The sequence below is a fragment of the Schistocerca piceifrons genome, chromosome 3 (assembly GCF_021461385.2).
Source record: "Schistocerca piceifrons isolate TAMUIC-IGC-003096 chromosome 3, iqSchPice1.1, whole genome shotgun sequence".
In the NCBI taxonomy this organism is placed as follows: Eukaryota; Metazoa; Arthropoda; class Insecta; order Orthoptera; family Acrididae; genus Schistocerca; species Schistocerca piceifrons.
Window position 1 is genome coordinate 346874754 of NC_060140.1, and position 144179 is coordinate 347018932.

The 144179-nt window shown below is 39.7% G+C and overlaps 1 protein-coding gene and 1 non-coding gene across 3 annotated transcripts; one reads left to right on the plus strand and one right to left on the minus strand.

Moving 5' to 3' along the window:
* Positions 1–4560: 4560 nt before the first annotated feature.
* Positions 4561–118286, minus strand: LOC124787960 (protein FAM234A). 2 transcript variants are annotated; one of them, XM_047254964.1, is made up of 7 exons: positions 118093–118286; positions 117836–118001; positions 82767–83072; positions 82370–82675; positions 17482–17778; positions 16793–17389; positions 4561–5311 (listed from the first exon to the last, which is right to left on the minus strand). In XM_047254964.1, the coding sequence occupies exons 2-7, from the start codon at positions 117990–117992 to the stop codon at positions 5154–5156; spliced, it is 1821 nt and encodes a 606-aa protein (XP_047110920.1). In that variant the 5' UTR covers positions 117993–118001; positions 118093–118286; the 3' UTR covers positions 4561–5153. The 2 variants fall into 2 exon arrangements, with proteins under 2 accessions (XP_047110920.1, XP_047110922.1); XM_047254966.1 differs by lacking the exon at positions 118093–118286 and having other exon boundaries at positions 117721–117843.
* Positions 47601–47675, plus strand: Trnat-agu. Its single transcript has one exon. It is a non-coding gene; the product is annotated as a tRNA-Thr (tRNA).
* Positions 118287–144179: the final 25893 nt, after the last annotated feature.

Here is a 144179-nt window from a genome sequence, read left to right on the forward strand (position 1 = left end):
TAACACAAGATATTGAATATAACTGAGGAAAGGAGAAAATATAAAAATGCAGTAAATCAAGCAGGTAAAAAGGTATATTAACATCTCAAAAATTATATCGACAGGGGGTGCAAAATGGCTAAGCAAGGATGGCTAAAGAACAAATTTAAGGATGTAGAAGCATGTATCACTAGGGTTAAGATAGATGCCACATACAAGAAAATTAAAGGGACTTTTGGAGAAAAGAGAACCACCTGTATGTGTATCAAGAGCTCAGATGGAAAACCAGTTCTACGCAAAGGAGGGAAAGCAGAGAGGTGGAAGGAGTATACAGAGGGTCTATACAAGGGCGACATACTTGAGGGCAATATTATTGAAATGGAAGAGGACATAGGTGAAGACGAAATGGGAGATATGATACTGTGTGGAGAGTTTGACAGAGCACTGAAAGACCTGAGTCGAAACAAGGCCCCGGGAGTAGACAACATTCCATTAGAACTACCGATAGCCCTGAGAGAGTCAGCCATGACAAAACTCTTCCATCCAGTGAGCAAGATGTATGAGATAGGCGAAACACCCTCACACTTCAAGAAGAATATAGTAATCCCAGTTCCAAAGAAAGCAGGTGCTGACATGTGTGAAAATTACCGAACTATCAGTTTAATAAGTCACGGTTGCAAAATACTAACATGAATTCTTTACAGGCGAATGGAACAACTGATAGAAGCTGACCTCATGGAAGACCAGTTTCAATTCCGTAGAAATGTTGGATCACGTGAGGCAATACTGACCATACGATTTATCTTAGAAGATATGTTAAGGAAAGGCAAACTTACATTTCTAGCATTTGTACATTTAGAGAAAGCTTTTGAAAATGTTGACTGGGACACTCTCTTTCAAATTCAGAAGGTGGCAGGTGTAAAATACAGGGAGTGAAAGGCTATTTACAATTTGTACAGAAATCAGATGGCAGTTATAAGAGTCAAGTGGCATGAAAGGGAAGCAGTAGTTGGGAAGGAAGTGATACAGGGATGTAGCCTATCTCTGATGTTATTCAAACTGGGTATAATGAGCAAGGAGTAAAGGAAACAAAAGAAAAATTTGGAGTAGGAATTAAAATCCATGGAGAAGAATTAAAAACTTTGAGGTTTTCTGTCAACATTGTAATCCTGTCACAAACAGCGAAGGACCTGGATGAGCAGCTGAATGGAATGGACAGTGTCTTGAAAGGAGGATATAAGATGAACATCAACAAAAGTGAAATGAGGATAATGGAGCGAAGTCAAATTAAACTGGATGATGCTAAGAGAATTACATTAGGAATTGAGACACTTAAAGTAGTAGGTGAATTTTACTATTTGGGGAGGAAAATAACTGATGATGGTTGAAGTAGAGGGGATATAAAATGTAGACTGGCAATGACAAGGAAAGCATTTCTAAAGAAGAGAGATTTGCTGACATGGAGTATACATTTAAGTGCCAGGAAGTCCTTTCTGAAAGATTTGTGTGGAGTGTACCCACGTGTTGGAGTGAAACATGGACAATAAATAGTTTAGACAATAGGAGAATAGAAGCTTTCAAAATGTGGTGCTATAGAAGAATGGTGGAGATTAGATGGGTAGATCACGTAACTAATGAGGAGGTACTGAATAGAATTGGAGAGAAGAGGAATTTGTGGCACAACTTGATTATAAGAAGGGATCGGCTGGTAGGACATGTTCTGAGGCATGAAGAGATCACTAATTTAGTATTGGAGGGACGTATGGAGGGCAAAAATCATAGAGGGAGACCAAGAGGTGAATACACTAAGCAGATTCAGAAGGATGTAGGTTGCAGTAGTTATTTGCAGATGACGAGGCTTGCACAGGATAGAACAGCATGGAGAGCTGCATCAAACCAGTGTCTGGTCTGAAGACGACAACAACAAGGACCACGAAGATAAGACATGAGAAATTAGGGCTTGTATGGAGACATAGAGACAGTCGTTTTTCCCTCACTCTATTTGTGAGTGGAACAGGAAAGTAAATGACTAGTCATGGTATGCTGTATCCTCCACCAGACGCCGTATTGTGGATTGCGAAGTATCTATGATGAAATCACGAATCATCATTTGTGATGATGTTTGACAAAAAACTGTCATGATCAGCCTTATAGCACACAAGCAATTCGCACAGATGGTCATTTGTTGCTTTTTATGGTGTTCCATTAGACAGCGAGGAATTCAGCAGGCACACACCTTTGAGTATCCCCTCTGGTAAATGAGTGTGTCAGCACTACCAACAGAGATGTGCAGTTGTGCGGCAAGGTGTGTATGTGTGTGTGTGTGTGTGTGTGTGTGTGTGTGATTCTTCAATTACCTTGAATGAGTGTGTCCATATTTTCCAACATCTCTGGAGTCAGAGCTGTGTCCAACTGGCCACCATGTGGGAGATTGGACATGTTTGCACTACTTTGTTGTAATGATGATAGACGCCTTGCCAATGACTCACCATGTTTTTTTTTCCATTGCAGGTCTTTGCAGACATTCTGTGAGTATCTGTGACACTCTGGTTTTCCGCCAAAAGAAACTAATGACAGCTCTCAGCATGGAACACACCTCTGTTACAGATGCCATTTTGAAGACTATATATAGTGCCAATACCTATCAGAACATCATGAAATTACAGGGGGTTGAAAAGGGAATATTCCATGATGTCCCACAACAAATTCCACATTTTTTCAACTGAAATTGGCTGAGAAAAGAATGTGTTGCATTACTTATTGAATGCACCTCATATGCTGCACTACTCAGGATGATCATTTCCCTAATAAGTGAACAGTACAGTTAGATCTTTGTCTCTTCGCAAAGCACAGAGACTTTATGTCTCTGCTCTATTCATATTTGACTTTGAACGCTTAGCTGTTGCTAGTGACTTGTAGTGAGCCGTACCTCATCTGTGTTGTTTTGTAAGAGATGCCGTACTACCTGTTTCAATGCACTAATGATATTTACAGTAGATAGTGTACGTGGCATACAAATGACGCTCACACCTCTGTTGAGCACTGAGATGGTTTCTTTGTCATGATTCTTCTTTGATAAGTTGATGACTGAGTGTGGTATCCCATGATGTATACCTGCACTTATTCTGTGCAAAGTACTCAAATTTATTTACTTGTATCATAGTTTTAATAATATCAGCTTTTTGATGGACTGTTGTGGTCATTTCAACCCAATCCCAGTTGAAAGGTACGCAGGTTGTAGATAGAAAGAGATGGAAACTATACAAACTGTGAGCAGTAACATCTAGTACATTATGCATACCGTATTCTTTCGTTAACAACTGCTAGGCCAATTATCCATAAAATCTTGTTAACTCCAGCAAACCACAGCAAACTCTGGCACTACTTTAGTATATCTACAAATCTGTAAGAATGTAAAATTGCTCCACACTTATGACCCTTTCATGCATAGCTTCTCTATGACATATGTTACCTGTGATGTTCTCCAGGTAGAGGAAAATTATATGAAAACAAAGTTCTGGATGGTGACATTCTTGGATAAATGCTTCACTGATTTCTTGCCAATTTAGATTTGTATGTAATTTCAAGATAATTAAAACACTGTGAAGAGCACTGATGCCACATTAAATATTGTGTTACCAGTTACTGCCGAACTCAGGCCTATAAACAAACAAATGATTATGTTTGATGAAATAGAAATCTTATCCCGTATATCTACCTATGAGGATTCTGTCACCAAAGAAGCTGTTAACTTCAGAAAGTGCATTACTTACTTTAACCAGGACAGTTACTACACCCACAGTGGTGCATGGAAATTAGTACTTTATGTTGAAGTGCTATAGAGAAATAAGCTACGTTATCAATTCTCTAACAAAATCAGCATCACTACCAATGCTCCTCCATTATAAACCTTGACATACTCTCGGATAGCATACAGAAGTTCTGTAAGTTCATGATGCCTTCATGACACCATTTAGCCAACTAAATGAAGTACCATATGGTCTATGGATGATGATGACAGAAAGTACATACAAACCTCAAGTGGGAACAAATCCATAAAGCAGTTATCCACAAACATCACTGTGAAAAACTATGTTGTTGTGCCTTCTAAATGTTGTAGTAAGTTTTTATCTTGAGGTTTGTGTATTGTGTGTATGTGTGTGATACCTCTATCAGACATGAGAAAGATACGCAATAAGGCAATGATTATCCAGAAATAAGGTGACACAGTGTTAGCAATCAGACTGAATGTATAATATGTTATACCGGACTGTAGCATACAATAAAGATTTCCAGTTGGCAACAATGCAACCTACATATAACATTATTGCTAATATAATACCGAGGATATAAAACTTACCTGGTTACCCAGGAACTGTAACACCTTATTTAATGATGTTCTGTAATGTACCCTGCCGCAAATTTCTATTCTTTAAGCAAAAAGTTACCCAATTGATCAATTTTTTTTTTGCTGTTCAGAATCAAATTATATTATAAAATCCATTAACTTCGAAGGAAAGCTTTTAATGTAATGACTTTCATTTTATTTTTTATTTATTTATTTATTTATTTATTTTTTTTTTTTTGCAGACAGATTCTACAGTGCTGAAAATGAAATATTATCAAAAGAGGGGACAGAATACAAAACTAGTTATCATATTTGGGACTGTTGCATTGGCTGCTTGAACTGCATACATAGATACACATGGTACATTACCTAAATAAAATAATAAATTAAAAACACATATTAGAATGAATGAAGAAACTATTCAATGTTTGTACATCTTTTAAAGATCAAGAGCTGCCATAAAATCAGTGACTAGTGGAAAATAACAATAATAAAAATTATTATTATTATTATTATAGTTCTTTACTTTCGTTGCACTACATAGTGTGCATGATCACTCTCCAATAAAGTAATGAAAACAAAACACACAATGGATATCCTTTCTCTTCAAATTTTCAAACATACTGATAATGAATGACATGTCAAGCAAATGCATGACCTGTGTAAAACATTTGCAATTATAAGATGGTAGCTAGTAGCCCACACATAAAAATTCACATTTCTCCACTCAAGTGTAAACACACCATTTCATTATTTTGTGTGTTAAATCACAAACAACACATTTATAACTGAAAAATTAACCCTACTGCATCCAGTGCTAGTGGTGCTAATGCACAACTTCTTCATATAGCTTTGGCAATTCAGCTTCAAGTCGTATTACACGAATGTGAGATTGGAGATTTCCTGGAGACTGCCCATCACTGAATGTTGAAAGATATGATATCAGCTCGTGGGAACCATCACCATCCAGATCAGCAACCAACACTGAAAAGAGAAAGAATATGCCATCAGTAAACGCTACACTATGAAATTATGAAAACCACCCACACAGTTTGGGGGGAAAAAAGAAAAAGAAAGACAATGAGAGAGAGAGAGAACGTAAGTAATTGGCAATATTGCAACCTACATATAATGGAATGGGTGAATGGCGCAAAACGATGGGGCGGAGTGAAAATAAGACAGACTGACAGCTGGGAGGGAGAGGCAACAAGGGTGGCATCAGTGAGTCCATCCTGGCACCAGCAACGGAAGTCGCGTGTGGCACTTGATCAAGTGGGAGGTGGATTGAGAAAGGAGGGATATAGAACAGAGGAATAGAGAGACTGGGCTATCATCTGCTGATTAATGAAATGAAGTGAAAAAGCATAATGACTGGAGTGGAGGTCAGTGTGGGGCAAAGGACAATTCCCACCTATGTACACCAGAGAAGCTGGCAGACTGCACTATGAGCTGTTAATTAATGCAATTAAGTGAGAAGACGCAAGGACAAGAGTGGAGGTGGATGTGGGACAGAAGATATCAATACTTGGGGTCAGGGGTATTTTGTGATCAAAGGATCAAGGTAGCAGGGTCATGAAGTAACCATTCAGGTTCAAAATGTTGTTTTCATCAGTATTTTCTGCCACTAGGTGATAGACTCTGCTGTTATGCAGAGTTTGGCAGTAGCCATTATTTAGGGGGACAGGTGACTGATGATGATGTTCACAAAAAGTCTGTGGAGAAGTTACAGGACAATTGGTAAGTGACATGACTGTTTTCACGGGAGGGTAGAATATGCCTCTGATGGGACTGGAATAATATATACTCGGTGGCTGCAAAGCATAGGTCTTGTACCGGGGTGTTCCCCAGGTATGTGAAATATGGGAATAGGTTTGGCATAAGGATGGACTAGGATATTTCATAGGTTGAGTGGGTGGCAGAATACCATCTTGGGAGAGGCTGCACAGGTTTTGGGAAGGATAATCCTCATTTCAGGGCACAATGGAAGGTAGAGGATATGGGTGAGTAGTTCCAGTCTTATGGTGATATTAAGTAATTAGATAGGTGGTCCTTTCCAGTTGGTATGGGGTGGGGGGGCAGGTGAGAGGGGAACAAAGGTGTGCTTGGAGAATTAAGGGCATCTGTGGTTATGTCATGGGGTATATGTTTGTGGACTAGGTTTGGAGGATAGCGCTTGTCTGTGAAGACCTTCGTAAGACCGTCAGCAAAATGGGCAAGAGATCATTCATTACTAAAAGTGTGCTGTCCACAGGTGTCTATTATATGTAACATATTTTTTAGTGTACAAAGGCTAGTAACTATTTAAGTGGAGGTCCTCTCAATGGTTGGTGAGCTTTATATGCACATTCTTACGGAGTCACAGGAGAGGTGGAGATCAATGTTCAGGAATGTGGTACGCTGAGAAAAAGAGGATCAGATAAAATGGATAGGAAACTTGGCTGAAGGTTAAGGGACTAAACAGAAAGGTCATCTGTCTCTTTGTCAGAGACATCTCATTTGGAGTTAGTCACATCACCCAGAAATTTGACTGAATAATGAAGTATATAGCAGTGGTAAAATGAGGCTCTGAAATCAGTATTGATGCCACAGCTGAGAAATCATTCAAAGAAAAATAAATTAAATGTGTTGGGCCAGTAGGTAGGTTAGGAAAAGTAGGTAAGAAAAGATTGTATCTTGGCTCCGAGTCCATTTCCTGAAGATATCTTCAATGAATCTGAACCAGAAAAAGGGGCATGGGAGCTTAGGTAGCTATGAAGATTTTCTCTGGACGATCAATTAACTGGATAGGATATGATGGTGCCACAATTGTACTGTGAGCGACTTTGAATATCTTTCTATCATAGGAGAAGACATTGTGAATAAAGATATAGATGGTCTGGTGTATAATGAATGAGGTAGTGGGTTTGGAGTTTGTAAGATGTTAGGAAAGCAAGGGCACAAAGGAATAAGAGGAACGGCTTGTTATTGAAGAGGAAGGTTCTTCAACACTGACAAGCATACAGGTAAGTGGTAATATGGTGGGAACGGTGGGAGGTGATGATGGAAGCTCCATAGCCCATGCCATCTGGTTCTCTGAATTATGTATATGGGAATTATTACTGTGACACATCCTTCGAACCAGCAGTCGTCATAACTTCAATATTTGCTAGCTCCTCTCCATGCCCATCTCTGTCCCTGTCCTTATGCATCCCACTTCATTACATTAAAGTACACCACGCTGACCTCTTGCAGTCTTCCTTCTGCTCTTTTCTCCCTCTCTCTACTCCCAACCTGCTTCTCCACTTCACTGTGTGTCACTCATGAATATTTTAACTGAAACTGGTCCCATATGCCTACTCCATGCTCTTGGTCTCTCTTCTTCCTAGGTATCAGGCTTTCTTTCCCTCCCACCTCCACACTTCCCCCTCCTCCTCCCATTTCCTCTCATCCACTCTATCAGACCCACCTCCTGGCCCAGGTCAGGCTGCCGCTTCAACACAGTGTAGTATCTGGACAATGAAGCCATTGGTGTGTATGTGCATATGTTGTTGTTTAAGTCTGAGAAAGAATATTTTCCAAAAGTATAGCAACAACATCAAACATTTTTAGCCTATGAAGCTATCAATTGTCCAATGCGCTAACTACTTGGTGAGCGATTATCTTCACTTTTTCCCACCAAGTGGGGCAGCACAGTGGATAGCACACTGGATTTTTATTTGGGAGGATGACGGTTCAAATCCCTGTCCAATCACTCACGTTTAGGTTATCCATGATTTCCCTGAATCATCCTTTTTGAAAGTGCACAGCTGATTTCATTTCCCATCTTTTGGAAACTGAGGTCATGCTTTGTTTCTAATGACCTCACTGTCAATGGGATGTTAAGCTCTAATTTTTCTTTTCACTTCTTCCATTATTTATATTCAAGTCGGGATTTTCCAGTACCATATTAATTTAATTAAAAATATTGGTTAACTGTATGGTGTACAGTCATTGATATTTGCACTGGAATAGCTGATATGACAGAGGGGGCAAAATAGTCATCTTGGTGAATGGAATACTTAGCATGTCACACAATCCAAATGTTGTACCAGCCACTGGCATCATAGTGGAGAGCAGGATGGGCAAGACAGATAGTGAATGCTCAACATATGGGACACTTCATCTTCTGAGGCTGTGTATGCACTGGTGTTTTCACATGCCACAACATCAACAAAGTAATATAATGGTAAGTCAATTATTATTCGCAATTTAGTTAAATTTTTGTTTATTTTGGTAGTACTGTCATTTTATGTTGATGACACATGCTTCGTCTATTTGTTGTTATATCTTTGCAATTTTCAAGCTGCTGGATTAGTTTTGTCATCATTGCTGTGCTGTTGATTATGGCTGCTCTGCTGTCTATTTGCACCAAAGATGAGCAACATTCAATGATCTGTTTTTTGTGGTCAGAAGGCGTATCACATAGTTGCATAAACAAACACGCTTGGACATTTGCAAAAAACATTTGGATCACTATGGTAAGGAAGAGGTCAACTTCTTAGACAGAATCATTACTGGTGATGAAACATGGATCCATCATTACGAACCACAGAGTAAACGGCAGAGTATGGAATGGAAACATCCAAATTTGCTGTGCAAGAAAAAGTTCAAGACCCAACCATCTGCAGGAAAACTGATGCTTATGGTTTTTTGGGACACACAAGGTCCAGTACTGGAACACTATGGGGAAAGGGGCACAACAATGAACAGTGTATGTTACAGTGAGATGCTTACTGCCAGGCTAAAGCCTGCAATTCGAAGCAAACACCGAGGATTGCTGTCAAAAGGTGTTGTGTTGATGCATGACAATGCCCGTTTGCATACTGCTGCCCACACTGCTGAAACACTCCAATAACTCAAATTTGAAGTACCGGATCATCCTCCATATAGTCCTGATCTTGCCCCTTCTGACTATCACTTGTCTGGTGCACTTAGACTGGCATTAAAGGGCTGTCGATTTGCCTTGGACGAAGCAGTGAAAGAAGTAGTGCATTCCTGGCTAGCAGCTCAACTGAGAACCTTCTTTTATGAGGGCATCAGGAAGCTTGTACAACGATGGACCAAGTATGTCGAAATGCAAGGAGACTATGTTGAAAAATGATGTTCTTTTAAGTTTCCTATTTGATTACAATAAAATTTTATAACTACTATGCAGATAATAATTGACTTACCCTCATACGATTATTAGATTATTACAATGAAGGGAAAGCAATCTCTGCCAAAGTAAATTACCATGGTCAACACGTTATGACAACAGGCACCACTGACAGTCACTGCTTGTAACAAAGAACAGAGGGACAACAGTTCCGCAAATCACTTACCATTTCAATGTTGGATAACAAAACAGTATTAGAAATGCTTACTCATTATGGGGATACAGAAGCTGTTATTCCTCATAGTCAAATGTAGTCTGGACCCATGAGTAGTGGTGCACATTTGTACATGCTGATGGCAGGGTACAAATATACAGAAAACCACACAACATGGTGCTTATGGAACACCACACAAGTGGCACCTAATTGTATTGGGTTACTATACTCCCATGGAAAACATTTCAACTTTAGCTGACCAACACCTCCAACCCATCATTTGGAGCCTAATTTCTTGCATCAAGGACATGAACCACTTCCTTTAATGCCTCTCCACCATCCCTGATCATCCTTGGGTGTATGAGTGCTGTGAAAAATTAAATAAGGAACACACCACAGCCAAAAAGAAAAATAAGTGCTTAACAGAAAATATAGTGACAATCAACTTCAAATATCAAGAACTTGTGACAAAATATAAAGAGTTGGAAAGAATTTGGTAGAACCTATCATAAACACTGCCTAACCCAAAACAGCATAGTTGTTAATGGTCATTCTTTTCGGAAAACACGGCATGTGCCAAATAAAATGTATAAGGAACCATAGCTTCAAGTATAGCTCCAGTGATAATCATTAAGTCAGCTTCTGGTACAAGAATCTGCGACGAAACCACCAGCACAGGAGATATAAAGTGCAACAAGAAAAGTTTCAAATAAGAAAATTCTGATGGCAAGAAAATGCTCCTACTTTACGCCAACAATAATGGAAAATACCTATCTGTACCCATCCATGAAAATGTCTGGACAAAGCATTTAGTATTTACAAAAGCTAAACCTGGTGCCACATTAAATGTTGTTGTTGCAACCTTGAGTCCAAAGACTGGTTTGACGCAGCTCTCCATGCTACAGTATCCTGTGTGAGCCGCTTCATTTCCGAATAACTACTGCAACTGACATCCTTCTGAATCTGTTTGCTGTATTCATCTCTTAGTCTCCATCTGTGATTGTAACCCCGCTGAACTCCCCCCCCCCCCCCCCCCCCCCACTTCCCTCCAGTACTAAACTAGTGACCCCCTTGATGTCTCAGAGTGTGTCCTATCAACTGAATCCTTATTTTGGTCAAGTTGTGCCACAAATTTCTTGTCTCTCCAATTCCAGTCTGTTCAGTACCTCCTAATCAGTTATGTGATCTACCCATCTAAAGTTCAGTATTGTTCTGTATCACCACATTTCAAAAGCTTCTATTCTCTTCTTGTCTAAACTGTTTATCATCCCATGTTTCACTTCTACACATGGCTACACTCCAGACGATTAGCTTCAGAAATGACTTCCATATACTTAAGTCTATGTTCGATTCTCTTCTTCAAAAACACTTTGCTTGCCATTGCTAGTCTACATTTTATATGCTATCTACTTTGTTCATCATCAGTTATTTTGCTGCCCAAACAGCAAATTCATCTAATACTTTAAGTGTCTCAATTTCTAATCTAATTTCCCTAGCACCTTCCAGCTCAATTTGACTACATTCCATTAGCCTTATTTTGCTCTTGTTGATGTTCATCTTATATCTTCCTTTCAAGACTGTCCATTCTGTTCAGCTGTTCTTCCAAGTCCTTTACTGTCTCTGACAAAATCACAGTTTTTATTTCTTCTCTCTCAACTTTAATTCCTATTTCAAATTTTTCTTTGATTTCCTTTACTGCTTGTTCAATGTACAGCTTGAATAACATTGGGAATAGGCTACATCCCTGTCTCACTCCCTTACCAACCACTGCTTCCCTTTCGTGCCCCTTGACTCTTATAGCTGCCATCTGATTTCTGTACAAATTGTAAATAGTCTTTCACTCCCTGTATTTTAGCCCTGCCACCTTCAGAATTTGAAAGAGAGTATTCCAGTCAAGAGTGTCAAAAGTTTTCTCTGAGACTACAAATGCTCCAAATGTAGGTTTGCCTTTCCTTAACCTATCTTCTAAGATAAATCATAGGGTTATTATTGCCTTGCATGTTCCTAAATTTCTCTGGAATCCAAACTTATTTTCCCTGAGGTCAGCTTCTACCAGTTTTTCCATTATTAAACGCACAGTTCTGTAATATTCACACCTGTCAGCATCTGCTTTCTTTGGAATTGAAATTATTACATTCTTCTTAAAGTCTGAGGTTATTTCACTTGTCTTGTACATTTTGTACATCAGATGGAAGAGTTTTGTCATGGCTGGCCCTCCCAAAGCTGTCAGTAGCTCTGACAGAATATCATCTACTACCGGGGCCTTGTTTCGCCTTAGGTCCTTCAGAACTCTGTTAAATTCTTCTCACAGTATCATATCTCCCACCTCATCTTCATCTACAACCACTTCCCTTCATATAATATTGTCTTCAAGCCCATCTCCCTTGTATAGACACACTGCATACTCTTTCCACCTTTCAGATTTCCATTCTTTGCTTAGGACTGGTTTTCCATCTGAGCTCTTGGTATTCTTACAGCTGCTTCTTTCCCCCAAAGGCATCTTTAATTTTCCTGTAGGTGGTATGTATCTATCCCCTGGTGAAATATGAGGGCTGTTCAAAAAGTAAGGTGACTTTTAAAATTGCACAGGCAACGTACATTCTGTTATCAATCTTTATTTTTTGTATTAGAACAAATAAGCCCTCGGTCTCAAATATTAAGTCAAAATTGACCAGGTTTCGACGCTGCTGTGAGCGTCGTCTTCAGAATTAGACTAACTATTCTAAAACATATTAAGTATATAATACATTAATAAAATTAAAGTTTGTACTAACTGGAAAAAGATGCAGTACTTACAAGTCACATATTAAAAAAGATCTAAGCCAGAAGTAAGATGGCGAGCCGCTAAGGGCTGCTCGTACTTTAGTGAACAAGGGTTGAACCCTTGCAAAGAATTAAAAATGGAATACAGTGCTCTAAAACAATTGAAATGTTGACAGTGGCATACAGTGAGTCTGCTATAAATAATAAAAAACATTACAAGTGGTATGAGCTCTACCAAGTTGGCCGAGAAGATGCCAATGACAAACCTCGCTCTGGACGCAGCAGCACATCAACAACAGATGAGAACATCAAAGCTGTGAAGAAAATTCTTCTGGAAAATAATTGAATTACCGTAAGAGAAGTTTCTGAGGATGTTGGCTTATCAGTTGGCTCATGTCATGCAATTTTTTTTTATGTTTTGGGCATGAGACGTGTGTCAGCGAAGTCTGTTCCAAAACTTCTCAATTTTGAGCAGAACAACCATTGCATGACCTTGAATGACATCAATGATGATCCTGATTTGTTCAAAAGGGTCACACCTGGTGACAAAACATGGGTTTACGGTTATGATGTTGAAACCAAAGCCCAATCATCCCAATGGAAGCATCCCGGAGAGCCAAGACCGAAAAATGCACACCAAGTTCGATCAAATGTCAAAGTTTTGCTCACTGTTTTTTTCAATTACCGTGGCATAGTGCATCATGAATTTTTGCCTCAAGGTCGTATGGTCATTAAGGAATATTACCTTGATGTAATGTGCTGTTTGAGAGAAGCAATACGAAAAAAACATCTGGAATTGTGGAAAAATGCGCGTGCTCATTCATCATTGCTTGCGAGAGATTTTTTTGGCCGAAAACAACATGACAATCATGCCACAGACACCATATTCACTGGATTTGGACCCTGCGACTTTTTCCTGTTCCCAAAACTAAAGAGGCCTATGAAAGGATGAAGATTTTCAACAAATGAGGAAATAAAAACTGCATCACCGGAAGTACTCAAGGCTGTAGCAAAAAGTGCTTATGAGAAGTACTTCGAGGATTGGAAGGAGCATTGGTAGAAGTGTATTGTATGTGTGTGGGATTACTTTCAAGAGGACAACACAAATATTGATGAATAAATAAATATTTTTTCATAAAACATAAAGTCACCTTACTTTTTGAACACACCTCGTATGCTTCTAAACTTTTACATTTGCTATCTAGCCAATCGTACTTAGTCATTTTGAAGTTCCAGTCAATCTGTTTTTCTGAATGTTTGTATTCCCTTTTGGCTGCTTCATTTGCTGCATTTTTTAACTTTCTCCTTTCATCAATTAAATTCAACATCTCTTGTTTTAGCCCAGGTTTTGTATTAGGCCTTCTCTTTTTACCTATTTGATACCCTGATGCCATGACTATTTCATCTTTTAAAGCTACCCATTCATCTTCTTCCCCTGTCTAGTCAACTATCCTCTGGTTCTTTCAACTTATCCAGGTCTCATCTCTTTAATCTGCTACCTTTTTCCAATTTCTTCAGTATTAATCTACAGTTCACAATCAATAAATTGAGGTCAGAGTCCATATCTGCTCCTGGAAATGGCTTTCAATTTAAAATCTGGTTCCTAAGTCTCTGTCTTACCATTCTATAATCAATCTGAAATCTTCTGGTATCTCCATGTCTCTTTCACGTATACAACCTTCTTTATGAGTCTTAAACCAAGTTTTAGTGATGATTAAATTATGCTCTGTGCAAAATTCTACCAGGCAGCTTCCTTTTTCAATCCTATCCCTGAGTCCACATTCACTAATTATCTTTCCTTCTCTTCCCTTTCCTACTATTGAATTCCAGTCCCTGTCACAAATAAATTTTCGTCTTCTTTAACTATACCAATAATTTCTTTCATCTCATCATACATTTCTTCAATCTCTTCATCATCTACAGAGCTAGTTGGCATATAAACTTGTACTTCTGTGGAAGGATGGGCTTCCTGCCTATCTTCGCTACGATAATGCATCCACTATTCTGTTCGTAATATCTTACCCACATTCTTATTTTCTTTGTCATTATTAAACTCATTCCTGCATTACCCCTATTTGATGTTAGATTTATAACCCTGCACTCACCTGACCAAAAGGGCTGTTCTTCCTGCCACTGAGCTTCACTAATTCCCACTATACCTAACTTCTATCTATCCATTTTCCTTTGTAAATTTTCTAACCTACCAGCCTGATTAAGGGCTCTAACATTCCACACTCTGATCTGTAGACTGCTGGTTATGTTTCTTCTGATGTCGACATCATCCTGAGTAGACCCTGCCTGGAGATCCATATGGGTGACCATTTTACCTCTGGAATATTTTACTCAAGAGGATGCCATCATCATTTAACCACACAGTAAGGCTGCATGCGCTTGGGAAAAATTATGGCTGTAATTTCCACCTGCTTTCAGTTGTTCACAGTGCCAGCATAGCAAGGCTGTTTTGGTTGATGTTACAAGGCCAGATCAGTCAATCATCCAGACTATTGCCCCTGTAACTACTGAAAAGGCTGCTGCTGCTTTTCAGGAATCACATGTCCGTTTGGCCTCTCAACAGATACCCCTTGATTGTGGTTGCACCTATGGTATGGCTATCTGTATCGCTGAGGCATGCAAGCTAACCCACTGACAGCAACATCCATGTTTCATCGGGGGGAAACGTTGTAATAGAAAATATTATTGCAGAAACAAGCCAGTTAAAAAGAAAATGTTGTAATTATATACAGTGGCATTGACATCTATCGAACAGAAAGTGAGACCGAACTGCAAGGTTTTATAAATGTGTAATATGAATGTTGCCATTATAAATGTGCCAGTGTGACATGATTTTTCACAATGTTTGTATAGCAATAAAGAAATACAGTATTACCATTCAGAGCTAAAAAATCTTTATGGTAATTTAAATGTGATCATTCACTACATACACCTAAAATGAACCAAGACTGACCAAAACCATTATCTATGATCAGAAACTGTATGAATATTTGACTTACAATGAGAGTTTGAAGAAAAAGTGTTGTGAAAAAATAGAAATTTCACGTGAAATTTTTTACTGTATGATTTGTCACAGTTTTTTTTATTAAGGTTAAACTAGACAACAATGCCCCAAATCACTTTGTTTAATTCTTGGTAATCAATCACCTACAGAAAAGACTACTTAAAATTAGTTTACAGAACTTCACTGTGGTCATGCTTTTGTCAGCATTTAATTGCTTTTCCAATTGATGAAAATTGCTATGCGTGAATTTTCTGTTTGAGATAAGAAAACAGAAAGAAGTCACTGAGCAATAAATCAGATATGCATGGGTAATGAGACACTGAGTCAATGTTTTCTTCATCAAATAATCAATTGTTTGATATTGTGTGTGACAGCTGGCACTTTCGTGAAAAGGATGAGCCAGGATTTTTGGTTGCTTGTTCTGATTTCATGGATGACTTGTGGCAAACAAATTGCTGGTACTATTTAGTCATAACAAGTCCAGTTTAACCAAAGAAACAAGCAATAGTTTTCTTGTAAGTTATTTGCAAATGAATAACTTTTGTTATTTTTGATTCATCTTGGAACACAAAACTTTTGATTGTTGCTTAGTTTTGGCTCAAAATAAGCATCTGATGTTAAAATCTAATGTGCAGCAACTTTAGATATGCCTAACAATGCCTCTATCTCAAGATAAGTTAAATGTCAGCCCTCATCAATAATGATGTGTATAGCATCAATGTCTTCTGGCACAATATCTGCTTTTGGTCACCCTTCACAAAAATTCACTGCTGACAGAAGTATGATCAGGATGAAATGCTGCAAACTAATTGTAAATAATACCGTAAGTGTAACAAACCAGTTCAAGATGTCATAGAGTTGGACCTTCATGACAATCACAATAAATCAACCAACACAAACTTTCACCTGAAATTTCCATTTTTTCGCAACACTATTGCTTTAAATATTCACTGTCAATAAAGTAATTGGCACGTTTTTGAGTTCCCACTGTTTAAATAATAGAAAATATTACAACACTTATGTCAAGTCTCAAATATACCATTTAATGATTGTCTGTATAACTTAAAAGGCGAGGCTTGTAATTCTGACAGCCTATGGTCTTGTTACATGAAGTTACCAGACAATGAACTGTATTTTACATTATAGAGGCTATCTTAGTACAAGATAAAGTTATAGTAGAGGATGCTTATCAGACATTTCATTTTACACTGTATAGCAAATGCCTCTTTAGTATACCTGAAAATCTGTACCTAGATTAATACTTTAAAAAATTATCCATGTTTATAAAGGACATCTACATTAATTTATACTCTGTAGATTGTAGATAAGGTTAGTGCATAAAAGGACTATTTTGCTTACATGATTCCTCTTGTAGCTTATGATCTGGCTGACAGCTATCACTCTGGTTGTTGCAAAGCTGCAATATTTCACTCTGACTGGTGTTGACAATGTGTGTACTTGTTTTATTAAATGTAATCAGTACAACTTGTTCATGCAACCAATGTTCATTTATATTGTCAGCATAATGATTCTTTGATGTAACTGGAACATTTCTTCTGAGACGAATTCTGGAGAATGGGTTGCCAGTCAGTTCTCTGTTTTGATGATTCCACAACCAAAATTTAAGAACAAAGCCTTCTATTGACTGCCTCTTGAAGTCAAGTGCAGTGGGGATCATAGCATACATATTCTTGCCAGTGTAATTGTACAGAATACTACTTTGACCTTTGGAAACTATTTTTATTTCTGTCTGACATGTACCAGGGCATTTCCCACTGTTTAGCACTGTCAAGTGATGGTCACCTATATCATGTATTTCCAAATGAGTATTCCGTGGAGGTCTCCGAAGGCCATGCTGTTTCAAATTTTGAATTCTGTATGTGCTCTGATCTATGTGCCATGTGCGATTAGTAATTTTGGTATATAGTTGATTCACTGCTATAATCTGCACAGAATCTGTCAGAAGAGAAAACAAACCATAAGCAGCAGTTGTAATTATGCATATGCTTATATTTATCCTAATTTCAACTAAAAATAACTATGCTCACCTTTCCCAGCTTCTTCTTCACATGTACAAGTAATTCTCCAGTCTGTTTCCAAAATGATATTTGTTATTCTAGGACAGTCAGAGACCATCAGTGGCTGTCCCAGTAACTGGCCCATCTTTCCTGATATTAGTATTAAATGGTTTCGCTTTGCAGTATTTGTTTTGTGATTCTCTGTAATTGCACAAGCTGCAAGCAGTTCATTAGTTCCATCATGGTCTAAATCTGGTAAGATAAGGGGAAACTGTATGTCATCTACAGTAAACTGGAACCGATGTCTGAGATGCCATACCGTACTACCTGCAAAAAACAGTAAAAACATTGGGAGACTGACATCTCACACACAAAAATCATATTCAGCAATTTTCCATTGTTTTCAATCCACACAGGCAAAGAAAAGCAGTTATAAACCCAGTGGAAAATTTAATCTTCAGTTTTTTTTTTGCTAGGTACAATTAGTTAATTATCATGTGAAATATATATTCATTAATTCATTGCAATTTGGAATGCATCAGTAAGTCATAATACATGTCTTACATCTTTCAAGAGTTTTTATGGCTACATGCTGACCATTTATATAGTTGTACTTCAGGCTGCTTAACTTATAATACTGAACTTAACTGGTCATAGTGCCACAAAAAGTGACTATATGAACACAAAAAAAATTATGGCGTAAAGTTTTAAAATAGTTTTTATCTATCTGACCCTTCAGAGCATTAAGTATACGATCAAAGACTTTTACAATTACACACTTCATGCAACATGTGTTAAGCTAAGGTTGAGTAACAATACTAAAGTAATTCTTTCTTTGAGCATTATATTCACTGTGGATGGAATGGTGGTTCTAAGTGACAGGTTTAATAAATGAGTATATTTACTATGAGGCTGTTATCGGCAAATGCATTTCCTTGCAAGAGATTTAAGAACTAACACCTCATATTTAGTACATGTTAGTTAATTTTAAAATCATTTGATGTTTTTGGTCTTCTATGTGATATCATAATGACTCAAGCTTTTCTACAAAATATCTGAATATTTCCCAAAGAGGATCTTGTAACGTCATACAGTGCGTACGCACAATTAAACAGTGCATCGGCCCAGACAGCACATGGGGCCCTCAACCACTCATCTTCACATGACTAATGTATGCTTCAGTGTTAGACTGTGTACTCCTTGTTTAAAAGTTTTTGTACTGATTACTACTTTATTCAGTGTCTCTATATATCCTTTCATGCGGAAGTGGAATAAAAGTTAGTTGGTGGGAATTCTGATATTGTGTTTGTGCAACATTACAATATTTTTGGCAATGAGTGTGGTATTCTGTTCAGAATGTTTTGTTTTAGGTTCACTATGACCAACATGCCAGTGGATGAAATTATTCAATCCCTTGTTGAACAGCAGCAAGCTCCCACCAACCAGCAGAAGGTTCTCTCCGTAGTGCTAAATAATTTGCCAGCTTCACTGACATGCAGGGGTTCACCACCGTTGACACAGCCCCCATTTTTCCTCCATATGATGATACTGCATATAAAAAATGCCTTTGACAACAGTTCCAAGCTTCTGGTGTCTCTGACCCTAACATGTGTATAGCTTTCTTTCTGTCATGGATTTCTCCTTGTGTTTATCACCTTTTGTGTCAGCTAGCTCCTGCTCAGGAACCTGCCAGTCTCTCTTTCGAAGAACTACTTCACTTGGTCTCTCCTTATCAGTGCAAGTGAACTCATGTTAATGCTGCTCACACTGAGTTCTACTATTGTCAAAAGTGACCACAACAATCGTACAGAGTTTGGGAAGCACAACTCCACAGGCTTAGCTGTCATTGTGTTTATTACTGAAGGTCACTAGGACTCATATGCTGATTCGGTGGTTAGTGATGCTACAATACGCTTGCCCCGAATAGAGAAGTTCGTGAACCAACCTTACAATGTAAAAATACCTCTCTCATAGCAGTTTTGAACATTGCCCAGCCTTCTGAAGTATCTAGGAAATCAGATAGAAGCTTGGTGTGAAGTTGCCTCCACCGCTTCTCCTCCTCAGCCACCATCAGTTAGCCCACAGGCAGAAGATGATGTCGTGGCCACTCAATCATGGCCTCCACAACACATGGGGTAATGCAATGCTAAACAGCAAAAGAATCAGCATCATAACAGTGGCCGTGTGCTCCTCTATCATTGTGCCCATATTGTTTTGATCAACATGAGCAAGTCATGTGCACAAAAAGGTACAAATTGCATCTGTGTGCAACTCTCAACCTCATTCATTAGCCGTGAACACAGATGTGAACAGTGTTTGCCAAGTGATGGTAGCACCAAACAAACTATACGTTGGAAGTACATGTTATGGACAAGATGCTAAAAATGCAAGTAGTCATGGCTGTGGCAGTGACTTTGTTAAATTCTCAAAACTATGTGGACCTTGGATCAGTAGTGTTGTCCTCTATCTCTCATCGGTTGGTGAGTTACAACAAACAACAAATACTCATATTTGGATTGTTGTCTACTCCCCTACTGTATAAAGCAATTGTTTGGCCTTTGACATTTCTAACGGTGAATAATGCCAACACTGCAAATTTATTTGGGTTACACACTTTCAGAATGTTTGGATTCTCTATTTCTGATGAAGTGCATCTTGTTTCGGATCAAATTCTGTACCAACAACTGGACACATACTGCTCGGAATTTTCCTCACTGTTTTTGCAAGGTTTTGGTAGTGCTACCGATGTCAAGGCTCACATCACAATGAAATGAATGGTGTGCCCAAGTTTTCTTCATGCCTGACCAATCCTAATAGTGCTTTCCATTTATTAATCCTAATAGCGTTTATGGAAGCACGTAAAATTAGAATTAGATTGCTTAACATCCTTGGGTACTGTCACACATCTCCTTTAGTGAATGGTCTACTCCACTGGTAATTTTGCAAAACATAACAATAACCTCTGGCTCTGTGGCGATTTTAAAAAGTCTGTAAATACACAGTATATTATTGATAACTTTCCCTTACTCCATCAGGATGAGCACTTAGCATGGATTTCTGGGGGCCAATATTTTTTCAAGGTAGACTTGCCTGAAGCCTACTTGGAACTGACTATGGATTATGATTCCAAACATACCCTCATAGTGAATACCTCCTTCAGGTTATATCAATTCCAGCGCCTGCCACTCAGCGTCGCTTGCACTCTTTCTATTTTCCAATGAATACTGGAGAAACTCTGGCCTCCATGCCGGGGTGCGTTAACTACCTGGATGATATTGTAGCCGCCAGTTCCTCAATAGAACAGTTGTGGAACCTTCGATGGTGCTGGATGTTGCCAGGTTGAAATGTAACTTGGACAAATCACAATTTTTTTCAGTTGTCTATCATCATCTCAGTTTTGAAGCTTCACGTGCAGGCATTGAGCCTTTACACCAGCATGGTGATGCCATTACGGCTTTGCCATGTCCTGCCGATGTCAAAAGATGCAGACCTTTCTCGGAAAGATTGCGTACTACCATAAATTTCTTCCTGGTGTGGCCTCAGTGGCTCAAGCCCCTTCATGCTCCATTATTTCACTGGTCACGCAATTGTGAGCGTGCTTTTACACTGTTGAAGCCAAAATTACACTCAGCACATTGCTTGGTTACCTTCCAACTAGGCCAAGATCTTGTCTTGGCCGCAGATGCGTCCCAGTATGGCCATGGGGCCATTGTCACTCACAAATATGTGGACAGATCTGAATGCCCTATTGCGTACGCTTATAAAACCCTGATTCATGCACAACAGCGATACTCACAAGTGGGAAATGAAGCCCTTGCTATTGTGTATGCACTCAAAATATTTCATCTTTTCCTCTATGGTTCTAAATTTCCTTTCCTGATTACAGATGTCTAGCTCTTCTTTTCCATCATTCAGCATCTCTACCAGATGAACCAGTCCATCGTCTCCAATGCTGGGCTCCTTTTTTGTTGAGCTATAACTACAAAATTCATTTCCACCCCACAGTACAACATGCTAATGCGGATGTTCTTTCTCAATTCCCGATTGGTCCTGATTCAATATTTGATCAAGATGAACTGTTGTGTTTCCTTTTAGATGTCAAATCCCAAAACACCAAGGATGGTTTTCCCATTATTAGTTGTCAGATTTTGGTGGCTGTCATGGCCAATCCTGTCTTAAATCAGGTTATTCAAATTGTCCACCATGGCTGGCCAGATAAGCCACTGGGCTGCGCATCGGATTTCTTGTGCTCTCCATTCTTGCTGGTGTGTTAGTTGGCTACTGAAGAGCTGGTGATGAGGGTTGTGATCCCGTCCGTATTGCGGTGAGATCTCCGGCGCCTTCTCCACCTGGACGATAGGGGTGTTACTCATACAAAATTGCTGACCTGCTGCCATGTATTTTGGCCAGGTATTGACAATGAGATCATGTGTGTTGTGTCAGCCTGTCCACAGGGTGCCACCTAGGGGGCGTATTCACACTGATTTTGTGGATCCATTCCTTAAGTCTTTAGGGCTTGTAGTAACCGATGGTCTCTCAAAATTTCCTTATATTGTTCGCTGCCCATCCAAATTCATGGTGGCTATTGTCACGGCTGCCGTAAATAGTTTTTCCTAGGAAGGATTCTGGTATACCCTTGTGACCGACAAGGGCCCACAGTTTATTTCTTAGAATCTTGAAGATTTTTGTATAAAGAGTGGCATCCGGCAAGTTACTGCCCCTCCATTTCAACCTCAGTCCAATGGTGAGGCGGAGCGGCTGGTCCATACTTGCAAAACTCGGATTAAGAAATATATCATGCAATCTTCTCCAGAGGAACCTTCAGTAGGTCCTTGAACTCATATAGGTTCACTCCAGCTGGTGACCATAGCCCGGCAAAGCTGTTTCACAGCTGCCAGCCCTGTACACTGCTTCATCTGTTCCGGCTGACACCTGGCCACCCACGAGTGGCCTCCTTGCAGCAGTTCGGTTTGGGCTTGCTGTAAGGACCCGTGGGTTGGCTGGCACCCTAAGTGAATACCAGTGATCTTCCATCACTGCTGAGGCCACTGACTGCGCATCATGCACACCTCCAATGGCTTGGTGTCATGGCACTATGACCAGCTCCTCCCACTTGTGACCAACCATGTGCCAGAGACTCCGCCAACCCTGTGGCCACCTCCTCCATCCACGCAGGTGCCTACAGTGAGGTCTGTTAATAAAAGCAATGTAAATACTAGTGAGACACACAATTTGATACAACTCATGCAACAAATAACACAACAGTTTACAAAACAACACAAATATCAGGAAAGTGGAACACAACTTAAGGGTATAGGTCAACAGTTAACACAGCTAAATCAGGTATTTAACAATCTGAAGAATAATGTTAGTCAACAGTTCAGTAAAGTGAGCAAAACTATACGCACTAAATTAGCTGACAAACTATCCGGGAGGTTCACAGAGCTAGGTAAACAACTGAAACAAGAAATAATTACCAAGATATCCTGCAACATGAATACTTTAACGGAAAGAGTATCATCCATAGACGATAAACAGGAACAACTGCCAGGTGAGTACAAAACCTCAGTGAAGCATATTCCCAAATTCAGGAGAGACAATCCCAAATGGATGTGTCGGTAAAAAATGTGACGAATGCAGTCAGCAAGATGTGTGCAAAAACTTACCTACAGAAGTACAAAAGTAAAGTCTACGAGCGGACCAATTGAGTTTAGGATCAAAATTTGCCAAAAAACAGAGAGAGATGAGATATGTACAGATGTAAAGGAAATAACTGTCAAAGCTGAAGCTGGGGTGCTGGATAAGGGCAGCACCCTTGCTGACAAGGTAGTGTCAGAGTGCAAAATTTATGTAGATACAGTAGAAGAAACTCTAAAAGAGAAAGGAAGTCAGTAGATTCCAGTTTAAAGGAAGCAGAGGAAAGGTTTCGAGGCAGTATTGCTAATACTACTGACATTCCAAAACAAAAGTTGACAGAAACCAAACCCACGCTTTTAGAAAAGTTAGATACTTTGGTTACCCACAATACGTGGCTAGCCCACTGACAGAAAATAGCGAAGGTTGCAGAATGCAACAACACTTGCCAGCAGCTGTACCTGTCAAGCAAGCGCAACCACCATGCGCTACACCCCAAGTGAACACAAACACGCCTGTCACAGACAGCACAGTGTGCTTGTCAACATTACTTGCAGATGAGGGATTACTCAGGCATCGACAATTTCCTCTGAAGGGAAAAAAACCTCTGAAGGGAAAAGAACAAAACCCGTGGTCTTTCTCAGAGCATTTTGAAATGGTTTACCTCATACCTGAACCGAAGCCCAGATTAGATTTGTTGTTGGATACACACAGGCGACATTCTACTATGGGCTATGAATATGGTGGAACGTTGCCATGACTATGATCAGTTTGAGAGAGCCTTTCTGGATAAATATTGTTTTGAGGCCATCTCGGATGTGAAGTATTCAACCCAGCTCCAGTGAATAGCAAACATGGAAGTTTAAGCGGCTATTTTGAAAAATATTTGAATAAAATCATATACCGGATGAACCTGGTATCTCAAGTAGATGTGCTGAAAATTTTAAAGAGCCATCTTCCTGCTCACATTAGGGAAAAGCTCATTACCATTCCAGAACACGATACCAGATACTTTCTACCTACACTGGACTCAATCAATTTGATATATGAAGAGAGACCAGTACAACTCAAGCTTGTTAATACACAGATAGTGCCACAGAGATTTATGGACCAACAAGTGAACAATGGATTCATAGTACAACACAAATGGTATCCTTAACCCACACAGACATATGGTAATGGTAATCACAATGACAATGGCAAAAGCTGTAAATTCAAGGGTGGATATAAAAGAAATGGGCAAAAATTTAACAAAAACAACTACAATGGGCCAGCAGAGTATGACCAGCCTGTACAATATGTACAGACACACAACCTATAAGCAATAATCAGCCATTTGCTTGGCAAACACAAAACAATACAACAGTCGAATAATCCACAGATGGTGGAATTTGGTCAACAAAGTAACGCACATATGCCAAATAACACACAAAGGCAAAGAGAATTTCAGTCGAGAGCCTCACAGGATACTAATTGGCATGGTCAAACACTGACTGTCCATATACTAGAACTGATGTTGCCATGATGCCGGAAAAATCGAACCGGTCATGGTAGGCCCTTGTTCTGTGAGCTGGGGGGAAGAGTGGGGGCACTAGTTGATCAACACCTGCTTTATCTGGTACTACGACGGTAGAGGTGTGAAAGATGATCTGTATACCCTCTATGTTGTATATTAATATTAGATTTAGGCTGCTGGAAGTCACATTTCAGAATTTATGTACTTAGTTGTTAAGGAAAATTTTTTGTTTGTGTTTTTTCTTATATGCCAAATGTGTAAATGATAAGATGAGTGGTTGTAACAAGTCAGAATTTTACTTTTATATGTCTAGGGATGACAACACTCCAAACACATCACTTTGCCTTGTACATGGCCCAGTTGTAAACACATAAATGAACTTGTAAAACACACGGTAGCATCCAATGCAATACACAACTCGCCGCAACGCAAGTGGTATCAGAGCGATGCAGCAGCATTGGGGAGCAAACTAGTCAACAAACTGCAAGCCTATTGAATAAACAGGGATATAGAAAATTAGGAGAGAGTCTATACTACAACTATAACTATCTACACAGTACACACCCACAAAGATAAGCTAAGGGACTATATTCACAGGAAAGAGATCCTAAACTACGAGATATTTACTTAAGCTATGCTACTATATACGTTACATCTATATATGCACAGTATTTATAAATTTAAATATTAGTGCATGCACTAATTACAATTTATGGATGAGAAAAGTGTTGCTGCAGATAAACAAGCGAGTACAATATAAGTGGCAAATTGAATAAGAGGTCACACTACACCTCTAATATGCTTTATCTTTAAGACTTGTAAAGAATTGGTACAGAAGCACACAAGAATTAAATAAGTTTTGTGATAGCCAGATTGCACACTGAAATGAATGAATACATGGTTTAATATGTGAAAAAAAGTATTAATAGCCATCAAGCCACTATACACTTATCTATGAAAATTTAGTTTTAAGTTAGTATTAAGGTTTCTCTTGCAGGACACGATGCATCGACACGTCCTAAAGTGAAGAAAGATAAATGCTTGTAGGGTGTTACATACCATATAAACAAAAGAAAGGACTGCACCGCAAGTAAATATAGCTGTAAGTTTATGATACATATGAATATGATAGTGTGAAAGTACGTGAAGAAGAAAACAGTTGCTGTACGTCACATATCACAATGCTGAACTAAGGTTGAGTACTACTAAATAATCAAGGGGTTGAAACCAAACTGCTGCGAGTGTTGACTACCCATGAAAGCCTCACCTGATTTACAGTGAAATTTTTATGCATGTTTGTTACTTATGTAAACACTGTTTAATGCTTATTGTACGTAATGATGATACAACTTTGTATACCTCAGCATATGAAATGGTTATCCTTTATACAATGAACGTAACGTGTAAATACTGAGCTGCACTTTTAAACATTGAATTAGTATTTGATACAATTGGTATTGTCAGATTTGAGTTGTGTTTATAAACAACAAATTATTTTGTTCTTGGGATCACAGTTAAGTCTATTAACGAGATGTAACTGAGCACATAAATGTCTTTCCACGAAATTTCCACAACCTTGTAGTGTGTAAGTCCTTCCTGCATAATGCTAGAGAAGCGAGGCTATGCTTAGTTATCTGAGCAGCGCGTAGTATCTATTGTAGCGACTGTTTTTTACTTCTTTGATTCTTTTGAACTGATAAATATGCTCCAGCAAGAACTCACTGTGAACTGAAATGAAATTTATATCAATATATGCCATAAATGAAAACAGAATCTATTGTTGTATGAATGTTTTATGAACCACGGATAACCAAATGAGAGTAAAATGTTACTCATATAATTGGAATTGAATAATCTCCACAGTGAACAGTTTTCTCAAAGAGGGAAGGAGTGTTGAAACCTTATACAGCACAACTCCATAGCCAGCCTAAGGACGCCACTGTCCATCAGCACAGATGGTGCAGCAAGCGCTGCGCCGTGTGCAAAACAAGTCATATGTAAGCCAGCATGTCGAGCACTCGGCCACCCTACTGTTTGTGCAGCTAATCTATCTGCTTCACTGTTAGTTAATGTACCCTTTGGTTAAGTGTGTGGAAGTGGAATAAAAGTTGGTTGGTGGGAACACTGATATTGTGTTTGTGCAACATTACAACAGATCTATACGCTATTGATTATATAGTTAGTTACATGTTCTGTAACTTGAATGATTCTTTTATCAAAATCATATGGAATGAGTCAGTTCACTGGTTTTATTTATTTATTTTGTTTTACAGGCTCCCGATTTTATTAACAAAGGAAATGAATTTCCTATAAGAGTACATGATCATTATAAATATTTTGTAAATAAGGCTGTTGAGATTGCTACCGGTGTCAATAGCAAGCTAGACAGTTTTATTCACAAAATACCAGTTTTTAAATAGAAATATGTCCATGGAATAGAAGGAGTGGTCCAGTAAGAATGATTTTAAGTTGGATTTAAAATTCTCTTTGCTACCTGAGAGACATTTTATATTATTGGTTGAATGATCAAAGATTTATGCTGTTGCTTACTGAGCTACTTTCCGAGCCGCTGACTGCTTTAATAATGGGTATGTCACTTTTTTCCTCTAGTGTTGCTGGTATGGGTATCACTATTCTTCTCAAATTTCAATGGAGGAACATGTAAAAAAAGACTGTGGCACTTCACTAGAGAAAGATCAGAAGCTTCAAAGCTAGTATAAATAGTTTTCTGTTATTTGCTTCTATACACTACATATCAGACAGTTGTAGGTGAATACTTGCCATTCCTTTATTTTACATATTATTTTATCCAGCAATTTAAAATTGTGATGGATTTTTTATGACTAATTTCATTAGCAAATATATGTAGTGTTGTGGCATAGTTAAAATGCCTAATGCCTTGAAGAAGTATTTACATGATAATTGCGGGTGAACAGCACATATTATTCTTACTCTTACGCAGTCATTATTTTCTTTTGAAGTGATAGGTTACTCCAGAAATACATAGCTGAGTTGCAATATGCAAAGTATGTCAGGAGGTTGATTCATATGTTCCCAAGACTAGCATTTATACAAAGTGCGAAAGTAGTTGAACTTAATTGTTTTACAAGCTCTGTAATAGGGCCTGTAATTTTTCCAGTTCAAATTTTCATCAATATGTACACTTCAAAATTTGGAGCATTCTATCCTATTTATGGACTCCTAGTCATGTGCTACATAAATTGTTGGTACAACCTGATTTGTTGTTCAGAACTGAATATAGTGCATTTTCTGAAAATTTATGGATAGTCCATTTCCATAGAATCACTTTATAAATTCCTGAGGGCAATTTTGTTCCGTTGTTACAACTACTAGGAAATGCGTGGTTTTCTTTTCGACAGACATGTTCTGCTTCATTGAAGTAAAGCATCAATGGTCTATAATTAAAGATATTTACAATATGATTTGCTTTTAAGGTCGAGAAACAGTTTGCTGACAATTTGCTTTTTTTACTTATGGTATTTATGCTTGGTTTTATGCCTACATCAGGAAACACCATCTGCTAGCATGTCTTTGGTTTCTTTTTTCAATAGTCACTGATGTTTCATCGAAAAATTAGACAAGTATCAGTGTCTAATGAAGAAAGAAACCGAAGACATGTTACGAGATGGCACTTCCAGATGTATGTGTAAAACCAAGCAGAAATTACCACACGTGAAAACTCAACAAACTGTAAATGCACTGTTTTTCAATCTAAAAAGCAATCATATATAAATATCCTTAATTACAGGCCACTGATGATGCTTTAATTCAATAAAGCAAAATGTGTCTAGTTGGGAGGCATGCTTTTTCTAGTAGTTTAAAAAAAATTATCCTCAGAAAGTGTAATGCAACTATGGACAACATGGCCACACAAATGAAGAATTCATTTTATAAATCTTTGTAACACATCATTAACAACCATTTCCATTACTTTCTCTCCAGTACTACTTATTATAACACCAGTACTGTCTGCTAAAGTACCAATTCCTCTTGATGAATGCATATAAGGAGTATGAGTAGACCCAAAATTGAACCCTGTAGGATTCCCTTTGCGATTTCTCCCTTTCATTGAAATTTTCTGTCTTTCCAGCATGGTTTGAATCATTTAGCACAACTTTTTGCATGTTGTTTGTTAAGTATAATTCAAATCAGTAATGTGTAAAGCCACCATTCCATAAAACTTAAGTTTTTCTGAAAGTGACCTATACAATCAAATGCCTTGGAAAGATCACAAAAAATACCAACTGGCAACTTTTTATTATTTAAGGCCTGTAATATTTAGTGAGTGAATGTATAAATAGCTTTCTTAGTTGAGCAACCATTCTGGTATCCAAACTGTGATGTACTAAGCAAGTTGTTTCTACTTATGCTGCACTTGAGAACACAACATTTTCGAATATATTGGAAAAATTTGTCAGATTTAAGCCTTTCTTGTCACTTTTCTTACAAAAAGGCTTCATAAATACATATTTTAATCTGTCTAGAAGAATTTCCTGTGCTAGTAATGCATTACAGATACCACAAAGGACATTACTGTAATTTTTAAGTTAGAACAACTTTTCAGAATTCTGTCTGGAGTTCCATCATCACCATATGAGCTTTAGTGTTTTAAAATTTTTATGATTCTGTTAATTACAGTAAAGGACGTTGCTGCTACTTCTATTTGCTTAAAGCTTTGTGGAATGCCCAAATAATAATAATAATAATAATAATCTTCTGCTGATGCTGCTGCTGTTGTTTCTGCTTTCAGTTCTTGGCTATGTCTGCTTGGATTGCAAAGCTTTTCCATTTTGTCCTGTCCTCCCACAATGTTTCCCTAATCCATCTGTATCTCGGTCTTCCTGTAAGTCTCTTGTCATCAATTGTCATTTCAAGAGCCAGTCTTGAAATCCCGCCAACTCCCAATACTGAATATGATCATATCATCTTACTCTTATCTTTTCTATCGCCTCTTGCATGGTTTCCATAGATACAAATTTTGTGTTTGTTTTAACAGATGACAATTTCTCCCTTCTACCTATTTTCCCTGCAGAAATAGGCTGCCTAGTTTATAGGTCTCCATGTCTGACATTTGGATTCCTGAATGTATATGGTGCTCTGAGAAACATAATACATGTACTTCCTTTTGATATTGTAGATCAGATAAACAGACAAGAAAATCATTAACTTTATATGTAGCCTTCTAACATTCTATGCATCACATTAAGCTTATTCAAACTACCTTCTTCTATGTGTGACACTTCATTTATCTGGACTTCTTTTAAAGCAGTCTGTCTGAGACAGCATAAATGAATAGATGAAACTGGCTTCAGTGTGTGGTGGCAGATTCAAGAGTCCTTTAAGGGATACTACAAAAGTTACTGTATTTTTATTTTTTCCTTGTTGATCTCCTACAGTACATCACAGATGCTCTTATTCTTTCAAATCTACTATGTCATGCCCATTACTTCTCTGCTTGTAACAACTGCCTCGCTCTAGTTCGGTATTTTGTGCGACTTGTAATGAACTCACGCAATACTTATTTACACACTTTTAGTACATGAGACACTAATAATACACATATGATTTATTTGGTCTGTGTTTTGTTACTTATTACTACTGATTCACTCATATTAAGCACATATATATGTAACAATATCAAAACCTTTTGTGAACTCTGCCTGCATTTAATTAATATTAATTGGAATTTTTTTTGTAAACTTTGTCATTTCTTTCTTCTTCTTTTTCTGTTTGTGTCATCTAATGACCACATGCCAATTTCAATGCTTCATCCTTTGTTGTTCTTTCTTCTTCAGCATTCTTTCATTTTCTCACTAAGTATCCTCTTTCTCTCCTCAGACCATTTTGATCCTGCTTTCTTCACACTCCTGCCTTGGAATCCTTCCACTTTTAACATTTCCTTCTTAAAAAATCTTCTTGTACCCTTTTCACTTGTGTTGTTTTTTTCCAAATCTTTCCTAACTTAATAAAAGCACCAGTTTTCTTTTGTTCTACAATATTACTTTTATTGCTAACCGGTTTTCAGCTTACAAGGCCATCTTCATACATTTTCTGAGTATTATCACCAAAGAAGTTAAATGTTAGCAGACAACATTGGAAGAGAAGTAACACATCTAGAGTGAAGTAGAAACATACAGTAAGTAACATCTTTGCAATGAAATAGTAAAAACTGAACAGTACATAAATAACAATGGATTTGACAGGAAAACCTTTAGCACAAAATAGGAATAGCATGCCTACATAACAGCTATACATGCTATTCCTATTTTTTGCTAAAGGTTTTCCTGTCAAATCCATTGTTATTTATGTACTGTTCAGTTTTTACTATTTCATTGCAAAGATGTTACTTACTGTATGTTTCTACTTCACTCTAGATGTGTTACTTCTCTTCCAATGTTGTCTGCTAACATTTAACTTCTTTGGTGATAATACTCAATAAATGTCTGAAGATGGCCTTGTAAGCTGAAAACCGGTTAGCAATAAAAGTAATATTGTAGAACAAAAGAAAACTGGTGCTTTTCATTTATTATTATAATGTTGTTCTACCAAGAACTGACGGAAGATTCTGTTAATATGACTTTCCTAACTTCTCGAATCCATGCTGCTGTTGACTTCTTGTCCCAAAGATACATAAAAATCTGTTTGGTTAACCTGCTGCCATTCATTCTGTATAAATGTTCAAAAAATAGCAGTCACCTTTTCTGTAGTATTTCAGTTATGTTTTATATGTTGTGATATACTAATCCATTATTTCTCAATTTCCATACTTCTGTGTTTCTTAGTGGACCAAGTATTTTTCAAATGATTCTTCTTTTTAGGACTTCACGTTGTAGTGCCTCGAGAATTTCGGGGTTAATTCCAGAGACACTCGTATTTCCACCGTCTCAAACATGCATTATTTTAAAGATGAGAGTGTGAAAGTGGAACTGTGTCTACTGCACAACGATTATGTGTGTGCAGGACTGGCATGTATCGGACGGTTGATCAGCATTGGCAGGTAGTCGCAGCACTCGCCTCAGAAGTTACATGCCAAGCACAAGAAGCAAACGCGCCGTACTCTATGATGGTGCTACGTCAGTCATTATTGAGAACAGCTGAATGTTGTTAAAGAAAAAAAAAAAAAGACACTTACTTATTCACTTACTTTCGTGAGGTCCGGATGGTGGACTTTCTAGAGCTTTCTAGATTGTATTTGTTATAAAGTATGTGAGAGCATCTTATCTTTCTTCAGAGAAGAAGTTGGGCAGACAATCGCAGCTAGCTATCCTGAAAAGAAGATCGGCGAAACAACTCCATCTAAGCTCAATAATAAAGTAGGAGTGTGAGTCTGGCACACTGCTCCCTCTAGTTGCCGGAAACCACCAGAACGATTGCGTAATTTGTAATTCAGCACTAAACATTCACTTGCCTAAAGACTGATGTGTTGTAATGCTATATTTTCAAACTTTTAGACAGAGACCTTTTGTTGTAAATATTCCTGGTTGTATGCACTCTCCATTTTATATACTCTTTCTTCTACAGCAAATTTTTCTAAGCCATTTTCCTGAATCATTTCTCCCAGATGTTTAAGTTTATTAACCCTCTTTATCTGTTACTAGGATTTCTGGGGCATTTTTTATGTTTGCCATAAATTTTGTTTTCTCTACAGAAATTCTTATACCTGCTTTGTTGGCTATTCCTCTTAGAGAATGATTTGTATTTCTCCATTTGTTAGGTTTCAGAAGGAATGACAAACTAATCTGCAAATGCTAGACAGTGAATTTCACTACCTTTGTTGTTAGTCCCCAGCCTTATTAATAATAACTTATGTTCTCTAACAGTTTCAGCGACAAGAGAAGTGGTGCAAAACTGGATTGCGAACTTCACACTTCTCTTACTATACAATTGACGTACTTGAAACGTCTAGCCGATCCTCTTCTCTGGATATGCGGCTACGTCGATCTCCACAACTTCTACTCTGAAGAAATAATGCTGGTTAGAGGAACTAAAAAAGACACTTTCTCTATGGAAATAATTTGGTACTCACATAACACACTGGGTTCAGTTCTGGTATATTTTTATTTCCATGAGTTTCTTATAAACACACAAACTATTGCAAGTCAACTACACCGATAACCATCAGATACTATTAATGATAACTACATTGTGGTGGGTTTAATAACCACCAGAAATGCCAAAACAGGTCTTGCTTCTAGCAAGTCTAACACCAAGATTAAGCAAGAGTCTTGAGACACATCATGTTTCAATTGTCTATAACAATTACAGTTATTTGACCACCAAGGAATAATACGTAGTTATTCCTTGCATCCTCCATACAGGTTCTATGGCATGAGCAGCAAACACTTGTCGGCGTCGCTCATCTGATGCAACTCTTGTCTTCCCACGATAACGTCCATCCTCCACACACAGACATGTGTTGTGCAGTATATAGGTGCTCTCTCTCTCTCTCTCTCTCTCTCTCTCTCTCTCTCTCTCTCTCTCTCACACACACACACACACACACTTATCTTTAAAACATTGCATGTTTGAGGTGGCAGAAGGTCGACTGGTTCCAGAATTTATGTGGAAATTCTCGAATCACTACATATCCCCCCCTAGGCGAACACACGATATTTTACACGTAATTACCATGTACATTAATATCACATAGGATAACACTTCATTTTTCAACAATACATCTTTTTCTATTAATAATCGTAAATACTCTTGTTCTTATTGCTTGGTCATTCCTTTTTTCCATTCTACTACAATTATAAAATACGAACCTTTCAATCAATGTTGAGTTACCTCTTTCAATATCTAAAAATCGAGAGGACCCAAATTTTTGTTTTCTGCTCTTTTTCCAATCATAAATTCCAGATGTCATGGATCCTTGAATATTTCATCCTTTATTCTAATTCTCTGTACTACCTCTTTAGTCTGTAGTCTGGAGGAAATCTGGGCAAAATAAAATATAGAATTCAAACCTACCAGAATAATTCCTACAAAATGTGTGATTTCTGTCACGATACTGTCCTTTCCCCTTGGATCATCTATACCTTACACGTGGGTTGACCCTATGAGTGCCCTTCCTCCATCCATTTCAGTAGGTACACCCCTTTAAATTCCTATTCTCCTATGGTACACGTCAATCCCCTTCTTGGAGTCCCTGTCTGCACAGTATACTCAGCCTATCTTAGGTCTGCCTAGCTTCCCTTTATATCCAATAAATGCTGGGTGTGCCGTCTTTATCCTTTATGAGCAGGCCTCTAGGTTCATTACCCGAGTATACATCTTTATGTACACTATAATTAAATAGCCTCTGGTAAAATTACAAAATCTATTTGACACTTTACACTCTCTTTTTAATACTTCATTTAGTACCCTAGAGTCCTCCTCTACTTTTCAACTTTTATACTCTTGGTACCTCTATACACTAATTGTAGAATGCCCCTAGATAGGTCAGGGGTGCACTACACAAAGGAAGCAGCTACTCGGGTAGCAGAGTACTTGTGGTGTGCACATGGGGGTTTTTTAGGCTAGGCAGTAGTGCGAGGTGTCCTGATGAACATTCACTAGTCGACGTGCAGGCAGGGAAATCAGGACTCAGTGCAAAGACACTTCAGCTATCAAGATATTAGCAGTAAATTTTCAGAGCGTTCGGAATGAAGTTCCTGAATTTACTGCCCTCCAGGAAGCGTGTGACGTGCAAATTATTCTCGGGACTGAGACCTGACTGAACCCTGAGATAGGAAGTTCTGAAATATTTAGTGAGGGTTGGAACGCGTATCGGAAAGACAGATTAGACACCGTAGGAGGTGGTGTCTTCATTGCAGTTGACAAATATATTGTGTCTACTGAGGTCGAAGTAAAGTTTGATTGTGAAGCTATCTGGACCCGTTTAACAGGGCTAGGGGAAATAAATTTAATTGCTGGGTGTTATTACCGGCCAACAGGTTCCACCATGGAAGTTCTAGAATCATTCAAAGGGAGTCTACATTCTGTATCGCAGAAGTACCTGGATCATGCTATATTAGTCGGAGGCGACTTCAACCTACCTAGTATAGACTGGAATGTCTATGGATTCATTACAGGTGGTACAGACAAGCTGTCGTGTGAATTACTTATGAATACATTAACCAAAAACTGCCTTGAGCAGCTAAATCGACAGCCAACGCGTAACGGAAATATTTTAGATCTGGTAGCCAAGAAAAGACCAGACCTCATCGACGGTGTCAGTGTTGGGACAGAGATTAGTGATCATGATGTTGTCATTACGACTATGTTTACAAAAGTTAAAAAGTCGGTCAAGAAGGCTAGGAGAGTATTCTTACTAGAAAGAGCAGATAAGCAGTTGTTAGCATCCCACTTAGTAAACGAATCGACTTCATTTACTTCCGGTACGATGGACGACGTGGAAGAATTATGGGCAAATTTTAAACACATTGTAAATCACGCATTGGACAAGTATGTGCCGAAAAAGTGGGTTACGGACAGTAAAGACCCACCATGGTTTAATAACACAATTCGGAGAATGCTCAAGAAGCAAAGGCAGTTGCACTTGAGGTACAAGAAAGATCGGAAGAATGAGGACAGGCAAAAGTTAGTAGAGATTCGTGCTGCTGTAAAAAGAGCGATGTGCGAAGCATTCAACCACTACCACTGTCATACCTTAGTGAAAGATCTTGCTGAAAACCCAAGGAAATTCTGGTCTTACGTAAAATCAGTAAGCGGGTCGAAGGCTTCCATTCAGTCACTCACTGATCAGTCTGGCCTGGCAATGGAAGACAGCAAAACGAAAGCTGAAATTTTAAATTTAGCATTTGAGAAATCTTTCACACAGGAGGATCGTACAAACATACCACCGGTTGAGTCATGTACAGATTCCTGTATGGAGGACATAGTGATAGACATCCCTGGGGTTGTGAAGCAGCTGAATGGGTTGAAAATAAATAAACCGCCAGGTCCTGATGAGATTCAAATTCGGTTTTACAGAGAGTACTCTACTGCATTGGCTCCTTACTTAGCTTGCATTTATCGCGAATCTCTTGCCCAACCGTTTGCTGATGATGCTGTGGTGTACGGGAAGGTGTCGTCGTTGAGTGACTGTAGGAGGATACAAGATGACTTGGACAGGATTTGTGATTAATGTAAAGAATGGCAGCTAACTCTAAATATAGATAAATGTAAATTAATGCAGATGAATAGGAAAAACAATCGCATAATGTTTGAATACTACATTAGTAGTGTAGCGCTTGACACAGTCACTTCCATTAAATTTTTGGGCGTAACATTGCAGAGCGATATGAAATGGGACAAGCATGTAATGGCAGTTGTGGGGAAGGCAGATAGTCGTCTTCGGTTCATTGGTAGAATTTTGGGAAGATGTGGTTCATCTTTAAATGAGACCGCTTATAAAACACCAATACAACCTATTCTTGAGTACCGCTCGAGTGTTTGGGATCCCTATCAGGTCGGATTGAGGGAGGACACAGAAGCAATTCAGAGGCAGGCTGCCAGATTTGTTACTGGTAGGTTTGATCATCACGCGAGTGTTACAGAAAAGCTTCAGGAACTCAGGTGGGAGTCTCTAGAGAAAAGGAGGTGTTCTTTTCGTGAATCGCTACTGAGGAAATTTAGAGAACCAGCATTTGAGGAAGACTGCAGTACAGTTTTAGTGCCACCAACTTATATTTCGCGGAAAGACCACAAAGATAAGATAAGAGAGATTAGGGCTCATACAGAGGCATATAGGCAGTCATTTTTCTCTCGCTCTGTTTGGGAGTGTAACAGGGAGAGAAGATGCTGGTTGTGGTACGAGGTACCCTCCGCCACGCACCGTGTGGTGGATTGCCGAGTATGTATGTAGATGTAGATGTATTCATACAAAATGGTTTACTCGTGTTATAAGAGTCCCACCAGTCATCAGAATATTTTGTTTGACTGACCTTCCTTAACAATTACCACAAACTCTTCCTCTCTGGCTTATGCTCTCCTTAATTACTCATGCTTCCCACAAGGTATACGTGATGTAAAATAAGCATAGTTCTTATACACTGCGATATGGAATGATCATTGTTCTTCAATGCGTGCACATTTCACGATGTACACATACCTCTTCCCCCACAATACTTGACGGTTCTGGTCATTGTTTGTGTAATCATATTTTTTGTGTGTATGCGTATGTGTATCTGTGTAGCCTGATTCTTTGGCCTACTTATATAAAATATTGGAAACCACGGAAAATGAGAAGGACTTCCGCGATAGAAGCAGTTCAATTTGGAAAGAGGGGAAGATAAACAGATACTCAAATGAGAAGCAAGAAAGAAAAAAGTAGAAATTGTTGCTAAGATCAATGAAGAGAAAGAAGATAGCCCCGAAGATAGGAAACCCTTCCCACCCCCCCTTCCCCAGGATCCCTACTTCGCCGGTACTTGAGTGAGCATGGAGGTATGGAGTTAAACGTCTCCTACAGAACGGACATTCTCACCTTCGCCTTTGAAGTCCCTGAAGAAAATCTTAGCAACCCCTACGGAACGGAAAATGGTGCAGAGTGGCACACTTGTTTGTGAGGGTCGTTTGAAAGGTGTGGTGTGTGTTCTGTGTTAGTCATGATTTATTTGTTAGTCATGTCCATTATAATTATCCAGGCTGTTATGCCGTGGTCAGTTGATGAATTCTGTCTCAATTCCCAACGTTTCATCTCCAACTGCGGGAGACACCTTCAAGGGGGTCTGTAGCTCGATGGAAGGTCCAACACACCCACTGGCTTGCTACTGACTGCCGCTAAATTCCGTGTCCACGCGCTCCCACGCTGCGGCATGACGTCACGTGTTTTGAAAATGTCAGTGCAATTGGCCGCTGTCCGTCGCCGTCGATCGCCGTTGCCGTCACCCAGTAGTGGACGGGTGGTACACATCTTCTTTAACACCGGCATCCATATACCGTTTCATTTCACACCCTTCTCCTTTCGGTTGAAATTATTTGGGTGTTTAGTGATTTAGGTTGCCTCCCTGAAGAGCCTTTCGTAATATCCGCTTGTGGCCGCTAGTACTTGCGCCTTCTCGAAATGAATATTGTGGTTCCCTGGCTGGAAAGCATGCTCCGCAACAGCTGATCGTTCCGTTTCTCCTCTTCTACAATTTCCCTTGTGCTCTTCCAAACGTTTAGAAACAGTTCTTTTAGTGGTACCCACATAAACATCTCCACAGCTGCATGGGATCCTATACACTCCGGCTTTTTCCAATGGTTTGCGAGCGTCCTTGGCAGGCTTAAGGTATTCCTGTATCTTCCTGGTGGGCTTGTAAATTATGGCAATATTCTGCTTTGTTAAGATCCTCCCTATTCTTTCCGTTACATTTTTAACAAACGGCAGGAAAACCTTAGATTTTGCAGTAGCCTGTACGTCAGTATGATTTCTGCGTGGCTGCCTCAACACGCGTTTTATTTCGGCGGACAAATATCCTTTCATCATTAGTGCAATGTGGAGATGTTCCATCTCAGCGTCGAGCAACTCAGGTTCACAAATATTTCTAGTTCTGTCCGCTAACGTCTTGATAACACCTCGCTTCTGTTGTGGGTGGTGGTTCGAATCCTGGCGCAAATAATGGTCCGTGTGCGTGGGTTTGCAGTATACTGAGTGGCCCAAACTACCATTTTCGTTTTTAAAAACAAGCACATCGAGGAAATGTAATTTGCCGTCTACCTCCTCCTCCATTGTAAACTGAATTCTTGAGTTTATACTGTTCAGATGTTCGTGGAACCAGCTTAGTTCCTCTCTACCATGTCTCCACAGCACAAACGTGTCATCCACGTATCTGAAGATGTTTATGTGGGTACCACTAAAAGAACTGTTTCTAAACGTTTGGAAGAGCACAAGGGAAATTGTAGAAGAGGAGAAACAGAACGATCAGCTGTTGCGGAGCATGCTTTCCAGCCAGGGAACCACAATATTCATTTCGAGGAGACGCAAGAACTAGCGGCCACAAGCAGATATTACGAAAGGCTCTACAGGGAGGCAATCGAAATCACTAAACACCCAAATAATTTCAACCCAAAGGAGGAGGGCATGAAATTAAATGGTATATGGATGCCGGTGTTAAAGAAGATGTGTACCACCCGTCCACTACTGGGTGATGGCAATGGCGATCGACGGCGACAGACAGCGGCCAATTGCACTGACGTTTTCAAAACACGTGACATCATGCCGCAGCGTGGGAGCGCGCGGACACGGAATTTAGCAGCAGTCAGTAGTGAGCCAGTGGGTGTGTTGGACCTTCCATCGAGCTACACACCCCCTTGAAGATGTCTCCTGCAGTCGGAGACGAAACGTTGGGAATTGAGACAGAATTCATCAACCGACCACGGCATAACAGCCCGGATAATTATAATGGACATGATATTTCCAGCAGTGAAATTCTACATTTTAGTATCAGATGCCTCTATGGGGAGGAGATGTCAAGAGAAGTGTGACGCCTGGAAGGAATCCAGAAGAAGAGATTGCAGCTTTAGTGTGCCCTCACATTCCTGTCTCGTTGCAGAGCTGTTGGCGTCATACCGAAGTTTCTGAAGATAAAGCGACTGTTCTATTTGGGAAAGGCACAACGCATTTTCAAACGGACTCAGGAGGCCCTACTACGAGAGCGCATTCAGCAGACCCGACAGGACTTGGCAAGCACAAACTGTAAGTTAATGTCTCTCCATATTATGATCAGTAATAAACTGTGCAGTGGTGACTGGGATAGAATTGATAGACTACTGCATGATACCACGGGGAAGCGTATGTTGACAACGTCTAGTAGACAGAAGAAGAAGTTTGATAATTTGCTACCTAATCAGACTGTTCGGCATTTAGATGTTTCCCGGACCGTTATCAATTTGTCCAAATGTTTGTTATCTGACGACGAGACATCTGTACTTTCCAAGGGAGGAAATTTTGCTGTTAGTCCGCGTTTTGTGCCCACAGAAGAAATTATAGCCAGTGTAGAAGCAGGAATTCGCAGTGTGGATTCTGTAACAGCTGAAGAAATCCGTATAGAAACAGTGAGAATGTTAGCCAATGCAAAACCACCGAAGAGTAATATAACTGTGGGTGAGAGAAGAGCTTTAAAACTCCTGAATGACGACGATAGTATTTTGATTCTCCCAGCTGACAAAGGAAGCGCAACGGTGGTTATGATGTGGCCGACTGTTGTTGTTGTTGTTGTGGTCTTCAGTCCTGAGACTGGTTTGATGCAGCTCTCCATGCTACTCTATCCTGTGCAAGCTTCTTCATCTCCGAGTACCTACTGCAACCTACATCCTTCTGAATCTGCTTAGTGTATTCATCTCTTGGTCTCCCTCTACGATTTTCCGACTATCAGAGTAAAATTACTGATCTACTGGATCCGCAAGCATATAGGAAGCTGAATAAGGACCCCACTAACAACGTTCTCAGAACTGTGTCACGGTTAATAAAAAAGTCCTCCATTGAAGAAAGTATACAGAAAGGTCTCTGCAATTCAGTTGTGCTACCACCGAGGCTTTACGGATCGCCCAATTTTCATAAAGAAAATGTGCCGTTAAGACCGATACTAAGTGCCATTGGTTAGCCCACCTACTCGTTAGCCAAGTTTTTGACTACGCTGTTAAAACCACATGTGGCCCGTTCGGGCTCTTATATAAAGAATTCGACACATTTCATCATCAGATTGAATGGCATAGTGCTCCAGCTGGAGGACATATTGGTCAACTTCGATGTGGTATCGCTGTTTACCATGGTTCCACTTAATGATGTATTGGAACAGCTGAATCGAATTTTTCCTGCCGATATTTCAGAACTGTTTAAGTGTTGTTTGACGACCACATACTTCAAGTGGAATGAACAGTTTTCTGAGCAAACAGATGGCATGGCTATGGGAAGCCCCCTAAGTCCCGTAATTGCAAACTCCTTTATGGAGAAATACGAAGAACTGGCCTTAGGTACTGCCAGCAAAAAACCAAATGTATGGTTCCGATACGTGGATGACACGTTTGTGCTGTGGAGATATGGTAGAGAGGAACTAAGCCGGTTCCACGAACATCTGAACAGTATGAACTCGAGAATTCAGTTTACAATGGAGGAGGAGGTAGATGGCAAATTACATTTCCTCAAAGTGCTTGTTTTTAGAAACGAAAACGGTAGTTTGGACCACTCAGTATACCGCAAAACCCACGCACACGGACCGTTATTTGCACTGGGATTCAAACCACCACCCACAACAGAAGCGAGGTGTTATCAAGACGTTAGCGGACAGAGCTAGCTCGTCGCTGAGATGGAACATCTCCACAATGCACTAATAGTGAAAGGATATTCGTCCGCTGAAATAAAACGTGCGTTGAGGCAGCCACGCAGAAATCATACTGACATACAGGCTACTGCAAAATCTAAGGTTTTCCTGCCGTTTGTTAAAAATAGGGAGGATCTTGATGAAGTGGAATATTACCATAATTTACAAGCCCACCAGGAAGATACAGGAATACCTTAAGCCTGCCAAGGACGTTCGCAAACCATTGGAAAAAGTCGGAGTGTATAGGATCCCATGCAGCTGTGGAGATGTTTATGTGGGTACCACTAAAAGTACTGTTTCTAAACGTTTGGAAGAGCATAAGGGAAATTGTAGAAGAGGAGAAACGGAATGATCAGCTGTTGCGGAGCATGCTTTCCAGCCAGGGAACCACAATATTCGTTTCGAGGAGACGCAAGTACTAGCGGCCACAAGCGGATATTACGAAAGGCTCTACAGGGAGGCAATCGAAATCGCTGAACACCCAAATAATTTCAACCGAAAGGAGGAGGGCGTGAAATGAAATGGTATATGGATGCCGGTGTTAAAGAAGATGTGTACCACCCGTCCTCTACTGGGTGATGGCAACGGCGATCGACGGCGACGGGCAGCGGCCAATTGCACTGACGTTTTCAAAACACGTGACGTCACGCCGCGGCGTGGGAGCGCACGGACATGGAATTTAGCAGCAGTCAGTAGCGAGGCAGTGGGTGTTTTGGACCTTCCATCGAGCTACGGACCCCCTTGAAGATGTCTCCCGCAGTCGGAGATGAAACGTTGGGAATTGACACAGAATTCATCAACCAACCATGGCATAACAGCCCGGATAATTATAATGGACATGATATTTCCGGCCGTGAAAGTCTACATTTTAGTATTATTTGTTAGTGTAAATCATGTTTTAATCTATAATACCCACCCCTTCCAAAACCAATACAAACGCTCCCATCTACATCACATTTCATAAAATGTTCTATGATAAAATAGTTGTTTAGTCATTAAGTTTAAACTATATTCTTATACACTTAAAATATTATGTTCAGTTCATGTTGTCTAGGTATCACTCTGTCTGAATAGTACCATCATATTATCTTTTCCACTAATACTATATACTATTTGTTGCATTTCATGTTTAGAGATCACTGTTTATCCATGATTCTCTTAATAGACTTTTAGTCATATTTAGCTTCCTAGGTACTAACATTATAGTATAGTTTAAGAAATCAAGAATAGATTACAATATAGTTTGAGATTTGAAGGAATTTGGTGCAGGAAAAATAGTACAGAAGAAACACCAAAAACAACTAGGGATCTGATAGTCATCACTCTGCCCGTTAACACAGAACATTAACATCCCTGGGGAATAAAGGTGACTCCGCCCGGATCCCATATTAACTTCACTTGATCAAGTGCAAACCAGTACTTCTCGTTAAATTTTGTGTGAAAGTCTCCCTACGGCAAAACAATCAACACTTACAAGGTAACACAAAATCACGTAAAGTTAGTCTGTTTTCTGTTTTGTCATGGACAAGTTTGAATTCTTCGTTCAAGTCATCCATATCCTTGCTAGCATCATTAAGTTCGGAAAAAGCAACCATCAAAATGTTTCCGGAGATTATGCTCTCGGTAATTTCTTGATCTTTAATTAGTTCAAATGGTTCTGCCAAACTACTTACATTTATAATGTTAAAGTTGGCTATTTTTCCTTTAAAACTTCGTCTTATATTATCTACACATGAACTAACGATGCGTGCAGTAACACCTGTGATTTTTGTCTGAATAATCGACATTACTTCCTTCTGTGCTCTCTTTCAAAGTATTCATTTCCTGTCTTACGAAATTAAATTTGACATTACGTACATTTTCACAAGATTTTAATTTTTCATTAAGATTGAGTTCTTTGTTATTACATTTGTCTTCAATATCAAATTCTAGTTTCTTTGCTGAATCCTGAAATTGGTTACTCTGTGTCTCATTAAAGTCATTGAAGAGCTGATTGACGTGGATAGTCAGGGAATTATTTAATTCATTCTTTAAACCTAATTGCAAACTCTCCACTTTATCATTTAAGGCATTGAACTTAGCATTTAAAACCTTACCCTGTGCTTCTAGTTTTTCACTTAAAGTAGCACTTAGTTCCTTTCTTATAGCAGCTGAATCTGCCTGCTGGTCATCTAATTTAGCATTGAACTGAATATTCACTGAGTCTAACTTGAGACTTAAAGTAGTAATTTGGGCATTTGACTCTGTTCTTTGGCTATCTAATTTAAGACTTAGTGCTGGCATTTCTTTTCTCACTGTCATGGCCTTGGCTGGTTCTGATGTTTCCCCAGTTTTTTTGAGCATTATCCATATTTTTCTTAGTTAGATAGAGTTATCATTAAAAAAAATTCACCTCTGAGTATAATAACTATACTAACAGTCTATTATTGAACTGTGTCCTTAATTTCACACTCATTAATTACTGTCTTTCGCTCACCCGGCAATGAGTTTTAGGCTGTGTCGGTGAGCCAGTGTGGAATCAGCACTGGTGAACAGCATGGCCACCGACAGTGTCGAAGGTTGGTTTCAGCATCGGTGCCATTGAATTGATTTGTAGTCAGCACCGGTGAGCAGCAGCTGGCACCGTTGGCGTCAGTTCATGGTTACAGGGTCCACGCCCCCGAGATGTGGGTGAGGGCTGCTTACTCTCCGCACTGGATCTTCGTTGTCAAATTGATCTCGTCGTAACTCTTCTTAGTCTAAACTGTTGAGGTTTTTCTTGTGTCTTTTCTTGTATGGTATTTATTAATTTTCACCCCTTTTTACCATTTATGCTGAATCCAACTCTGCGAAACAATTTCCCTGCCTTGTTACTATTGGTTGCTATAGCAACTCACAATATCTTTTTATTTTTTTTTTCGTTTCAAAATTCCTCTTTCTTCGAGTCCTTATCACATCGGTTGCCACGTTCTAATAGTTTTTGATGTTAGAATATGGAGCGGTGCAAATCTGGATTACAAACTTCACACTTCTCTTACTACAGCTGACTTACTTGAAAAGTTTAGTCGATCCTCTTCTCTGGATATGCGGCTGCGTCGATCTACATGGCTTCTTCTCCGAAGAAATAATGGTGGTTAGAGGAACTAAAAAAGACACACTCTCTCTCTCTCTCTCTCTTGAAATAATCTGGTACTCGCGTAACACTTTGGGTTCAGTTCTGGTATATTTTTATTTCCATGAGTTTCATATAAGCATACAAACTCTTCCAAGTCAACTTCGCCGATAACCATCAGATACTATTAACGATAATTACAATGTGGTGGGTTTAATAACCACCAGAAATTCCAAAACAGATCTTGCATCTAGCAAGTCTAACACCAAGATTAAGCAAGAGTCTAGAGACACATCATGTTTCAATTGTCTATAACAATTACAGTTATTCGACCACCAAGGAATAATACGTAGTTGTTATGTCCTAGCCAGTAATGCCACCCGAGCCCGCTGCCAAAAGGTTGGCCGCATCAAAGTCCGGACGCCGTCCGCATAAGCAGCGCCAGCGATACAGGAAATCGCCCCAAGTCTGCGCGCGCCACCGCTGGCTTCTGGTTTCTTAAGCGCTGGAGTCGCGAGCGCTAGGACAGTTCTGTATTCGCCGCTCAGTTGTATACTCGCCACCGAACTGTGTACTTGCTAGTCAGTTGTGTGTTCATCGCAGCAGAGTTGTTGTTTGTCGTCAGCCGACGCTGACCTAGCCGCTCCGACTCGAACTAGACAGATCTCTGTAGACACGGAGTTCACTATTGTGTTTCTGTATCTTCGTAATAAAGATAAGTACCGACTTTTATTTAATCAGAGTGTTTGGGTTTTCATCTTTCTGTTCACTGTTCCAGCGGACCGGTCGACCCGCTATTAAAAGTGTGGCGGTGACTTCGTAAGCCGTTTCTACCGCGAATTGTTTGTCGCTACGAACACCGCCACAAAAGTAGTTATACCTTGCATCCTCCATATAGGTTTTATTGTGTTAGTGGCAAACACTTGTTGATGTCGCTCATCTGACGCAACTCTTGTCTTCCCATGATAAACGTCCATCCCCCCACACAGACTTGTGTTGCGCAGTAAATAGGCGCTCTCTCTCTCTCTCTCTCTCTCTCTCTCTCTCTCTCTCTCTCTCTCTCTCACACACACACACACACACACACACACGCACACTTATCTTTAAAAAAAATGGCTCTGAGCACTATGGGACTTAACATCTACGGTCATCAGTCCCCTAGAACTTAGAACTACTTAAACCTAACCAACCTAATGACATCACACACATCCATGCCCGAGGCAGGATTCGAACCTGCAACCAAAGCAGTTGCGCGGTTCTGGAATGAAGCGCCTAGAACCGCTCGGCCACTGCGGCCGTCTGTCTTTAAAACATCGCGTGTTCGAGGTGGCAGAAAGTCAAGTGGTTCCAGAATTTACATGGAAATTCTCGAATCACTACAGTTCTTTAAGTTTTTATTTCCATTCACTTACTATTTTTCTTGGACACAATTGAAGAAATCATCTTTTTTTATTTTGAATGCCTTATATATTTCATCCTAGAACTTTACTTTTATTTGGTATCTGCAGTTGGGTAGTTTAGATTTAATGCCTAACTCTCAAATCACTTCATATATATTTCCCCATCAACTGAATCAAATTCCTTTTTAAAATCTATAAATACTACAACTGTGTCTATGGAGTTTGTAAGTCTGGGACACATTATGGACTGTTGGTCAAAAATCTGTTCTGTGCAAGATCTGCTTTTCAAAATCCACTCTGATATTCTCCCATATGGCAGTCAAGTGTTGTTTCCACCTAGTTGAGTAATATTGTTAAGAATATTTTATAACCCACTCTCTATAGTTATTTATATAATGCTTATCACCTTTCTTGTGCAGAGGATGGGTAAGAGCCACTTTACAGTCTTCTGGAATCTCTTCAGTTTCTCATCTGTCATTTCTTTATATATTTTGTACTTTGGATTTTTTAAAATTATAACACATTTGTAACTAACATTATTGAAACATTTGTGAAAGATATCAGAAAATTCCATGATGTAAGTGAAATTATTTCAGTTCATTAAAATTTTGATATTGAGACTACTAAAATCAGAGATAAAATGTTAAAAATGGACACCACAAAAACCTTAACTATGTGTATGAAAAATCTACAACTTAAAATACATGGGTTACACTAATGATGCTGTAAATTTTAATTGCAAATGGCATACAGAAAATTAATGATATTTGGATAGACTGTCAATAGCGTTTGGAGTGGAGCCTCTTTAATGTATCTTCTTTGCTGTAAAGCCGTGTGTGACATCAGCTGTTAGTTAAGATTCTGCACTGTATGGGTATGTTGAAAAAGTACTGCATGTAAACTTAATTATGATATGAAAAAATACACAAGAATGAATAAAATATGGGATAATTCATCTAAAGGCCTATGATGAATTCATTTAAAACTGTGCATGAAATGACCCTGAATGTCAAGAAATTCCTTTCTTGCAAACAGGAATCTCTTATTAGACAACTGCACCAATAACGAGAATGAAGACTGATGGGCAGACAATACAAGGTGAGTAGAACAAATGTTTACTCTTATTTCTTCTTAAGGTATGAACAAACTGAACACAAGGCAGATCACACTGGAAGTTAATGAGGTCTGCTAAGTAATAGTAGAATTATCTCAGACTGGCAATAATGAGAAGGGAAGTTAGAAATGCTTCTGTCATTAGTTACTGTTCCAAAAATTTGCTCTACATCACATTCCATAGCTGGAAGTGTTACCCTTGTTTTACAGGGTGTCCATAATTAATGTTTCAAAACACTGCAGAAAGAGTAATGCTGCTCAAAATGACATCAAGTTTGTACAGCTTATTATTGATCCAGGCGGAAACATCATGGAAGAAAACAATTTAATGAAATTTTACCACTGTCTGATGCTGTAACCATCTTAATGTAAATGGGATCAGCTACAAATGACAGATGAATTACGATATGATGGCTATGGTTTAAGTTTAAAATTACACCGTTTGTACTGTATAATCTGCATGACAGGCCAAGTTCAGCAGTCAACATTTATGGCACTGTTAGTTAGATAAGAGTATCCACCATGAGAAGGTTGTACCATACTGAATTGGAAAAATTGGTTTTTAACAGTCCTGAGTCCAGAAACAACATAAAAAGCAAAATGACTTTTTTTTTTAATTGGCCTTGGGCCAAAAACCACATAAAGAGCAGAATGGCATCAGTTTTTAATTGGCCTTGGGCCAAAATCCACAAAAAGAGTAGAGTGACATCAGTTTTTAGTTGTCCTGGAGCCAAAAACTGCATAAAAAATGTAATCAGTTTCTAATTGTTGTGAGACTAGCACGAGACATGTTCAATATGCTCTCCACTGTTTCCTTGCCTGAGTTGAAATAGGGAAACAAAATGTTCCACAACAGACTGGAGTGTCTCACGGGTCACATTCAGAATGTGTTGTGCAGTGTCAATTCAGCTATGTTCATAATCAGGGTACTGAACACATCACCTTACAGATATACCCATGGCAGGAGTCAGATGATCAGGATGGCTAGGTGTATAATAGACAGGGACTGCGGATAGGTGGCACTCGGTGGGAGTGTGGATCGGTCGTGATTTGTACTGAGATAGTCCATGCAGTTGTGATAATGCTGTGTCCCGGATGGTGCAGTGGTTACCACACCTGCCTAGTAAGCAGGAGATCCCGGGTTCAAATCCCAGTCTGGTACACATTTTCGTTCATCACTGCTGATTCCATTTAAAGTCCCGCTGCAGCTAATAGCAGTGATCTCTCTCCAATTTACATATAGTATTCCACAGCTGCTGGATCTGCACTGTATCTGATCTTTCGAAAGAACAGACACTGTGCATTCAAATAATTGATAAGCCTGACTGGGCTTATGGTTAACGTACTTATAGTCAGTATTCAGGATTAAACAATCAATGCCTACTCAGTTGTTAACGGATTATCTGACCATTATCCACAATTAACAGACACAATATAACATCTTAAAGCTCTCAAGCAGGTTCATACAAAGCAGTGAGGCTTATTAATGAGAACAGGATACAGTGTTTTACGGGTAAGTTAAACGACATGGCATGAGATGAGGTACGTACAGCAAGATATGCTCATATCATATTCAGTTTATTCCACAGTGATTTTGAATCAATATTTGAAAGCAGCTTTGCTAAACATTTATCAGAAAACCCATTTAAAAAGAAGACAAGAAAGCCATGGATAACTAAGGGAGCTAAAATCTCATGTAAGAGGAAGAACAAAATTTACATACAGGGCAGAATACTTCAAGCTCTAGCTTTACTTGCATGCTACAAAAAATACTGTAGTATTTTAAGGAAATTCATTAAAATATCCAGAAGTATGCATGCCCTGATACATCTACACCTATGCGATTATTCTGGTATTCACAATAAAGTGCCTCGCAGAGGGTTCAATGAACTACCTTCAAGCTGTCTCTCTACCGTTCCACTCACGAACAGCACGCGGGAAAAATGAGCACTTAAATTTTCCTGTGCGAGCCCTGATTTCTCTTATTTTATTGTGATGATCATTTCTCCCTATGTAGGTGAGTTCCAACAGAATGTTTTTGCAATCGGAGGAGAAAACTGGTGATTGAAATTCATGAGAAGATACTGTCGCAACGAAAAACGCCTTTGTTTTAATGATTGCAACTCCAATTCACGTATCATGTCTCTGACACTATCTCTCCCTATTTTGCGATAATACAGAATGAGCTGCCCTTCTTTGTACTTTTTTGATGTCATCCGTCAGTCCCACCTGATGCGGATCCCACATCGCACAGCAATACTGCAGAGTAGGGAGGACAAGTGTGGTATAAGCAGTCTCTTTAGTAGACCTGTTGCACCTACTAAGTGTTCTGCCAATGAATTGCAGTCTTTGGTTTGCTCTACCCACAATATTTTCTGTGTGATTGTTCCAATTTAGGTTAGTTGTAATTGTAATCCCTAAGTATTTAGCTGAATTTACAGCCCTCAGACTGACTTATCATGTAATCGAAATCTAGCTGATTTCTTTTAGTACTCATATGAATAACTTCACACTTTCCCTAATTCAGGGTCAATTGCCACTTTTCGCACCATACAGATATCTTATCTAAATCATTTTGCAAGTAGTTTTGATCATCTGATGACTTTACAAGACATTACAAGATGGTAAATGACAGCATTATCTGCAAACAATCTAAGATGGCTATTCAGATTGTCTCCTATATCATTAATATAGATCAGGACAATAGAGGGCCTATAACACTTCCTTGGGGAACACCGAATATTACTTCTGTTTTACTTGATGACTTTCCATCTATTACTACGAACTGTGACCTTTCTGACAGGAAATCACGAATCCAGTTGCACAACTGAGGCGATACCCCCCTGTAGGCACGCAGTTTGGTTAGAAGACGCTTGTGAGGAACCGTGTCGAAAGCCTTCTGAAAATCTAAAAATATGGAATCAATTTGACATCCCCTGTCAATAGCACTCATTACTTCATGGGTATAAAGAGCTACTTGTGTTTCACAAGAATGATATCTTCTGAAACCGTGCTGACTATGTGTCAATAAATAGTTTTCTTCGAGGTACTTCATAATGTTTGAATACAGTAAATGTTCCACAACCCTGCTGCAAACCGACGTTAGTGACATAGGCCTGTAATTCAGTGGATTACTCCTACTTCCCTTTTTGGGTATTGGTGTGACTTGAGCAATTTGCCAGTCTTTAGGTATGGATCTTTCTGTGAGCGAGTGGTTGTATATAATTGCTAAATGTGGAGCATACTCTGAGAGGAACCTCATAAATAAACATAAATATTGCAGTTAATAAGACTGGAACTACATGGGTTTAAGTCAAATGGGAGACAGAATAGCCAGTAAGGGACAAAGATTTCATAACAATTAAACAAAGCAGCAACGTGTGACTGACAATTCACAAGTTGCAAGTGCTTTTTAACAATAACTTTCTAAATGTGGCAGCAAAAATAGGATTAAATGGTTCATTGAAGAAGCAAGAAGATATATTAAAACCATCATTCCACAAAACTTTAAGCAGCTAGAAGCAAGACCAAGTGCCTTCACTGAAATTAAAACAATTCTAAAAAATAAAGGCTCATATGCTGTTGACTGAATCTCAAACAGAATTCTGAGAAGTCGCTCTAACATAAAAAGTAATATCCTAAGTAATACGTGTAATGCATGACTGGCACAGGAAATTTTTCCAGACAGATTAAAATATGCAATTGTTTAAGTACAATATAAGAAATGCCATGACAAGAAAGACATAAATAATTACTGTCCAGTTTCCTTTCAGACATCTTGTTAAAAAAAAAGTACTCAACAGTAGCATCACATTTAAGCACAAAGAATTTCTTTAGCACATCACTGTGTGGATTCTAGATTGCTTACTCAACTGAGAATGCTATTTACACATTCATCCATAAAATATTACAAGCATAAATACTAAAATCTCACTAGATGGTTCAAATGGCTCTAGGCACTATGGGACTTAACTTCTGAGGTCATCAGCCCCCAGAATTAGGACTACTTAAACCTAACTAACCTAAGGACACCACACACATCCATGCCCGAGGCAGGATTCGAACCTGCGACCGTAGCGGTCGCGCGGTTCCAGACTGCAGCGCCTAGAGCTGCTCGGCCACTCTGGCCGGCTACTACATGGTGTTTTTGTGATCTTTCCAAGGTGTTCAATTGTGTAGATCAAGTTACACTCTTAGAAAAACTTAAGTTTTATAGAACTGATGGCTTTCCACATACAACTGGTCTAAATCACACTTATCAAACAAGTTACAAAAAGTTGTACTGAATAAGTCAAGCAATGGAGCAAAGGTAGAAAATTTTAGTGACTTGGGAGAAATCACAAAAGCAGTCTCAAAGGGTTCAGTTTTGGGTCCACTCATTCCTTACACATGTGAATGACCTTCCAATTAACATTCAACAAGCAGAATTGGTACTTTTTGCAGAAGATACTACTGTTATAATAAATCCCATTGAGAGAAAGAAACAGAAAAAAACTGAAGATGATGTTTTACAAAGAATTATGTAGCACATGAAGAGGAGTCAGTAATAGAGAAGAATGCTCCAAATTTTTAGGTGCACATATTGATGAAAATTTGAACTGAAAGAAGCATAGGCCCCCTTACCGAGCTTCTCAGACAATGAAGTCCAGCTACTTTTGCTCTTCGTATAATTGCTAGTCTTGGAAACATGTGAATCAACCTGCTGACATATTTTGCATATTTACACTCAGTTACATATTGTGGAATAATTTTCTGGGTAACTTATCACTTAGAAAGCAAATAATGATTCCAAATAAGTGAGCAGTAAGAATGATAATGTGGTGTTCAGCCACAGTCATCATATAGATCTAGTCGGTGACAGAATTTTTGAGACTGCTCACCTCTCTGTTATGTTGGCCTGTACAGCTTTACTGTCTGTTAACTTTAAAAGGCCTAACTGTCTGTTAACTTTAATAGGCCTAGTTCATACAAGTTATGAGGGACCCAAGTCATGGTGGTTAATTTTGATAATGTATTAGTTTCTCTTGAGAAACAATTGGGACCCATAAGAATTAGCAGAACCATGTTTCTTGTGTGGAGGTACAGAATGAATAGAATCAGCAGTCTCTCAAAACTATATGTTCTAGAGGAATCTGAGATTAGTCACTCTCTGATACAGTCAAGACTTCACTGGTGAAAGAAGGGTGAAAATGAAGGGACAATCCTTTTGTCTTAGCTCAATAGTTTATGAGAAAATGACAGTCAAATTTTGACATTATTTCTTTTGTGGCGGCGTTCGTAGCGACAAACAATTCGCTGTAGAAACGGCTTACGAAGTCACCACCACACTTTTAATAGCGGGCCGACCGGTCCGCTGGAACAGTGAACAGAAAGATGAAAACCCAAACACTCTGATTAAATAAAAGTCGGTACTTATCTTTATTAACGTAGATACAGAAACACAGTAGTGAACTCCGTGTCTACAGAGATCTGTCTAGTTCGAGTCGGAGCGGCTAGGTCAGCGTCGGCTGACGACAAACAACAACTCTGCTGCGATGAACACACAACTGACTAGCAAGTACACAATTCGGTGGCGAGTATACAACTGAGCGGCGAATACAGAACTGTCCTAGCGCTCGCGACTCCAGCGCTTAAGAAACCAGAAGCCAGCGGTGGCGCGCGCAGACTTGCGGCGATTTCCTGTCTCGCTGGCGCTGCTTATGCGGACGGCGTCCGGACTTTGATGCTGCCAACCATTTGGCAGCGGGCTCGGGTGGCATTACTGGCTAGGATATAACAATTTCATCGCTTAGCCTGTGTTGCATTAGGCCAACTCAATCAGTTGTTAGTGGCTAAGAGTATAGTTTCAAATTTTTGTGCTCTCTGTTCAGGTCCAATCCTTTTCTTGTCTTTTCTTTTTTTCTTCCAGTTAAGTGTGTAACATCCGTGACATCTAGATTTTTTGTGAAATTGAGAAATACGATGATGTGTTGAGAAAAAGATAAGCATTTCAAGTCTTATTAAAAATAAATTTTATCATCACACATCTTATAAAACTTCTCAGGAAAAACATATAAATTCTAGTATTTCAATTTTGACTTTTTTTACTTCAAGAGAACCAATGTATTCTCCAGGGATATATATATATATATAGGGCCCAAACTCTTTGTCTTTAAATATGTCTGCTTGTGTCTGTATATGTGTGGATGGATATGTGTGTGTGTGCGCGCGAGTGTATACCCGTCCTTTTTTCCCCCTAAGGTAAGTCTTTCCGCTCCCGGGATTGGAATGACTCCTTACGCTATCCCTTAAAACCCACTTCCTTTCGTCTTTCCCTCTCCTTCCCTCTTTCCTGATGAGGCAACAGTTTGTTGTGAAAGCTTGAATTATGTGTGTATGTTTGTGTGTCTATCGACGTGCCAGCGCTTTCGTTCGGTAAGTCACCTCATCTTTGTCTTTGTTTTTATATATAATTTTTCCCACGTGGAATGTTTCCTTCTATTATATATATATATATATATATATATATATATATATATAAAAATAGAGGGAAACATTCCACGTAGGAAAAATATATCCAAAAACAAAGATGATGTGACTTACCAAATGAAAGTGCTGGCAGGTCGACAGACACACAAACAAAAACACAAACATACACACAAAATTCAAGCTTTCGCAACAAACTGTTGCCTCATCAGGAAAGAGGGAAGGAGAGGGAAAGACGAAAGGAAGTGGGTTTTAAGGGAGAGGGTAAGGAGTCACTCCAATCCCGGGAGCGGTAAGACTTACCTTAGGGGGAAAAAAAGGACGGGTATACACTCGCACACACACACATATCCATCCACACATATACAGACACAAGCAGACATATTTAAAGACAAAGAGTTTTGGGCAGAGATGTCAGTCGAGGCAGAAGTGCAGAGGCAAAGATGTTGTTGAATGACAGGTGAGGTATGAGTGGCGGCAACTTGAAATTAGCGGAGATTGAGGCCTGGTGGATAACGGGAAGAGAGGATATATTGAAGAGCAAGTTCCCATCTCCAGAGTTCGGATAGGTTGGTGTTAGTGGGAAGTATCCAGATAACCCGGACGGTGTAACACTGTGCCAAGATGTGCTGGCCGTGCACCAAGGCATGTTTAGCCACAGGGTGATCCTCATTACCAACAAACACTGTCTGCCTGTGTCCATTCATGCGAATGGACAGTTTGTTGCTGGTCATTCCCACATAGAATGCGTCACAGTGTAGGCAGGTCAGTTGGTAGATCACGTGGGTGCTTTCACACGTGGCTCTGCCTTTGATCGTGTACACCTTCCGGGTTACAGGACTGGAGTAGGTGGTGGTGGGAGGGTGCATGGGACAGGTTTTACACCGGGGGCGGTTACAAGGGTAGGAGCCAGAGGGTAGGGAAGGTGGTTTGGAGATTTCATAGGGATGAACTAAGAGGTTACGAAGGTTGCCGCCACTCGTACCTTCGTAACCAAAAAAATTTTTTTCTTCCGCTTTCAACAATACTGCTGCTATAAAATCCTCCGTTTCCAGTTCACAAACAGTTCCTTTCAGCTATTAAACAGCCATTACGGCTAGTTCCAATAACTTTCGCTTTTTTTCCGTTTCCGTTTTTCCCACATCACTGATCTTTTTTAGCTGCTTCCCACAGGTTTTAACGTCATTATTTCTTCGTCAGACAATTGTTAGCCTCATTTTCACAATCTGCCACCACAAAACCACTCCTTTTAATACATTTACACGCAGTTTTTTTGAAATTTTCCCGAATTGCTCCACCCTTTAACGTGTTTTGGCGGCAACACAACCACATAACCTTTGTGCACATCGTTGTCTACCAACCCAAGTTCACCACAGGATCAACATAGCCCAGCTATAACCAACACCTTTTCACCCTTTTTCACACCAGATCTCCAGTTGCTTTCCAGTTCACCTTATCTCTAGCAATATATTTTTATTTTCATTTTCATTTCAGCCTCATGTTACACTTTCCACCTTCTAATACCATGTCACCCTCACAACATCCCCACAACGACCCCATTAAGTTTTATTTACATTCCCTCTGCAAACATGCCTTCGCCCTAGCCAGATTACACTCCCATATTTTATTTTCTCAGGCTTGTCTGACATTTGGCATTACCCCCAAAGGCCTCACACTTAAAGTTCCCATCTCTGGCTGTAATCCTTCTTTCCATCAGTCCCTATACCAGTTCCAAACTGAACAATCCATTGCCCTCACCCACCTAATCCTTCACCTACACATCAACTCAGCCAATGAACACACCCGTCAACTCCTATCCTTATTAAAAGTCCTCAATCTTTCCTCTCCCACATCCACACCGGCTGTTCAGAGCACCCTCCTACAGGCCCTTCTCGTTACCCGCCAGGCCTCAATCTCCGCTAATTTCAATTTGCCGCCGCTCATACCTCACCTGTCTTTCAACAACATCTTTGCCTCTGTACTTCCGCCTCGACTGACATCTCTGCCCAAACTCTTTGCCTTTACAAATGTCTGCTTGTGTCTGTGTATGTGCGGATGGATATGTGTGTGTGTGCGAGTGTATACCCCTTCTTTCCCCCTAAGGTAAGTCTTTCTGCTCCCGGGATTGGAATGACTCCTTACCCTCTCCCTTAAAACCCACATCCTTTCATCTTTCCCTCTCCTTCCCTCTTTCCTGATGAGGCAACAGTTTGTTGCGAAAGCTTGAATTTCATGTGTATGTTTGTGTGTCTATCGACCTGCCAGCACTTTCGTTCGGTAAGTCACACATCTGTGTTTTTTTATATATATATATATATATATTGAAAAAACATTCAAAGCATATAAATTCAGAGCACCATGAGCAACTTGGGAAGGCATAAATGCCACAGTCACACATTAGGAAAAGCTACCTTATTCAGTTTGCTAAATGTCTTGCAATCTGATGATAATTTTGCAACAAGCCAAAATATAAAAGCATTTTCTTGATAGCTGGAGCTTGTAATTGATTACAGATCAAGGCATGAATTATATCAATTGCATTACTTTTACTTGTGGTTTCTGTTTGCTGTGCAATGAGAGTAGGGGACTTCTGTAATGGGCAAATGCAATTCCTCATCTGTCAGTAACAGTATATGTTGCAGAGTCGATAGAATGTATACACATGTGCGGAATCACTTTTAAACCTTTGATGGCTACAGATATGATCTCTATAGCCTGTTCTGTTCTCGCTCTACTGCTCACCTAATGCTGCTACCTGTGATTAGAGACGGTGTTCCAGCCACTATGAAATATTAATCATCAAATTTGGGGGAAAAAAAACTATTCAGTGAAAAAAATTGATTTTTGACTGATATCTCTGCTTGATAAAGCACTGAATTTGCATTCATTGTTCATCATAGTTACCATGCTGCATCACATTAAGTAAAGCACTGCACAAAATTTTAAAGGGTTTGCAGATGTAAAAACATATTTTGTAGACTTTACATATGAATGATTTAGCCCATACATTACTATGTATGGAATATATATAAGATATCTAAATTTTATTTAAAACTGAGAGCAGAACAAGTTATTGGTTTTTATATCCAGTTGACAGTCATGCACAATGTGACCATTTCTGTCCCTGTGTGTCAGGAATTGTGGCTACAACAATCATCATATTTCATAAATGGTTCATGACACTGAAACAAGGTTTTTGCAAATGATAGCACACAAAGAGACATGTTTGTTGCTTGATAACTCATCGGCAGCAGTGAGACGCTAAAAGGGAACAGGATGCTTAAACACATTGATAGCGCTTAAGGGAAACCCAGGGGCCATGTTTAAACACATCATCAGCACTTGGAGAGCAGCGGAGCATGAGAAGTTAGCTCATCCACAACAGCTACAATGTATATGAAGTGTAAATATTCTGATTTCATCGAAAACCAGGGCATCATATAAGGAGGGATACCATTGCCTATCCTATGGCTCAATAATTTACAGAAACAGGTCCATTTTTGATACGGTTCCGCACTTACGTTTAGTGAAAAAAATACGAGCTTACGGAATATCGGACCAGGTTTGTGATTGGATTCAGGATTTCCTAGAAGAAAGAACACAACATGTCATTCTTAACGGTTCAAAATCTGCAGATGTAGAGGTAATTTCGGGAGTACCGCAGGGAAGCGTGATAGGACCTTTATTGTTTACAATATACATAAATGACTTAGTTGACAACATCGGTAGCTCCGTGAGGCTATTTGCAGATGACACGGTTGTCTACAAGAAAGTAGCAACATCAGAAGACTCGTACGTACTCCAGGAGGACCTGCAGAGGATTAATGCATGGTGCGACAGCTGGCAGCTTTCCCTAAACGTAGATAAATGTAATATAATGCGCATACATAGGGGCAGAAATCCATTCCAGTACGATTATGCCATAGGTGGTAAATCATTGGAAGCGGTAACGACCGTAAAATACTTAGGAGTTACTATCCGGAGCGATCTGAAGTGGAATGATCACATAAAACAAATAGTGGGAAAAGCAGGCGCCAGGTTGAGATTCATAGGAAGAATTCTAAGAAAATGTGACTCATCGACGAAAGAAGTAGCTTACAAAACGCTTGTTCGTCCGATTCTTGAGTATTGCTCATCAGTATGGGACCCTTACCAGGTTGGATTAATAGAAGAGATAGACATGATCCAGCGAAAAGCAGCGCGATTCGTCTTGGGGACATTTAGTCAGCGTGAGAGCGTTACGGAGATGCTGAACAAGCTCCAGTGGCGGACACTTCAAGAAAGGCGTTACGCAATACGGAGAGGTTTATTATCGAAATTACGAGAGAGCACATTCCGGGAAGAGATGGGCAACATATTACTACCGCCCACATATATCTCGCGTAATGATCACAATGAAAAGATCCGAGAAATTAGAGCAAATACGGAGACTTACAAGCAGTCGTTCTTCCCACGCACAATTCGTGAATGGAACAGGGAAGGGGGGATCAGATAGTGGTACAATAAGTACCCTCCGCCACACACCGTAAGGTGGCTCGCGGAGTATAGATGTAGATGTAGATTTTTAGATTAGATGACAAAACTCTGAACAAAAACATTCTAGGTATATTTTGTGAGTTTTCCAAAGTTTTTCAGATGTTGTGTGCACATTATGAAGGCATTCCATTGCCTGGTTTACAGCTTGTTGGTCCAGATGACTACATTTGCCACTGATATCTTGGAGATGAACAAAAACTGCTAGTAACAGGCTTTCAGAAAGTGTTAATGTGTGCTGGGCAGTGTACGAGTGCACAATCTCGCAAGTACAAAACTGCTACCACAATGAAGGATCTATGCGACAAGCAGAGGATTGGCTCATGATAAATATAAAATGACTGATTTGCGAAGGTTCAATCATTTTACAGAAGCTATAAACAACAGACATGTGGTTACTACATGAGCAGTGTGGCAGCGGGCAATGGGCTGCAGCCACCTCATTGCTGTCAGAAAATTTTGAATTCAAAACCTGGTGTCATTGATTCCAGCAGAAAAACAAAATTCAGTAGTGTTGTGGCACCACATACGTCAGCACCAGTGACAAGCTTACATTTGATGAATTACTGAAAACAGCAGGATTCTTCCAACTTCAAACCTTCACTACAATTCCTGAATTCAACCATGAGTTCATTCTATGAGTGGATCAAACAGTGTACCGTATCTCTAGTAAGATAATGTTATTGCTTTGAGGTGAGAAAATTACGTAAACAGCTGTCAGTCACTTGAAACGTAGAAACCTACCATCAGCTTTTGCACAAATTTTCCAACCTTATTTTAAAATGGAGCTGCTTCTGTACACTACCTAGGTGTGGGATAGGCAAAGCTATCACTCCTTGTATGATTGCCTCATTGTCGATGAAATCAGAATATCAACATTTTGACTGAAAGTAAATATGTCAAAGCCTATGTCATTCTATCAACCCTACGACATATACTCTTACTGACAGGTAAAGAATTACATTCACTCATTGCAGAAGTGCCCTATTCTCATCGCACAGCAAACGGAAGTCACAAGCAGAAGTGATGTAGGTAATAAAATACACGCGTGCATGGATCAGTAATTAATTGCAGGCTCCAGCTGTTGAGAAAATGCTTTTATATGCTTGGTTTGTCACAAAATGACCACTTGACGATGAGGTATTTAGAAACATTAATGAGGTTGCTTTTCATAATGATATTCACAGTAAAATATGTGAATGTGGCACATATGTCTTCCCATATTGCTTGTTATGCTCTGCATTTCTACACATTGAATGTTTTTGTGATATGTATCACCCTGGGAAATGCAATGGTTCTTCTGAATTTACAAAAATGTGAAAATTGTAATACAAGGATATATTTGAAGTTTTATAAAATCTGTGATGACAAAATCTAGTTTAATAAGGTTAAAATATTTATTCCTCTTCTCAACAAATCCATTGTATTTCTCAAATTCACAAAAACATACTCATGTTCAGAAAAAAAACAGCACACCTTAAATGAAAAGAATAGAGCATTCATATTCACAGGACATACATTAGTATGTTCTGCAGAAATGAATAGTATTTTAGTCACCTCAGTTCAGCATGTTTCCTGTTGCCTAGGAGGCATAGGGTCTGCCATAGACCTGAATAACTTGTTTCATGCATGATGGCATCATACGTAACAGGTTCAAATGGCATCCTCTGGTATAGCTATCCATGCTGCATTCACCTGGTTCTAAAGTCCAACTGTGGTGGTCGGCACTGGGTGACAGTGCTGCACCCATCGTTCCACCATATCCCACACATTTTCAATTAATGACAAGACCGGTGATCTGGCAGGCCAGGGCAAAAGGCTACCATCCTGTGATACAAAGAAGGCATGTGTTCATGCAGCGACATGTGGTCGTGCATTGTCTTTCTGAAAAATGGTGTCTGGGGGTGTTGTGCAGAGAGGGTTTGGCTACAGGTCACAGGATGTCATTAACATAGGTCACACTGGCCACCCTGCCCTGGACAAGTACTAACTGTAATTTGTGCTTGTACCCAGTAACACCCCACACAATAAGGACTTGAGTTAGTGCTGTAGGTCTTGTGCAAATGCAGTCACTGTGATCTACCAAAATATGGCCATCATTTTCAAACAAACAAACTGATTTGCGGAAGGGTTGCACTTCTGTCATGTTGAACAATTCTCTTCAGTCATCACTGGTCCCATTCTTGAAGGATCTTTTTCTGGCCGCAGAGATGTGGGAAATTCGATGTTTTTCCTTATAGTCATGGTACACTCGTGAAATGGTTGTATAGGAAAAATCCCCTTCATTGGAGATGCTATGTCCCATCACTTGTGCACTGACTGTAACACTGTGTTCAAACTCACTTAAATCTTGATATCCTGTCATTGTAAGCAGCAGTAATCGATATAACAACTGCACCAGACTCTTGTTGTCTTACATAGGCATTGCCGACCAGTGCCATATTCTGCCTCTTTACTGGTCTCTGTATCTGAATACGCATGTCTATACCAGTTTCTTTGGTGCTTCAGTATATTATTCATTTATAGAAAAAAATTTCAAACAGTTAAGTACACATACTGCTTTCACTGAAAGCTCTGTTTCTAGTGGAAACTGAACTGTTTATAGTTGTGTCAGCTATGTAGTTGCAACTGTTCTCAAACCGCTGTGCTAATGAACTCTATAACACAATTTCTGATAAAAACTTTGAGCTGGTAAACGGGTTAAACACAAACTAGCGATTACTGAATAAAGCCAAATTTCCACCCATTGCACATAGTTTCACAAGAATAGATGATGTCAGATTTGAAAATGTTAGTATACATCAAGAGGTAAATGGTAAATTCTTTATAGAGTGCACAGATGACACTCTCACTGGGACATACATAAAAAAGTTACTCTATGCATTTAATGTTCGCAATAAAGTCTGTGACATTAAAAGAATAAAAAGTGTGTAATTTACAGTTGTACACTCAATAGTTGCACACCACATTGTACTTTTGTGTGCCCTAAACAGAAAGATATTGTGCACAAAAGAACAGTTAAGATAATGAATCAAGTCTCTCTCTCCTCCAGCACTAAACATCTGTTTCTGGAGCTCAGTACCCTGGCAGTGTCTTACCTTTATATTCACAAAACAGTAAGTTTATTCAATAAAATTTACATGTCACATCGAGACCAGAATCAAGTCCATATCTGAAGTACAAACTTACCACTGAAAGCACATTTATTATGAACATCAATGTGCAGCCAGAACACAACTGCCATCTGGGACAGACACTGCTGCTATTTATACAAACATATAATATTCCAGAATATAAGAATATTATTAACATAAGAAATTTCAAGAACCTTCCAGAAATGATAAATACTAAATAACAAATACTTGCTTGTGGTTGGGTGTGAACTGATGACCCACAGCATATCATCCAGTGATGCTAACAGCTATGCCACACTACATGCAGCACAGCTCTTCCAGAGAAGCAACAACCTGCTGTCTCAGAAGTTCTCAGTGGAGCCGACTTCAGCACTCTGGATTTAAACCACGTCAATGGTCCTCTATACGGCAGCACTGGCTGATCGTTGGGTTCTGATTGTGTTGCCATGCTCTCTTCATTATGACAAGCATCGAAGATAGCCCTCCCACAGTAGCTTTGTGGTCACCGAGTGAGCCTTCAGTTTCCCTGAACCTCCCATCATCAATCTGTGCCTCTGGGCTATAGTAGGGCTTCATGCAGAGGACAGGATAATGTCTGCACTTTTGTCTTCTTGATAAAGGGTCAGAATCCTCGACTTCATACTTGGCATCCAAGAAGCAATGAAGGATACAATACGGTCCAAAGTAGTAGTTTAGTAACTTTTCCAACAGTTCCACTTTCTTGGTCATCCTGAGTATCATCTGGTTGAAACAGAAACACTGCATCCCTTGTCATTTGTAAGTGTGCAAATGCGCATGGTGATCAATGGGAGTTGCTGATATGCACCTTACTGCTGGTCTGAGATGGCAAGATAATGTGCACCAGATGGCTGCTCATGACATCAGAGCAAGCAGGAGCTCAGAGTCTGCAGAGCAGTGTGGGGTGCCATGGAGTTCCATCCATGGCGAAATTCAGTGATCGTGGGACTTGGTAAGCAAGGAGATCTATGTACAATACAGAACTGAATTTGACTCAGAACGATAAGGAGAGTCTGTTCTTGTTATTGCTTGTGCAAAACTATTGTCACTCATAAGTTAAACTGATTTGTAATTGAAATAATAAAAGCTTTCTCTCAACCTACCAGTACCTGAAACTGTCATTTCCCAGGTAAAGTCTGCTGAAAGGTGGGGACCTTCCAAAATGAGTAAGTAGATTGCCTCAAGAAGAAGAGAATCCTTGCACATGGCGACCATGGATCTGTAAACCTATGCTTACAAGTATGCAGAAAAAAGAAAAAACAAAAGTGGGTATAGATACGTACTACTAATCTGCAATGTTCAATTACAACTGCAGTGATAAAAATATACAACAATAGGTGATACAGTGTGTGCAATTATGACAGAGGAAACAGTAAGAATCACAATAAAGTTGCAGCTAAATGTCTTTTATTCTCTTATACAGCAGAAGATCAATATCTACCAGTGAAAACTTTAATTTCAACACTGAAGAACAATTTAACCATAGTGACAAGAATCAACGACCACGCTGCCACGCTTATAAACAACCAGTAATGAGTTTATTCATCACCAACATCAAGCTTGTGGCTGGTTTGCATCTACAGATTGCTACACATGAATCAAGCAACAGTTCAGGACATTTCCAGCACACCAATTTAAATCTACGAAGAGGCACTGAATACCTGTATATCAGGTGTCCACTTCAGCACACAGCAGCACAACCATGTACTAGAAGTACCAAGCAGACATTCCAGAACTGTATGTCGACACCTCACAGCAGTGCCACATGCCATTTAAGAGTGTACATCAAAATCTACCTTTCCAGCTATAAATATCCAGTGGCTCAAAAATGAGATATGTTTATTTGTTTGTATGATGATAGATATATTGTGTTGAATTAATTCAGTGGGTAACTAGCCATCAGTGACTGATAGACAACCTCCAATCCCTAAAGTTTTTTTAAGGTCAGGCCATACCTGTTTAATATGACAGTATAGTAATAACTTTGTGTCCATACACTAAGGAGTTAGGACATGAGTTAACAACCATGGCTTTCATAGGAGATCACAAACAGCTGAAGCAATGTTACATACTTTCATGCAACAGATCAATGAAAAGTTTTCACAGATGGAATCGTGATCTTCACAGATGGAATTGGGTTGTCATCAGGTTACAGAAAATATGAAAGGTCAGACGATTAATAATTTTACCCAATTAGATTCTAAACCAAATGGACACCAGATTACAACAGATGGCCTTAAATATCATTAATCTAACGACACAGGTCTATGGGAGAATGGATAGATAGGAAACTAAGGCTTGAAATAGGGTTAAACAACATAGAAGAAATAGATATACAGTTAGAATTACTAGATGACAAGCAGATGGTCAGTTACAACATATATATTCCCTTAAGACAGCCCAAGACATGCTAATTAAACAACTCCAAACAGCAGAAACTGGGTTGCTACAGACTAAATCGAACATGCAAAAATTGATGAATATAGTTCATTTTCAAACACTGGAATGCCGCAATGAGCACAAAGAAACTATGTTACAGTCGTAGCTGAATAATATGTCAAACAAACAAGACATCCCATATTCAGATACTGCAGTCATCAAGTCAACGACCTGTAACATTAACAGTAGTAGCTAGTATTGATAAATAGTAAGGACTTAATGCAAAGGAGAAAGTAGACATTACTCAATTGTTTATCACTCATAAAGAGATAATTTTGTTGAAACCAGAAACGATTCGAGATTTCACATGTACACTAAGGATAAAACCTCATGATCCATTGTTCGTGAGACCATACAAGATACCAATAGCATTAAAGGACATGGTACAGCATGAAATTAATAGGATGATAGATTGGGATGTAATAGAAATACCTAATAGTTGTAATAATAGCACACTGGCTGTCATTAAGAAACCAGGTGGAACAGTCAGGCTAGTGCTGACACGAAAACATTAAATAGGATAATCAGAGTAGAAAGAAACAGACCACTCATCCATAATAGAGGAGCTGTTGACAAGATTTGCAGGGGTGAAGTACATTGGTATTATGTATTTAAGATACGAATATTGGCAAATTACACTACACGAGACATCACGTGAATGTACAGCATTTCTGTTTGAGGGTAATGCTTATCAATCCAAGGTTCTACCATTTGGATTGAATGTTTCGGTGTTGGTCTTCATAACAGGTCTTAATAAGGCAATTGCAGATGATCTAAAACACAAGATCTTGGTATACGTAGATGACATAGTAATAATATTGCAAACTACGGATGGACTAATATCTCTGTTATATTCACATGGAATTACCCTGTAACTATTTAAATCTCTATTTGAACAACGGAAAATCTAGGATGGAATGTAACAATGCCAGAGAAGGAAAGTTGCTACTCACCATATAGCGGAGATGCTGAGTCGTGATAGGCACAATAAAAAGATTCACACAATTAAAGCTTTTGGCCATTAAGGCCTTTGTCAGCAGGAGACACACATACACACGCGCGCACGCACGCACGCACGCACACGCACACACACGCACACATAAATGCAACTTGCTGAGACCACACTGCGAACAGCAGCACCAGTGCATGATGGGAGTGGCAACTGGGTGGGGGTAAGGAGGAGGTTGGGGCAGGGAGGGGGAGGGATAGTATGGTGGGAGTGGCGGACTGTCGTATTGCAGTTTAGACGGAGGGCAGGAGAGAAGGTGTGGAGGGGGTAAGTAGCAGAAAGGAGAGAAAATAAAAGACTGGGTGTGGCGGTGAAACGACGGTTGTGTAGTGCTGGAATAGGAACAGGGAGGGGGATGGATGGGTGAGGACAGTGAGCAATAAATTTTTCACTATATTATGTTCAAATTTAAGGTGAAGTGGGATTGAATGAAATCCCACAACCATTTTTTATGTTCGAAAGTATGATGTTAAAGACAAGGGAGTACTCAACAGTAGTCCGTGTGTAGAGCAGTGAAAGAACTAATTATGGAAATTAAATAGTAATCAAGTGATGCACTGTAATATGAGCTGAATGGAATGGCCACTATGAGAATCATGGTTAATACCAAACTGTGAGGTACCTGGTTAAGTAGAATTAAGTATTAATATTACAGTTTCTAGTAAAAACAGCTATTAAGTGCCCAGTGTGTTGTTGTTTAAAGATTTGAAATTCCTAGATTTTTTTTACCTTTTGTGTGAACAGGGCATATTACTTAAGATTACATCATCTGTTCCATCAATTTAAATTAAATATACATGGCACTGATATTCAATGGTGCATGTGAAGCAACATTTAGTGGATAAGAAGCTGTAATGAAAGTCAGACCATCAAGAATGATATCTCATGGATTCCACCTGAAAGTTAATGTAAGCCCATATGGCACAGTTCAAACTTCATGGACAACATTTTCTACTAGAATAATAATGGTGATAAATGTGGTTAACATAAGGGACCCACCATAAGTATGATGTAGGTATGACAGTACTTGGATGTGTACTAGAATTGTGAGAATGCTACAAAATAATGAAATAACTGTGTATATACGAACCAGAGTTTTAGCACAGGAACAGTTGGGGACTTGAGAAGCAATGTGCTTATGGTGGCTATGTAACATTGAAAGATAGTTTCTCCCAGTAATAATGTAAGATATAATTGGGACAAGAAGATATAGGGGAATAAGCATATGTTATGAATAAAAGAGCAGCAGTAGGTAAGTTATGGGATACCCTAATTTATTATTAATGCATATGTAAGCAGACATGATCACGCAACCTCGAAGAGCGGCAGAAGTAAGGGTGCAAATGGGAACTGCTGACATGCTCTCTTACTGCTGATCTGGCATTGCAAGATCAAGTGTGTTTGTGTTTATAGAAATAGATATAAGGCTGGGAACTGAATTGCAAAAGCCTAGGTTTAAGTTATAATAGCTACAGGTAAAAGGAAATTAGGTTCTGTTTGGATTGGAGTTGTGATATATGTTGGAGATATTCTGGGGGCAGCAGACAGCTGCTTGTGATGTCAGAGCATAATACAGAACTGAATTTCACTCGGAACCATAATGAGAGTCTGTTCTTGTTTTGCTTATAATAAGTTATTGTTGATCGGAAGTTAAACCAAGTGGTAATTGGGATAATAGAAACTGTTTGTAAACTCACGAGCACCTATTACTACATATAGTACTCATTTAATAGCAAAATTCTGGTGGAAGGTGTGATCCCTCTTAAACAAGTAAGATTGCATCATGAAGGAGAGAACCCTCACATGTTTCAATCTTGTGGCCATAAAGCAGAAAGAACAGAGTCTTGCTTCACTCTGTCATATGCTGTCATGACAGGTCGTACTGTATCCTGATCCCAATCTCTCTGCTCAACACAAACATTCATCAAGAGCATATTTGCCAGAGTTCTATGAGATCATTCATCTGTGGGTGGTAGGGCAGTTGTCATCTTGTGGGTGATGTCACAATTCAAAATTATCTCTGATACTAGTCTCAACTGGAAAGCTTTTCCACAATCAAAGGTAGTCACACGGAGTGCTTTGTGACTCAAAATGATGTTTTCTAACAAGTAATCTTGCAATTTCATGAGCTTCAGCTGTTGGTACAACTTTGGTGACAGTGGGTGGGATGGTCAGTGAAGATTATTATCCACTGATTCCTGTTTGTTGACTTAGGGAGCAGAATTGTTTAGCAGTCAGCTCGAAATGCCGATTCCCAAAATTTTCTTAATAATGTTTCCTTGGGGGGGATTGCCGTCTTCCCTCCAGGGATTCCCATTTGATTTCCCAGAGCATCCCCATAACACGTTTTGTTCAAACCTACCGGTAACAAATCTAGCAGCCCTCCTCTGAATTGCTTTAATGTCTTCCTTCAATCCGACCTGGTACGGATCCCAAATACTTGAACAGTACTTAAGAATATTTCGCACCAGCGTCCTATAAGCGGTTTCCTTTACAAGTGAACCACTCTTTCCTAAAATTCTCCCAATAAACCAAAGTCGACCATTTGCCTTCCCTACCACAGTTTTCACATGCTCGTTCCATCTCATATTGCTTTACCATATTATGCCCAGATATTTAAACGACTTGACTTTGTTAAGCTGGACACTAGTAACACTCATCCACCTTAACTTACATTTTTCTACATTTAAGGCTAGCTGTCATTAATCACATCAACTGGAAATTTTGTCTAATCATCTTCCTACAGTCATTCTACTCTGATACCTTAGGTATACCACAGCATCATCAACAAACAACCATAGACTGCTGCCCATCCTGTCTGCCAAATCATTTATGTATATAGACAACAACAATGGTCCTATCACACTGCCATGGTGTACTCCTGGGGATACCACTATCTCTGATGAACACTCACCATTGAGGACAACATACCAGGTTCTATTATATAAGAAGTCTTTGAGCCACTCACATATCTGTGAACTTATTCTATAGGCTCATGCCTTTGTTAACAGCCTGCAATGGGGCACCATGACAAATACCTTCTGGATATCTAAAAATATGGAATCTGCCTTTTGTCCTTCATCTATAGTTCTCATTATATCATGCGAGAAAAGGGGCAGGCTGAGTTCTGTATGAGTGATGCTTTCTAAAACCACGCTGATTCATGGACATAAGCTTCTTAGCCTCAAGACAGTTTATTATATATGAACAGAGAACGTGTTCGAGGATTCTACAGCAAACAGAAGTTAGGGATATTGGTCTTTGATTTTGCAGGTCCATTCATTTACCTTTCTTATATATCAGAGTCACCTGCACCTTTTTCCAGTTGCTTAGGACTTTGTGCTGGGTGAGAGATTCACAATAAATGCAAGCTAGGTAAGGGGCCAGTGCCATAGAGTACTCTTAGTAAAATCCAACTGTGATTTCATCCAGAGATAGTGATTTATTTGTTTTCAAATCTTTTGAGGTGCTTCTCTACAGCAGGTTTGCTTATTTCTGTGTCACCCATAAGGGAGTCTGTCCAATGGTCAAATGACACTATGTTTGTATGGTTCTCTTGTGTGAACAATTACTTGAATGTGAAATTTAAAACTTCAGCTTCCGTTTTGCTATCTTCAACTGCCACACCAGACTGAACAACAAGCAACTGAATAGAAGCCTTAGACCTGCTTAGCGATTTTACGTACAACCAGAATTTTCTCGGGTTCTCTACCAGATCTTTTACTAAGGTGTGATGGTGGTATTTGTTGTATGCTTTGCACATAGATCTTTTCACAGACACAAATCTTCAATCATTGTTATTTATGCATCCCCTTTTGAACCTAGAGTGCAACACCCTCTGCTCCCTTAGATATTACGAATTTCATTCGTAACCATGATGAGTGTTTTCCATTATTTATCCATTTACTAGGCATGTAACTCTCCAGACCACGATTTACAATCTGCTTAAACTTTGCCCATACTTCCTCTACATCCATCTTACTGGTACTAAGTAATACCAATTCACTATCTAAGTACGAGATTCATAACTAATTATCTGCTATATCTAGCAGAAACTGTCTCCTAGCCTTCATGACTAATTTATTTATTTTCATAATCATAGTTGCTATAATGACATCAAGATTGCTAATCCCCACTTCTATACTAACATTGTCGATAAGGTCAGGCCTATTTGTAGTTACAAGGTCTAAGATATGTCCATTGTGTGTGGGCTGCCAAGCGAGCTAGCTAGCTACTCAAGACAATTTTCAGAAAATGTGTTCAAAAGTATTTTGTATGACTGTCTATCTATCTGACACCCCCCCTCCCCCCACCCCCCTGCAATGAATCCAATAGACATCCCATTCTACACGCAGCAGGTTAAAGTCACCTCCACTGCCATAGAGCTTGCAAGGGATGAGCCTTGCTAAGGAAGTCCTCGAATTGCTGGTCCTATGAGCAGATTCTGAGAAAATGTGCTGAGGAGTTGGAAAACCTATGACTGTCATTTTCTCTAGATTGGGACAGACTCCATTGTGATTAACTAGGTGCCACAAGATTTTTATTTCTTGAGTGACAAAGAGACACTTTTCAGATTCACACGGAGGCCATTTGAATGTGCTTAAACAAGGGTGTCAGGCAGCTTAGACGTTCATCAACTGTCTTAAAAAAAAATGACAATGCAGATAGAATATCATCTACATAAGATGTAAAAGCAGGTTGTCCATATGTTCAAAGGTGGTTGGAGCTTTACATAGTCAAAATAGCTTAACTCTAAACTCATAGAGGCCATCAGGAGTTATGAAGCTAGTATTTTTTCAGTCAGCCTTGTCAAATTCAATTTGCCAGTAATCTGTCCTCATGTCTGTAGCTGAGTAGTAATTTGCTGCTTTCAAGCAGTCCAAGCTGTCACCAACAATTGGCTATGGGTAGGTACCTTTTTCCTTAATTATCGTCAGTCATTGGTAGCTAATGCACAAATGCCATACATGCCATCCTTCTTTTCAAAAGAACCACAGAAGAGGACCAAGGACTCTATCCAAGTTTCGTGATGCCTTCTTGCACCATCTTCTCCACTTCCTCCTGGACTGTCTATAGTGGCAGCTGGTGCCACCTCATGCAAGCACTGGCTAATTGGTGGATGATCACTGGTGTTGATACAGTATTTTACCTTTGGCTGCTTGGTCTTCTTTTCTCCACTCTGACTCTGAAAAAGTCCAAAAATTGATGTAAAATGGCCATCACTCCTTGAAGGTGTTCCTGCATCAGGCCAGATTCCATTCCGCTGCATTGACTATAGTGGTAGTGCAGTATATTTCTTCATCAATACCATTAAACTACCCTTCCTGCACTGGGATGAGTTGTGGCTGCTCATGGTAATTAGTGATCCAAAGTTCTCCTAAAGCACCTAAGCTTCATAGTTTAACTAAGCATCTAGATGGGCACCTTAACTTGTCTTGATGATGAAGGCAGGATAATGCCTTGACCAACAGACAACTGACCAGAACAATATTTGCTAGTGTGCTTTTTGGAATAGTTTTGACAATCTGGAGTTCTGATAATCCACAAGTATGTGATGTCTGCAAGAAGTCCCATCTGAGATTTACATAATGACTACATTCTGTTAAAATAATAAATTCAAAGGGGTGTGTTCTGTGATTGATAGTTATTCATGCAGCATATGTACCTGTGGGCTGGACGTAGTTCCCATTTACTACCTTCGGCCCAGTTGTTTTTGTATTACAGAATGCGGTCTACATTAGATGGCGACAATAAGCATTCGACATTACAGAAAAAAGAAGACCCTAAATTAACTAGTTCCTGTACAGGTTGGCCATTGATGATAATGTTAGTGAGAGACCTGACATCTTGGTGACTGTCATCCACGCAGGATTTTCATCTGTGCCAGCCTCTCCTCCATAGATGGTCAACTTGCTGAAGTTTTCCTGAATTCAAATATGAGCAGCTGGTACCATGTCACCACATGGAACAGCTATGGCATGTTGGGGAGTGACCTTGTCGAGGGTATGGCTGTGGGGTTCAGTTAAAGGTCGATTATAATTGTCTACAGTTTACTGGCCATGAGTAGAGCTGCTGTGATGATTATCCAGTACCATATTAGTAATTAAAATCCTGTTTTCCTTCTTTGCAGTAGCTATTCAAAGTGTCCAGGGAACATCTCAATTTATTGTGCTCTGTCCTCCAAACGTCTTTTGTTCTATGATCGTTATACTTAGTTGAAGAGTTGGCTGTAACTGGATGGTCAGACGCTGTAGAAATCCAACATGGTTGACTCCATTCTTCCAGGCACATCTGACTGGCGTTAAAATCAATACAACTCTTCTTCAAAATTCCCTATAACCCCCAGGCAAATGAGATCAACATTCATAGCTGCTATTTCTTGCTTACTCAAGGTGAGTTCTGGATGCCATAAAATGCTGTATCTCTTCTCTTACTATCTGGTATATAAAACTCATGGTGGACTTCCATAATTGCCATAGGTACAACATTCGGCAATCGATCATGTCTTTCATCCTATTCTTTTTTTTTATTGCATTTCCTCAATTTACTGGCAACATTTCATGAATTCCTCTGTCATTGTAACATTCTCTACCAAAAGAGGTTGATACACATCTTCTGCCACTTGTATAATCAAATATGAGATCTAGTAGACTTCTGTCATATTTGAATTAATGATGTGGCATATGGCTAAAACATTCTGTACATACAACTGTGCTGTTTTCTGTTCTTCCACTAAGTAGACTTGCTTCTGATTGTCATCAAAAGTTTTGTTCATTTCAGCCTGGAATTAGTCCCAGGTATTGAGCTTCTCTTTGTTGATCTTTAAGCACTGCTGGGCGTCCCATCAAAGTAAAAATACACATTTGTCAAATACATCATGTCATTCCATCTTTTGTATTTGGTGACTTGGTTTAATCCTTTCAGCCACTTTGTCTGATCCTGATCAGCATCTCGGGAAAACAGTGATGGGTGCCTGAAGTGCAGCTGACTTGTCTAGCTACTCAAGAGAATTTTCAGAAAATGTGTTTGAAAGTATTTCGTATGATTGTTTGTCTATCTGTAAACTCCCCCCCTCTCCCCTCCCCTGCAATGAATCCACAGACATCCCACTCTACACTCAGCAGGTTAAAGTCGCCTCCACTGCCATAGTTCTTGCAAGGGAAGAATATATGGACCTTTGGAACGATGTACTGCTTGTATTCCAATTTTTGTTTGTGTGAGTGGCAACTTTCATGTTGTATAATTGGAGCCACTGTGATGTAGATGTTTTGAAGTATCCGGTGTCTTCACCAAACAATGTCACAATTTAAGCAGAATCAAATCCAAATGTGAAAGCAGCATCATCAATGAGGTACAATACTTAGCACTGAAAGCAGATTTATTACGAACATCAATATACAGTTAGAACAGAACTGCTCTCCTGGACAGAAACTGCTGCTATTTATACAAACTTGCCATAATCCAGAAAACACAAACATTAAAAATTTTGAGAGCTTTCCAGAAAGCAGCACAGCTCACAGCAATATTTTTACAAACACTATCATCAGATCTGACATTCAAAAGATGTATCCATCTACGTAAAGAACACAGCAGTGAAAGTCACACAGGAGTTGTTTTATACAAGTTACCCAAAAGCTTAACATCAAATAGAGACGGGTTCAGAACAAAGGTAAAAACATTAGTTCAGAAAAACTGATTCTATACCATGGAAGAGTTTACGAATACCAGTCTAAAATGAATAAGTTAAATATTTTCTTATCTACCACAAAGCAAAAAGTAGTGCTGAATAACACAAATAATGTTAGGAGGGTGGTAAATTCTAGTGAATGGGGAGTTATCACAAAGGGAGTCCCACAGGGTTCAATTTTGGATCCTCTGCTGTTCCCTATTCATGAGAATGACCTCCATTTAAAGTTCAGCAAGCAGAACGAGTACTTTTTGCAGATGACACAAGTGTTATAAAAAATCCCATTCCAGAAAAAGCAGCTGAAGATATTGTTAAGGGTGTCTTGCAAAGAATTATTGAGTGGTTCTCAGAAAGTGGACTCTCCCTTAATTTTGAAAAAACTCACTATAATCAGTTTTTTACACTGAATAGAGTCATACTGACAATTGATGTAGCATATGAACAAAGCTCAATTAATAGGGTAGATTTCTGCAAATTTTTGGGTGTTCACATTGATGACAACTTGAACTGGAAGAAGAATATTACTGAGCTTCTCAAACAATTAAGTTCAGCTTCTTTTGCTCTTTGTATAATCGCTGGTCTTGGTAATAAACTGATAACCCTCCTAACGTACTATGCATATTTACACTCAATAATGTCTTATCGAACAGTTTTCTGAGGTAACTCACCACTTACGAATAAAGTATTGATTACACAAGAGAGAGCAGTGAGAATAATTAGTGGTGTTCACCCAAGGACGTCATGTAGGCCCCTGTTCAAGGAGTTAGGTATTTTAACTGCACCATCAGAGTACATATAATCACTAACGAAATTTGTTATAAATAATCCATCTCAATTCGCGAAGAACAGTGATGTTCATATGTACAACACTAGAGGGAAAAATGACATTTCCTATCCATTATTGAAGCTGTCAGTTGCTCAAAAATGAGTACATTATTCAGCAACAAAAAATCTTTGATAATTTTCCCAACAACATAAAAAGTGTCTGGCAGGCAGGTAGCAGATCAAGTTTTAAATCTAGCTTAAAATAATTTCTTTTGGGCAATTCCTTCTATTCCATGGACGAGTTTCCATTTCAGAACTGGTAAAAAAGAGTACCTTTAAATGTAGTTGCATGTGTAGGACTAAAAGTTTCAGGAATATTAATATTAGCACTATTCATGTGTATGTGTGTGTGTGTGTGTGTGTGTGTGTGTGTGTGTGTGTATATATATCTTGTAATCTGACTTGTCCACATCATATTGATAAAATAATCATGAAAATGCTCTACTGAATGTGACGTAACTAAACTAAACTAAATCTGACACCTTATTTAGTACATTCTACAGATGTAACTGTATTTTCTCTTATTGTGAGTGAATTACAATACATTTTGTAGTCATGGCTTCTCCCTTATTCATGTGCAATGACACACAACGGGATCAACAAGAATCAAAACTGTAAACACAAGGTTTGGAATAAAGAGAAGATGAGACATGGGGAAGTTCAAGAGAACTAGTTTACAATCAATTCTCTGCTACATATCTTTACGTACTTTTGTTCATATTAACTTACGTATGAAAAATATAAATAAGACTGCCATGAAAAAGAAATAGATGTGGGGAGAATACATAGCCCTGGGAATGGGTGCTACAGGGACCACTAAAGTATGGACCAAGGCAGTTTTCACTGGGTTCAAAGAGACAAGAAAATAGCATGGCAACAACTTCATAGAAGATATGTGGTTGCCATTAGCATACATGTAAGAATAACATTATTCTATACCACTACACAAAGGCAAGTTGTCATTTAATATTGTTACCAAAAATCTTGAAAGGTTCTTGTGAAATTTACTTAATTTTTACACGGTACTCTAATACACAGTTGTATGGAAGCAGCCCAATTTTTTTCAATATGTGCGCGCGCGCGCGCACACACACACACACACACACACACACACACACACACACACGCGCACACACGCGCACACACACACACACACACACACACACACACACACCTGATTTATTTCAGATTTTTAAACAACACTCTAATAAATGTTTGGCCAGACATAGGCTACATATTTTTTTATATATATGGTATATAAGTATGTATATAATAATATACACAGGAATCATTGTTAGCAAAAATCTCCAAAAAGTCCCTGACCAATTTACTTAATATTTTTACACAATAGTCTAATAAATGTTTGGACAGATACAGGCTGTTGTATCCTGTGACTAGTGCGTGTAAGTTGTGAGGTTCTTTGATTATCTTGTGTCTTCAGTGGAGCAAACAGCGTCTGATTCTTGGCAAAATCCCTTTTTTTTGTGTCACACTACTCTACTAAAGGGGTAGCACCACTCCTCAAATACAGAATAACAATTTTACAGACAAGCAGGGCTGACTAATCTCATACCAGACACAATTAAATTTCGCACTGACATTCTTGTTGGCTCTACATTCTAGTCTTCAGTGTTGGTTGGGAGCTGCGTACGGCCTGGGATCTCTTTGCTGCTAGTTGTGAAGACACTACGGGCAGCCCAACTACTCTTTGTGCCACACATAGCTCAAAAGGAATACCTCAGACAAGAATACAACAACTGCAGACTATGAAAATGAAACAATTCTAAAAATGAAATAAAGATAATTATCTCCTTAACAAGAAACACTCTACTTCTCAGCTAATTCTGCTTGTTCATTTATTTGAAGCTACAAAACATGGATATAACATCAATGTATGCAAGGAAGACTGTAACCTTACAGAGTATGAGTGTGGTGAGTGTGGTGATGCTGCGCATGCATGTTTGAATCGGCAGCTAACTGTATCAGAGCGGGATGGACACTGGAGGCCACCTGTGAGAAGCGCTTGTGCAGCAAGGTCTCCACTGCATCATCTGCCGGCAACTCATGCATACATATATGCAGATCAGCATGAACTGATTATTTTGTATGCCGTTCACATCAGTGTACTGCATCCTGTTACGTGGGGACCCAAAAGAGTCTATTTCCCATTATTGTCCAGTCCTTCATGAATGAAGCCATATTTGTGTTACTTGAACTGGTCTCTTGTATTACTCAGTTACTACATGATTGGCAATGAGTTTGGAATGGTTTCTGCATGTGCAATCTTTAAGTGCGGTTTCATCTGATTTATTCTTTATGGACTTCGTACAATCAGCCCTGACTGAATAGCTTACTTTGGCTGTGACTACTCTGTGGACTTCCATTAACAGACAGGGTACTGTTCCACAGGTCACCCACACATGTTCCCTCCATCTGCTGATTCAGTCAAGAACTGGGATGCATACAAAAAAAGACTCAGACAGCGCTTTTTGACTGTCAATGTGTCAGGCTCAAATTTTTGCAAAGTCTTCTTCTTCTCATGCGTGTGTCGAAAACTGAGGCAGCTTGCCTCTTTACAAGAAATGGTAGCTATTATTTTTTATCAGATGTGCAGTTTAATGTCCAACTACTATCATAAATAAACATAGTAGTGGTGTGAGTCGAATTCTACCGCTGCCACAAGAAAGCAAAAGAGTCACACAGGGCTTGGCCGCTGAAATTCTTGGCCTTAGCCATTAAGTGTCAATTCGCTACCGATGTCTATAATGACTCTTATCCAGACACTATTGTGCATGACGCAATTATCAGTTTAGCTCCAGACAAGAAGTATGCCAGAAGGCTTTACTCCGTGAAAACCCCCTGTTGGCAGAAGTTTTGTAAATAGCACAATCTTTTGAAGTTCCCCATGCAGCTGGTGACCGAATTTAATCATGGGGAAATGTGGGAATAGTGTCACAAGATGTGTCCACTAGGATGACAGATAGCCTGCATGAGGAAGTGGCAGTAGTGGCGGTAAGCATGCAGGTCCAGCACCGAGCAGACCGAGGCCCGGCCAAGCAGTTGCAATTGCCACAGCGTTCTGTTTCCCACTTGTCCTTTCTGTTTTGTCCAGCAAAAATTTTCGGTGTGTCCTAAGCACTGGGCTACTTTTAATGCATGCTGGAAGAAAGGCCCCATCGCCTCCTTGTGTTATTCACTAAAGGTCGCTCAGGACATAGACATGATTGTCAACTCTGTGATTCCAGTGCTTGTGACTTCTCCCAAGTTGTTTATTGAGTTACGTGTTTGTCACTGAATGCTCTGGCTACAGGTCAACACAGGTGCTGCAGTGATGCTATTGAATTCTCAAAACTATGTGAGTTTAGGCTCACCGCCATTGACACCAGTGATGCGGAAGCTGGTCAGTTGTAACAAACAAAACATTGGACTGTTGGGACAATTTATGACATTTGCTTTTTACTGTGGTTTGTTCCATTACATTTTTGGTGGTTGTTGATGCCAGTGTTGAGAATTTGTTTGGGATCGACACATTTTGGGCCTTAGGAGTTTCTATCACCAAGTAGTTCACCTCGTGTTGGATCAGGTACCGTATTCGCAGTTGGAAACACAGTGTGAAGAGTTTTCGGACTTGTTTTCTTGTTTTCGGAAGGTGTAGGGTGTACTATAAATTCTTTTGCTCAGATTTTTTTGAGATCTACGGCCCAGACTCGTTTTTGTCATATGTGTCATATTCCTGCCGCCCTGAAAGATCAAGTGATAGCAGAATTGGACCGACTTCAATCTCTAGGGGTGGTGCAACCAGTTTGGAAGCCATTGGGAAAACTTCACCTCTGTGGCGACTTAAGTACTACTGTGTCAATGCGCAGTCAATCATGAATACGTATCCTCTCAGACACCAGGAACAACTGCTCACAAAAATAGTGGGTGGCCAATATTTTTCTGAAACTGATTTGTCTGAACATATCGGCAGGTTCCCGTGGTCGAAGAGTCTCAGCAAGTTCTGGTTCTGAATACTCCTTTTGGTTTCTATCAATATTTGTGAATTCCTTTTGGTGTGGCTAATACCCCTGCTATTTTACGATTTTTTCAGAATTTTTCTATGCCTGTCCCAGACTGAATTAATTATATGGATGATATTTTCATCACGGGTTCCTTCATGACTGGTCACTTGAAAAATTGGTGCTCTTTGTTTTCGGTCTTACTTTCCGCAGGATTGTAGTGTAACCTCGCAAAATCTCAGTTTTTTTCTACCTTCCATTGGTTTACTTGGGGTTTGAGGTCTTGCAGGATTGGGGTCCACCCTCTGCCAGACCAAATTTCCATTGTTACACCTATGATTTGCCCCTCATCCACAAAGGAGCTCCAGGTTTTCCAACAGAAGATGGCCTACTAGCATAGATTTGTGCTGGGGGGGCGGCACATTGACCCATTTTTTGCTGGAGCTCATATTGCACATCCCAGCTGTGTTACTCTCAAGTGGAAAAAGCGGCTCTTGCCATACTCTATGCTCTCCAGAAATTTCATGGTTTTTTGTATAGCTCCAAGTTTTATCTTATTACTGACCATAAACCCTTGGTTTCCTTGTTTAACCCTCACACTTTCTTGGCTGATGAGGTCGCACACCGTCTGTAATGCTGGGAGCTGTTATTGTCTCGCTACAATTATGAAATCCATTTTCGACCTACATCTAAATGTGCCAGTGTGGATACCTTGACCCACTTTCCTGTGGGAACTGATCCCGACTTTCATTGTGAAGAATTGCTTTGCTTCCATCTTGATACTGAAACACATAACACAGTTGAGGGTTTCCCAATTATGAGATCACGCATAGCAGCTTTCATTGCTGACAACCCAGTTCTCTGCCAGGTGGTTTAGTCTGACCAACAGAGCTGGCCAGATAAACTGCTGGTTTGGGCTTTGGGCCTTCTGTTTTCCTTATGGCATCACCTCTCTGTTTTTCATGATGTTTTTCTGTTGTCTATGAAAGACATCTCTCCCAGATTAGTCATTCCCACTGCATTACGGGGAGAGGTTTTACGCCTTCTCCACTAGGGTTACTAGGGACTTTCATGCACATAACTAGCTAGGGGACATGTTTTTCGGTCAGGGATTGATGGCAAAATTGTCCGTTTCGTCACGGTTTGTGAGCAATGTGCCCGACGACAAGCAGTTTTCTTGGTGTTCTGTCTCTCTGGCCTGCTCAATTCCAGCCATTGGAACACATTCATGTAGAGTTTGCAGGTCCCTTGCTGAAGTCCTATTGGCTCTTGGTTGTGGATGCATTTTTCCAGTTTCCTTACTTTCTGCAGTGTGCATCGAAATCAGCTGAGGTCACAATTCATACGCTTTTGTGTATTTTTTTCTATTTAGATGTTGCCTTGTACCTTGATTTCCAATAATGGGCTCCAGTTCATTTCATCATGTTATGGCTCTGCATTCTACCCTCAATCAAATGGCAAGGCAGAATGACTAGTGCTCAGTCCAAGTCTTAAATGAAAAAGTTTGTTGTGATTCTGCACTGGATGACACCCTCCTCCTTTTTTCTGAACACCTATTGCTTTATGCCTATTGGGGAGTGGAGCCCGGCTGAGTTGTTTCACAGCCAGCAGCCATGCACAGTCCTCCATCTTTTACAGCCTGCCATGGTTGGGTTCATCTACCCACGTCACACTGGGATCGGTGTGGGCATGAGGCTATTGTCACTGGACCAAGTGGATACCAGGCCTTGCTGTCCATCACTTGAAACACTGTCTGTCTGTGTAACTTCTGTACAGCCGACAGGTTGGTGGCATGTCGCTTTGATCAGCTGCACCCCCATTCCCTGCCGGAAACTACTGGTCCGCAGGTGTGGCACGCGTCACCACAGTCTGCCTCGTCACCCTCCACCTCTAACCTATCAATGCTTGCTGTGGAGACGGCCCTGTCACACTAGCTGCCTCTTCCCTGTGTGGTGTCCTGGGATCCCTGCTTCCCAGCACTGGTCTGTTTACAGCCTTGGGTCGGTTTCCATAGCCTGCTGTTCCAGTTAGGCCAGCCCCACCGACCCCCTCGCCATCATCGCATCAGCTATTATTGTAGGTGGGTCCAGCCCCATTGTCTCTGTTGGCTGATGACCATGTAGAGATTGCGATGACAACCTCCTCTTCAATGCTGTTGTCAGGTGCTGCGCAAGCTCACTACCCCGGGGGTGCCCACGTCGCTGGGCATTCCAGCCCTATGCTCAGGTACCCGTATAGCACATCATACCCACCAGCTGTCAACACTCATGACCTGATGGATGTGTCTCTCTTCGGGCTGCCAGTGTATCCTCCATCACCTGGACACCTAATTCACACGAGAGTTGCGACTATTGCAGGCAAGTGTGAGTACACCAAGTGCAGTGTCATTACGCATGTGTGTTTGAATTGGCTGCCAACTATATCAGTGATGGCCAGCTGCTGGAGGCTGCCTGTGGGAGGTGTGTGCTAACTGATTCTTTTGTATGTGCTTCCAGTGTACCGTTCACATCAGTGTACTGTGTCTTGTTACGTGGTGATCCATGAGAGTCCATTTTCTGTTATTTTTCAACGCATCATGAATAAAACCATACTTGAGCTACTTGAACCAGTTTTGTGTATTACTTGGGTACTACACAGACGACATTTTTAAAAAATATATATTGTACATAAATATATGTATACGCCTACATGGAGGGGAAATGTCAGCAAAAATATAAAAAAATTCTAGAGTGATTTATTTCAAATTTTTAAATGACAATTTAATAAACATTCAAATGGACAAAAATCTATATATATATATTTTTTTTAAACGACAACGTACACTTTTTCTGTTAAAACCAACTGCTAGAAAGAAAACACGCTGTCAAAGTGTCCAGTTTCATTTTCTTTCTCGCAGTTGGTTTTAACCATGATAGCAGGGCATTCAAACCATTATACAAATTGTTTCTCCCATGAATATGTTTCTGCCCTTCATAGAATTTTAAACAAAAATTGTATACACAACTACATGCTGTTTTCTTCTCTGCCTTGCAATCTGTTTTAACAGAAAACATTAAAGTTGTATGTATGGTTTGTCGCCTTATGATTAGAATACTGCTATGGAGTCTGTATTACCCAGACCTTTGTAATTCTATTCAATTGCAGATTGAAACTATATGAAATACTGTCATTGAAGATACTATCATCACAAATCCAGCAGTAGGAGAGACCTCTCATACCCCAACTGATTCACCCATTTACTTGAGAGGCTTTATTTTCCAATCAAGTTTTCATTGGCTTAAAAAAGACCCTCGATTCATTTGTGCATTTCTTATGCACTTGACACATCCCACATCATAACGATTGCCGTGAGATTGATCAGTGGAACACGTAACTAACTATGTAGGTTTGATGGTCAGTGACAGGGGGAGAGAGAGAGAGAGAGAGAGAGAGAGAGAGAGAGAGAGAGAGAGAGAGAGAGAGGGGGGGGGGGGGGGTAGAGGAGGAGGAGATGGGAAGGGTCAGGAGGGAGGAGGAGGAGATAGGCAGGGTCAGGGGGGAGGAGGAAGAGATGGGTAGGGAGAGGTCGTGGGGGGGGGGGGGGGGGAGGACATCAGGGCATATATCCAGTCCCCATAAATGTTAAGCAACTGTGAAGCATTGCTACATTGACTAGTGCTTGTATGAGGTGTTTTTTAAGTAAGTATAGTTTTGATATAAAAATTTAACAAGTAGATTTCTTTTTTTTTGCAATTTTACTTTTACATGAAAGCTTGTACTTTTAATCCACTTTTCTACCTAATTACCACCAATATTAAAAGCACTTACAGTATCACACAGCCAGTTTCTTAATGCCATCGTTGTAGAAATCTGCTATCTGATTAGACATCCATTGCAACATGGTTGTTTTGACATCTTCAGCATCATGGTGACACTGACCACACAAATGTTTCTTCAAATGCAGGAACACATGGCAGTCACTGGATGTTAGATCAGGACTGTACGGAGCCATTCCATGGATTGCTGCTTTGATTGAAGTGTAATGCAAGCTACCCACATTTCGTCACCTATGAAAATTTGACTTAGAAGTTGGCACCTTCCTTGCTGTACCACTCTAGGAAAGTCAAAGAACTGGCTAAATGTTTGCTTTTGCACATCTTAATCAGCATTTTTGCTACCCAGTGTGCGTACAACGTAGGTAATTTAAACATTCTGTAACAACTGCATAATACACACTTCTTGGCACTTGAAGAAACTCATTAGATTACGATGAAATCATGAAGTGCCTGTTCTCCCACACTTTCTCATCAACTTTTGTAGTGTTTCAACAATTTCTGCATAAAGTCTAGAACCACTCATCCTTCTACCGTCTCGAACACACTGTATTTTAAAAATAAGTGTGAGAGAACATACATACTGCGCAACACATGTTTGTGTGTGCAGGCTGGAAAGGAGTCACGAGCACAAGGTAGATGCGACGGTCAAACGGAATCAACAAGTGTTTGCCATTAGCACCACAGAAGTCGTACTGGAAGAACAAGGAGTGTTTATGTATCTTATGGTGTTTTATATCGTTGATTATTGTAACGAGAAAAAAGAAGAACAGTTGAAACATTGCACGTATTGATTCGCTAGAGACAAGATGGGTTCATATATTATGTGGTTGGTAAACCAAATATATTGCAGACATATTTAATTGAGTCTAATGCTACACAAATCAGCTGACTTGTAAACATCTGAATATTAATGTGGGAATTGGTGAATATGTTACTTGTGGAAGTTGAAATATATCATGAGTGAACTAGAACTATCCTTCGAGTACTAAATTATTTCAAAAGTAGAGAGAGAGCCTTTTAAATTCCCTTAACTTCTTCGGAGAACGCTGATGTAGCAGGAAATCAAGAGAAGAAGATCGGCTGTGCAGATCAAGTAAGTCAACTGATGTGAGAGAGATGTTAATTTTGCAATCCAACTTCACATCACTTCGGGTTGTCTAAAGTGTTAGACTTTCTGCACCAAATCATCAGTAAGCTTTCACTCATTTCTGTAACATCCCATAGCTCATAATATTATCTCCACACACTTCACTAATATGACATTGAATTTCAGCTACTTTCACACCTTTCAAGAAAGTGCACCGACACTAGCTCTCTAACGATATACTTTAAAAAATTCTTGAGACTTCTGAATGAAAGAAATTCCCAGTTCAGGACGGCAAGGTTCACAGTCAATGCCAGCAAGAGCTAAATATTGTCCATAGGTGACTGCTTAATGTAGCTCAGAAATGTACTTTTTCTGCTGTTCTGCCAATATTTTCTTATTTTACTTTAATTAAGATGTGAATGCTTTGCTCCTATCCTGCAATTACCCTCATAAGACTGCAGGCTACTTTTGTTTAAAGTATTTTATTGATTATTCAACCATGAAGTCAAGTTAAGGACAGCTGTCAGCATATGAAAAGAACCGGAAGAGGTAAGAAAACTGTGTTTCACATTAAGCCATGGAGCAGAAACTGCTCAGTTTTTAGAGCACTGGTCTTAAACCTATACATATTCCTCTTCTTCATCTAATACTAAAAAACAGAAAAACCATGCATACTTATCCCACAGATTCCACATAACAAAACAAGATATTTGGTTGAATCTAACACTTTTCCAAGTAGGAAAGAAAAGCAAAATCGCATTTGATCATAAATTGCTCTTATGACCATAAGAAAATGATAGTAAGAAAAAACTTAAACAAGAGGGTATTAACCAGTATGGTGATTTACCTGATAAAGGTTCAACAGCACACATCAAATCTTTAGCACCAACTACGATGCAGTCCAAGATCCCATCTCCAGTTAGGTCGATCAAAGAACAGTCTATGTCTGATGGGAGGAGATAAAATTTTTTCCACCATGCTACTTCACCAGTTGATCCCAGTAAAGAAATTATTCCACCACCTCCTGGTGCAAACCATTCAGCATTCTCTATTTTTCCATGTGAGGCAGGATTTGTCATAATGTCTGCCCGTAACAAGAAAATCAAATTGTGACCTGATACACCTGGAACAACACTTATTTTCCCAATCAGCTCTGGAAAAAAAAAAGAAAATGTGTACAGCTGTTAACACCAATTAAATTTTTTGTTTTAAATAACTATGGCAACAATAGGCAAAATACTTGCCAACTCCATCCAATGTTTTCTCCCAGGCTTGTGTTCCAGGCTTCACATGGTAGGAAGGGCAAGTAGCCCAGTCACATGGCACTACCCACAGGAAGATAATAGCAGTTAAGAAACACAATAAAATGGACAAAACAAAGAACACCTTACGCATTAAGGACAATGGTCTTGGATGATTTGAAGCTGTCATTTCAGGTTTGATGATTGGTACATCATCTGACACCATTGGTCCTCTATTTGTAAGACCATTTATCGGCAAGTCACAGTCATTATCATGATCCAAAGGACGATATTCAGCCATCTTGTGACCTACAAAGAGGTAACAAATCGATTGCAAGATTAGTTGAAAGTTTTAATGAAACACATGGAAAGATTCCACATAAAGTCTCCAATGAGTAAAAACTGTGATTTGCTAATTGCATTTTCATAGAGCATGCCCTATGCCACAAATATCATAATATTAACTTTCGTGAAACAGCAATATAGAATCTATTTTTATCATGAAAGTAACTAGACAAATACATAAAAAAAAGGTGAAATTGTTCTACCATCTGCAACATGATAATGTTGTACTGTATTAATTAAGTTTTGTTTCTTGTTTCTATAATAACATAAAATGGCAAATTAAGGAAAACTTACCTTGTGTATTTCCACTTGATGGGATGGCAAAATTATCGCAATAGGTATATTCAGTATCTACAGATTATAAACTTTCACTAGTATGTGATAAAACACACATAAAAAAGAAATCAACATTATTATGAAAAGGGAAGTTGCCACTTACCATATAGTGGAGATGCTGGGTCACAGATAGGCACAAAAAAAAAAAAAAAATACTGTCACAAATAAAGCTTTCGGGCTGTAAAACCTTTATCAAAAACAGAGACAGACCTCTCTGCAGTCTCAGGCAACTGTAGACACACCTAGAGTGTGGCAACTTTCCTTTTCATAATATTGTTACATTCCATCCTGGATTTTCCACTGTTTGATAAAAAAGAAATCAATAATTTATGGTAGGTATTTAAATTATCAATAAAGTTTATTCTTCTATAAAGGAATTATAGTCAATGTGACTTAAAGATGTTCAATGAGGATAGTTGAAGACATTTCATTTTACATCGTAGTTTAACAAGATGTCAACAGCAAGACCATTAGACATACCCCATTGTATCATTTGAATCCTGACAAGCAAGGGGATTGTCAATGACTTTCTTGAAGAATCCATCCTTTTTCATAAAATGTGATCAAGGGAAACCAAAATCATAATGGCAAGACTAGAATTTGAAACTGCCTCCAAGTATAAATACAGAATCTAAACTGCTGCACTAACTACTTCAATGAAGATTTCTTGGAAACATTTAGCAGAAGCAGTACATTTTCATAAGTAAAACTGGATAATAAAGGAGACATAATGGATTAGTTGCCTTCGGCTACTAATATTTTCAATACTTTGGGATTTATAACACAACAGTTCATCCCTACAAACCCTCATCTTCTCATCATTTTCAGTAACTGTCCCATAATACAGCAGTGTCTATCCAGACAACCGCTGAAATAGGTGGTTCCCAATTTGATTCAGACCACCTGCATTAAGTTCTGTAAGCACAGAAATCTAAACTATAGTTCTGTTTGGACTCTTTAAATACTAATCAGTGTGATAGAGGAATCAATCAAACAAGGGAAACTCCAGGTAGGAGTATCAACAGTGTAGGAAAAGATAAATTGCTACTTACCGTAAAGAAGACACATTAAGCTGCAGAAAGGCACAATTAAAAGACACTTATACAGAGCTTTCGGCCACAGCCTTCATCAGCAAAAGAGAAACATATTCCATTCATATACAGAAGCAAGCCCACCTCATGCACACACGACAGCCATCTCCAGTATCTCGGACCAGAATGCAACTATCACGTGAGATGCAAGCAGCAGTCTGAAGGTGGGGAAGAGGAAGGGATAGTAGTGTATGAGTGGGAACAGAGATGAATGCTATCTGGTAGAGTGTGTATGGACTAGAATGCCAACAGGAGCAACGTAAAGAGGTTGTGGGGCAGGGAAGTGATGGAAAAAGGAGTGAAAAAGGAAATGAGGGAAAGATGGGCAGGTGAGTTGGCAGAGAGTGCAAACAAAGAGGGTGGGAGACGAAAGTGGGGAGGAGATAATAGGACATAGGGGATGGAAACTGTTCAGTGGAGTGTGTCAGTACAGTATGTTACTGTAAGTTGAGGCCATGATAATTACGGGAGCGGAGAATGTGTTGTAAGGATAACTCCCATCTGCACATTTCAGAAAAGATGGTGGTGGAGGAGGGATCCAGATGACTCTGGTAGTGGAGCAGCCATTAAAATCAAGTATGTTATGTTCAGTTGCATGTTGTGCTACAAGGTGGCCTGCTTTGCTCTTGGTCACAGTTTGTCAGTGGCCATTAATACTGGTGGACAGCTGGGTGGTAGTCACACCGATATAAAAAGCTGTGCATTGATTGCAGCAGAGTTGGCAAATGACATGGTTGCTTTACAGGTGGCTCTGGCCCCTGATGGGGTAGGGTAGACTTGTGACAGCACTGGTACAGGAAGTGGTAGGTGGGTAGATTGGGAAGGTCTTGCACCTGGGTCTTCTACAGGGATATGATCTTTGTGGCAAGTTGTTGGGATTGGGAGTGGCATAGGGATGGACTATGATGTTGCGGAGGTTGGATGGGCGATGAAACACCACTTTAGGAGGGGTGAGAAGTATCTTGGGTAGTATGTCCCTCATTTCAGGGCATGATGATAAGAAATGAAAGCCATGATGAAGGATAGTTCCAGTCTGGGGTGGTGCTGGGTGACACTCCTTTGTGGCTGGTTCTTGGGGATTGTGGGAGGATTGGAGGTGTGAGCGGAAATAGCATAAATGTGTTTGCGGGCTACGTCTGGGGGATATATTCCTACTGACCCCATCCTGATTTACTTTAGCATTTTATATTCCACACCTACCCATGCTACATGAATGTTTGATCCTCGTCCTACCATCTTCCCTTATTGCAACACCCATCTTCCCTTATTGCAACACACACACACACACACACACACACACACACACACACACACTTTATTGTTCCTTTACTCCCATGTTTCTGTATATTTTTAATGTGTTTATACATATTTTTACGTGGTTTCACACACTGTTGCATATTTTTGCATTTCTGTGCATGTGTCTGTGTGTCTTTGCATATTTTCATGCTTTTTATGCATCTTTTGCTTATCTAGCTCCTCTCACAACCATCAACAGCTATTTTGCCCATTTCTGCTTCATTCCTGTCTCCTTCACACCATTCCTGTCACAACGGACACTGCTCTGTCCTTCTGCACCAGCTCAGAAAATTATATCTTTCCATGGTTAAAACCCAGTCCCACATCCTATTTCTCAAATGCTGCCTATACAATGGAATCCTCCCAAGTGGCCTAACCATAGATTCCTTTCTCTGGAACCCATCCCTCCTTTCACAATGACCTATACCTGCTCAGATTTTGCCAATCTCCGGCCTTCACAAGCCTGGTACTACAAAAAAAACATCTCCATGGCACAGGCATCCCAGAACCACCTCTGCTCCTTCCACAAGATACTTTTACTGTGCAATCCCTACTCCATAAGTCACATTGCTGAAACTGAATCCATGCTCTCCAGCACCTGAAGGAATATTCCAGACACCAGCTCCATAAGTTACCCAACCTGCTGACATACTACTGCCATCTCAGAGTACCACTATCCAACCCCTATCCTACCCACATTGTTCCTCCTAGTCCACCTTTCATAGGCCTAAACCTTGCCTAGCTGACCTTTTCAACTTGCAACATCCACCAAAACTCCCTACCAACTCCCCACCAAATCCAGAGTCGAAACATTCCTGTAACACTGTTGTTAACCTTTCCACCAAAACTCTCAGTTGCATTGAAGTTTCACTCTTATCCAAAGGTCTCACCTACAGCTATACACCCAAATTTAACAAAGCTGGACTTGTCAAACACATACTCTCTTTCTCCCTATGCCTGCAATGGATGCACTCATTTGCTCCCAATCCCTCCAACCAAAACCACCCTAATTCCAACACTGAACACTGCCTCTTCCAGTTCAACTGTGATCCTCCCCCCTCCCTCGTAACCACCCACTGGTCACCTTCCAGGTGTTCCTTACCTCTAACTCATCCTCACCATCCTTCCCCAGGTTCCTTTTTCAGAACACCAACCTTTCAGTAGAAGAAAGAATACCCTACTGCATACAACCTCAAAACAAATCCTGACCTAATCATCCTACCTGCAAACAAAGGTTCCATGATTGTTGTTATGAACCACAGTGATTACCTGGCAGAAGGCCTCCATTAACTATCTGATCCTCCACCTATAAACTCTGCGAGCGATGCCATCTCAAAAGTCCAACACATTCTCCAATCCCTACTTAAATTCTTAGGTCCTTCCCAAAACCTCTCCCCTGAATCCATTTTCCTCCTCACCTCTATAACACACCACACACTCACCTCCTACATGCTCCCCAAAATCCACAACCCAACATTCCTTGCTGCCCCACCTGTGGCTAGTTATTGTGCCTCCACTGAAAGAATTTTGGCCCTCATTGACCAACACCTCCAACCAATTGCCCAAAATCTAGCCTCCCACATCAAAGACACCAGCCACTTCCTTCACTGATTCTGACCATCCTCACCCCTTTACCTCCTGGGTCCCTACTCATCACTGTTGATGCCACCTCTCTATTCACCAACATCCCTCATGCCCAGAGTCTTACCGACACTGAAAGCTACCTTCCACAACATCCTTCAGATCCCAGACCCACTATCTCATTCCTCATACACCTTACTAACTTTATCCTAACCCACAATTCTTCTCCTTTGAGAGGAAGGTATACAAACAAATCTGTGGCACAGCAATGGGCACCTGTGTGGTACCCTCCTGTGCCAATCTGTTTACGAGCCATCTATAGGAAACTTTCATCATCTCCAAAAATGCCAAATCCTTAGTCTGGTTCATGTTCATTGAAGATATCTTCATTATCTGGACTTGGGACCATGACAACCTATCTTCATTCCTTCACAACCTCAACACCTTCTCTACCATCAGCTTCAGATGGTCCTCCTCAACCCCTGTGCCACCTTTCTAGATGCTGACCACCACCTCTCTGATGGCACCATCCCACCAGCAGCAAGAATACCTGCAAATTGACAGTTGTCATCCATTTTACACCAAAAAGTCCCTTCTATAGAGCCTGGCAACCCAGGGAGAACGTGACTGCAGTGACAAGAACTCCCTTGCTCAGTATGCTGAGGGTCTCACCAAGGCCTTCACAGACCAAGTCTATAAATAGATCTCCTGTGCCATTTTCCCTCACAGCTCCAATTCTCTCACCATCCCCAAGACCCAGCCACAATGGCATGTCCCCTTCATCACCCAGTACCAACCCGGACTGAAACAACTGAACCATATTCTTCGTCACAGCTTTGATAACCTATCATCATCTGTTGAAATGAGGGACATCCTACCCAAGATTCTTCCCACCACTCCTAAAGTGGTGTTCTGTCACCTACCCAACCTCCACAATATCCTAGTCCCTCCCGATGCCACTCCCAATCCCAATGCCTTGCCACAAGGATCATACCCCTGTGGAAGATCCAGGTGCAAGACCTGCCCAATTCACCCACCCAGCACTTCCTATTCCAATACTGTCACAGGTTTATCTTACCCCATCTGGGGCCAGGACCATCTATGAAAGCACCTATGTCATTTACCAGCTCTGCTGCAATCATTTCCCAACCTGTTATACAGGTGTGACTACCACCCAGCTGTCCACCAGGATGAATGGCCACTGCCAAACTGTGACCAAGAGCAAAGTAGACCACCCTGTGGCACAACATGCACTGAACATAACATGCTTGATTTTAATGGCTGCCCCACTACCTGAGCCATCTGGATCCCTCCTCCACCACCAGGTTTTCTGAACTGCAAAGATGGGAGTTATACTTACAAAACATTCTCTGCTCATGTGATTATTCCGGCCTCATCCTAAGGTAACATACTGTCCCCCACCCTCCACCCAACAATTTCCACCCCATCTGTCCCGTCATCCCCTCCCCATTCTCATCTCTCACCCTGTTTATTTGCCACCCTCGGCCAATGCGCCTGCCCGTCTTTGACCACTCCTTTCCTTAGTTGCATTTCTGGCCCGAGATGCTGGAGGTGGCGGTTATGTGTGCATGAGGTGTGCTTGCTTGTGTGTGTTTTTCTTTTGCTGATGAAGGCTGTGTCCAATAGCTCTGTGTGTCTTTTAATTGTGCCTGTCTACACAGGAATCAATCTTCTTTTTAATATTTTTCATTATTTGATGAAGCATTTTAGGATACTCAACTGAGCATTCAGCACTGCTCAAGCCAAAAATTAATTTTACATGAGCATTTTTAAGAAGCAGGGAGCCATTATATAATGAATTTATTAGAATGTAAAAGAGTTCTTCTGGCTATGATGGTATTCTTCATAGAGTATCAAAATCTTACCCTTGAGACACTATATACCCATTTTCTTTTTCCAGTATTTAGAGACATTTTGGAGAAAGCACTCTGCAACAGCACATTTGTTGTGATCTTCAGTTCAAAGACTGATGTGATGCAGCTCTCCATACCAGTCTTCACCTCTGCATAAATACTGAAACCTACATCTATTTGAACCTGCTGACTGCAGTTAAATCTTCGGTCTCCCTCTACAGGATCCCCACTTTTATCAAGTAGTGCCATACATTTCTTACCCTCCTAATCTGCTTCAGTATCTCTTAATCAGTTACCTAGCTGACCCTTCAGCATTATTCTGTACCATCATTTTCCAAACAGTTTTTTTCTCTTCTTGCCTGAACTGTTTATAGTCCATGTTTCACTTCTGTATTACGCTACATTCCAGACAAATATCTTCAGAAAAGGCATGCTAAACACTTAAATTTAGACTCATAGTTAACTTATTTATCTTTTTCAAAGACAAAGATGCTTTGTTTACTATCGTGTTTACCCATCTCTGCAGCTGAATGTTTAGGGTTGCTGCTTCGGTGCAGAAGGCCCAGGTTCAATTCCTGGTACCCCCTCAAATTTTTTTCCGAGTATGGAGGTCTGGTATGGGTGCCATTCAGCCCTCATGTGGCCAAATGAGATACTGCCTGACTAAAGAAGCAGCAGTTATCAACAGTACCCACCTACTGGCAATAACTGCCAGAGAGATTAATAGATCACACGTTCAATGATTGTAGGTTGCTCTTCGTGCTGTCTTTAGTGCCTTGTAAGCAGCAGCTGGCCAGTTGGAACAAGCCTATGGCCTAACCTGTGAGTGGTGCGCTATTGTGTCTGCATTTTATATCCTCCCTATTTCAGCCATTGCCAATTCTTTTACTGCCCAAATAGCAAAACTCATCTATTACACCTGGTGTCTCAATTCGCATTCTAATTACTTCAGCAATGTTTGATTTACTTCAATTACATTCCACAACTTTTGCTGACATTCATCTTATAATCTGTTTTAAAGAGACTGTCTATTCTATTCAACTGATCTAAATACCTTGCTGTCTCCGACAGAATTACGATGTTGTTGGGAAACATTAGTTTTTAATTTTCCTCCCTGCAATTTAAATTCCTTTTCAAATTTCTCCTTGGTTTCTTTTACTGCTTGCTCAATGCCCAGAGAGCTTAACACTTGGGATAGGCTACTACCCTATCTCATTTTCTTCTCAACTACTGGTTCCCTTTCACGTCTTTCGACTCTTACAACTGCAGTGTGGTTCACTCCCTGAGTTTTATCCCTGATAACTTCAGTAACACAGAGTATATTCCAGTCTATATTGCCAAAAGCTTTCTCAGGATCTACAAATGCTACAAACACAGGTTTGTCTTTCTCCAGTTAATTCTATTAAGGTGATGTACAGGATCAGTATCACCTTGTGTGTTCCTATAGTTCTCTGGAGTTCAAACTGATTGTCCCCAGAACTGGTTTCTACCAGACTTTCCATTCTTCTGTTAATAAGTCATGTCAATAGTTTGCAACCTTGACTTATTAAACTGAAGGCTTGGTGTTATTCACACCCATCGGCACCTAACTTCTTTGGAATTGGAATTTTATTACCTTTTTCTTGAATACTGGTCATATTTTGCCTGTCTCATATATCTTCCACACCAAGTGGAATGGTTTTGTGATAGTATGTTCTCCTAAAGATCTTAATAACTCTGAGGGAACAGTGTCTCCTTGAGGTGTGTTGTTACAACTTAAATACTTCAGTGCTCTGTCAAATTCCTTTCACATCACACACCCCCATCTCACCATCTACTTCTCCTTCCTTTTACTCAACATTGATCTATTTCTTTTGTGTAGCCCTTTCACCTTTCTGTGTTTCTTTGGTACTAGCTTGCCATTTGACCTCTTGATATTCATACATTTGCTTTTCTTACCTCCAATGGTTTCTTTAATTTTCCCACACATGACATCTATACAGTGAAACCTCTTTATAACGTTCCTCCATATAATGTTTTCCTCTTTGTTACATCTGTTTTTTTTGGTCCCGAATAAAAGCCCATATAAACAATGTTAAACTTTCCTCTTTACTGTGTTTCTTCTATATTACAATTTCCTCCGTGTAACGCTCATATTTTTGGAACCCTGGTCAATTATTTACCCCTTTATAACGTTTAAATGACTGGATGTAGACGCATATTTTCCGTTCTGTGGATTCACAGTTTGCACCGGCTCGGAAAGCCCACGCTCAGCGTATTTCATATGTCAGCGGCAGAACCTGGTCACGTGACATGTGACGCACATTCTGCTTGCGATCTTTTTGGCGCCATTTACTTTCACCCATCCACCTACCGGGCCCCATGTTTTAATTACAAAAAACTAATCATTTGATACATTGATCATTTGCAATGAATATCATGTTACAGTGTTGTGAAAATTTAAAATGTCACCTATGGCATCATTTGTCAAAGCTGATTAGTGATATCCTGATCTTCAGTAATGCCCTATAATTATTATTTGGAAGCCTTACTCTTTATAGTGTTTTCCTCTATACAGTGTTCAGAATTTGTGGTCCCTTGAAAAACGTTATATAGAGGTTTCACCGTATTTCCCATAGTCATGCATGTCTCTACAGCTTTGCACATGTAGACTAATAATTCCTTCTTCACTATTTTGCATTTAAGGTCAATGTCAATTTTTAGATATCTGTATTTGGTTTTGGCTGATTACTTTTATATTTTCTATTTTCATCGATTAATTTTAATATCTGATGTGCTGTTTAAGAATTTATACAGGGCCTTGTATTTGGCCTATTTGATACTTTGTTGACTTAACTTTGCATATCTAAAAACTATCCATTTGCCTTCTCTAGTATTTCTTTCCCCTGCTTCAATCTGTCATTGCCTAATGCTCCATTTGAAACTCTCAACAGTCATTATTTCCATTTATCCTGCTTCTGTCTCCTTAAGATCCTGTCTTCCTGCAATTTCTTCACTTTCATTTGAAAGGTCATAACCAACAAATTATGGTGAAAGTTTACACGTGCTCCTGGAAAGATCTTCCATTCTAAAATATGATTACAAAACCTGTATTACCATTACATAGTCCATCTGAAACATCCATGTGTCTTCCACGTATACAACCTTCTTGCATGGTTCATAAACCATGTGTTGGTAATGATTAAATTGTGTTGTGCACAAAATTCTACCAGGCAGCTTCTTCTATCACTTTTTTTCTCAGTCTATGTTCTCCTGACATTTTTCCTTCTCTTCTTTTTCTTCTTCTTCCTACTTATTGAATTCCAAGCCCTCATCACTATTAAATTTTCACTTCATTTAGCTTTCTGAATAATTTCTTTCATTATTCAGACAGTTAATAATTTTTTTCCTGCCTTAAACATCAGACTGGAACAACTGAATATCCTCATCCTGACTGGTAAAACTGAAGAACTGATAGATATATGTAAAGGAGAAACCTCTGTACCCTGATCTGAATGAGACGAACTGGAAAGGTAGAGGAATAACAAAACTAAGGAACAGATGTAAACTATATTGGAGTGGCCAAAAAACTGAAGCCAAAAATGGTGTATGTTTTGTATTAAAAAAAGGAAGAGATGTTACTAGAGAGGTAACATACATGAATTAAAGAATTATTAAACTGCACATATCACTTAACAAGAGAGTGCTGATAACTGTTCAGCCATATGCCCCATAGATAGGCTGTAGTGAAGAAGAAAAAGAACAACTGATTTAGAAGCTACAGCAAGAGAAGAAAATTTAATTATAATGGGAGATCTGAGTATCGATGTTGGATCACACAGACCTCGATATGAAAATGTACTGGGTCCACATCACCATGGCAACAGCAACCCACAAGATGAAAACTTTCTAGATCAATATGTAAGGTGTAGACTGAAAAGATTCCAGAAACAGTTAAGTCAGAGACTAACAATATATAGTTGGAATTGAGGATCTAAAACTGTGACCAATTACATCATATTACACAATGAAGCAGGGAAGACCATATGTGCATTCAGAGTTATATCAAGTGAAAGTCTACACCATGTCGATAGATTGCTACTTGCAACAATGAATCACATCGAAGTTCACAGACCTTAGAAATACTGGAAACCAAAAATAAATGCATGCAAACTGAGGAAGAAAGATAAACAAGTTGGTTGACCAGACTGGATTCAAAGAAAGCATTATTGGAGCTGCAGCACAAGTAAGTGGTAAAACAAGCAAGAAAATAAAAGAAACTTTTTGGTGGAATGATAGGGTGACGAGTGCTGTGAAAGAGGAAAAAATGAATCCAGAGATAAAGAAATGCAAAAGGGTAGTAGAAGAAATGAATACAGAGTAAATGAATTACAGTAGACATTAAAAAAATCAGAATCTAAAAGTAAAAAGAACTGCGGTTGAAGAAAACAGAAAGCTTGGATTAATTTCATAAACTACTATACTGAACAATAAGAAATATAAGAAGAGGATGAATACATAAAAGTGATAGAAACGCCAGACGGCAACACAGTCAGGGAAAAGACAGAAATACGGAAGATCGCGAACTCCTATTTTGAAAATCCATACAGCACTGCAGGGGAAGACCACAATGATGTAACCACTTTCTCTTGTAAGGGCAGGGGTACATGTGAGAAGTTTTTGCTCTCACACCTTTTGTCAATCTCAGATAGTAATCACAGAATTATTTACACTGTATGAGAATTTTTACTGTTAGTTACCTGTGAGTACTTTCTGTAAGTGTGTGAGTCTTGTGGAAGCAAATGTAAGAAGTGTTTATGCACTGAAGGATGGAGGTCTTTCAGGGCTGAAATATCACTTTCTCTGAGATTTTTCAGTCATAGTTATGTGTGGGAAAGAAGAGGTTGCAATGGAAGAGCACCAGGCTGCAGCTGCAGTTTTAATGCCTTAAGTGGCAAAAAAACATGTTCATGTTGGATGAGATAGTGGAATAGAGAGCATGATGATTTTGAAGGATCAAGAATCTCATTGTAAAGCTTGCCATGTAACAGCTCCAAAAATATCAAAATTTTATGAGACTGACAGCATGGAGATGAAAGATATACTCCTTATAATTGCACCTAAAAACTGTCAACCACGACATCATTATGCATAAATCCATTAGTGTTGAAGACAGACTGTTTGTGACACTAAGATTTCAATCATCAGATATGTTGATCTCTTTAATATTTGGTAAAGTAACAATTACCATGAAATAACATTACACCAGATTTCATCTTGTTACCCACACTGTTTCAAAAACCAAATAGGGCAGATTTTTGATAGATGAAACATTTCCAGACATACATGTATTTGAACATTTTTACTTGAACTAACTTAAGGAACAACTCATAAATGCCTGAAAGACTGTTCTCAGCACCCAATATTACACTGAAGCACCAAAGAAACTGGTATAGGCATGTGTATTCAAATTCAGAGATATGCAAACAGGCACAAAACAGTGCTGCGGTCGGCAATGCCTATATATGACAAAAAGTGTCTGGCGAAGTTGTTAGATCAGTTACTGCTGCTAAAATGGCAGGGTATCAAGATATGAGTGAGTTTGAATGTGGTGGTATAGTTGACACATGAGCATCTCCATGGGAGCGATGAAGTGTGGCTTTCCCATACAACCATTTCATGAGTGTACTCTGAACATCAGGAATCCAGTAAAACATCAAATTTCTGACATCGCTGAAGCCAGAAAAAGATCCTGTAAGAACAGGACCAACGACAACTGAAAAGAATCATTAAACGTGACAGAAGTGCAACCCTTGCACAAATTGCTGCATATTTCAATGCTGAGCCATCAACAAGTGTCAGCATGTGAACTATTCAATAAAACAGCATCGATATGGGTTTTTGGAGCTGAAGGCCCACTGGTGAACCCTTCACAACTGCATGACACAAAGTTTTACACCTTGCCTGGGCCAGTCAACACCAACACTGGATTGTTGATGACTGGAAACATGTTGCCTGGTTGGACGAGTCTCATTTCAAATTGTATCAAGTAGATGGACGTGTACGGATATGAAGACAACCTCATGAATCCATGGTCCCTGCATGTCAGCAGGGGACTGTTCAAGCTGGTGGAAGCTCTGTAATGGCGTGGGGCATGTGCAGTTGGAGTGGTATGGGACATCTGATATGTCTAGATATGACTGATAGATGACATGTACATAATCATCCTGTCTAATCACCTGCATCCATTCATGTCCATTGTGCATTCCGATGGACATGGGCAATTCCAGCAGGACAATGAAACACCACAATTGCAACACAGTGGTTCCAGGAACACTCTTCTGAGTTTAAACACTTCCCATGGCAACCAAACTCCCCAGACATGAACATTATTGAGCATAACTGGGATGCCTTACAACATGCTGTTAGAAGAGATCTCAACCCCCTTGTACTCACATGGATTTATGGACAGCACTGTAGGATTCATGGTGTCAATTCCCTCCAGCACTACTTCAGACATTAGTCAAGTCCTTGCCATGTTGAAACTTCCTGGCAGATTAAAACTGTGTGCCCGACCGAGACTCGAACTCGGGACCTTTGCCTTTCGCGGGCAAGTGCTCTACCAACTGAGCTACCGAAGCACGACTCACACCCGGTACCCACAGCTTTACTTCTGCCAGTACCTCGTCTCCTACCTTCCAAACTTTACAGAAGCTCTCCTGCGAACCTAGCAGAACTAGCACTCCTGAAAGAAAGGATATTGCGGAGACATGGCTTAGCCACAGCCTGGGGGATGTTTCCAGAATGAGATTTTCACTCTGCAGCGGAGGTGCGCTGATATGAAACTTCCTGGCAGATTAAAACTGTGTGCCCGACCGAGACTCGAACTCGGGACCTTTGCCTTTCGCGGGCAAGTGCTCTACCAACTGAGCTACCGAAGCACGACTCACGCCCGGTACCCACAGCTTTACTTCTGCCAGTACCTCGTCTCCTACCTTCCCAACTTTACAGAAGCTCTCCTGCGAACCTAGCAGAACTAGCACTCCTGAAAGAAAGGATATTGCGGAGACATGGCTTAGCCACAGCCTGGGGGATGTTTCCAGAATGAGATTTTCACTCTGCAGCGGAGTGTGTGCTGATATGAAACTTCCTGGCAGATTAAAACTGTGTGCCCGACCGAGACTCGAACTCGGGACCTTTGCCTTTCGCGGGCAAGTGCTCTACCAACTGAGCTACCGAAGCACAACTCACGCCCGGTACCCACAGCTTTACTTCTGCCAGTACCTCGTCTCCTACCTTCCAAACTTTACAGAAGCTCTCCTGTGAACCTAGCAGAAATAGCACTCCTGAAAGAAAGGATATTGCGGAGACATGGCTTAGCCACAGCCTGGGGGATGTTTCCAGAATGAGATTTTCACTCTGCAGCGGAGTGTGCGCTGATATGAAACTTCCTGGCAGATTAAAACTGTGTGCCCGACCGAGACTCGAACTCGGGACCTTTGCCTTTCGCGGGCAAGTGCTCTACCAACTGAGCTACCGAAGCACGACTCACGCCCGGTACCCACAGCTTTACTTCTGCCAGTACCTCGTCTCCTACCTTCCAAACTTTACAGAAGCTCTCCTGCGAACCTAGCAGAACTAGCACTCCTGAAAGAAAGGATATTGCGGAGACATGGCTTAGCCACAGCCTGGGGGATGTTTCCAGAATGAGATTTTCACTCTGCAGCGGAGTGTGCGCTGATATGAAACTTCCTGCCAGATTAAACTGTGTGCCCGACCGAGACTCGAACTCGGGACCTTTGCCTTTCGCGGGCAAGTGCTCTACCAACTGAGCTACCGAAGCACGACTCACGCCCGGTACCCACAGCTTTACTTCTGCCAGTACCTCGTCTCCTACCTTCCAAACTTTACAGAAGCTCTCCTGCGAACCTAGCAGAACTAGCACTCCTGAAAGAAAGGATATTGCGGAGACATGGCTTAGCCACAGCCTGGGGGATGTTTCCAGAATGAGATTTTCACTCTGCAGCGGAGTGTGCGCTGATATGAAACTTCCTGGCAGATTAAAACTGTGTGCCCGACCGAGACTCGAACTCGGGACCTTTGCCTTTCGCGGGCAAGTGCTCTACCAACTGAGCTACCGAAGCACGACTCACGCCCGGTACCCACAGCTTTACTTCTGCCAGTACCTCGTCTCCTACCTTCCAAACTTTACAGAAGCTCTCCTGCGAACCTAGCAGAACTAGCACTCCTGAAAGAAAGGATATTGCGGAGACATGGCTTAGCTCCGCTGCAGAGTGAAAATCTCATTCTGGAAACATCCCCCAGGCTGTGGCTAAGCCATGTCTCCGCAATATCCTTTCTTTCAGGAGTGCTAGTTCTGCTAGGTTTGCAGGAGAGCTTCTGTAAAGTTTGGAAGGTAGGAGACGAGGTACTGGCAGAAGTAAAGCTGTGGGTACCGGGCGTGAGTCGTGCTTCGGTAGCTCAGTTGGTAGAGCACTTGCCCGCGAAAGGCAAAGATCCCGAGTTCGAGTCTCGGTCGGGCACACAGTTTTAATCTGCCAGGAAGTTTCATATCAGCGCACTCTCCGCTGCAGAGTGAAAATCTCATTCCTTGCCATGTTGTGTTACGGCACTTTCGCAGGGGCCCTACATGATATTAGGCATGTGTACCAGTTTCTTTGGTTCTTCAGTGTGTAATATAATCAGTAAATACCACATCATAAAGTGTTGTATATATAGCTTTAATTCTTGAAGTTTAATGGCAATTTTCCACGTTACAAAACAATTACTTTCAAACAAATGATGGGTGTTCAATAAGTAATGAAAAAGGGGTTTTATTTCCTTGGCCAATTTCGGTTGAAAAAATGTGAAATATGTTGTGGGACAATGTGGAACATTCCCACTTTACCCTTTACAGTTTCATGAAGTTCCAATAGGTGGTGGCACTTATGTAGCCTTAAAAATTGTGTCTGTATTGGAGATGCGTTCTAAGCAGAGAGCTGTCATTGAGTATCTTTTGGCAGGAAAGTAGAGCATCACAGATATTCATAGGTGCTTGCAGAATCTTTAAGGAGACCTGGCAGTGAAGCAGGTGGCATACGGCCATTGCATTGAATGGAGATTGTATTGAAAAACAAGGGTTTGGAACCAAAGGAGAGGGGAATAATATGGTGTATTGGAATTCTGAATAAAAACAATCTGCTTTCAGTAAAAAATGTGTTGCCTTACTTACTGAACAACCCTCATAATTTCACTTGTTTCACAACGTTAATTCATCTACGTTATAAACTACTGTGCCATATTCCTAAAATTGTGGTTATTTAGCTAAATTTCTTCTGAGGAGCTGTTGAAAACTGTAGCCAGCAAACTTTGGCTTTCTATCTTGGTTCTCTTAGTCCAGTAACTATACATAAAACTGGCTTTCCTTCGTACAAACTAATTAAAGCATAACTTCGTTGTGAGTCTACTTCCTGGCAGCTTTCATCACTTTTTTTGTCAACACATCACTGACATTCTCTTCACCACATATATCATTAGTGACAGTAGTCTCAACAGCCCCCCCCCCCCCATCCCCGCCCCAAGTCCAGTACACGTCTGTAGAGCAGATACATGCAGTGTCTATGTGGCGTGATGGATAACACACTAAACTGTCATTCATATTCACATAGGATCGAATCTCCTCAATAACAATTCTTTTCCTTTATTTTAATTTCCATATATTAATTCTATATAATATGCTTCTGATGTGTTTATAAGGTCTTTGCTGTATTGCATTGTTTAAGTTGTGAACTTTCAGAATCAACTATCTGCTCATGCTGTTCGTTTAGGAGATAAAATAAGCAATTTATTTTCTCAGAAACATGCCACGGTCACAAATTACAGCTCAAAACATGCATTTTCCTGAGTATTTTCATTTGATGTGTGTGTGACTACAGCAAAATATATTACCAAGATGTGGTAGCGAAAAAACTGGATGCAATATGGTCGCTCAGCACTCGTACAGAACTCTCAGCTCTCCCAACAATGCTAGTGAGTTAGGTATGGATATGAGGGCTTTTCACTCTCAAGAAAGCTTTTGTGAGTAATACACGACTTGTAACAGTGCTGAGGGTCAGCTCATAGACAGTGTCCAAAAGTGGGAAGAAGCTAGCGTGTACACATCCTTGAAAGAAAAAGTAACATGGACCCATTTGAGATGGTTTCGCCTTGTCGAATGAATGAATGAGGGAAGGTTGGCAAAACGATGGATAAACACAAATGTGATTGGTAGAAGAAGAGACGGCTGGACCAAGTGAAGGAGTTGCAAAGGAAACAGTAGTGAGAAAGTTACGCTATATCGACAGACCCAAGTTGAGAGCACTCATAAGACACATCTTGGCAATTGGATTGGAAAACCGATGATGATGATTAATTTTTCCCATCTGATTATACATTCTTTCAATCTCTTCATTCCCTGCAGAGCTATTGGGCACATAAACTTTTACTAATGTGGTGCCAATTATTGATGTCTCTAAATTGTCTGAAATAATGTTGGTTGGTTGGATGGATGGTGGGAACGAAGGGGTGGGAACGAAGGGACCAGACTGCTAGGGCCATCGTTCCCTTTTTCCAAAAACTGCGAACACCCACTGAAATAATGTGTTCACCATGCTGTTCATAATATATCACCTACATTCCTTTTATTATTAGACCCACTCCAGCATCACCCCTATTCGATTTTCTGTTGACAGCTCTGTACACACTAAATCAGAAGCCCTTTTCAGTCAATCATTCATCATGATCTGTAGATACCATCATGACCGAGAACCCTCAGGGATGTGGAACAAGTCAAGATATGCATAAACAAAAGATAACGAAATTGTAGAAACTTCATGTCTACACTATATTAACAGCAAAGTATCACTATATTTCTTACTGCTATTCATGCTTTTGACGTAAATTCAACCAAGTAAATTAGAGAGAAAGCTGCTACATCGAAAAAAGCTGTAGCCTCCTCAGCAAATGAGCCCCCACTGAATAGCAGCTTTGAGTCACTGACATGTACACACAAAAGAGAATGAAAACTTTCTAGCTTTCAGAATAAATCCTTTGATGCAATAGAGGATTACAGAGAGTGTGCGTGTGTGTGTTTGTACTTTGCATTGTCGAAGCACTTATTCCAAAAGCTTCATTTTCTTTTGAGTGTGCCTGTTGGCAACTCAGTACTTCTCCTATTCGGTGAATGGTCTTCTTTACTCCTATTCATGTTCTCTGAATTATGCAAAGCTCTCTCTTCCCAGCATATGATACTTTAACCCAATGAGTTAGCCACTCTTGTCCTTGCTTCTCTTCAATTCTGTCTGTCTTTATTTTAGGGGAAAACTGTACTCAAAGTGCTTTGGAAATGTATCGCCACTGGCTAGTTTATAATGATTCTGCAATACACTATTTTTTTCCTACGGCCTGTATATACCTTGACAGTAAATTTAATTGTTAAAATTTGACCATCAAGTTCAGATAAATCACTACCTATTGGTTGCACAGTTAAATCACTGTAAGTTGTAGTGTTAAAAATTAATTGTTAATAATTGTTGCACTATGCCCTTCCATCCCTGTTGGGAATTCTACAGTAAAAAATGATTGAAAGCTAGACATGAACAATTTTTTGAGTGCCCTCAATCAGTACTGTCCGAGAGGAAATCAACATTAAAGTCACTGCAAACAATGATTCTCCAGTTAAATCTGCATAATCTTATTAAAACTACTTTTAGCTGCTTTATGAAGCCCAAGATATTTCCTCCTGTTCTTCCTACCACTGCACTTTACTAATATCCACTATATCTAACTTCAAACTATCCATTTCTCTTCTTATATTATCTAACCTGATATCCAGTTCAGGGATATACTACACAACGCCCTGACCCAAAGAATGTCAGATTTCTTTTTCCTGATGATCAACACCCCCCCACCTCCCCCCCTTTTGGAGGACCACTTTACCTTTGGAATATTTTACCCATGAGGATGCCATCACATTAAATCACACAGTAGAACAAGGACATGTTGGCTAATGTTACAAGACTATATCAGTCTACCATCCAGACTTGCCCCAGCGACTACTGAGAAGGCTGCTATCCCTCTTGAGGTACCGGATGTTTAAACTCTGGTATCTCCACCGATACCTATTCAATTTGGTTGCATCTATCAGGCTATCAGTATCATTCAGGCACGCAAGCTGCCCACCAAGGCAATGTCTATGGATCATCTTCAATAGAATATAGACTAATTTTCAATGCTCATCTTCCTGACAAACTAAAAATCTGATTTTTACTAATTATACTTCAAAAATAAAATTATATGTGATCTCGCAAATGAAAGTCCTGTTGGGCAAGCACAGGCAAAATGTGTCCCTAATAGACTGTATATCTATACTTAATACAGCTCATGTCAAATGAAGTCACAATCTGCGAGTAAGTTTACTAATACAATATAAAGTAACTACAGGATCATTATAAATGAATGAAGTTGTTTCAATGTACTACAGAGATATTTTTTACACAATGTTGCAGTCATCCTGTGGAGCTCAAAAATATTTGTTTGTTGCAGGAGTTTTCACTTTTTCTACAACCAGTATAGGCTACACCTGTTAGGTGTTAATAAAAATGGCAACAGGTAATGGGAAACTTATGTAGCACTTGCATTTTATTTACATCAGTCTGTAGCACTGGTGAGTCACTTTAGAATGCAATTTCACAAATATGCACCAACTGTAAATGCTATCTGACAATAGTAGTTTTTTGTTTGTTTTTTGCTATGGTTGTAGGGCGCAAAACTGCTACGGTCATTAGCGCCCAGTCTGTGACTTAGGAAAAGGCAGAAATGGGAACGAAACTCAAAAAAATGGAGAAACTAAAAATAGAAGGAAAGCTTAAAAAACCACTAAAAAAGGGGGTTGTTGTCCCCAAAAAGAGCGTCAAATGACTGATGTCATCTCACTGGCACTAATAAACTCGAGAACGTGATCGGCTGAGTGCGAGTCATCTGCTAAAATGGACGATATTTCAGGCGACAGCTGTAGACGGATGCGTAACGGAGTAAAATAGGGGCACTCAAGTAAAAGGTGCCTTACTGTCCACAGGTGAGAGCAGTGGGGACAGAGTGGGGGAGGATCACTACTTAAAAGACGTCGATGGCTAAAAAGACAGTGCCCTATCCGGAGTCTAGTTAAAATTACCCCCTCCCGACGACGCGTTCAGGAGGAAGAGGTCCATGCACAGGGAAGAGCTTTCACTTCCCGCAATTTATTGTTGGGAAGTGTCGACCAATGTGTGTGCCATAAAAGAGTAACACGACGACATAAAACACTCCGTAGATTGGCGAAGGGAATCGTGCGAATAGCTGGCTGAAGAAGAGAGACTGCAGCCTTGGCCGCTATATCGGCCGCCTCATTTCCACAGATACCAACGTGTCCTGGGATCCAGAGGAACACCACAGAGACGCCCCCTGAGAGAATCTGAACAGATAACATACTGTACCCGCTGATGGCGACGGATGTATTGGACAGCCTGGAGAATAGCGTAAAGCCCCGCAGTATAAACCGAACACTGGTCGGGAAGCCGAAATCAATTTGGGGTGTCGCCAACAATATAGGCACTCCCTACACCTAACGATATTTTCGAGCCATCAGTGTAAATAAATGTGGCTTCCTTCATTTGTGCACATAGAGCAGCAAATGCCCGACGATAAACAAGTGAAGGGGTACCATCCTTGGGAAATTGACAAAGATCACGGAGCAGGCAGGTCCGGCGACGGAGCCAAGGCGGTGCTGTACACCAAGTTGTCAAGAAGGTTTTAGGAAAGCGGAAGGAAAGAGAATGGAGCAGTTGACGGAAGCGGACTCCCGGTGGTAGTAGGGAAGAATGGCGGCCAGCATACCCTACATCCAAGGAGGCGTCGAAAAAAATGTCATGGGCCGGATTAGCAGGCATGGAAGACAGATGGCTAGCATAATGACTCAGAAGGACTGCTTGCCGATTGGACAGCGGAGGTTCAGCAGTCTCAGCATAAAGGCTTTCCACAGGGCTGATGTAAAAAGCTCTAGACACAAGCGTAATCCACGGTGGTGGATAGAGTCGAGACGCCGAAGAATAGACGGCTGAGCAGAGGAGTAAACTATGCTTCCATAGTCCAATTTCGAGCGGACTAAGGCGTGATAGAGGCGGAGAAGGACCACTCAGTCCGCTCCCCAGGAGGTACCATTCAGGACACGGAGGGTGTTGAGGGATCACAGACAGCGAGCGGAAAGATAGGAAATGTGGGAGGACCAGCACAGTTTTCTGTCAAACATAAGACCCAAGAATTTAGCGACGTCCGAAAACGGAAGGTTGACAGGTCCTAGATGTTAGGAGGGTGGAAGAAACTCCTTACGACGCCAAACATTAACACAAACGGTCTTACTGGGAGAAAAGCGGAAGCCGGTTTCGATGCTCCAAGAGTGGAGGCGATCAAGACATCCTTGAAGACGTCGTTCAAGAAGGCTAGTCCGTTGAGAGCTGTAGTAGATCGCAAAATCGTCCACAAAGAGGGGGCCTGAGACATCGGGAAGGAGACAGTCCATAATGGGATTTATGGCAATGGCAAACAGTACAACACTTAGCACGGAGCTCTGGGGTACCCCGTTTTCTTGGGAGAAAGTACGGGAGAGAGTAGTGTTCACCCGCACTCGAAATGTGTGCTCTGCCATAAATTCGCAAAGAAAAAGGGGCAGCCGACCTCGAAAGCCCCAAGAGAACAGTGTGCGGAGGATGCCTGTCCTCCAACAGGTATCGTATGCTCTCTCCAGATCAAAAAATATTGCTACTGTTTGGCGTTTCCGGAGAAAATTGTTCATGATATAAGTGGAGAGAGCAACAAGATGGTCAACTGCAGAACGGTGCTTTCTGAAACCACATTGGGCAGGTGTTAAAAGACTGCGGGCCTCCAGCCACCAAGCTAAACGGCAATTCACCATACGCTCCAAAACCTTACATACACTACTCATGAGAGAAATGGGGCGATAGCTACAGGGGAGATGTTTGTCCTTTCCAGGTTTCGGAAAAGGAACGACGATAGCTTCCCGCCATCGTCTGGGAAAGGTACTGTCAGTCCAAATTTGATTATAAAGGCGAAGGAGGTAACACAGACTATGATTTGGATGTGGATACCATCTGGTCCTGGGGCGGAGGAGCGAGAAGAAGAGAGTGCATGTTGGAGTTCCTGCATGGAGAAAACAGTATTATAGCTTTCGCGATTTTGAGAGGAGAAACGAAGAGGTTGCACTTCTGCTGCACGTTTCTTCGGGAGAAACACTGGCGGGTAATTTGAAGAGCTTGAAATCTCAGCAAAGTGTTGACCCAATGAGTTAGAAATTGCGACGGGGTCCACTAACGTATCATGTGCGACAGTGAGCCCAGAGACCGGGGAGAAACTAGGCGTGCCAGATAACCGTCGAATCCGACTCCAAACTTCCAAGGAGGGAGTGAAGGTGTTAAATGAGCTAGTAAAGTAGGTCCAGCTTGCCTTTTTGCTATCGTGGATTGTACATGGAACTGCTTATAGCGGATACAGTTGGCCAAAGTAGGATGGTGGCGGAAAACGCGAAGAGCACGTCGCCGCTCACGTATTGCGTCACAGCATGCCTCGTTCCACCAAGGAACTGGGGGGTGCCGGGGCAATTCGGAGGAGCGTGGTATTGAATGTTCCACAGCTGTAAGAATAACGTCTGTAATATGTGTGATCTCATCGTCGATGCTACGAAAGTGACGGTCATCGAATGTCGCTAGAGACGAAAAAAGTGTCCAATCGGCTTGGGAAAACTTCCAGTGTCGCGGGCGCATATATGGCAGTTGAGGCTGCAGTCTAAGGACACATGGAAAGTGGTCACTCGAGTGTGTATCATCAAGGGCGAACCATTCAAAGTGTTGAGCTAGCCGAACAGTACCGACCGAAAGGTCCAAATGAGAGAAATTTGTCGTGGAGAAAGACAAATATGTAGGGTCCCCAGTGTTGAGGCAAACGAGATCTGCTTGGTGGAAGACGTCTAGCAATAGTGAGCCACGCGGACAAGGATGTGGAGATCCCCAAAGCGGGTGGTGGGCATTGAAGTCCCCAACCAGCAAATAGGGGGGTGGAAGCTGACCAAGAAGATGAAGGAGATCAGCTCATGCCATTGGTGTAGATGATGGAATGTATACAGTACAAAGAGAAAAGGTGTATCCAGAAAGGGAAAGACGGATAGCGACAGCTTGGAAAGAAGTGTAAGGGGACTGGGTGATAATGGAGAGTATCATGGAGAAGAATCATAAGTCCTCCATGTGCTGGAGTGCCTTCAACAGAGGGGAAATCAAATCGGACGGACTGAAAATAGGGGAGAACAAAGCGGTCGTGGGGATGCAGCTTTGTCTCCTGAAGACAGAAGATGACCGGTGAGTAGGATCGTAAGAGGATCGACAATTCATCCCGATTGGCTTGAATGGCGCGGATATTCCAGTGGATAATGGACATAGCGTGAACAGAAAATGGAGGGATGGGACCAAGGTTGCCGTCAACTCAATGACTGCTCAGAGCTTGCGACCGACAGCATGGAACGGCATTCAGCCGAAGGCACAAGATCCTGATCCATAGGTTGTTCAGGAGCAGCTCCTGCCACCAGCGATCGGCCGGTTGATCGGCCGCCAGCAGTGTGCCTCGGCGACACAGAAGTCGGCCGAGGCCGGTTACTGCCAGGTGGTGCTGTAGATGAGACACGTCTTGGCGGAGAAGGAGAGGAACTGGGTTTCTTAGTAGCCTTCTTGGAAACATGATGTTTATATGAAGGAGGAACCGATGGTTGTGAAGTTGGGGTACGTAAAAAAATCTTCACGAGTATGCTCTTTTTTCGAAGTCTTGGTGTCTGACTTTTGGGCTCGAGATTTAGCAGAACCCGATGAAGGGTGAGCCATAGAGTGAGCAGGCGAAAGTGGGGAGGTTGAACGGGCGATCTTTGCACTGGCCGGCTGTATTTTCCTGTCTGAGGCACAGTGGGCTTTCGACTGGCGAATAATTTTCAAGCAGCAAAGGTCGACACCTTTTCCTTCACTCTGATTTCCTTAATGAGCTTTTCGTCTTTAAAAATGGGGAATAACGAGAGGAAGCAGCGTGGTCACCCATACAGTTGATGCAACGAGGGGATGGAGGTGGACAAGCACCCTCATGGGCATCCTCGCCACACGTAACACATTTGGCTGGATTGGAACAGGACTGGCTGGTGTGATTGAACCGCTGACACCGATAGCAACGCGTAGGGTTTGGGATGTAAGGGCGAACAGAAATTATCTCATAGCCCACTTTGATTTTCGATGGGAGTTGAACTTTGTCAAATGTCAAGAAGACAGTACGGGTTGGAATGATGTTCGTGTCAACCCTTTTCATGACTCTATGAACAGCCATTACGCCCTGGTCAGACAGGTAGTGTTGAATTTCCTCGTCGGACAATCTGTCGAGGGAGCGTGTATAAACGACCCCACGTGATGAATTTAAAGTGCGGTGTGCTTCCACCTGGACAGGGAATGTGTGTAACAGTGAAGTACGCAGCAGTTTTTCTGCCTGGAGGACACTGACTGTTTCTAACAACAAAGTGCCATTTCGTAATCTGGAACAAGACTTTACAGGACCTGCAATTGCGTTGACACCTTTCTGAACAATGAAAGGGTTGACCGTGGAGAAGTCATGACCTTCGTCAGACCGAGAAACAACAAGGAACTGTGGCAACGATGGAAGGACTGTCTGTGGCTGAGACTCAGGACCAATCGGCACTTTCGGAAGGTATCAGCTCGGGTAATCACCCCTCCCTGGGCCTGGCCATTACCAGGGGGTACATACGTGTCCCACCTGTCTACCTGGGGCGGGGAATTACATGTTACCCTGTCACCGGCTATGCATGAAAATGCGTGGGTCGGCCTTCAGACATGCACAGGGAGGAAAAAAGAGAAAGGGAAAAACAAAGAAAGGGAAAGGAAAGAAGACAGGTCTCAAACATCACAGGGGAGAAAAGGGTAGAGAGAAGAGGTAAGGAAAAGAGAAGGACAAAGGAAGGATGAAGACGTGCAAGCAGAGAAAGCGAAGAATGTGTGACATTTTCGAGCGTCCGTGTGACGCAGGCACAAAACATACTCCCAGAGGGGGAGAAAGGGAAGGAAAGAGGCAGAGGTGAGGGGGGGGGGGGTGGGGGGGGGGGAGGGCGAAGATGGAGGATAGGGAAGGATGCGGAAAAGGAAGGTATGCAGCCCGGAAAGGAAGGAGGGCCACATTAGCTCGGGGTCCCGTGCTCGCTACGCACGTATCCACAAAAGAGTTGTGGACCCCCTGGGTGGACAACAGTAGTTGCTGGCAAAATACGTCTGAAGGAATGGTTGAGCACATGTGAGTGAGTTTCCTACAAAATCCACACTTGTTAACAGATTAAAAGGATGATTTTGGTGACAAAATGTTGCAATTAGAACACAATGAATGAATCTGGGGTAAATATAGCTCACTACTGTGTAACAAATCTACAACTCACAATTTTAAAAAATGTGTTTGGTGCTAACTTAAATATTATAGTTTATGGTCCTTTTTGTTCGTGGAAGAAACCATTACAGAAAAAACGTATCTCAAAATTGTTTCATAATACAGCCACAAACTGTGAGTATGTCATCATCAACAACATGATGGTCCCATTCACTTACACTGAAGTGACAAAAGTTGTGGGATAGAGATATTCACATACACTGATGGCAGTAGTATCGCATACACAAGGTATAAAAGGGCAGCGCATAGGTGCAGCAGTCATATGTGCTCAGGTGATTTATGTGAAAATGTTTCCGATTTCATCATGGCCACACGACAGGAATTAACAGATTTGAACGCAGAATGGTAGTTGGAGACAGACGCATGGGATGTTCCACTTCAGAAATCGCTAGAGAGTTCAGTATTCCAAAATCCACAGCGTCAAGTGTGTGTGCCAAGAATGCCAAATTTCAGACATTACCCCTTACTACAGACAACACAGTGGCCAATGGCCTTACATAATGACAGAGCAGAGGTGTTTGCACAGCATTGCCAGTGCTATCAGACAAGAAACACTGTGCAAAATAACCACAGAAATCAATATGGGACATACGACGAATTTATCCGTTAGGACATTGCGGCGAATTTTGGTGTTAATGGGCTATGGCAGCAGGCGACCAATGTGAGTGCCTTTGCTAAGAGCATGATATTGCCTGCAGTGCCTTTCATGGACTTGTGACCATGTTGGTTGGACCCAGAAGACTGGAAAACAGTGGCCTCGTCAGATGAGCCCCAATTTCAGTTGGTAAGAGCTGATGGCGCAGACCCCATGCAGTTGTGCACCCAAGTTGTCAACAAGGCATTGTGCAAGCTGATGGTGGCTTCATAATGGTGTGGGCTGTATTTACCTGGAATGGACTAGTTCCACTGGTCCAGCCTAACTGATCATTGACTAACCATTTATGTTCGGATATCTGGAGACCGTGTGCAGCCATTTATGGTCTTCATGTGCTCAAACAATGGAATTTCCAGCAAATGATTTGGCCATGCCAATCACCTGACATTTATGGGACTTAAGAGGTCAGTTCATGCACTAACTCATCCAGAGGTAATACTTTCGCAATTATGGATGGCTATAGAGGCAGCATGGCTCAATACTTATGAACGGCACTTCCAATGACTTGTTGAGTCCATGCCACATTAAGTTGCTGCACTACACTGGGTAAAAGGAAGTCGAACATGATACTGGGAGCTACCACCTCATGTATATCTCAATGTTTATGAATAATAAAACACAACACAGTGTGTGGAGCCAATGGTCAAAAATGCCAGTCCTGGTCTCCTACTCACTCAATTTAATTTCATAATTTTTTTTATATGAGATTCAGTATTCGAACTACCGTTACCAACAGATTTACCAGCACTATCAAATTGCATCTAAATTGCCTTTGAAGAGATTAATGCAATCCTTCTACATCAAGTGCAGAAAACAGTCAACAACAAAAAATCAGTGAGGAGGAACACACTGTACACCTGTAACACAAATCTATGAGTTTTCTGTAAGAATACAAAGCTCCTCAATATTTCACGAATAACATTTTAGTGTAACCCACATTTAGTCTGCACATGTGAGAAGCAAGTACATTGTGTTAAGTAAATAACTGCACATGTTGCTTAGGCTTCCACAAACATCGTTGAATTCTTAAACTTATTTCCCAGTACACTGCATTTTTACTGTTGCTGATATGAGGTGTCAGATTCAGATTAATTGTAATTTTTGTAATCACAATACAACACATAAATATAATTTCCATGCAGAGCCTACATCGTTATCTAGGTTACAGATTGGGGTTTTGTATTCTGGAGTGAATGTCTTCAACAATCTCTCATCCAGCTTAAAACAAGAAACTCCGAATCCCTAAAAAACCAAAAGAAAATTAAAATAATTTCTTGTCAGTCTTACAAATTACCTGGTTCTATAGATTCAAAGATTTAAAATTCATGTTAGTTGCATTATAAGAAGTAGAGTTCTTTGAAACAGTTATTTATTCTTGCACCATATAGTTCTACCGGTATTCTTGATGAATGCAAAGTATTAGTGACAATTACTCTGACTGAGGGAACAGCTTATTTTTGAAAAGTAGCACCTACCATAACAATAGGTAGCATGTCAAAGTTGAGTGACTGTAGGAAGCTACAAGATGACTCAGATTAAAGTTCTGGTCGGTGTGATGAACGGCAACTAGTCCTAAATGTGGAAAAATATAAATTAATACAGATGAGAAGGAAGAACAAACCTATAATGTTCAGATACAGTATTACTAGCCTCCTACTTGACACTGTCAAGTTGTTTAAATATCTGGGCATAACATTGCAAAGTGATATCAGGTGGAACGAGCATGTGATGACTGTGCTACGGTAGGTGAATGGTCGACTTCGGTTTATTAGGAGAATTTTTGGAAAGATTGGTTCATCAGTAAAGGAGACTGCATATAGGATGTTGGTGCGATTATTCTTGAGTACTGGCAAAATGTTCGGGATCCGTACCAGGTCGGACTGAAGGAAGATATTAAAGCAATTCAGGGGAGGGATGCTAGATTTGTTACTGGTAGGTTCGAACAACACAGGTGTTACGCAGATGCTTCAGGAGCTCAAATGGGAATTCCTGGAGCGAAGGCGACGTTCTTTTTGAGAAACACAACTGAGAAAATTTAGAGAATTGGCATTTGAAGCTAACTGCTGAATGATTCTACTTCTGCCAACATACACTGCGCGTAATGTCCACAAAGAGAAGATAGAGAAATTAGGTCTCATTGGAGGCCTACAGACATTTGATTTTCTCTTGCTCTATTTGTGAGTGGAACAGGAGAAGAAATGACAAGCAGTGGTAGGTAATGACAATTATCAATGTGCTTTCTATCAGATGCTTCTCTTTGTTGATGTACACTGAGACAACAAAAGTCATCAGATAACTCCTAATATCATGTCGGACCTCCGTTTGCCTGGTGTAATGCAGCAACTCAATGTGGCATGGCTCAACAAGTTGCTGGAAGTCCACTGCAGAGATATTGAACCATGATGCATCTACAGCCGTCCATAATTGTGAAAGTATTGTGATTGTAGGATTTTGTGCACAAATTGACCTCTTGATTACATCCTATAAATGACCAGATCATTCACTTGAATTGTCCAGAATGTTCTTCAAATCAATCTCGAACAAAGTAAAGTCGTGCTGCTCGCAAAGGCACTCACATTGGCTTTCTGCTGCCATAGCCTGTTAACGGCAAATTTCTCCACACTATCCTAATGCGTACATTTGTCGTCCCATGTCCACATTGATTTCTGCAGTTCTTCTATGGGATGTTGCTTGTCTGCTAGCACTGATCACACTTGCGCAAACACCTCTGTTTTCAGTCATTAAGTGAAGGCTGTCGGCCACTGCACTGTCATGATGGGATATAATACCTGAAATTTGGTATCCTCGCCACACTCTTGACACTGTGGATCTCAGAATATTGAATTCTCTAACAATTTCCAAAATGGAATGTCCTCTGCATCTAGCTCCAACTATTATTCAACATTCAAAGTATGTTAATGCCCCTTGTGTGGCCATAATCACATCGGAAACCTTTTCACATGAATCATATGAATACAAATGGTATCTCTGCCAATGCACTGCCCTTTTATACCTTGTGTTTGGGATGCTACCAACATCTGTATATGTGCATATCGTTATCACATGACTTTTGTTACCTCAGTGTATATCTTGACTATTCCATATCCCTGAGAGTTCTGTTAAGATGAGGTCTACAGAACGCAATGAAGAAAGTTTTAGTTGACAGTGTGTATGATATTAACAGTCACTTCCTTGAAATAGCTCAGAAGACTGCCATGGACAGTTCAAGATATCAAACAACAGAATGTACATAGGAAGTGTCGCATCCCACATACAGCCAAATAACAATTGGTCCATATTCTGCAAAAAGAATGAAGAATATAATTACCTCCTTCAAAATCAAAAACTCAAATGGAGCTGATAATACTTCATGTAAAGTACTATAATTCTGTTCTTCACATATCGGAAACAGTCACATATGCAACACATCACTACCGCACGAGATATTATCAGACAGACTGAAATATGCTATTGTCAGACCCGTTTGTAAGAATGGTAGTAAGACAGAAATTAATAACTGCTGAACAACCTCACTATTCACATACTTCTCAAAAGTACTGGGAAAAAAAGAATATGTATGCATAAGATATTTAGTCTCAATTTTGATTTCAAAAGTATCTCTCCACAAAATATACTATTTTTCAGTTCACGAGTCAGATTATATAAAATGTGAATGAGAAAATGCTGTCCACTGGTAACTCATGTGACTTGGCAAAAGCATTTGATTGCGCAGTTCACAGTATTCCGACAGAGAAGCTAAAATATTATGGTATTAGATACCTTGCTGGTAAATGGTTTTCATCCTATCTCAATAAAAGGATGCAGAGTTTAGCATTTAAGAAACTCGGGGAGTGTACACAATGAAACAGAAAATCCAGACTGAAGAATAATCACTAAAGATGAATCACATGGATGAATACTGGGCCCACTTTGGTTCCTGTTGTAAAATATATAAAAATGATCTGTCATTATGTAACCTAGAAAGAGAAGTAGTTCTCTCTGCTGATGATGGAAATGTTGCACTCATGCCTAATGAAGCAATTTCAACAGTTGAAGATGTAAATTAGTAGCTGATTCTCTGCAAATGGACTTTTAATGAACTTCGATAAAACACAATATATTCAATTCATCAATGCTAAGGTCTGACTGCACAATAAGAAATAATTCATGAAGGTACATCAGTAAGTGAAGCAGAATGTTCTATTAAGTCACCCACAACATTATTGCACTGCGGAGGTACCCTTTAGTTGACTTATCTTGAGTTTTTATCATGCTATTTCACGAGGACACGCTGAACCACTTAGTAGTATATGCACAAGTGTCTTGAAATCATACACAATGCAATGTGTTTTTCTGAATGTTAAATGCTAAGTGTTGTACTGTTTGCCATTGCCATAAATCCCATTATGGACTGTCTCCTTCCTGATGTCTCAGGTTCCTTCTTTGTGGACGATTTTGCGATCTACTACAGCTCTCAACGGACTAGCCTTCTTGAACGACGTCTTCAAGGATGTCTTGATCGCCTCCACTCTTGGAGCATCGAAACCGGCTTCCGCTTTTCTCCCAGTAAGACCGTTTGTGTTAATGTTTGGCGTCGTAAGGAGTTTCTTCCACCCACCTTACACATCTAGGGCCTGTCAACCTTCCGTTTTTGGACGTCGCTAAATTCTTGGGTCTTATGTTTGACAGAAAACTGTGCTGGTCCTCCCACATTTCCTATCTTTCCGCTCGCTGTCTGCAATCCCTCAACACCCTCCGTGTCCTGAATGGTACCTCCTGGGGAGAATGAATGATTTACACTATCCATAACTCATGTTAGTGTGACAAAGAAAGGAATGAGGAACTCAGCCATAAAAATCTTTGATCACCTGCCAAGTGATAAAGACAACTGAATGTATAATAAAATTAACTCCTCAAACACTATGTGAAATCATGTCTGCTTAATGACACCTTCCACACAGAATAATTCCTGTTCCACTGAGACGACATATTATAATTGGAAAATGACTCATCTGACTCATTCCACATCACAGTAAGAGGTCACAATTATTATGAACAGAACATGAATGTGAACTAACTATTTACCATGGAACAGCTGAAGCAAGTCACTGACCACAAGATTGGTACTTTTGTTTCTTCACTGCCCAGAAAACTGAACATTACAAAAACTTAACTGTTGTTATAGTATAGTATTAAAATAAATGAAATATGAAACGTATCAATCTTGTATTGAAGAAGCTTTGACAGTGCAAGAATTAAGCTGTTTGCTGTGAACTACATACAACCCAGTCAGTTATAATTTTGATTTTGCCTGGTGCAGTTGACTTCAGGATCTTAGTTAATTACATTACTCAACTAGTCAGTAGGCAGCCATTTGTGTAACGGACAAAACATTCTTTTTTGTAAATCTACAACATTTCAAATGTAATCCTTTCTTGAAAAAGTGCTAATCCAGCAATGTATGAAAGTTTCTATTAAAGGAGATAGGTAACGACAGAGCTGAGGCTAGGAGTTGAATGTGGGCCATGCCTCTGTAGTTCAATTGATAAAAAGTTTGCCTGTAAAAGGCATGGTTCCAGGTCCAAGTTCAGGTCCAGTACACAGTTTTAATTTGGCACAAAATTTCATAACTAAATGAACATATAAACAAATAACAAGAAGAAAATGTACTCACTAAACATAATGGGGAAGTGACCCTTGAAAGCTATCTCAGTAATCGCTCCACAAAGTATTTCAGCCTAATATTCTACAAAAAATTTGTTGCATTATATGAAACCATACTATAGCTTATGATATACGCCTTTAAACTTTATCCAGTAGATAACAATGAACAATTTGCCTGAAGAATGTGTTACACCTATCACAACTTTTTTAGAGTCAGAAGATTTACTACCTTCAGTCCTGGTGCAGTTTATTCTATTTCAGGCAAACCAAGATGGAAAAGTTAATGTTCCTTATCAGATCACATTACTAATAAGAAGGTACTGAACAGAACTAGGGAGACGAAATTTATGACACAACTGACTTACAGAAGGGTTTGATACGACACATTCTGACACATCAAGTGACCAGCAATTAAATACTAGAGGGAAGGGTAGGTTGGGGTCAGGGATAAAAATTGAAGAGGAAGAGCAACAGATGAATACAGTAAACAGATACAAAAGGATGTAAGTTGCAGAAGCTGTTCAGGTATGAAGAGACTTACTGAGGATATGGCAGCATGGAAGGCTGCATAAACCAGTTTTTAGACTGAAGACCACCACCACCGAGACAACAACAATATCCATTTAATGACAGAACAATCTGCTTCACAGAATAAGAATAAAAGATAATGCTTAATGTTCTGTCAATAATGAGGCAAACAGACACAGAGAAAGAGATTATATTCAGATATGGATGGTAGGGAGACTGGGCATAGCCTACCTGAAAAAAAAAAAAAAAAAAAAAAAAAAAAAAAAAAAAAAAAAAAAAAAAAAAAAGAGCAACTCAGCACTCACTTGTAGTGATATATAGAGGTTGCAGAAACCCTACATTAATCTTGCTACACAGATACTTCAACCCAGCTTCTTCCAAAACTTAGTCCAGTACATTAACCACTTCTGAGGAGTACTCTGGTAACATGGCTGAATAAGTGTAAAACTACCGTGACTGAAAATAGGCAGCAAACATTCCCTGAGTCCTGAAGATTTTATATGAAGAAGAACCTTCAGGGTTGTGAAACAAATAAAGGTAGACATTAACAAAGGCAAGCAAATCTTGTAACTGTAACATGATTACTGTCTTAACAATAAGCTACCACCATACTTCTAAATTCTATTTCTGCTGTATTTTATAAAGTAAATTAGAAAGAAACCTGCTACTTTGGAAACCGCTACTGCCTGCTCAGTTATAATAGATGGCAGCTTGTTTATCTGCTACTGGTAATTTAATATTTTCTCTGTAAATATGTAGTCCTATTTACAGTATACTGCCACTTGTCATGCAGCTATTCTGAGGATACTTGCCATTTTGCTAATAGAACTTTTCAATCTTTGAATCTAGATATTCAGATAATTTGCAGGTGGGGATGGGCTCATAAGGTATTTTTTTTAATTGTTAGGGATTCTTAATTTCTTGTTTTATGCTAGGTGGAAGCTTGATGAGATATTCAACACCAGAGTACATAATTCCACTCCCAACCTTAGAGAAGCATGTTACACAGGTCATTCTGTTGCTTTTGGTACATATCAAAAATATGTAAGAAGCCTAAAACTGACAACAGGCTTACAATAGGCTGGTTATAAGGATAAATATAAGAGACTTTAGTACTACTACCATTGTGCATGATGCTCCTTTGTTGTCATAATCTGTGTGCATAAGATGCTGATGTGATTCATCTCAACTTTAACAGCAATTTCTTATAACGGATGCAGCATATTTATGCGAAATGAGCAGCTCATGTGGTACTATCTGTTATAACAAATTCTCCACTGTCTGTGTACTGCTCATGGTTGCAGATAATTTACATGATAGTAGGATACAGTGGCAAATACGATATCACCAAAATTTCAGCATAAACCACTCAATGAAATCCAATACGTAAAAACACCATGCCATAAGAATTGTAACTGCTATCATGACATCCCATGTATTGATTTCACCAATTCACAATCAAAGCATTGCCTTCTAACATAACCTAGACCATAGGCTACGTTGCAGGTCAGTATGCTACTACAATCTAAAAAAATAACATAAGGAAAATAAATACTATCAGTGTTCTGATCTACTTCTGTCTGTGCACATACATGTAACACCAACATAATTATATGACATATCAAAGCCAAAGTCTGGCATCGAGAGGTTCAACTGGCTCTTACTGTGGGCAACCAGTTCAAATCTGCACCATGATCTGCATTCTACATTAAAATATAGGCTCCAAAATTACAGATTGTTGTACATAGCTCTGAAGTCAGATAAATGTGAGTACCACATCCTACTCTTAGTCTCATGGAGAAATGCAATGCTCATGGCAATGTTGCTTCAATTAGCAAATGTAACTGGCTCCACTGGCTAAAATACTGTTAATGTCAACTAATGAGAGGTCCTTAGCACCTAAGTCGAACTCCTGAAAGTACTGCCTTTGTCAACAACATTCATGTTTCTTCAATATATCTCCCTTAAACATTAATAATACAAGAAAACGAAAACAAGATGACATACTTCTCACTATCAAGCCTACACCACTACGGTACTCAACTTGAAAAGGTGGAATACAGTATTTAGAATGGTCGTTAAGGAAGATGTAAGGAAATCAATGCAATATTTTAAGGGTAATTCACAGACTATACAGCAACATCTAGGCTAAGTATGGTAATTTCTATAAACAGCAATATTGCAACTGCAACTGATTCTGACCAATAAACAGGATGCCAATGAATGGACTAGAGCAAACCTCATAGTTAAAATGGAAAAAGTATTCAGGAAATGTTCTTGAAAGGACAACCTATTAGACATAACTACAGACGTTAGAGTCAATTTTTTTCCTGAAGAAAATGAAGCTCCTTTTTCTCTGAGTTTACAGCATCCACTTGGTACCACAGATACAGAGACCAAACAATCAGGAGCAAACAAAAAAAGTCAACAGTAGTAGTAACCACAGCAATTTTAAATTACTGGTACCACAGTCAGCAAAAAAGACCTGTACATTCTACTTTTATTCAAAGCAATTAAATAATTATGGTGTTCTAACAAATTACACAAAAATTTCACTTCTAGATAATACAGTTCTCTCTCTCTAAAAGGCCAAGAAACTATGTCAGAAATGTTCTATGGAAGTGCAGGAAATAACTTTGGTTTCTGAAAGATACAGGAAAATATACCATAACGTTTATGGAAAGTGTGCAATGCTTAAATGCTCAGAGGCACTGCCAATGGGAAAAATAATTACCAATGTCCATGCATTATTGTTTCAAACCTTTAGTGTTCCACTGATATCCTGGGAGTTACAGAACTTAATCAGCTTGACAAGGATGCAACACGGGCTCCCTGAGCCTTAAGTGAAAGGATTGCCATCAAGTAGTGCAACAAAAACTGGGAAAATACTGATATTCAAGTTTACATATCCAAATATGTAATGTTTGCCTTTTCAAACATATTAGGCTCCCTTTACTAATTTTGATGGGGCCTTACCAAAGCTAATGGTCAAATGCGTAAGCTACGAAGCTATTTTCTCTCCAGTTCGGGTTTTTGTGATGTTTTACCTTTAACTCCCGTGCAGCATAATACGCTTCCACTGTTCTTAACTTCTTAATTTCTTTCTCAAATGTTATATGGAAAAGCGAACTTTAGTCACACAAAAGATAGCGTGCAACGTACCGTTTCTTTTTTCCGAGATATCTTTGCAGGCAACTGTTAACTTTTTACTGTCATTATGAACAATGCTGACCAGTTCCTCCTCTGATGAATCGGTGTCGCTTATGGATTGGGGAAGGGGAGAATATAACGCTCCCTGCCCAGATCCACCGCTGGACATTTAGTGCCTCTTTAATAAAAAGAAATTCCACACAAATCATATAAATATTTCAGAATAAAGCCCCTGAGATACATAACAGTAAGAGAGCTCTGATTAGTACCGTAGAACACGAGGCGCTAACAATAATTTATTTTCTTTTGAACATCCAGCATAGCGCCAAAAAATAAAACTATACACAAATAATACGTCGCCGCCTAATACTTTAACAATCTACGCGGCTCAGCTAATTCCGCATTGCCTTTAATGTCAAACATTCGCTAAATTTCTGTCGTCGGCAAATACCAGATGGCACCACCGCTAAAATCTAGCCTGAGATGTTGTTCTACGGGAAGTAATGCGCGGGAAGCTTTAAATAACAATTAATCATCACTCGTCTAATATTAAGCCGCCAGCTTATCCTTATTGGTTGTAAACACAGCTAAATTTACAGTTAACAAACATAAGGTTTATTCTAATTTTAGTATCATTGTTAAATTAGTTTGAAGATCATTTTGAGATGATCATAATCTATTTTGGTAATAAATACTTTTAGGAAATTATTAAATTGAGAGACATTGACGAGCAGTACACCAAGTCCTTTCATACATACATGATTTTTTTCATCATTACTAACTTTTCTACAAGAGCGTGTTTACAAATGTCTGCGCACATCACATCTGCGCAGACAGATCGTTGCGTGTGAACAGAAGATTTGCACCAACCTGAGGTGTGTGCAAACCTGGAAGTTGGAGTTGGAGGTTTGAGCGAAACCTCTCAAATCTGTCGGTTCAAACCACATCTGCGCAGACAAGTTGGAGCGTGTGGACAGGAGATCGTCGCAAATCTGGCGCGAAACAGCTGTTTGCTCAGTCTAGTGTTCGTATTTGTGTGCACAGGGCATTAAAATGGCTGATACTCGTCAGTGTTCTCGAGAGTTTGTAAGTGAATTCATTGAAATATACAGAAACCACCCATGTTTGTGGAAGATTAAAAGTAAAGAATATAGTGACCGAGACAAAAAGACAGCAGCATACAATGCTCTAATTGAAAAATTGCGGGCAGTTGGCGCCTCGGCAAACAGAGAAACGATAATAAAAAAATAATTTCGTTGCGAACTGGCGAAATTATTTGCGGATGGATGTCGAAACTTATAATTATCTCTTAAAGCATGTAACCCCTCATATTATGAGAAAAATGCTTGTATGAGAAGGGAAATTTCTCCTCATGAACGCCTGGCAGTAACATTAAGATTCCTAGCAACAGGAAGGAGCTACAATGATTTGGAATTTTCATCTGCAATATCGAAACAAGCATTGAGTGAAATAATACCCAACACATGTGAAGCTATTTACGCTTTCCTGAAAGATGAGTTCATGAAGGCAAGTCAAGTAAATTAGTCTGTCAGCGAACTGTTTACCGAAAAGAGTTATCCAAAGTTCAGAAATCTAGAAGATCTGGTGTAGGAGTAGATCAAGTATACCAGCCAACGTTATGGTATTTTGATCTACTTGGCTTTCCTAGTGATCAAGAAACGCCAAGACCAAGCAGGAGTACAATTGAAAATGAAACTGGAGTGCCAATGTGCGAGGAAATGGAACACGAGGTTATGTAAAACAAAACAGGTTCGCCCTGCAACTCTCGCAGTAAATTTACGTGACAAAACTGCTTTCGCTTTAGCAGCCACTGTCTGCACCATTTTGACTGCTTTCTCTGTTTCCTGCGGTTGGTCTGAATGTTTTTTGCAAAGTTGCGAACACAGACCACAGCAGAACTTCCTCCATTTCTATTTTTCAAAATAACTGAATTAAATTTTGACGTTTTCGGGGAGCGTAGTCGCTTGCCACTGATATTTCTTTTCTACACCGACAGATGGCGGGCGAGTAGTAGATTGGGGTTTGTGTCGTGTGAACACACCACATTTGCAGCGATCTTTTGCATGTACAGACATCTGCGCCGATGTCTGCGCAGACAGATCGTTGCGTGTGGACCGGGCTGTAGTTGGAGGTTTGAGCGAAACCTCTCAAATCTGTGGGTTCAAACCACATCTGCGCAGACAAGTTGGAGCGTGTGGACAGGAGATCGCCGCAAATCTGGCGCGAAACAGCTGTTTGCTCAGTCTAGTGTTTGTATTTGTGCGCACAGGGCTTTAAAATGGCTGATACTCGTCAGTGTTCTCGAGAGTTTGTAAGTGAATTCATTGAAATATACAGAAACCACCCATGTTTGTGGAAGATTAAAAGTAAAGAATATAGTGACTGAGGCAAAAAGACAGCAGAATACAATGCTGTACTTGAAAAATTGCGGGCAGTTGACGCCTCGGCAAACAGAGAAACTGTAATTAAAAAAATTCGTTGCGAACTGTTTACCGAAAAGAGTTATCCAAAGTTCAGAAATCTAGAAGATCTGGTGTAGGAGTAGATCAAGTATACCAGCCAACGTTATGGTATTTTGATCTGCTTGGCTTTCTTAGTGATCAAGAAACGCCAAGACCAAGCAGGAGTACAATTGATGATGAAATTGGAGTGTCAATGTGCGAGGAAACGGAACACGAGGTAATGTAAAACAATATATATTTCACATACGTTTATCAAAAGTTTATTCAAAAGAATATATTTGTGTGAAAACATAATAGAAAATTAACTACTGTTATAAAAAGAACTCATCCTTCAAGACAGCGTAAATAGCTTCACATGTGTTGGGTATTATTTCACTCAACGCTTGTTTCGATATTGCAATTGAAAATTCCAAATCCTTGTAGCTCCTTCCTGTTGCTAGGAATCTTAATGTTACCGCCAGCCGTTCATGAGGAGAAATTGCACTTCTCATACAAGTATTTTTTCTCATATGAGGGGTTACAAGCTTTAAGAGATAATTATAAGTTTCGACATCCATCCGCAAATAATTTCGCCAGTCGTTAGGTTCGCTCTGCAACTCTCGCAGTAAATTTACGTGAGAAAACTACTTTCGCTTTAGCAGCCACTGTCTACACCAATTTGACCACTTTCTCTGTTTCCTACAGTTGGTCTAAAAGCTTTTTTGCAACACAATTTGCGAACACAGACCACAACAGAACTTCGTCCATTTCTATATTTCAAAATAACTGAATTAAATTTTTGACGTTTACAGGGAGCGTAGTCGCCGATATTTCTTTTCTGCACCGACAGATGGCGGGCGAGTAGTAAATTGGGGTTTGTGTCGTGTGAACACACCACATTTGCAGCGATCTTTTGCATGTACAGACATCTGCGCCGATGTCTGCGCAGACAGATCGTTGCGTGTGAACCGGGCTTTATAGGTGATGACATCTCGATTGCGAAAGATTCAAGTCCTTGAAGGGAGGCGTATTCACAACGAACCACTGCCAGAATTTCCAGTAGGCACGTCCAGTGTAAAATTAACCCTACAGCCACGGAAGAATATAGGTCCATTTAATATAACTGCTTGGGCTGTTCCATTTCCTCCTAGTTTATTCTCAAGGCTAATAATATGTTTGTAGACAGGCATGCGGTGGCGGCGTTGACGATACACACAACAACAACAGCCAATAGAAGAAACAATGAAGAGTGGGGGCTTAAATAGAAGGAATTGTTTGTACCATAAAATTGTGAAATAACTAAATCCTTTTCAAAAAACTAAATATCGACAGAAAATTATGGCACGTTTTTCGACTAATGAGAATTAGCTATCAAATGCGTGAAACGACGAAAGACTGACACTATGGACTTTAATATTTATTTTATTCTATCTATTTCACCTAACACTGAATCTGATTTATACTGACAAATCTTTTCAAACAAGACCTCAGTTGGTTGATCGCCACAGTATAGTGCACGCAGAATAACGAGGACGGTAGATGCGCAGTCGGCAGGGCATGCTTTGGGAGAGCGGTAATGGTCGGTGTTGCAGGCAGGCGATGCAGGATAAATGCTGAGCAGTGGAGGGGAAGTGCCGTTCTAAACTGAAGCCTTTATGTGTATATTATGTGGAGCTCCTACACTTCCACACTTGCATGATGATCATTCAAAAAGCTCTACTGTTACCTCTGCTTTGGCTAGTATCTAAAAAGAATCCTGCCATAAATGTAACAAAAGCAGCGATTTATTTTCACCGGGCTTGTTAACTATTTGCAACTTACACAGAAGAATCATGAGTGGCGAATTTTTTGAGTAAAACCTACACTTCTCTTGTTGCCACTTTAAAACTTGTTTCTTTTGCTAAAAACACAGTGGAGTTAACACACTGTCACCTCACTAACATATTGTGCGGACACAACTGTGAGAGAATTCTGAAAGAGTGGTTTATTAATTTCATTACGTTAGGAACTGAGGAAATGTAACGTCAATAACTTATGAAAAAGCACATCCTTGGTACAAAAATAAGCGTGTAATGTCTTCATTTATGTCGTTCCAAAATCCACAGTATTTCTCATTTCACCATCGAAAAAGTACGTACTAAGTGGAATAGCATGATAGATAATTAAGTGCTGCATAGTAACCATATGGCAAAATACTCTTCTCTTTGCATGCTGTCATTTGCCTAAATCTCACTTCGATATTTCAAACAGTTTATGAAATACGAGAAATTTTGTGGCTATTTCATTCTGCCTTTATCGCTGATGCGTGCGATCACATCACATCAGATCAATTTTGTGGAGACTGATGATGGATAGAGACATCCACCCAAACCTAAAAAAAAAAAGAAAAACAATATGTTAGCTAAAATTCATATGCAACCACATATTATGTTACATGTACCAAACCCAAAATCATAGCGACTCCTATTTTTCATTGCAAACTTTTTCGAGATTTGCGCTGTGTCTTACTTAAGTGCAAATATCACAGTAACTACGACCATTAACGAATGATGGGCATGTGATCACGAGGTTGACATATAGAGCTATAAGTAATGGGGGAAAAACGATATTTTTTTTATTAAATAGTTTCTGTAAAATCGTTTGAGAAAGACTGTTGGATGAACGCCTCGATTTATCATTATAGCATGTCGCCGACTTGCCGGAAGCGGGCAAACGATGTCTGTCTACCCTTCCAAACAAATGAGTGAACTCGCTCAGAGCTTTGGACGAAAACTGGTCATTGTGTATCGGCCACAGTATCTGGTGCGGACTCTACTAGCTTTCACATTTTTACCAAAAAAACGTCGTCGTCGCCAGGCATTAGGTATCTAGTGTAGGATTTTGGTCTTCAGTTATGAACATCCACGCACAATTGTGTATGTTTTAATGTCACCTATCCAATTTTCATTAAATCGTTGTCTCAGTGTTATATTTTGGAATCTAGCAAAACAATTCCTTGGTCTACCCACCATTTATTCGTCTGGATACATGTCCCACCTATCTCCATTTAATTTTTATTGCAATCATAATTATGTCTTTCACCCTAGATGTGTTTTCTGATTTGTTTGTTTATCCTCCAGTCCCTGATTTTAATTTCCAACATGTAATTCTCCATTTTTCGCTGAAGAACTATTAATTTCTTCATGACTGTCATGGTAAACGCTCATGTGACAATGTCATAAGCCACACCTACACCATTTTATGTCACTACATGTACATGCTACCTGTCTTCCGAAAGGAAAAAGAAAACGATTATTGGAAGCCGTTTTTCGGTGTCGTTTTTACATGTTAAAGTCTGCAGCAGATTTGCTAGCCCAATTAAATATGGCGCGTGTGAAACAGCTGTCACAGTTTATGAATAGTCTGCACAGTCGCTATTTCTCTTCCATTAGACAAGGTGTACAAGGCTTCAGTCTAATATTTCTACTTATCCTTTACTGTACAAAAAGCCACTCTGCCTATATTTGCTGAAAATGTTTAAAAACAAGACGAAACCTGAGAGCTCATGCATGTTCAAAAGCCGGTTGCGTTTATATGGGAGCGAAAATCATTGCGGAATTGGAAAATTGACAGCCAGAAGCAGGCTTCTAGAATCGATTTTGAACTTTTTACATGATCATCCAGAAGCGCTATTGGGAAATCGGTCTGCAATATCCGCTTTTGGAAGCCACATGTCAATGTTGTGTGTGTGTGTGTGTGTGTGTGTGTGTGTGTGTGTGTGTGTGTGTGTGCATTAGTCCTGAAGCATCGACTGAACACCGACCAGTGCAGTGCCGCAATACGGAATCGAAAAGGCTCTGATCTGTGCACTAATGGAAAGAGTGGGCAGCAGCACACCACCAAGAAGACAAGAGTTCAGTGCCCCCTGACAGTGCTGAAATAACCAGCCGCCCATCGCTGGTCGGGCCGAGTTTGGTCGCAGTCTTCGAGAGTATCAGTACTGAGTATTAGGAAGACTTTACTTAACCTGCATCCTGCGAGTGGTAATAGAGAGTAAAGTCTTTGTATATAGGAGGCACAGGAAGTTAAGTAGTTTTTCTTTCCATAATAGTATTAGGAAGACTTTACTTAGCCTGCATTTTGTGAGTGGTAATAGAGAGTAAAGTCTTTGTATGCAGGAGGCACAGGAAACACAGGAAGTTAAGTACTGTTTCTTTCCTTAATAGAAATAAATTTTCCGTTAATTAGTAAGTGTTTTGTGCAGATGATTTTGGATTCTTGCTGCCAGTCATTGCTACTTCTCTCCTTCCTTGTTTGAGTCAGTGCTGACTTCCACAGTAGCTGACACAACAGTGAGAGTTCATATCTGATACACCAGAAGTTTAAGTTTTGAAAACATGTTTAACTGACCAAAAGCATTTTGGTAAGTGCGAAACCCATTTTTACAATTCTGTTTGCTTCTTTTTCATCTAGTCATCATATTTACTTACCCTAAATACATTACATTACTCATATTTTATGGATCTCACATAAAAGAGGGAAAGGGGGGGTGAGTTAGAAAGAACCAGATATGTACAGTTTATTTCACTATAGTACAATGAAATTATTTAACATTATGAAATATCCTAAACTATCAATTTTAAAAGTTATTATGAAAACTTTCCGTAGAATAAAAAGAGTAGCCCAACAGAAAGTTCCTTAATTCACTGTTAAATGCCACTAAACTCTCTACAAGACATTTCATATACACCTACAGGTTGTTGAATACATGTGTTCTTTTGCATCTGATTTCTTTTTGTACTAATTTTAACCCCATATGGTCTTTGAGGAGACTGCTTTTTACCCTAGCGCTATATTCATACTTTGCACTATTTTTTGAAAAAAAAGAGAAATTTTGATAATGCTTAAGGACAGTAATGAATATATGAAATTCCAGGTTTTATTTTGAATGTTCTGGAAGTAACAGTAGATATAATTACTACAACAATCTTCTGTATTCTGAAAATACTATTCTGTAAGTTGAGTTTCACCGAGGAAAAGTTTTTGTAACCCAATCAGCTAATGAAAATATACAAAATAAACTAACGTCTTAATTTTATCAGCTGTAGCGGTAATAATGCATACCGCAAATGCAGTTAGTTAAGGCTTTGGTTGTGGGTTTCCAATTAAGGTTTTGGGTTCTCTGTGGTCCCAAAAATTGTATACTATCTACTTCTTTCATTTTACTGTGTGTGCTATTTTAAGTAGCTTGAAGAGTGCTATGAGAAACATTGAATTTTATTTACAGTCATAATTTGTGAACTCGTAATTGGAATGTCACTGATCTTGTGTTGTAATGTAACAAAAACAGTTAGTCCTGATCACAAAAAGTACTGTTTATCACAGTTGATGACAAGCGCTTCCTGTAATTACAAAATCCCCACATATAGACTCCATCGATCGCCACTGGAGACATTACTGGCATGAAGATGGTCTATATATGACTGAAACCGGTTACTATACCATAAAAATAAATACCATTTGCGATCTGCACTGATTGTTTTTTCTTGTATTTGCTTTCTTCTGCCACAGATTAAATAACAATCAATTTGCCATGAATCATTTGTTGATGTACTCGAAATGTTTCAGTAACCACTTTTTCAATAAGTGGGCTGCTAATCCTCTTTATTCCTATATTTCCATTATCTGGAAAAAGGACAAAATTTGCATCATCTGACACTACAAGTGACTGATCATTCATACATATTAGAAATGGCAGGGGACCCAAAATGTCCAATTGCTTCAGACCTTGAATACTCATTGTTATGTAATCGATATACCCTGAAGAGCGAAAGAAACTGGTACACCTGTCTAAATGAGTCCCTACAAGCACACAGAAGTGCCGCAAAATGACCTGGCATCGGCTCGACTAATGTCTGAAGTAGTGCTGGGAGAAACTGACACCATGAATCCTGCAGGCTGTCCATAAATCCGTAAGAGTACGAGGGGGTGGAGATCTCTTCTGTACAGCACGTTGTAAGACATCCCAGAGGGGAGTTTGGTGGCTAGGGGAAGTTTTTTAAACTTAGAAGAGAGTTCCTGGAGCCGCTTGGTAGCAATTCTGGACGTGTGGGCTGTCGCATTGTACTTCTGGAATTGCCGAATTCCGTTGGGATACGCAATGGACATAAATGGATGCAGGTGATCAGATAGGATGCTTATGTACACGTCACATGTCAGAGTCGTATCTAGATGCATCAGAGGTCCCACATCACTCCGACTGCACACGCCCCACACCATTACAGAGCCCCCTCCAGCTTGAACAGTCCCTTGCTGACATGCAGGGTCCATGGATTCATGAGATTGGCTCCATACCCATACACGTCCACCCGCTCGTTACAATTTCAAACGAGACTTGTCCAACCAGGCAACATGTTTCCAGCCATCAACAATCCAATGTCAGTGTTGATGGGGCCAAGTGAGGCGTAAAACATTTGCTGAAGGGTTGCACTTCTCTCACGTTGAACGATTCTCTTCAGTCGTCATTATTTGCTACTGACAGAAGGAAGTCATGAAAAATATCGGAAAGTTTGGAGTAATATTTGAGATGTTTGTTATCTATCTTCAATGAAATTTCTTCATTTTTCTGATTTATTTTTACTGTTTCATTTTTTACTGTGTTCCAAAGATATCTTATCTTGTTTCTTTTGTTGTATTTACTGTGTCTTGCCACAATTTATATGACTGTTCATTTAATTTTAATAATCAGCAGCCTCAGTAGCACCATTTACCTAGAATTTTCCTAGGTTTCAGTCAGGATAACCCAACCTTCTTCAGAATAACAGTAACTACCGTTTGTCCATAGTGGACATCGTCAAGTTAAAACAATAAATCCATAAATTTACCTTTACTCATTTGTTGAATTGTAATTTCATCTTGACATTATAATGGACCTGTTTACAATTTTAAGGAACAGTTTGTAATGTAATTTAGCACAGTCACTAACAGCATCCCTTGGCACTAAGCAGAATCTTCTCTTTGTTTTGTCTGCTGTTCAGATTGCATTTGTAGCTGAGGGACTAGGGACATTTAATGTATTTACGCAGATTAATTTCTTAGGCCAACAGAGTCAAAGGTACCCTAGAACTGCGTTAGAGAATACATCATATTTTGTAATACCACCTAATGGGCTGTCTATATCATTCTAGTCTATTTATCAAATAGTTTTTTAATCTCATTTTCATTTTTTGCCTCTGTAGTTTTTCAGTTATTTTTATTTGTCACGTTTCCTGATTTTAAATTTTGAAATCTTCATTTCAAATCAGAAATTCAAATGCACATCATTGTCCTTTCAATTAAAATTTTAATGTGGTTTTATGACAAGCTAAGGACTAATGTAGAAATTCAGCGTTTCTGCAACCATGACCCAGTAGTTGGGACAATGGTCAATGTTTGTTTCGGCGGCACTTGGTGAGCATTTTACGTGACACCTGTAGCAACATGGCCTGCCATATTGTGTATTGAAGCTAAGTTTTCCACCAGGCTGATGATGTTTACAGTTGAGCTTTGAATTGACATCTGCAGTGTATAGGCGTATGCTATGAGCCAACCAACATTCTTCTTGATGGAACTGCCAGCCCCATACAGTCCAGCTGCAGCATAAGTGGGCTGAGGGTCAAACTAAGGTCCTCCAGACCTGAGTCACTGAGAGCCTGCTAACGCCACCTGCCTTTCTCCAGACACTGGTCTGGGGTTCGACCCTGTGTAATGCCACTAAATATTGCTGAGCTGAATGTTTCCCACTCTGTTCTTAGTTATGAAAACCAAGGCACCACTGTTTGACAGCACTGCCAGACAGCTTGGATGTGCAGCTAAGCAAGATCATTTACTTCAGAGATGTGTGTTTAAGAATGGCTGATAATGGTGGATCTAAGACAGCCTGCCCTAGTCAGACATTGATCGATCACTGCCTCACACTTGCCTTCCAAGGGTGTGTATTTACTATGTCTGCCTAAGAGGAAAGCCAACAAATTGTGTCAAGGTTCACTCACGTTTAGCTACAAAAAAAATTTCTGGAATACGAAAAGTGAATCAACAGAATTTGCATATTTGCAAAGCAAAACTACTAGAATGTGGATATGATTCACTATGGTTAATACAGATAAAATTTTTATTTCATGAACCTAAAATCATTGACATTATGGACTTGGATATTTTAGAAAACAGGCTGATGACTCAGTTGAATGAGAATGAATGAGAAAAACAATGGCTAAATCTTCTAACATGAAGACCATTCAGCTCACGCCTGCAAATTTTTGTGAAGGTATCTCATTAAAATTTTGTCTCACTGATGAACAGTATTCCACGGATGTGTAAATTATCCATTTAAGCAGTGACTGTCTTGATCTACTGATTTTCTTATTACAGGATTTGTGAAACATTTGATATCTCCATATTTCCACAGGTACACAAAACCGCTAAAATGTTTTTCTATAAGACGCTCTGTGAAATTTAGACTAGTTACCTGCATTTTAATTGCCATATTTCAAGCATGCGTTCTCATTGCACAGAGATGAAAATTAATTTCATTGGTTCTTCACTGGACATAACAAATAAAAACACTTCAAATGAGAATAAATGTTTACAGGTTTAGAAATTGTTACTGTCAAAGCATGGAAAGGTACGCCAATTTACTAATGTGTGTTTGTAAAGAAATATGTTCATTATGAGGGCGACTCAAAATGTGAGAACTGTAAATGTACGTGATTGTATGGCAGTCAGTAATAATTATGCAAGTAAGGAGAAATGGGGCATAAATAATTTTATCCGTTGTCAGTTACAAGGAGAAGAAAAATAAACAAATACAAAAATGCAGATGAGGGGCTATTGGAACTATATAACACGATGAGGGTGCTGGAATTAATTGGAGAAGGTGTTACTAATCATGAGATCGAACGATTTCATAAAGTTGTGGTCCTGCCCAAGGACCTGACAAGTTAAGGGCGATTGATGGAATGGAACAGAATGTCATGTCACATCAAATTAAGATATTCCACAAGGTGTTTCAAATGGTAGCACTGTCAGTGCCATAGAACTACACATCACATCAAGTCACGTCACTGTCAATGGTTATGGAGAAGGAAGTTTTGATGTTGAAGTTTGAGGGGCAAACTGTGTCGTTGTCTGTTAACATTGGAACTTAACCTATTTCGTTGCACTTCCTATGTTGTAATAGTGGATTTTACACTTTTGTTTCTTCTTAATCTTTATTTTACTATTTTGCACTGTGTTCATGATAAATTGCAAATGCTGCATGACTACTTGTATATTTTTTCCATAAGAGATACCAAATACATGAAAGTGGAAAATGATTTAAGTTTTACAATTACAGAACAGAGGTGATGTCTATTTGCTCCGGACACTGCGAGAGGGCTGTACAAGCAATGATCACACGCACGGCACAGCGGACACACCAGGAACCGCGGTGTTGGCCGTCGAATGGCGCTAGCTGTGCAGCATTTGTGCACCGCCGCCGTCAGTGTCAGCCAGTTTGCCGTGGCATACAGAGCTCCATCGCAGTCTTTAACACTGGTAGCATGCCGCGACAGCGTGGACGTGAACCGTATGTGCAGTTGACGGACTTTGAGCGAGGGCATATAGTGGGCATGCGGGAGGCCGGGTGGACGTACCGCCGAATTGCTCAACACGTGGGGCGTGAGGTCTCCACAGTACATCGATGTTGTCGCCAGTGGTCGGCGGAAGGTGCACGTGCCCGTCGACCTGGGACCGGACCGCAGCGACGCACGGATGCACGCCAAGACCGTAGGATCCTACGCAGTGCCGTAGGGGACCGCACCGCCACTTCCCAGCAAATTAGGGACACTGTTGCTCCTGGGGTATCGGCGAGGACCATTCGCAACCGTCTCCATGAAGCTGGGCTACGGTCCCGCACACCGTTAGGCCGTCTTCCGCTCACGCCCCAACATCGTGCAGCCCGCCTCCAATGGTGTCGCGACAGGCGTGAATGGAGGGACGAATGGAGACGTGTCGTCTTCAGCGATGAGAGTCGATTCTGCCTTGGTGCCAATGATTGTCGTATGCGTGTTTGGCGCCGTGCAGGTGAGCGCCACAATCAGGACTGCATACGACCGAGGCACGCAAGGCCAACACCCGGCATCATGGTGTGGGGAGCGATCTCCTACACTGGCCGTACACCACTGGTGATCGTCGAGGGGACACTGAATAGTGCATGGTACATCCAAACCGTCATCGAACCCATCGTTCTACCATTCCTAGACCGGCAAGGGAACTTGCTGTTCCAACAGGACAATGCACGTCCGCATGTATCCCGTGCCACCCAACGTGCTCTAGAAGGTGTAAGTCAACTACCCTGGCCAGCAAGATCTCCGGATCTGTCCCCCATTGAGCATGTTTGGGACTGGATGAAGCGTCGTCTCACGCGGTCTGCACGTCCAGCACGAACGCTGGTCCAACTGAGGCCCCAGGTGGAAATGGCATGGCAAGCCGTTCCACAGGACTACATCCAGCATCTCTACGATCGTCTCCATGGGAGAATAGCAGCCTGCATTGCTGCGAAAGGTGGATATACACTGTACTAGTGCCGACATTGTGCATGCTCTGTTGCCTGTGTCTATGTGCCTGTGGTTCTGTCAGTGTGATCATGTGATGTATCTGACCCCAGGAATGTGTCAATAAAGTTTCCCCTTCCTGGGACAATGAATTCACGGTGTTCTTATTTCAATTTCCAGGAGTGTAAATAAGGACATAAATTGATGAAGCAGTTTTCATTAAATAAGCTTTTATTAAGTAAAAAAATGCAGCTCTACTGAAGGAGAAAAATATAAATGCTTTTGTAGTTATTTGCTACATAGGAGAACGAAGTCACTGTTTCGATGTTGTTACACTTCTCAACAATTTAGCATGCAAAACTAATCAAAAATATCCTTTATGAAATTTGCTTTGGCCAGTAACAAGCTTTATAGTTGCTATTTTCTTAGTTCCTATAGTATACTCTGGCTTTATGTATCACAGATGATATCTTACGAACTCACTTTTCCCCTTCAGGGCTGTGCTAAGACAACTGACGTGATGTGTCGTCTAGTGGTAATATGCTCTGACATTGACATGATATGACGTCCTGTTCTTCTGACATCTGGTGTAAATCCGCCTCTGAAGCGTGTTTTCTTGATGGCAGAGCAGTGTGAAGAAGTTGGTTAACCTGTAGAGCTAACATGTATGTAAAGTATTGTGGAGTCAACAAAGGTTGGCACTTATCATTTAATGAAGATGTCTTGTTACCTAGTAGGTGATAACAATTTTGTAAAAAAATTTCACTCTAAAAATTTGTAGGAAGAAACACATATTTATTAGAGAAATGTAACTGCAATTTTGTGTATCAGACACAGTGTCATCACTGAAAATGTCAAAGAATCATTACTGGAAAAGAAAAAGTTAATCTTTATGATCTCTTCTTGTTATCTTTCTGGCATGGTCTCTTCTCAGGTTCTGATGAAACTGGTGTGAACTGTACAAACCTCTTGATTTATTTGGGGAAATAGAAAAGTATTGTGTATAGTTTACATGTAAAATATACAGTATAAAACATGTAAGTGTCTGTGAGTTAGTTAATCATCAACTATTTTAATCCAAGACAACAGTAACTAAGAAAACTTAGCGACATTAAGGCCCAATTCGCCTCCATTATGACTAACATAGGAACAACTACTGATAGAAGTGGCGACATAATGGACCTTACAGGGATCACAAGAAAATGAAAGCCAAAACATAAAAATTCAAAACATTTATGGACACTAGACTGTGTGAGTGAATCGATAAACTAATATATAGAGCTTCTCAAGACAGGCGACTCACCATAGCCTCATAGTACAGCATAAAAATAACATTTCAATTAATAATACATAATTTCCTATATACATAATTTATTATATTTGGCGATGTTACAGGGACTGTACCTGTTTCAATAGGTATATACTGATAAATGATTGTGGAAGACTGATTATTCATGTAATAAGTGATATAAATTTCCATTCTAGTCATATGCTAAAAAGAGAAGCCAAATAAAAGAAACAAGGAGATAGGAATATCTGAAGAAGAAAAAGAGATGGGAAACTTGGTTCTTACAGAACTATAATACAAAGAATAACGATATTTGAAATGGCAAATGAATAACATGCCATCATTCAAAGTAAGTCAAAGGCTTGATATTTATTCTTCTGTAGTCAGTCAAATGATGTATAGTTAGATTCAACAGCAAGAGTAGGCTTTTCTACATAGTTTATCTAGTAGCAACTTTCAGTAGAATGTAATGTTCTGTGTTAGCGATCTTGTGCTACACAGAGCATTCTCATAGAAAGTAGCAGCCATTGTGTTGTGCACAAATGCCACGCCAAAAAATTTCCAGTATATAACGAATAATTATGACTCACATCAATATTTTCACATGTGAACATCCGTTTAGCCATTGAAAATGGAAGCAACAAAAAGTGAAGAGATTAATGTGAATATTTTCAATAACTAGACTCAGGAATTAGTAAATATTGATGTGATGATGCAAACAATCGTATGGTACCTTAGAAGAATGATGAAAGAATCAGTGGCTGTCATGATATGGATTTGACAGAAAATATAAATAAGAGAATTTTTCGATGTAATATCTAAATACTTGAAAGTATTTTTTCCCAGAACAGTTATAAAGGAGGTATCGTGAGATGATAGGAAAATTCAGATAGTCCAATGTCCAACATCATGAATGGGGTGATGCAATTTGTAAGGGAACTGATCAAGAAGTTCAATTAAATATTTACAAATCTTGATTAAAAATTCGATCAAAAATTTACAAATCATGATCAAAGATATGACAAGAAGTTTTTGCAAATATTAGGAGGACAACAGAAAACTACAACTAGATTAGACAAACTGCAAACTGTGCATGATGAATTAACAAAAACCATTATGGAAGTTCATACAGAAGATTCTGAACTGCCATCAGTTTGCAAAGTTCTACCTAACAAGATACAAAAACTACCAGAGGAGGTGGGGTTTATAAAGCTTGGACAAAAGTGTATTATTACCAATTAAAGGAATAGAACAATTCTGTGGGAGCAGGAGTGTTTGACAGTGATAACACACTTGCACAAAAATTTATAATACACCAACGAACTTACATTGACAAGACAGAAAAGTTGATGTCCGAGAACATACGGAAAACTGTGATAAAGTAGACATCGGTATCAAAACTGCAGTGTAGCAAATACATTTTAAATTGAACTCTGACAGGATCAGTTTGTGCCAGTCAAACAATGCTAACACAGGAACCATATCAGGTGGTTTGCTAGACAGACAAGAATATAACTCTCCATCCTTGCAAATTCAGGACATTAATGAAAGAACCTAAAAAAGAAAAAAAAAGATACATGGTGGGGTTAACTAAAAGTGATGCCTTGACCTGGGCTGCAGCTATTGTAGACCAATTCAAACTGGCCTTCTTGACAAATTTTAATCAAAAGCCATTCAAGAACGATTATGGAAGGAAATAAATGGCATTCAACTGCTCAGTAGCAGACAGGGAGGATTAAGAAAATATTTTGAAAAATATATTAACAAAAGAAGATATTTGAACATACCCCATGCTGATATTCTGAAAACTTTGAAAGGACGATTACCACCTGTTATTCGAGAAAGGCTAGTCACTATATCAGAGACAGACCTGGATAACCATTTTCTCTATATTGTACTCTGCTGATTTGATTTACGAGAATTGAGGCGAAATGAATAACTCAGGTGTGTAACCGAATTTCCAAAGTAATGGAAATGTACAGTCCCACAATAACAACAGCAATAATGGTCACAAATGGCATCAGTAAATTTCAAAAAGTATGGTGTTACAGTAAACTTACGAAAGTCTGAACATAGTACCAGGTAAAGCCAAGACTGATGCAATAAAAATTTTTCAGCATGCCAATATAAAAGGCAACTCAAAGCGTTCTTATGCTTAACATCTTTTTCAGAAAATTTGTGCCACTTCAATTGCTAAAGAGTGTTGCTCTACTAAGTTTATTGAAGAAGATCAGCATGGGTTGCAGACAATGCAATGCCAGAAAGATTCTGTTGCAATTAAAGAGGCCCTAGTCAATGCTATGCTGTTACATCATGCCTGTATGAGCCGAATCTTTTGTCTAAGCTCAGATGCATTAATACAGGGAAAGAAGGCATGTCTATTTCAAATCAGAAAAACTGACAGAAAATGTACCCTATGTGTGATTAGATTCGCAAATAGAGCCCTGACAGAATGTGAAACATCTTACTTGGTACAGATCTGGAAACTTTGAAAGTCGTTTAATCGTTTAGAAGATTTTGGCACTATTTATGGGGTAAGCACACAAAAGCTTTTTGCGGTTACCAAGCCCTGTTTCTTTCTATTAACCTACAAATTTGTTACTGGTGTCTTGTATTTCAAGAATTCGGTATTGATACAGTATACATAAAAGAACAGATTATTATAGTAGATGCACTTTCACGATTGACACAATGTTTGTACTATTCAGCGAGTTGACAGAGCAAGCTTGCAATCTTCGCATTTTTCTTATGTAATAAGGCACCTACTTAAGAATGTGTCAAAATATGAGTAAGTTACAGGATGAAGATGCATTCTGGCGAAATGTAAAGTGGAGACTACAGCAAGATAACAGTGAAGAACTGAGTGAGTATTATACTCTCCGCCAAGAAGTCCTGTCTCATTGTCATACACCAGAGACATCCTTGTGGTGCATATGTTTACCTGATGCATACGACAATGACTTTATCAAAAATGCCAACCCTATTTGGGAATACTATGGCATATCAAAGTGCAGAGACGTTATGTACTGTTATTTTCCTTATGTCCAATTCAGGGTGCACTGAGCCATAAGAAAATATGCCATTTGGCACGGGTTTGCTAAATAGATTGACCATGTATGTGGATGACCTATATCTAGTCCAATACAACTAATCCAATGACTCCTCCTAAACCATGGAAGTTGGTGTCTATAGATGCATCTGGCCCCCTATCACAAGATAGAAGTGGGGTAAATATATAACAGCATTATATGATGTTATTACTAAATGCTTTCACATGTACATGGTTAAAAATGTAACTTCCACATCTGTTATCAGAAGGATTACAAATGATTATTTAGTGAGAATTGGTAAACCAGGAGCACTATTAACTGATAACACTTCCAATTTTACAAGCAACATGTCGGGAGATTTTTTGAAAGAACGACAGATAAGACACATTTTAGTTTCACTCAGAAGCAAGTCCAGTACAGAGAATTTTTAAAAGTTGTACAGATTCATTAGGACATACTCTCCTCACAAAAAACTAAGTGGATAGAATATTTGACCCTATTTCAGCAAATAGTAATTCATCTTCCACATGCCTCCACAGGAGTCACATAACCAAGTTGATTTTTGGAAAGATTGAATTGATGAGTGGGTCAGAGCACTACCATAAGTGTCCCAAAATGAAATACAGTTAGAAGAAATGGCCAGGCAGACATTAACAACCCTTAATGCATGAGCAGAAAAGAGGAAACAAATGTATGACACAAGATTAGAGTGTACATGCATTTTTAAAGTCAGAGAGGAGGTACTCTTACGCATGCATTCTAAATCCAGAAAACTAAAGAAACGAGACTGTAAGAGGCAACTACTACATGCAGATCTCTATACAATAAACGACTTTCACACTCTGGATGTTATCTCTTAGGTCAACTCAGTTCTGAAAAAATACGGGGATTACACCCACACAAAGACATAAAGAAGTTTGTGCGCTAAACGCCAACAGGGATAGGACAAAATATGTTATTGCCTGGTTCAAATAACAATAAGAAATTAGAAAAAAAGAAATTAAAAAACCTATACATATGTAGTTCTCAGTTTTTAGAATTAGGATATGGAAATAAACTGCAGAGAAATTAATATGTACAAAAGAGGAATTACACTACACTACTAGCCAGCTAAAAGTATACTATTTACAATTTTTACCCTAACCACTACAATGAGTAACTACGATTAATAAAAGATAACATAACTAAATTCTACAACTAAAGTGAGGAGAAGTAAGTGCAATTTTCCTCATATTTTCTGATGGGTAAAATACTTAAAGGGTATGATCTTATTGTGTGAAAATAAAATGTATTGTAACACTTTGTCGATACACAAAAGACAAATACATAACTTTGCAAACCAGAATTTCGTCTGAATGAACTCAGTGTTAGCACTTATGGGCTGCCCAAGAAACAAAGACAATGTTTTGCAAACATGGAGATAGTGCACTCTACAAGTGTTGAGGTTGGGCATGAGTAATGAGTGGTCTATAGTACAGGTCATTGAGCAATTAAATAGTTTATCTAGTATTAGTTATATGGAAATGATCCAAGTACACTTCCCAATTGATAGGAGATGATGTATAAATATCGTGATAGAAACCATGAGGACACCACCAGCAGAGAATATAGTTATGTGTAAATATGTAAATGTGTGTGATGACAAATGATACATAGAGTAGTGAAAGATGCAGGAACGCTCATTATTGAAAATATGAAAATAATCATGAGAGCAGCATAAGAAAGCATACTAGTTCTGACACTTGATAGTGAATTGCAAATGAATGACTGAAGCATCTAGCTACAAAACATTTGATAACTTAGGCATTTGCTGGTTACCACAATGCATTTAGCACTAAACAAAGGAGTTAACTTTTGTCATTTTTCCCATAAATAATGTGGTCATACACATTTTACAAAACTTATGTTACCACTAGGAGATGATTAAATGTTTGTGCAAATTTACATTTTAAGAATTTTTGCAATGCAGATCTTAAGTAAAATGCTCTGTGTTGCACATATTTTAAATCTATGTATTAGTACTCGTGATACAAAGAAGGAAACTAGCAAAGTGAATATCTATAGTTGCTAGAACAATTGGTAAAAATAAAAATAAAGATAGGCAAACATTTTTGTCACTACCAAAAAGATAAAATTACCATTAGAATGGTGATCATATTTTCACAAGTATTGAAAATATTTATGCTGAGAGGTGTAAACAATACAAGTAGTGGGAGAAAACATTTTTTGACACAATGGCATGATTTACACTGTGACCTCCTACATGCATCCACAGGTGTATAAACATGCACATAGTATGAATAGTAAATAGGTAAGTGTTAAAGTGTGATTCACTACAGAACTTAAATGTCTGTCTACAATGGCATATTTCCATAGTACTTTAACAAAGTCTTTTTCTAGTAGTAGCTTATGTGTCTATCTTATATTGATTCTCGCCTTCTACTTCTACTACTGAAGAACAATTTAGAAGTAGATTTCTTGGTGAATTCTTCTGTAGGCGTTGTTCAATGTAATTGTCCCCTTGTTCTGCCGATTATAACTTCAGCAGCCCTATGAATTTGGCAATACACAGGACTTTCATTCGTCTAAAGAGGAATAAAACAGAGCTATGTCATCACTTCACCAATGAATCAAATAACTTGATTTAATATTAGTTGAGCAGTCACATTTTATACCCAAGGTAGGTAAAACAAAATTTCTGATACATATTTAATTCACAATAACAGCTTATTGTAACTTGAATATGAAAAATGAATTAACGTCTACATGTGTGTGTAAAAAATTTAAACATTTGTACCTGTGACAAACGTTTCTGTTACTGATAACAAAATAAGGTGGAGACAATCAAAGAACAATGGAACTCACAAGAAAAAGGAAAATGTTACGATTATGATGAATCTCTATGAGCAAGTCTAAAGAAATTTAGTTTTTGTAATAAAGTGAAATTTTTGGAGGTAAGAGAAGATGCAAGTAAGACTCAGTATGTGCAGCACATCAAAAGGATGATGTGGAGTGATATGAGGTGAACTGCATGAAGCTAATTACAAATGTGTGGCATACTTACTAAACTGATACCTTGTCCACAAACACCATGTCTTACACAATCTTTAGTTTTCATTGTGGAACAAGTGAACTGTCTTAATACTCTGGGAATGTGACTTAAAGTCACAGGGCAAAATACAATGTTCAGCTTTCACAAGACTGTTGCACACATTCACTCACGCCAGACTGAGAATTAACAACACTGAGAGTTCCAATGGCCGGCTCAAACACTGCTACAACATGAAGAGTGACTCTGAGAGAAAGGTGGGTCAAAATTGCTTAATTGAAGTGTTTAACTGGCATGATCCGACCAAAAAAATAAATTCGTCAAATATGACAAAAAACACTGAATAACAAAAACAGTTATTAGTGTATGTCAGAATAAACATAACAACAATGAAGAGTATCTAATGTTAAATATTTTCTTTCACTGTATGCAATTCTTTGTATAATGTTATTTGTACAGAAAGTAAGTTTTAGTTTCCAACTGGGTAAACACATGGCTCTTGGGAGAAGAAAAAGACGTTAAATTCCTCACAACCTTCCCCATCCTCCAGTCCTATAACAAAATGGACTTCCCTGTGCCATATACGAAGGATACCCAAAGGAAACCGAACCTCTATTTTTTGAACTTCCTTATTCACATTTTAAGCACAAACTTTCAATCTCCTTCTAAGCGAGCTCCACTTGCGCTAATACCTTTGTCTAACCTTTTATTCTATTTTGGAAACTGGAGGACCACACAGACACTTGAGATGTCCCAATAATACTCCTTGTACGCCTTTTTTTAATATTTAAAGACTCTCTGTTCCACTTTTTCAGAGCAAAAAGCAGAATTTCACTGCCACACACTGTTTACAAAAACCAGCCATTGCAAAACAGACAATCACACAAAACAGATGTCTCTATAAACTCTGCCGAAACTAGTCCTCAGTTTCTTCAGTGATGGCACTCAGCTTACTGACTTTGAATGTTCTCTCTATGCGCTCCTAGCGTCAAAACACTGTACTACAAAAGCTCTGCCCACCACTTTTTGGTACCCCCTCGTACATACGTTACTCATAGTTGAAAGCCTGTGGTTTTCAAAACCAGAAATGGAACTCTTAAATTTTATAAGCATTGTAACAGCTAATACTGTCTGCTAACAGAAGCAGGAAGTAAACTATGCCCCTTCTTCAGAATGTGTGGGAAGTTGTGATGTTACTTGTAGCTGATAAACAGTTTTTGAGAAAAGGTCATTCTAAAAGTTTGTAGGAAGAAGCAGATGTTTATTAGAGAAACGTACGTGTAATTTTGCATCAAACACAGTATAATCATCGAAAATGTCAAAGAATCTTTACTGAAACGGAAGAAAGAACCTTTACAATCTCTTTTTGTTACTTCCCCAAGGTGGTCTTTTCTCTTGTTCTGACAATCAGGTGTGAGAGAAAATCGAATTGTATTTTGTATAATTTACATGCAAAATATACAGTATAAAAGATGCAAGTGTTTGTGGGTTAGTGAATCGTTGACTGTTTCAGTGTAAGCCAGTTCTAAGCACGAAGACTAGGAACATTAATGTCTGATTTGCCTCCATTATGGCTAACACGGGAATAACTATCAAAAGGAGTGGCGACATAATCGACGTTACAAGGATCGCAAGAAACTAAAAGCCAAAACGTAGAACTCATAACATTTATTGACACTGGACTATTAGCGTCCATTGATGAACTAATATACAGGGCTTCTCAAAATAGGCGACTCAACATAGCCTCATAGTACTATATAAAAATAACATTTCAATTAATATTACGTAATTTCCTCACACACACACACACACACACACACACACACACACACACACACACACACACACACACACACACATTTTTCTTGTAAGAGTGTTCATCATCCTTTTTATTTTTTTTAATTAATTATAAAGATAATCCTGTATGTATATTACTATTCTAGTATATAGCCAGAGCAAAATAATTAAGGGATCTTAATCTTGAAGTAAGCATGTTCTCTATTTTGTGGCAAGCCACTGGAAAATATTTATATAATAAGAATTGCTGTGTAATCGATGTAGGACCTATAAGGGGATAGCTTTGCATGTCATTTGCGATACAGAGAAAGATACCGGAGATATTCTGTCATTGTGTGAACCTGAGAAATACTGTTTCAATTTCATATTGACAAATAATTGTTAACTTGCATTTCCTGGGAGTTTTGATGGAATTAGCAGATCAGCAGCAGTGAGACTGAGATAAGATAACTGAAGTTTCATTTAGTTGACAATTCCGATTTGGTCTTGCTTGTACTGAAAGAAAGCTCTATAAAGCTAACAAATTGTAGAGAAATAGTAATAAGATGAGAAATAGACACAATTAGTATTACCAAAAGTATTGACAAAATTAAAAATGTAAAAAGAGATGTAGATGTAACATAAGAAAGAATAGGATGATTTCTAATGCAGCAAATATAATATGCAAATAATACTGATAATGTGGCTTATGCAAGTAGCTTAAGATAAGTGGAAATCTGTGTTTTTAAAATTGTTATTGTTCTAAATATATGTTAGCTCATTTAGTGCAGCTTTAATCACAAGGTATTAGGAAGTTCCAGATCAACAATTATTTGGTTGAAGGGAGAATATGGGACACCTGATAACTTGGCTGCAAGGAAAATATCTCCTTATGTTATATCCCAGTTTTGTTCTTCTGCTTCCGAAATGCAGCAACAAATCATATAATATACCAATATCAATGGATTTTACCATATGGGGCAAATATTCACATTAGTCTCTAAGCATCTTTCGTATCCCTCTTTCTAAAGACAGACAAGTTAATTGTAGTTTATCGTTGAGAGAAGGTTGAAACTTTTTCAAAATTGATCCCCCATTATCTGATACACACTCATACATGTAGCATAATGATTATGATCATAATATGGCATACTTAACATTATTATGTCAAATAAAATGTATCACATTTCACTAGCAGTGGATCCTCAGAAGATTACTACACTCAAAAGATAATAAATAAGCCATAAGGCGATTTAAAAGTCAGTTTGTGTCTTCTTTGTATTATTAATACAAAAATATTTTATGTTTCCTGAACCTTATCCACAATGAACTAATATCACAGTTATAACATTTCCAGTTGAAGTAGTGTGTTGTATGGTTCGTAACCACTATAACCATTATTTAAGGAGTACTGTAACTTGTGAGCATTGTGAAAGAACTGGTGACTAATACTGAAACAATAGAAAAATTATAAGTTAATTCAATTTTACATGTGCAAATATTTGCAAAATAATATTTCATTATTGTACATTTTGTTACATGAACCATTCAGATTCAGACAAGAAAGGAGAAAAGAAGTTCAGATGGAAAAATTAAAAACCAAGAAAACCTCTGCTTAATATTGAATGCAAGTTGTGAAACTTTTTGTTCTTATCAGTACAGTTATAGTAATAGTAAAATCATGCAGAATCAAGTTAGCTGTAGTTATTTTGGGTTTTGGTAGTTGTAATAGTATATGTACAGCATTTATTCAGTTATTGAACATAGCACTATGAGAATGTCCCTGTATTTCAGTCAGCCATTGTTGTACATGACTAGCATTACAACAAAGCTCGTTTGTTTTCAAGTCAAATAAGTGAATAATAGTAATTAAAGGGTTTATTGCCAATTTTGCAACCTCAAACATATGCTGCCATGAAAACAGAATTATATAGTCGAGCTGAGTTTAGGACAGAATGTGATAGAACATTAACCACTGACCCTCAAATTATATATGAAATCCCAAGTGTGTAGATTACACAAGAGAATATTGGAGATATGTTGTCTAAACCACAAAAAACTGTAGGTGGCGTTACCCCGATTTTGCACCCTCAAACATATGCTGCCATGAAAACAGAATTATATAGTCGAGCTGAGTTTAGGACAGAATGTGATAGAACATTAACCACTGACCCTCAAATTATACATGAAAGCCCAAGTGTGTAGATTACACAAGAGAATATGGGAGATATGTTGTCTAAACCGCAAAAAAACTGTAGGTGGCATTGCCCCAAAGGCTAGAGAACAAAACTATACAATTAGTGAAGTAAACCCATTTGAAAAGAAAAGAAAGAAATTCGAAGATAAAATAAATACCATAGATTCAAAAATGGAAAGATTTAGCGTAATCAAAGTGGAGCAAAACTGCTTAGCTAGTGATTAGTCTTTGACTAATCAAAGTATTGAAAATCGTTCTCGCCAAAAGGATAACATTGTGAACAATATAGAAAATCATGTTGAGGGAAATATATAATAAGCTAGTTTCTCCAATATGAGAAAATATTTTCAACTGAGCTGATCAACAGAATACAGAAATAATCAAAAATGGTTCGAATGGCTCTGAGCACTATGGGACTTTGCTTCTGAGGTCACCAGTACTCTAGAAATTAGAACTTCTTAAACCAAACTAACCTAAGGACATCACATAATCCATGCCCAAGGCAGGATTCGAACCTGCGACCGTAGCGGTCGCGTGGTTCCAGACTGTAGCGCCTAGAACCGCTCAGCCACACAGGCTGGCACAGAAATAATCGAAATAATCGATGACAACATTTCCACTCTGGAGTACATGCAAATAGCAGAGCAATTGCACTGCAAGATGGTGCCATGATCCGACTAAACAAATTCAGAGCGAAGTTGGAACAGATTTGCTTAAAAGATACCGAAGGGTGCATTTGCAAAATAGTGAAAAACAGTTACATAAGACTGAAACTGATTTTGGCCACAATTAGCGAGTGAAAATCACACAAAGAAATGAAATCATGCACCATGAGAGAGTAGAACAGAAACTAACACAAAATTGTTGGAAAATGACCCATCTGTTTTTGATGAAGATAGCATGTCTAGCATAGGCCACAACATTAACAAAAATAACAATGGTCATATGGGTGCCACCAACGCAGAAAGCAAAATAGCGACAGCTCATGTGCCATGTGCTGTTCGCGTGACGCCACTTTTTTCTGCTCATATCATGGAGGAAAACATGCTCCAACAGCAGCAATTCACGAAATTTAAACCAGAACGATGTTAAATCCGTCCTGTGGTGCTCAAAAAGATTTTTGTTACTCCATTTCGAATAGCTGGAACGATGTAGAAAACAGTAAGTTCAAGGAAGTACATTCCCAGATAGATTTTGCACTGTGGCTCACCGAAGTATCAGAGAAGTAGTAAGTATGTGGTGACTTCAGAAACGCATGTTTGGCCGAGTACTAGTCAAAAGCCACCAAGAAAAATTATGAAAATAAGTAGTTAATCCTGATAAATATAACAGTAAGTAAGGTACTTTACATGCTATGAGAAATATTTAAATGAAATGTATTGAGGTTAGGAAATGACACCTACTGATGTATCAAAAATATTAAAGAGAAATCTCCTGCAAAGGTTCAGAGAACAATTGGTCACTTTGCCTGATCATGTGGACAATTTCTTGACCCCACTGACACAGCAGATGTACCCAAAGAGCATAGGTTTAGTGCTAAGATTAATGCTTGTGTCTCACATTGAAAGTGGCTAACTCTTTTTGTTTTATGGTATGTATAGTTATATTTACCGGTATTTTGTCTGTGTGGCAATGTGAAGTTAATTCGTGATTAGAGAAACAGTTAATCTAGTGTTTAAGTTCATAAGTAATCTCGTAATTCTTGAAAAGTGATCAGCAATTCAGAAGTTAATCAGAAATGCGACACTGAGCTGTTTACTGCAATGCTCATGACGAGAGTACAGTAAGTTCTGTTATGTTTAAGAAAACTAGCCTGCTAGCAATAATAGAAGTAATCTGACTGCAAGAAAAATATGAAATATAAATAACTACGAAAAATGTCCCTTCTGAAAAGTATGTTACTGTTGAAATGTTAATTGTGTCACACATAAATTATAAACAGCCTACCTGTTTGCGCAGTGAGTAAATGCTGTGCTGCTGGCATCTT

What these genes read in the sequence shown, in the direction of transcription:
- LOC124787960 (XM_047254964.1), bottom strand. Translation starts at nt 117,992, where the DNA reads ATGTCCAGCGGTGGATCTGGGCAGGGAGCGTTATATTCTCCCCTTCCC. An exon ending in GAAAACATTGGATGGAGTTG is followed by an intron (nt 82,676 to 82,766) that starts GCAAGTATTTTG and finishes TTTTTTTTCCAG; the next exon opens with AGCTGATTGGGAAAATAAGT. An exon ending in TAAGCTACAAGAGGAATCAT is followed by an intron (nt 5,312 to 16,792) that starts GTAAGCAAAATA and finishes TTCTCTTTTCAG; the next exon opens with TGTTGGTTGCTGATCTGGAT.